At 28.1% G+C, this 102,061-nt stretch overlaps 4 protein-coding genes across 16 annotated transcripts; 2 read left to right on the top strand and 2 right to left on the bottom strand.

The window, feature by feature from the left end:
• Nucleotides 1-7,779: 7,779 nt before the first annotated feature.
• LOC111038590 lies at nucleotides 7,780-10,504 on the top strand. The gene is made up of 4 exons (XM_022321749.1): nucleotides 7,780-8,213; nucleotides 8,275-8,354; nucleotides 8,952-9,296; nucleotides 9,449-10,504. Exons 3-4 carry the CDS (start codon nucleotides 8,955-8,957, stop codon nucleotides 9,554-9,556), a joined length of 450 nt encoding a protein of 149 aa, XP_022177441.1. The 5' UTR covers nucleotides 7,780-8,213; nucleotides 8,275-8,354; nucleotides 8,952-8,954; the 3' UTR covers nucleotides 9,557-10,504.
• A 2,955-nt stretch (nucleotides 10,505-13,459) lies between these two features.
• Nucleotides 13,460-16,182, bottom strand: LOC111038589 (transmembrane protein 222). 2 transcript variants are annotated; one of them, XM_022321747.1, is made up of 4 exons: nucleotides 15,951-16,182; nucleotides 14,517-14,727; nucleotides 13,642-13,772; nucleotides 13,460-13,565 (listed from the first exon to the last, which is right to left on the bottom strand). In XM_022321747.1, exons 1-4 carry the CDS (start codon nucleotides 16,019-16,021, stop codon nucleotides 13,478-13,480), a joined length of 501 nt encoding a protein of 166 aa, XP_022177439.1. In that variant the 5' UTR covers nucleotides 16,022-16,182; the 3' UTR covers nucleotides 13,460-13,477. The 2 variants fall into 2 exon arrangements, with proteins under 2 accessions (XP_022177439.1, XP_022177440.1); XM_022321748.1 differs by lacking the exon at nucleotides 15,951-16,182 and adding an exon at nucleotides 14,948-15,063.
• A 14,836-nt stretch (nucleotides 16,183-31,018) lies between these two features.
• LOC111038564 (histone deacetylase 4) lies at nucleotides 31,019-82,740 on the top strand. 11 transcript variants are annotated; one of them, XM_022321700.1, is made up of 26 exons: nucleotides 31,020-31,429; nucleotides 31,507-31,661; nucleotides 39,849-39,981; nucleotides 64,579-64,644; nucleotides 68,528-68,655; nucleotides 69,305-69,412; nucleotides 69,744-69,899; nucleotides 71,533-71,609; nucleotides 72,154-72,287; nucleotides 73,484-73,597; nucleotides 73,694-73,806; nucleotides 73,874-74,005; nucleotides 79,422-79,545; nucleotides 79,663-79,946; nucleotides 80,016-80,111; nucleotides 80,180-80,300; nucleotides 80,368-80,542; nucleotides 80,607-80,836; nucleotides 80,905-81,087; nucleotides 81,165-81,328; nucleotides 81,397-81,516; nucleotides 81,581-81,703; nucleotides 81,765-81,905; nucleotides 81,982-82,152; nucleotides 82,231-82,361; nucleotides 82,499-82,740. In XM_022321700.1, the coding sequence occupies exons 3-26, from the start codon at nucleotides 39,942-39,944 to the stop codon at nucleotides 82,551-82,553; spliced, it is 3,186 nt and encodes a 1,061-aa protein (XP_022177392.1). In that variant the 5' UTR covers nucleotides 31,020-31,429; nucleotides 31,507-31,661; nucleotides 39,849-39,941; the 3' UTR covers nucleotides 82,554-82,740. The 11 variants fall into 11 exon arrangements, with proteins under 11 accessions (XP_022177398.1, XP_022177392.1, XP_022177394.1 ...); XM_022321702.1 differs by lacking the exon at nucleotides 31,507-31,661 and having other exon boundaries at nucleotides 73,697-73,806; XM_022321703.1 differs by lacking the exon at nucleotides 31,507-31,661 and having other exon boundaries at nucleotides 80,610-80,836.
• Nucleotides 82,741-88,205: 5,465 nt separating this feature from the next.
• Nucleotides 88,206-93,232, bottom strand: LOC111038604 (skin secretory protein xP2-like). 2 transcript variants are annotated; one of them, XM_022321769.1, is made up of 3 exons: nucleotides 92,648-93,232; nucleotides 91,695-92,578; nucleotides 88,206-89,076 (listed from the first exon to the last, which is right to left on the bottom strand). In XM_022321769.1, exons 2-3 carry the CDS (start codon nucleotides 92,450-92,452, stop codon nucleotides 88,788-88,790), a joined length of 1,047 nt encoding a protein of 348 aa, XP_022177461.1. In that variant the 5' UTR covers nucleotides 92,453-92,578; nucleotides 92,648-93,232; the 3' UTR covers nucleotides 88,206-88,787. The 2 variants fall into 2 exon arrangements, with proteins under 2 accessions (XP_022177461.1, XP_022177462.1); XM_022321770.1 differs by having other exon boundaries at nucleotides 91,695-92,540.
• Nucleotides 93,233-102,061: the final 8,829 nt, after the last annotated feature.

The raw sequence follows: 102,061 nt of genomic DNA, 5'->3' as shown, positions 1-102,061 counted from the left end.
CCCTGGTGAAAAAACTAATAATATAGTTTATAAAGAAATATTGGTTAATCGGTAGTTATGTAGTATTTTTCCAAAATAATAAAAATTACTTTTCAAAAAACGTAGTTTTTTTTAAGTTTAGTATCCTAACCTTATGTCTTATCGATAATTATGTATTTAAGAAGGTAAATGGTAATACATGGCTTTATTTCATTTATCACGAATTTGTTTCCGGGCAACGCCGGGTAATTGATCTACCTATATACACTTACAATAAGTTGGTTATTTTTTTCTACACTACAAATTACCAAGAATTAATTTATATGGCAAAACAACGTTTGCCGGGTCAGCTAGTAAATGTATAACTTCATACCAGTTTCCACTGTTAGTTAACTTGAGATATATTTTTAGGTGATATAAACTTAAAAAAGTTAGTTTTGGTGTCTCAGTTGATACTGGAATAGTAATTAGTACCTCTTTATATTTGGATAAAATATGGCCAGTTGATGTGGAGATGATTGAATCCAGACGAGAGTGGTTGTCAAATCCATCCAGGCGTCAATGGAGAGTACTAGTTCATGTAGTTCGTACACAGAATGAAACAACTGTGATTCCAACAATGCCCCACACAATTCTAACCATGGAGTAAAGTCAGCTGTTTGAGAGTCCATGATTTTGTGCCGATGAGATTACATTTATCTCTGGTACTAGAATCGCAGCGTACATTTCAGCCGCATGACGGTCTTCTGAGACGTATTTAGCTTCTCTGTCGGTGATAAGTCGGAAGGAATCTTAAAATGTGGCAATCATTGAATTTCACTTTGGTATTGCTGCCATTGTACTCACGGGAGCGGGGTCGCCCTATCCAATGCCCGATGAATGCACAACTGAGTTTGGAATCATTCGCTTGGGCTTTGGTTTTTGAGCATTAAGCACTTTCACACTGTATGGGCTTAATAACATAGTGGGCAGCTAATGATTGGGCTCGGCATACATTTTACGGCTACCATGAGAACATTGGATGCCGCTGTTAGATGAGTACCTTTTGACTATAATTGTGGTTTAGATTGAATTTTAATGAGTCAGCTATACTTGGAATGACTGTAGACTGTAGAGTAGTATCCCGCTTGAACTTCAGCTGCTTGCCTGTGACTTATTAGAAATTCGACGAATTATTCTGCGGTTGGTGGCTGTCTCCGAAGATCAATTCCCAACGAACACGAAGATTATAGTCAAGATTTTGCTCAAATATATGAACCAAAACTGGGTTCGACGGACAAGTTGTGAGGTTTAGATCGTCCCAACGCTGAGATATGTCCAAAAATCGAAATGACCTGTTATTTTATCGAAAAGACATCGGTAGATAGAACGGTATGTTGTGTGAAAAAAGCTTGGATATAAATTGTTGCTTCTAACTCATGAATACAAAGGTCCAAAAAGCAACACAACTTTTCTCAAATCTCAACTTACAAGCTGATCTTCTGCTTCAACTTTCTTCACCTCAAGATTCTTAAAACATCAAAGATATTATACCATACTATATTAATAACATACTCCCTAATTTCCAGAGACATTTTTCCGTCATTCCAATAAATTCTAAAGCCAGATAAAAATAAGTTTTTCCTTGATAATCTTCGCTCTACCTCAATACTGCATGTAAATTACTTAAGAAACTAATTTATCAACCACTAAATATGGTTTTCAGAAAAATTAAATCACCTCGCTACTATAAATAACGGTTTAAAACGTAGTAACAGAAGCATCAATAACACCAATTAAACATAAAAAATATGAAATTCAAACTGCTCTACATTACAAACAAAAAATATAAATGATCAGTTTTGATATTGCCAAGGCAAGAGACACATTTTGAAGGCCCAAATATATTCATAAGCTCAACACAATATTAATCGAAGGAAACATGTTTGAGTTCATAAACAACTTCCAATGCAACAGTACCTTTCAAGCCAAAACCGCCAACATTTGATCAGATTGATTTACACAGAAGAATGGCATACCTGAAGACTCCACTATCATCTCAGTATTACAATTTCTAATTACCATCACTGATATCTCTGAAGAAGTGGTAATCTTAAGGGTAATCTTAACTTCCCTTTGTTATATGCAGACGATCTCCCGATCTTCTGAAGTAGCTCCAACAGCAACACCATACAACAACTTCTGCAAGACTCAACTAACTAACTTATATCCTGGTCCAAAATATTCAAGTCAAATAAAACATATCATATATTTATCAACCAAAAAAAGAAAAAGGAAAACATATCAGTAAACACGGGCAACCCCACATTAAGAACAAAAATCAAGTTAAAATATTATAAGTAATTTTTGACTCCAATTCAACAAAGTCCCCTTAACTTCTATTTTACATTCAATAAATTAAAAAGTCTTGCTATTTTATTCTGTGTTCAAATTAAGAATATACCTAGGCTGCCGGCTATTTTGAATAAACCTTTGCAAACGAAACAAACTGTAGCTAGCCATTTCTTAATTCTTAGCGACTCTCTTTCAAGCCTCACTAGCCTCTCCAGAACCAATACACACCAATTGACGTAGCTAGTAAAATACAAAACGCATATATTATAGCCCCCCCCCCCCTCGCTGGTAAACAAACATCAGACCATTGTAATATAGAAGGCAACGAACATGCTGAAAAGAACTCCAAACTAGCTCATTTGCATGGGAATATGTGGACAAATATAACGATGTGAGACAGTGCAGAAATAGGCAGAAGATAACGATAAATCTTTAGTCGCCTATCCAAAGGTTACACTCCTTGTATATACTAAATGTTAGTCATTGTTAGTCAAATGTATGTCATTGGTTATAGTGCTAGGTGGAGGAGAGGAAACAACCCACATATTCTATTCTTGAGCAATAATTTAAAACAACAAGCCGTCGTAAACGTTAACAAACCCATCCATCACTTAAAGCACAGTCCACACCGTGTGAAATTCTAGCTAGGATTGGACCCCTGGGAGTTTCTTTTAAGAGAAGATTAAACTTCAAAAAAGGTAAATTTGACTGATTCCTAAAGGGAACTAGACTCTGAATTAAAATCAATACCTGTAATCTGACACGGCAGCCATTACGAAGACAGGCACTGCAGCGACCGGTCAACGATTTTACCAACTACCACCACAGGTTACGACAAAGCAATACTGTCGATTTATCCGCCCCGCTGCAAAGGCACAAAGTTTGTACGAAAAGTCAAATCAAGCTGGACAAGTAATGGCCGCAGGCGATCGCTTCGCTCTCTTGCGTGTACCGTCGTACTAACACCATCGACCACTGTCGTCGTATTTCAGGGCACAATCCCATCCAACAGTAGAACATTATTAATAACGTTCAAACTATCGTCGACCATTCATTCGCCAAGCGATAATTTGTTTTGATCTTACTTAAACTCAATAAATAAAACGATTTTTTACATTTCCCAAAAAAACGTTTGAGCGTGTTCGTCGGTGCACCTTCTACCACATTTTCATACTCCACACCACGACCGGCTTAGTGCCCCAACCAGCACCACCGTAGCAGTGTCAAGTATATGCTCTTTATTGAAATATCTAAAAAACGTTTCGAGAAAACATATCACTAGTGGTTGCAAAGTAAATTAATAAACTACATTTCAGGCGTACCCCTGAAGAAATCAGAAGATTTCGAAACGTACACAGAACCTCTCAATGGAAGTCCTTTCTGTACAGAAACTTCTGAAAACGGTGAATGACTCCAAGACAAAGCGGAAATACTGGCAATCGCTTCTAAACGAAATGGACATGAATTATAACACCAAAAAAGTAGTGAGGCCTCATTAAGACAAATTGGCTCACCAGCTACTCCTTAATGGTAAGTCTAAACAAGTGAATGAAAAAGGGAAAAGTAGAAATTGAATAAGAATAAACAAAACTATGGGTTACGTCCATCAACGCTAACATAACGTAACCACTTGGAAGAAGATCCAACAATCAAAATCCTCAAGAACAGGGTAGTTACAGGCGAGGACGACATCTTGATTGAATAGGTAAAAAAATTTCGGACAGGGTACCAGGAATGAGTTCTTTGACTTCTTTAACGAAATAGTGAACATTTACTAGATACTTAAAATATGGAAAAAACCAAATATTATTGCACCTCTAAAACTCTAAATCTCTATCACGCCATTCATTGATTTTTCTTGCTGACGTAGCTGTTGTATTTGCAAAGATCTTCGTCTTAATTGGAGGGCGATACCTCTAGACGTTTTGAGATCCGTAGAAACACAGTGGGCCAGTGAAACGTCCGATAACGTACTAAAAATATCATCTACTTTCTACAATCTCAATAACATTGGATTTAGGTGAATCGGCAGAAGTTGAAAAATTCTGTGGATTACGAAATATCTGAAGATTCTGGAGTTTCTGTAAATTCTGGAATTTCTGAAGATTCTGAATTTTGTTCATTTCTCAGAGTTTGTGCTCTAGTTGGGACTCTGATTCTACCCAATGCTTTGTATTGTCACGTCCTGGCTTACATTGAATATTATAATGGTATTCCTCTAGTTTAAGCCTCCGTTATACTCGATGATCTGTAACAATGAAGAATTCTTAACCCAGTAAATAGGGTCGAGATTGTTTAACTCCCCAGACGATAACACACAATTCTTTAACTGTTGTGCTATAATTTTGTTCAGCTTGATTTAATGTTCGTAAAGCATAGACAATTGGAGGATCTTTTCCAATTGTACCTTGTGATAACAGTATAACACACATGATATTGCATAATTGCTAGAATCACATGTAAGATTGAAGTGAAGGTCCTTTTTTGAATTATGAAGTGAGTGGTAGTGATCTTTCCATAATGAGGTATGAATGATTTTCTAACTATTTCTTTTTCTCTAGCCGCTTGAATGACGTTGAATAAAGAATCTGGGTTTCAAACTTTAATGTAATTTCTTAGGTCTTAAGAGACCTAAACCTTAATCCTAAACCTTTGACGAATACTTGTAGAGTTTATCTTTATATTGACATCTCAAATGCTTATGCTACCTCAACCGAGCATCCTAGAATCTCCTGTTTGATAATGATATTCTAAAGAGCTTCTGCTTCCTTTGAGTAAGTTAAAATGTTCATTTCCCAATTTTTATTGCATACAAGGACTGGTATAAGTGATGGGTTGCTCTTTATGGTTCTAAATTCGATTTAAGAAGATCTCTTAGTTCTTCCCAAGTCTCAAAAGTCTGATATCTGACCATTTGTTGAGCTTTACTGCTTAATCGAGTTTGAATCAATTGTACTAACAATGGAATAGCTAGTATTTGCCGTGCTAGACACAGGAAAATCACAATTCTCTGGAATTCTTCTCTCTACTTATCTCTCTTAACGACAACTATTCTTTTCAGCCTTAATATTCTGATTCGAGGTTCTACGCCTCAAAACAGCTGGCGTGGGTACCAATAATTAATATTAGGTTTTATTTTTTTTTTTTTTATGTCTTCTATGAGAATACCGGCGATTACAGTAATGTACATGTTATACGCGTATTATACGCGTTATCTGTGTATTAATGTACATAACGATATTACGTACCGTTTGTTTACATCGGTGACGGTGTCGATTTCACGGCCATGACCCAGTTGATTCGCGGCGGTGAGTACACCACGACCATGGAGGTGATTTCACGGTCACGACTTAGTTTCTTCTCGGCGGAATTAATGGTCAATTAGTCACTGTGGGGTGCTCAAATCGTAGTTCCGCTCGTTTGCACTACTGGAGAAGGTTACCTCCACACGCAACCAGTTGTTTTAACCCATGGTGGCCGTTTATCGTCTATTTTGACGGTGATTCAGGCGGTGACTGTACAATAACGCATATTGTACTAGCGGGCGAGTACAGATTATTGCTTTGAAACGCTGACATTATCCTTTCTCACGCTATGCCTAGTAGTGTTCGAACACGTACGCGTTTTCGCGCCACGGTACAGCGGTATACTTCCTCCCGGAGGCGCAATGGGCGCAGGCTGTTCGAGAGGTGGCGTAACCCTCTCCACTGCGGTCCAGCGCTGGGTGGTCTCGGAAAGTACCCGCTGTAGGCCGTTCCGGCGGCTCCAAGCTTTTGGTTTTTGTCTGTTCCTGGAGGCCGAGTTTAACGCAACGTCGTGACCGCTTATCGCCGCCGTTTGCTGAGTGCCAACAAAACCACATGAACGATCGATTATTTGAAGTAATGAAGTATTATTCTGTTGAGTTGTCAGTTTGCGTACCAGTGCCATCGTTCTGCACAATACTTAGTGTTTCGAGAAATGCTAGATTTCTTAAATGATAAATCTGTCACCGTTCCCAGTTTGGTCATGAGGTTGGAAACAGTTCAAGGTCGTATTTTTGTGCATTTGTTTCTGATTAGTTGTAAGATTATGAAATTTAAATATTTATCACAAATATATTTTACATTTTTGTCTTAAATTCATAAATTAGAGTATACCCTATCGTTTTTCCTTACAAAAACAACATTTTTTTTTTACTTTGGTATCGAGGACGTTAGGAGGAACTGCTATTGGCATTGCTACACCAACTGTACGTACTTAACTTTAACCAGTGGGAACAATGTTTTATCTTTTTAAAAATTTAGGTAATTCACATTTGCTTTTTCTTTTGATTAGAAAAAAATCTATTTTCGTGAGGTTATTTTTATTATTAATCGAGAAATTATATTTATATTCATCTAATAAATGTTTAAGAATATGTGTTAGTCGTTATATTAATTAATTTTGACCAATCCTAAAAAATGCAATTTTTCTGGGTTATTAGCTTTACGATTACCATGACTAGAATATTTTTTCAAAACCTACAACACATCATAGGCACTTTAAAAAAATATAATTATTTATACTTTATAAGACAAGCATCTAATATAATATTAAACGACACAAATTAATATAATATAAACTTCATGTGTAGAAAGTAAATAGATACATGGTAATGGTATACATCTTCCATTTTTTTTGTTTTGATCACCTAATATTACTATTTATAACATGTATACACGGGTGTGTTAAAGAGTTAGCAGTTAGCACAGTGGTTTTCAAGCTGGGTGCCTCGGTACACTGGTGTGCCGCACTGCCGCGAGTATCCACTAAGTGTGCCACGGTTTTTCCATAAATTACCGATTGCATTGAATTAGTAATCTAAAAAAAAGGTCAATGCGCTGTGAAAATATTTTGTAGTGTACGGTGTGCCATGTATAATACAAGTTTGAAAACCTGCACTGAGTTAGCATATTACGTACCTATACTAAAAACTACAGTACCATATGACTTGAACTTTACGTGTATCTTTGATAAAGTATAAAAAAAAGTGGTACTCAAAATAATAGATGTATTATATAAAAAATGTTAAAAAATAACCAGACTGATTTCTACAAATAATTCCTTTATTGTTTAAAATTATTAAACCATAAATGTAAAGTTTAGTAAACAAAAATTGTATTAAAAAAATGTATGAAAGACAAAATACAATCATGGTTATTTATTGCCACAATAATAAATATTGATAAGAAAAATAAAAGTGCATTTCAAATATCTTAAACAAGAATTCAAATTTTGGTGGGATTTCGTCATGCATTTGACTTACACAATACGACGGATAATAACTTCACATTATATCACTAACTCGGCTATCTTTTTTTTATCATAAATAAATATATAAATAAATATAAATAAATATATAAATGATAATTTGTTATCTATCTATGTTATATATTATCAGGGGTTAAGTGTGATAATATCCTTCATTCGTGTGATTATTATTCATAGATAATAAAGATATGGATAGGACATATTGGTCTTATCAGCGGTCTTCGAGGGGAACAATTGAGGCCAAATAAAGTATACCTATATTGAGTATCGACTATCAATATAAAGGAGCCTCAATTGCCTTCCCCTCCGGGAACGCGGCCTCAAATGTATTTAACATAGGCGTGGCCTATCCATATCTTTATTATCTATGTTATTATTATTGTTATTCGAAGTTTGTAGTTAGTACTGTTTGTGGGGCGTACAGCTTGGGCACCAGCCACCAACTATAAGCACAGATTACTGATCAATAGAACACTGTATACAGCTGCTGGTGTGTATACACTATACGGTACATTGAATTAGTGTATAGACAAGTATACACAACGAGTGCCTTCATTAATACTCGTACGCGTTATACTACGCTTGTGGTTTGTGTGGATACATTTTAGGTGAGTAAAATATAATACTAACATTCGATGTATTTTATTTAATCAATGTTTCATACTATAGTGAACAGAGTTCAACATTTTTCTGAATACCTTCATCATCAACACAACAATATATTGAAGTACACCGCTACACCTTTAGAAGTAAGTTGAACATCAAAATCAATTTATAAGCCTATTAAAATAATGGTTGTCTGTGAGATATTTACTATGGATAGTTTGTTGATGTCACATGTACAACATAATTGATTGTATCAACTATTGTTGAAGCAAGTGCCTAAATTACCAACACTTTTTGTGTATGTACAATGTAAATACTACCTAGATGTTGCTTCATTTACCAAACTTGTGTATTTTTTCGATGTATTAAGCAATACATATTATGTTTGAAAATTGATTTTAAGAGTTAAAATTATATCAATAACTAGACATCGTCGTCACATTACAAGTTATGATAAATCACTTTTTGTATTTCACGTGTTATCTTAGATTCTGTACTATTTAAATTGCATTAATGTATTAAAATGTAACAACATTTACAATTCATGTAGGTAGCCTTTTTAAATATTTAAATGGTTGATATAATTAGGTAGTTATGATAATTGATATCAACAATAAATTAAATTATTATTGAATGTTGATAGTAGTACACTACTTAGATCTTATTAGTGATTAAAAAGAATCAAACATGTGATGGGTATTTTTCATATTAAATGTATACTACCATTTTATAATTTTCAGACCATGGCATCCTGGTTATTTGGAGTTTCTAAACAATCGGCTGATCAGATAGTTGATACAAAAGACACACCACCTGTTCCAACTGCGGCTAATCCAGAACCTGCGAATACCTTACCTACAATGCCTCAGTTACTATATGATTTACAGCCAACAAAACCAAGTATTCCAGATTTAAAACCTACCAGTATGCTGGACAGTATACCATTTGTTTTATCAAGCCAAATTATCGCGACTACTAAAAACTATAGTTATAATTTAGATAATACAAAAAAACAATTATTATCCATAAAAAAATTGCTTGAGTCAGATGCGTACAATTATGATTTTTCCAATGATAAAAGACTGGTGAGCGATACATCAATGTATTCTACTTAAAATACCACTGTATATAATAAGCAATACAAATGAATATACTACTTAAGCTATTTATGTCTAATAGTATTTCATTGTACAATAATTGATAGTAATCATTAATCAGAACTAAAATTGTTTTGTAGCATTCCAAAATGGCGAGCAATGAACATAAAAACGATAATAATACTGTATTGTTGAATAGTAGTGATAATCGTTGGTTTCATTGCATTTGTTTTAACATTTTTCACTAGACATGACCAACATTTGATTGTTATATCATCGGCTTAGAATAAAAATTCACTCAAATATATTAATTAAATATTTAATATTAGAAAATAATAATAAAAGTAAAAACTTCCCACCGATTTAATCATTGGTATATTTTACCTCAGGAGTCGCCAACCAGTCGATCTTATTATAAATTAATTATTCTAATATAGTAATATCTGTATATGATCACCTGCGTAATCTTAACACACCTTTATGCTTTATATTATACAAAGTAAGGTATTTTATTAGCGAAGAAAAACTTACAATTTTCCATTGGAGAAATAATGAAAGAACAATATTATTATGCTGCATGTAATGATATAATTGGTCACCAGATGCTTTAAAAATGTAATGTGACTACTTTTTAAAGGTTGGCGGCCCCTGTTTTACATTTAATATTTAATTGGATAGTCTATATAATGGATATAATGTATTATTCTATATAAATAATGATTAATGAGTAAGGCTCGGAAGTTGATGCATTTTACGTATTTCTTTGGAACTTTTTAGATCATGCTTTAACTTGCTAAAAATGTGTTTTGATACCTTGTAAAACTGAAAAACTAATATTTTGCATTTTTGTCTTTTTTTTTACTTTTTAAATAATTTTTAATCATTTACCACTAGTTAGTCGAAAGAAAAAATAACGAGTTTATTAAAAACCCAATATTAAATTAAATCTCATTCCTTATCAAATAATATTTAAGAACTAACCTTTAATAATAAACCCAATAGCTTTGCTTATCTTATCATTTCCCATTTACAGATCCCAGCCTTTGAAATTCCTAAATTAGTATCCGATTTTATATCTTTGATTATAGTTATTGTTGCCATCTTTTTATAAGTAATGAATATACATTTTAATATTTTGTTTATTTTTAAATTTTTTTTCAAAATGTCAACTAGTTCTCTTTGCGTGCCCATTTTGAGGTCATTTTTAATGGTTTTACGGTCATCAACTTCCGAGCCCTAAATTAATGAGTTTAAAAATATTATAGTCACATTAATAACCATTTCTTTATTTTTATATTAATGTTTTGTACATATTCTTTAGGTTGATTATATTAAAACTCACTAATTATAGTTTTCGAAATAACAAAATTAATTATGTTCAGTACATCTCTATCTTAAATAAAATAATTGTAATATTATATTATATCAATATGTATTTTTTAGAAAAAAATATTTGTTAATTTAAACGAACATTGTACAATAAATATTCACACTTTAGTATTTATTTTTATTAACATTTCATACTTAGGCAAAGTCGGTAACTCTTGTTAAAACAAAAAAAAATAGTTTTTAATTAAATAAATTACTATCAAAATAATTTGTTTTTTTTTTAACATTCTCTCTATAATTTTTTTTCTTATTCAAGTTATATAATGACACTAGTAAGTAGGTATTTATGACTTATGACTTATGAGTAAACAGGATCTATAAATTTTGGACTTTTAAATTTTAGGAATTTGAAGTATATAAAAACATTCATATTAGTATGGAATAAACCCAAATCAAACTTTAAAAAAATGATATTTATTAGTTTATATTTATTGTTGTCATTTCTCTACAGTTCACAAGAATAATTTGATATAGTTATTAAAATAGTCTATTAAGGATTGGATGAGTCCCATTTATAGCTTTTCTTGTATTAATACTTAATTATTGTAATTTGTAGTTTTAGTAGTTATCAAATAATCCATAATTAATTTTTAGCTTATTACATTTATCTTTTTATATGAATATATTTGTGTACCTTTGTGATTATTATATTATCAAAAGCTGAATGTCGGTTATACATTAAACCTAAAATAAATAGTAATAAAAAATAATTGTATTGCATTTGCCGTTTAACTATGAATTAATATCAAACTATTAGGAGGCATTTAGTGTGAATGAAATATTAATCATAATAAAAATTGCAATAGCAATTTGAAATTGAATCATACTGCCAAAATTTGGTTAGTTTGGAAAACTTTTGTGATTTGATCATTTTAAGACTACAGCGTACAGTTGGTAACAGTTGTTTCTGAATGTATGATGGCAACGTACAATTATTTCTAAACAATCAATCAGGTAGGTCCGACAGTGTACAGCAGTCAGTAGCATATAAGCAAACTGTTGTGCTCTTAAACCAAATAGAACAAAGATGCGTCATGGCTACCAGGGGCTTCGATGAGTTGTCAAAGAGAGCCACGTTCTATAATTGAAAACCAATAAGAAAAACTTTTATTATTATCATTGAGGCACACCGGTTGGGAAACATTGAATTGTCTACCATAATCATTTGCTAAATATAGCTTTAATTTTTTTTATACATGTAATATGGTAAATAAATTATAAAATATAAATTACATTCATATAAACATTGATTTTTTTGTCATTTATAATTTGGGAGCTTTCAATATTTTGTGAAGACTCAAATGAGTCGTGGGATGAAAAAGTTTGAATACCTCTGGAATAGGGTATAGGCAATCTCTGTATAATGTATTGAAATCATAATAATATTTCCACTGTGCAACAATTCAACTATAGTGCTAATCACAGCTCACCAAAAAGAGAATTTAAATAAGCCTAACCACAGCCACTTGTTTGACGGTTTGGGAATCGAAAAACCAAATATATTTGTTATGTGGGCCAAGCCTATACGACAATACTATAACTTTGATACTAAGACCGACCACCAAATTCTGACTTCACCACCGTTTGTGTTATGCTAAGCTACATATTATGTGAAAACAAAAAAAAATGGTGGCTGGTAAAGTAGAAACGTTCCAATGTTATAGTAGAATACTAAAATTTAAGCTTACAATTTTTAACAAAAATAAATTGGAAATAAACACATTGTGGATAATGTATAAAAAATGTATTTCAATATAATGTTGCACATTCAATTGGTAGTAATTATCAATTGTTCTGTTATAAATATTTGTATTTTTTTTTTATAAATAGTTGCTATTTACATAACTAAGTGTACATTTAGTCAAAAGTTCAATTTATAATCAATAACCTAGTAAACTAAACCCAAAGCCTTTGGATATATTTGTATAAACACATTACTGGGTAGAAAAATGGTGATTGTAAGTAGTTACTTTTTAATATATTGGCTCAGTGTGGCCTGGCCATGGCCCAACCATTTTTTTAGGATCTCATAAATTTTTTATTTGCTTGGCGTCTTCCTGATCTATATTGGAAAAAGGAACCCTGAAAAGTATTTATAGAAATGATAATTAAACTGTATGCAATTTGCAGGCACAATTTTTCTGTATAAGGCCCAAGGCTGTTTTGAGAATACTTGGGGCCTTTATATTTTAATATTGGACCCCTTAAAACAACTGATTCGTGGGCTTTTGGTGTGCAAGGCTCATACTGTATTGACTTAAGTGTGTAACACATTTACATGCATTAATTTCAATATAATTAAAAACTTGTAGCACTAATATACAAAATAAATTTATGAAAAAATAAGACACAAGGTACATTTGATTTGACAGATAAATAATTTTAACAATAACAATAAGAAATATATATACATATTATATATAATATATATAAAGAGATGATGTCATTGATCTAATAGGTTATGTTACAATTTCGGAAAAAACACATAAAATAGCTTGTTAAAAGAAAACAGTGATTATATAAATATTAAATACAGAAAAATAGATTACACATTTTATCAATTGATTATATAAAATAATGATGAATTCTTAAAATAATTGTTTTTGTATTTAAAAAAGTAGAAAATATATTTAAAGGTATTATTTTGTTACATGTTGTATAAAATATAAAATATACATTGAAAAATGTAATAACATTAATTACGAGATCTTTTTAATACAATTTCATAATTTAATGACCTCTTTTAAAAATGTATAAAGTTACCTCGCAGAGTTACTTTATTAAAAATATTTTCCATATGAATAAAGTCCAAAACATACAAACACAAAAATGATAAATGGGCCCCATGTTTTAAGCCATGCACTGCAACTAGAATTATAAATTACTTAAATTATTATCTTTCTTATAAATAGTATATATAAATAATTAATTGTAATGATTTTACCTCACATATTTTCCAAAAATGAAAGTGTATAAAGCTAATTTAACCATATTCCAATTTTTGCTTTTACTGTAATTCATTAATGATAATGCCATGCCAACATGGGAATGGCAGTTATCACATAGAAGGTTGTGCTAAAATAAACAATCATTGTTAATTTGAACTTTCAATTTATAAATAATAAAACATAGTAAACATTTAAAATATCAATATTTTTGTAGAGAGTGCAGATTTGTATATATTTTATTCCGGTTGGTTGTATCATAACATGCAAAGTGAGCATAGAATTTGTACAACAATTTGAACTACCAATGAAACTGTTTAGGTACATATATTACATATTTAGATATTTACCCATTTGATTTTAAGAGCATTCAAAATCATAATTATTTCATATTTTTCAATGTTTTTTTTAAATATTTCTGAAATAATTTTAGTAATTTTATTAATCTCACATTTTTATTATTTTTGATTAGAATCAAAATAAATTGATAGGTATACTTATACCTGACCTATGTAAATTCCTTTTAGAATACATTTTTAATATTAATTGATTCCTATTTTTTTTTCTATATAGATTAAAACTACATATAAACCACAGATATTTAAAAGAAAAGTATTTTTGGTAGCAATAATTTTGAATTAAATATTCAGGAAATAGATGTTTTTTTTTACTAATTTTTTCACACATATTTAAAAAAATGTAGAACATGTATGTATGTATATTTATAACTTTTAGCACATATTTGGTTCATTTTTATTGCAAACAAATACTTTGATCTAATCATGTGCCAAGCACCAATTTATTTTAACAAAATATACTATGAATAAAAAAATAACTTAACATTAAAGCTATATCAACATATTATTAATATTACCATTCTATTGAAATATTCAATTGATGCTTCATTAACAGCTTTATCCCATGCTTTAGAACCACCAATTATAGTTCTGATATCCAACTGCCAGTACTTAGTGGGATATCCAAAGGCCATATCATCTTCAGCAACATAAAATGATCCAGAAAAATCTCGTATTACCCCAGTGGATGTAGTGATTCCCATATGACCAATCAATGGAAATAACCAACTACAAATTGTACAAATAACATTCCTATTAAAAATTGTTGCAGCATCAACAAGTAATAGGTTTTATTAATCAATCTACTAAAATTTTTAACAGTGATTGTGTAAGCAAACTATACAAAATCCACCTAAACAATTATTCTAACATTTTCTCTTTCATTAATAAAAATGTTTTATAGTCAATTAAATTTAATTATAAAATATAAAACATCGTTTTTTTCTACTTTTTAGGTATTTTGTGTTGATATTTTCAGTTTGTATTGGGAAATTCTTGTTTTATAATTTAATTAACTTAGGTACTTAAAAAAATATATTCTTGTTCTGCACACTTGACCACATCATAACTCGTAATCATTATCATAATAGTGGCATATTTATGATTGTCAGCATGACGTAGTCATGGAAAGAAGATGTTCTCTGCATCATGGTTGTCAGTTATAATATGTTAAAAAACTATTTAATAATTAACAATATAGGTTATAGTATTTAAAATAGTAATATGACCTCATAAGTTGTACAGTTGTTATCGTATTAAAGAGCACCTAAAATTTAATACACAAGATGTATACTTTTGTAAAAATGAATAGTAAATCTTTTATTTGAATGTATTCAAATATTGTACATGATGAATAGGGTTCGGATTTGAGGGCAAATACCATTTTTTTTTTTTTTATGACAATAGAAAAATAATTTTTAAATTAAAATGTGTTTCATTTAATTTCTAAGATAATGAACAAACATTTTCTTTCAACAGACTTTTTCACCTATAAATGTTTTATTTTGCTTTTTTATCTTTTTTAATTTATACATGTTTGATTATCAATAGTTAGTATCGATAGTTTTCTATACATATCAATGGAACAAATCGACAAGAAAGTTGACAAAAAGACAACAAATTTATCGATGTTATATTTAAAAGTAGTTTTAATGTGATTGATTATTGGTGATATTGATTAAGTATTTGTGACAGCAAGTTAATTTATCATTTCAAAAACTACCCATACTTTACCTATCTATAGATTATTTTTTTTTCAACAGAAGCTAGTTAAATCAACTGAAATTTTTTAATGCTATTTTTGGCCTTTTTTTTATTTTCAACGATTTTTATAAATTATATTTCCTTCAAATCTGTACCCTAATAATGTAGAATCATTAAAATAAATATGCAGTATTGATCTATCCCCTATGGCATTCAAGTTAAAATCATCAGTTCAAAAGAAACCTTACCTTATAAATGGTATAGGAGTCCAAACCACACTGTACGGATAACGACGGGTATAATGTTCATCAACATCCATTTTTAACTACTTCAAATTACACTCTAATTTAGTATAAATCGAATCGAATTCATCAAAACATCCCGAGTTTCCTGACAAAAAGCAACAAGAACAACAAACTGAACAATCGTTATCTCTTATCACATTAATTTATTTGCTTATCAATTATCATTTTTCTTAATTTATTCCAGAAATCGCATGCAACGAAAATCTCTGATGTATTCAAACATTTCAAATGAATCATGCGTATAAATATACGGGCCGATTTCACCAACACAGTTAATCACGGTTAACACTTAATCGGTTGATAACAGATATTTAACCGGCCAAATTCGGCCGATTAACTCCGCGGTTAACTTTAATCGTGATTAACTGTGTTGGTGAAATCGGCCCTAAGTTACTCTATGAGATAAACACAATAACAAATCATTTTTTTTTCATAAGAAATTTACAATCTATTCTTACAAGGAATATTAAGCAAATGTGATGAAGGGTATTTACATTTGAATTATTGAATTTTTGAAGGAAGAAGCCGCCCATTAATGACACTACCTATTTTGAGTTTTTATTTTATTTTTTATTTTTTCCTCTAACTCACTAAGCTGAGCTATTTAAGTTTCAGTTAAAAAGTCACGACACCATCTTCGTTTAAGCCGCCGCGGGGGATTCCCTGAAATGGATAAGGTAGATAATTGTTTTATAAGATGATTAGAATGGAGAGGTAATTTCGTGTGAAATCTTTTACAGAAACATTTTGCTTCATTAAGTACTGTTGCTATTTATAAGTCATTATGGAGAGTAAGATTGGAAACAAAAGGAGCATTTGTTATTTTTCTTAAGGAAATTTTTTGGAAAGTTTGAATTTTTTGTATATTTGATTTTTTTGCACTACCCCAGAGCTGGAGATACCTACGGGAGGTCCAGATGGGTTTTAGAGGGATTTTGTATTTTATCAATTTAATCAATAACAAATCACAGATTAATTTATATCACTGGGAACCACAGACTTCCATACTATAGAAATTTGTGCTGTGAATAAAATAGCGAAACCAATAGGTACCACTGGGCACAGATGATATTAGTTAGTTATATTTAGAAGGTACCTGGCAACCTACGTCTTATATAGTTATATTATGATCTGAGACAATATTATGTTGGGCGGCGCGCTGATGTATGCCATCGGGAATACATTTAGAAATTGCCGCTCTAGTTAGGTATTAGGTACACAAAATGACTTGCAATTCTAATTTATTTCTGGCTGGAATAGCTTCTCATCATAGTATACTAGTAAGTATAAGTAGTATCATATTTTTGGAAAAATCGATTTTATTTTTTTGAATTACCTACTTCAAAAACTAATTTCACCAAATATTTATATTAGCATTTTACATTCCTAAATGATAACATTTTCGAAATATTTTGACTATTTTTGAGGTGTTTACTGATATTTTCAACGATCATTGTTTTTAGTTTTTTTTATCTAAATTTTAATAAAATTGAATTTGTTGGGTCAAAAAGCTTGAAAATTAATACAAAGCTTCTCTCACATTGTTTGAAAATCAGTTCAAAAATATTAAAAATACATATACATAGATTGTCCAGAACTGCTTAGTGTTATCCTTTTTTTGTGCCTCAACGACAGTCGACATACTAGGAATACATATACTTTTCTCAATCTCTTGCGTAGAACAAACTATATAATAAATGCACCTTTAAATAGATCCTAATGATACTCGCTAATGATACCCAAATAGATTTTTTTATAATTTTCACTAATTGAGTCTTTTTGTTTTTATATTATTAATGGATATTATCAGTAGTCACATTTATGTTTCTAATATACTCAAATTATTATATTATTATTTTTCTACTGTTTTCTTTATGATTTTTACTGTTACTCATTATAATTTATAATATTTAATATCAGCTATTATTATACACATATTTAAAAAAATGTATTTGGCTTTAAGCCTGTTTGAAATAGGTAATAATAAATACATAAATAGGCAAGCTTTTTTTATAAGCCTTTGAAGTTAATATTTTGTAGTTAAAAACGTATTAAACCTTCACTTTGTCAATTTGTCTAGCTAAGGATTGAAAATTTAGATTCCACATAGTAGATCATAATGTATCCAAAAAATCTAAAAAATATATTTATTACTTCTTTTTTACAATACAATTTACAATCTGTTACTAGGTAATTAGAACAATAAGTAACAAATATGGATGCTTTTATGGCTTAAAAGAGACTGAATTGTTTTCAGAAATGTTACCGGATAAATATGTTATTTTAATACATTTTACAACTGACAAAATATTTATACTTCTATAAACAGAATAATATTAGTATAAGTATAGTGCATAATTGACATAAGTCATAGGTACCAATGCAGGAGTGTCGCTCAGCTATTTATTTTACACTAGTCTACACTTTACAATCTACTAGTAGTTATAGTACCACTAGTACCTTTAGTCAAACGACACCTAAGAGTCTTTACTCTATGAATGGCCATTCAACTAAACTTTAAATACCCACTAATAAGTAAGGCGGATTTTAATCCGAATTGCATTATTTCTATGAAAGTCCACGCCAGTGCACTTTCAAGTGCAAAATCAGTTTCATACCTACATCAGTGAACTATACTTTTATTGGTCGTTTTTCGAGCATTTTGCTATAATTTTAATAGTTGTTTATATAGGTAATATATACTTTATTTAAATATATTATATTTAAACATTGTATTGGTTGTGTGGATTAAAGTTAATTGGTAATTCAAAACATTTTGTCACAACTATTTGGTAATGATCCAGTAGATGGCACTGCTGTTATCGAATTAATTTAAATCTAAATAATAATACCGGCTAGGCGAATGAAAGTCTCTACACGAGAAATGTCAGGTAAACAAAATACATATATAAGTTTCAGCAAGGTAAAAAAGATATATACCAACGTATGTTAGTTCCTACACAAACACAATGTAAACATAAGATGTGTAAGTTCCTAGTTCCTACATACGTCATACAGTGTTCGCAGTGCCGTATTTCCCAGTAAACACTATAAGCTAGTGCTTAGGGCGGAAAATAATTTTTAATATTACATTTTTACTACTGGAACTAGAACTAAAATAAAATGAAACTAATTATAAAATGTTTTTAGGCCAACGGGATTGTGGTAATATTTATATTTTATGTTTTCCATGCAATTTCATAATCGTAGAGTTGTATGTTTTTATTGTTCATCATCAAAATTTTAAGTAAAAAATTAAAAAAAACTATAATTGTATGCTTTAATAACATTTTTTAGACTAGAAAAATATTTATATTAAAAGGCGGCAAATTATTTAGTGCTTAAAGCTGCACAATGGTTAAATCCGGCACTGAGTGTTCGAATTGGGAATTATTAAGTAGAAGAGCTCAATAATAGTTTTAAAACTGCGCTCCGAGTGCAAAGTTATTTAACACAGACCCGTGAGAGGCTATTTCCCCAAGCAGTTGAAAAATATTAAAAATTCATAGGAACGAATATTTTGATGTATGTTTAACTATTTAAAGCCATATACAATTTTCGATTTTTATTAGTTTCTTTTAAAATTAATGTCAATATAAAAAATTTTGCTCGTTCAAAAAACTTGATAATGTAATACAAGGTTCTTCGTAAGTTGTTGTTAGTGGAGATAAAAAAAAAAAAAAAAAAATTGAGTGTAAATCCCCAAAATTTTTTTTATGAGAGTCAGAATTTTGAAAAATACGTAAAAAAACACGAACATTTTTGCAAATTATTTTGAGTTAGAAATTCGTAAAAATTATTCTTTTTAAATCCAAAATTTTAAAGAAGAATATAAGATTCCTTCGTAACTTTGTCTACGCTATAAAAAAAAGTAATAAAGGTGCACCGTCTCTCTGTATCCCTCCAGTTCTTAGTCACCACTTTTAAAACATTGGATATTCACTACATTTCTCGTAGAGAGATTTTCTTATTTTGCTGTAATTCAAAAACAAATAACCATAGATACATGCATTTTCCATCATATAATGTTTATTTTATCATTTTCTATACTTGAAAACATTTTCAAATGATTTTGTCTAGTTTTGAACCGTTTATGTACATTTTTAATTTTTTTTTTTTTCTATAAATTTCAATAAAATATTATTCGTTGGTTTAAAAAGCTTTAACATATAATTATAGTTCTTACAATAACAGTTGAAAAATATTAAAAATATATAGGCACTATTTATTTTTTATAAGTCTTTAAATTTCAAAATTCGACAAAATTCTTAAATTATTTAGTTGTTAAAAATGTTTAAAACGTTCAACTTTCATTCCTAAGGATTAAAAATTTAAATAAAGAAAGTTCCATTCTATAACCAAAATATCTAAAAAAAATACATGAACACTGTTTTTTTGTTCAGTTATTTTAAGTTAAAATTACACATTAAATAACCGAGGAAAAAAAGTTTAGTTATATGAAATAGTTTATACATTGTTGCAATTTAAAAATATTAATCATGGGTACTTCAAACTTTTAGGGTATATTATTATATACAGTTATGATAATATGCAAATAATATGAATTCAGTCTACTGGCTACAGAAGTAGGTAATAACAACAATACATAATATAAAATGTTCTAGGCTGATAAACCATCCCCACTCAGAATCGTTTTTCATATACTATGCTATTCTATCATTGAATTTAAATTTAAAATCATCCATTACTAGTTACTACAGTGACCCACTTATAACCTACTGTAAAACAAACCGTCACCCACTTACCCGCTTTTTAATCACCTTATTACCTAGTAATTACAAAATATGTGTTTTTAAGTTTATGTATTTTTCAGTTGAATAATAGTAGTGGGAAAAGTGTACAAGTAAGAAAGGTGATAAGATATACATTTTAAATTATGGCCCAAAATTACATTGTGATGAGAATGAAGCATATACTGTGCTAACCACTTAAATACTTAATAGAGAATTTAAGTAAATTTATTTATTTTGAAAATGTTATGTGTGGAATATTATGGTTATTGGGTATAATAACATTTGGTGAAAATTTAAACTGATTGAAGTATATTACACCGTTATTCATGGTTAAGTACACCAGTTTTAATCAAGTTCAAATTTAAAAGTTCGTATAATTTGTATGTTTAATATTTAAGGCTTGAAAATGTAAAAAAATAGATTTCTTATAACAACGTATTTACACAGGAAAAAAGTTTAGCATAACTGATGTGTGTCCCCTGTGGCCCTGTCAACCGTATGGATAATGGACGATATTGAGCGTCGTCTTCACAATTGTGTCTATATACTTAGTGTCACTACTCAGTAGTGTGTAGCCGCGTGGGTTGCAACTTACTGGTAATATTAATTGTCTTCTGAAGTTATTTGCTCGTTTATTCTGAAATGTAAAATAAATCTTAGGTACTTCCACTTGGTATCCACCCAAACGTGAACAATATAAAATAAAATTGATACAGTGTTTTATTTTGTGAATATGTGTCGGTACTACATATTGTCGCAAAAAAATAGGAAGGAATCTAAACGATCCAGCCACGCAGGGGTGACTTCGCTACCCATAGCCATCTAATTGCACCACTAGGGCTATTTATACACCTCTACAAACTGTACGTCGGTATCGACTTATAAGTTAACGATAATATGTATGGTATAATATTATGTAATAGGCCACTATTATATAACATATTTGATGTTTTTGGAAAAAATGAGTTCAACAAACCGTATTACTAATTGTAAATAATGTAAGATGATATATCTTGTATTCTTATATAATAAATAAAATATGCTTAGATATATAGATACACAAGTGCTCGAAATAGACAGGATTACAGGGCTCAATGATACCGGCCATCATGATATTAGCTTTTGAGTCTATTCCGGTTGATTACAACTTACAATGAGAATTTAAGAGTTCCGGATCACAGTTTCCAACGGTATCACAATTAAGGGGATTAAAATTATCAATTTCCTTTTCAAAAATCATATAATAGAAGTCCAATAGGATTAACCTATAGTCTATACCATCACGCGTGTCGTTGCCGACTGTCGTTCTTTGCTTCGTCTTATTATAATAACTAATAACGTTATGATTTAAAATTGTACCTACGCTCTGAGGCGTTATTTAAGTTGTTTCACAGTATACTTGAGCATATCTAAAATTGATCAATACTGCATTTTAGCTTGACTATAATTTTTTGGCGCTGAGCAAAAATACATATTTTTTAAAATTTATTTTCTTAATAGTATCAGAAACTATAGTCATGTGATATTATTATTAATGCATTATTGAAATGAAATATAAAAATGTTTGATTTATTTTTTATTAAATATTTTATGTGTGACTAAAAATTTCAAGATTTGTTTGATACAGGGTGATTAACCAAGCATGATGCTCACCCCCATTTTTTTTTTCTAATGTTTGGGATTTTTAAATATACTATAGACCATATTTCCATATTTTTAAATTCTTGAATTTTTTGTACTACTTAAGGAGTGTCCCGCGGTGATACAAACTTGTGTTTTTTTAAATGATAACCCAACTCTTGTACTGTAAATTAACTAGTGGATAATTTTTTTGAAAATTTTAATGTACCAAAATTCAAATGAGTAGTTTCTCGGCTATTTAAATGTTTGTATTAAGGATAATAGTCCTTAATACTGGTTTTACATAAATATAAAATAGACGTAAAATTGGATCTCGTATTTATTATAATTGGTATATTTAAAAATTAAAAAATCAGATTTTGAATAATTGCATCATTGAAGAAAAAAGGGGGTGAGCATACTTGGTGAATAACTCTGTATACAATATTTTTAGGTACAATAGTGTCTATAGATATTTTTTTTAACATTTATTAGAATATTTACACTCTGTGAACATGATTACAATAAGCATAATATATGAGCGTAAAGATATATAATTGGCAATGCATCTTGGGAGTAGCTACACAGCAGTAACAATCGACGAGATAATTTGTTAGGTTATTTTACATATACGTAATACTAATACAAAAGTTTATTTTATTTTTTTCATTTAAATATTATTTAAGTTTCCAGTTTATCTCATTAAGTCGAGAAACCAGCATCTTTTAAGTCTTCTTAGTAGATTACCATTAATGTTTGCTGGGTTAAATACAATAATTAGTAGATGCGGATGGATCGTAATGCGAGAACGGAAACGCTTGTAAGTGGATGTGGCCACGTCGGCGACAGTCAGTATAGTCCAATATCAGAGCGAAATAGTGGTTCGAAAAATAAAAGGGCGAGTTAGTTATTACCATTACGCATACGAAGTGATATGAATTGAAACGTTTGCATTTTGTTAATGTTTAAATTTTTGCAGCTCCCCATACTTGAATACCATAGGTCCGAATGGGTTTCAGAAGAGGTTTGTAAAGCGGAAATGTATTATTTAGGTTTAGTTTAGAATGTTTACCTAGCAGTGGGTACAGTCGTACAGACATTTTCGTCTACAGTTTGGTGAGAAAAGTTTTTGCTTTATATGCTAGGCCCAAATTAAGCGTTTGTCAAGTATTAAGCCTAAATGTATGACATTAGTAAAATAGTAACTATAACCGGTGATATAATTTTATTTGTCAGGGAAACCGAAAGGACTACGCCTTGTCTGAGGGTAAAAGTTATAAGTGAAGACTTTTCGTTGTTTATTTTTATTTTCCATTGAAGTTATAAAAGTTATAATAAAATACCTAATTTAAAATTAAAATTCTAACTTTCGATTTATTTGTATTTTATCCGTTAAACAATCTTGTTATAGGTATTTCAAATATTTCAATATATTTGTGTAATAGTGATTAGTGTTTATTATGAAGTAATAAATCTTATAATCTTAGCTAACAGACTGGAGTCGGGTTTTTATGTATATTTCTATAAAATATACTATAATGTATACTCTGTCTCAAAAGTGAATAAAAACTATAAAAATAATGCTCAATTGTGATTACTCTAAATTCTAATGCTCTCTTTTGAGACAGAGTACAGTACGTAATACCTATAGTATGAAATTAATATTTATAGTTAAATAAGTACTTACATATTGAATATGCTTGTCAGTTAAAAAAAAAAAGTCTTGAGGATACGGCACTTAAAATCTCCCCTCCTCCCGTAATTACACCTCTGCAGGTGTACAATAACTATTATTTGTTATTTTTGTACAATAACAATCATACACAAATAATAGATGCTAATACCGAATAAATTATGTTGCTTATTGCTATAGTTACTTCAAAATTATTAGTCTGTCCATTCGAATAATAATAAATTAGTTTATTGTAATTATTATGGATTTTTTTTCGAACTATGTGCTCCGTGACAGTTATTTTTCCATTACCTACGTAATTATCGAGTTCGTGTTAAGGATTATTACAATAGTTTTAAACAGCAATATAGCCAATATAGGTTGTGTTTATAATATAATAGGTACATATTTTTCTTTTTATCATTAAACCATACAATACAAATAACCTATTCATAATAATATCTACCACCTTAAAGCAAGCTTGTGTTGGTGGTAGAAAGTTAAAATTATTACACATTTTAATTTTTTTTTATTTTAAAATAATAAAATTGCAAACATCTACATTTAATCAGAATTTAAAATTACATCATACATAATAATACGCTATTATTATTTACACATAAATAAACAAACAAACTAGTCTGATGAAGTAAATAACCAACTAACAATATTTTTATTTAAATTAGAATTTTTAAAATCCCTGATGTCCATATAGAATAAATTTTTTTCATAGTTGCTAGCATCAAATTTAAAAAAAACGTGGGTCTAAGATACCAAGTGAATTTTTGATCAAACAATTTTTTAATGTATTTTGATTTTGCTATGAAAGAATGTTCTATAATTTCAATTTTATTATATATAAAAATATATTGTGTTTTTCACATCCACCCATAATTAATTTTATTTTGAGAAACTCATTTTATTTATATTCTTTCTTCTATAAAAGGTATTATGATTAAACCGACTTCAGGCAATAGGCATGTTAAAATATAAAAAAATAGACTACCGTCGCTCAATTATAAAAAATACTCCGCGCTGAGTGAATAAAATATATTTTATATTATATACTATTATATAACATTATTGTGCACGATATCCTGTAGAGTTATCGATTCGTACGTCCGGATTCGTCGCCGGACGTTCCCGGCTACGGCATAGCATAATCGTCTTCAGGCGCGCGCAACAACACAACTTACTCGGCGATCGATACGAGACGGTATCGACGCGCACAAGTCGTACACGAGTACATGACACGTGTCGTGCGATTGCCACAAGTGACCGGCTCCGAAACCACCTCCACCACTACCACTACTGCCCACTCGTCAACAACCACCACCACCACCACAACAACAGCTGACGCCCGGCGGCGGCGTCCGCACGCCGTCGGGCGAGCGCGTTCCGAGAAATTATTGTCATGTGCGCCAGCCGCCAGCGGCGGCGGCTTGAACACGCGCGCGCGGACAGACACCACGCGCGCCGTGCACACGCACGCGGACCAGCCCGCACGCACCGCCGCCGAGTGCACGCGTACGCACATGCGCCCGCCACTGCGTCGCAGCAATATACGGTCACAGAAAAGAATAACCTACGCGTATGTTTAGTAACCATTGATTATAAAATAATCAGTATGAGTAATATTATACAACACGACTTTGAATAATCGTTCGCCGGCACGGCCGTGTTGTCGTTGTTGTTGTGAAATAAAACTTCCGATAGATGGCGATAAGAAATTAGAACATTATAATTTATGGTATAAATTCCTATTTTATTCCGGCCGTCGACGACTCGGTCGGGTGCGGTGTGGTGAAAACAGGTTTTTACCCGTCACTTGACAGCCGAGTTCCGACTGCCGGAACGGTGTCACCGATCGCCGATCGTAAACATTCAAAATGAAAACAATGATAATAATATTAAGAACAGAATATTAATTGTTCTGTTTTTACTTTTTTCCTTTGCTGTGAGTCTGTGTTGCTCTGAGTCGATGTCAGATCTTGTATTCTATACCTATTATGTTCCTATTATGTTATTTATATAGATTTGAAAAAATATTGTAAAATATAAGTATAAACTATAGTCTATAACTGTATAGTGTATAAAGTAGTCCCAAACAAGCAATTTGTATTATTTTTTAAAAATGTATTCGAATACGGATGAAATTTGAATTGTTGTAGCAAAAAACCATTCGTGTAAATATTTTAAATCGTCCCGAACGTGTTATATATATTATTAAAGTTCATAATAGGCACCCACTTATAAAGTAAAGTATTTCAATACAATACAGAATAAATGTAGTGCGCATCTACAAAAATATTCCATTTTATAAATTAGGAAGAACTTAAATTAGATGAAAAATACATAATGAATTTAAAATTATTTGTCATAACTTTTTATTTTCAAAAACTCCTAAACTTCTTACATTTTTTTAAATTTTTTTTTTTTGCTGTTTGTTTATTTAGTACTTCAGTAGTTATAATATTTAGCAGCAGTTTGAAAATTATTTTCCCTACCCTCGAATTCTTCCAATTCAAAAGCTTTGAACATATTATTATTTTCATTGATTTTCTTTTCAACTTTTCAATTATATTTTATCGCACTGCTGAAAACACGGCCAGAGAACAATGTATATAGCGTTCAGAATCAATGGTACTATTATATTATGTTAGTATTATACTAGTATGGTACTATTTCAATTGGCAGTACCGCTCCACATTTTTATTATTAAATTATTGTATGATATTATTATAATTTAATTTATAACAACACAACTCGACGTACTCCATTGAATATTCAATATACTCGCCACAAGCGGCACGCGCACGTCCAGTAGGAGACGGGAGTGGGCCTACGTACGGATATCAGTCACGGACACTCATGGCGTGAGTTGTCGGAAAACTGTTAGGTAAGCCGTTGCCTTACTGCAGGACGCGAATGCCTTTAGTGCTTACTACAGTCTACAGAAATTGACTGGCTAGTGGCTACACGCGTCGTCGTGTGTCGTACGCATTGCTATTGAACATAATTTAATTAATCTACATAATATATAGATGGTCGTACTTTTACATCCCGTACGCAATCAAAAACGATAATAATAAATAATTAAAAATGTACATAATATTATTAATATCGGTACTTTCGTATCGATATTATTCATAAATTACCAAATGGAACACATTTACAAATTAAAAAATTCATTCATTTATTCTACTCGCCCATCGGTCGTCGAGTGTCATCACTAAGTTTTTTTAACCGACTCACAGTGGTAAAAAAATTTTTTTTTTTGTATTAAAAATTTTTTTTTTTTGTCAATAGATTATCTTTACAATACTCTGAGGCGAAATATAGCATTTCAAATGATTTCATAAATATACACTAGATTTATAGAGCTGTTTGTTTAAAATATATACAGTATTTGATTGACAAACTTACATACATTTTTAAATTATTTAATTTTCTCACTTAAAACGATTACATTTTAATTTTAGTCATACAGTTATTCAAAATGTATCATGAAAATTTTTCTTTTTAAATTATAATTAGTTAATTTTTTTTAGTATTTGCTATATTGTTAAAATATTTCACGTAACAATGTTTTTTTAACTTTTGAAGAATGACACAACTATTCGTAGCTTTGCTAATTATTCGATAGGTACATCTTATAAAGGAAATTGATGACTATTTAAAGTATAAACATTTTTTGCATTCAGTATCAAGTATCAACGGTTATTTACAAAAATGGGTTTCTTTAAATAAATATAAAGTACTAACTACGTTTTTAATGTTTTTATATCATTAACCATTTTTGTAAACTATACAGTTGAAACTAAATGTAAAAAATTAACAAATTTTTAAATAGCTATCAATTTCCTTTATAAGATATAAATACATATCAAACTAAGAAAAAAAAAACAGAACATTCAAGTATCATTCTTCAAAAGTTCAAAAATCATTATTACACATATTATTTTATAGCAAATACTAAAAAAAGTAAATTATAATAAAAAAATAATGTATCATGATTACATTTAGGACATATAAAACTGTGTGAATAAAAATATAATGTATCATGATTACATTTAGGACAATATAAACTGTATGAATAAAAAAAAAATGTATTGCTTTAAATGAGAAAATTAAATAAGATAAAAATGTATGAAAATTTGTAAATATCAATCAATCATTGTATATATTTTATACAAACAGCTCTATAAATCGAGTATACATCAATTAATTCATTTACAATTCTATATTTAGCCACAACATATTGTAAGGATAAATTATTGACAAAAAAACTCAGTTTTTGAATTTTTCAAAATAGTATTTTTGGAATGTTGGTTACAACTTAAAATTGTTTTACATACCGCTGTGGCCAATAAGCATGCTTGCACGATGGTTATGTCGAGGATTCGTCATTACTTGTTATGATGTAAAAATAATTAATATTATAAATCTGAAAGCATAAATTAATTAATATATAATATAATACGTAAATATAATAATTTATAATATTATGGTTTATGACTATTTTATTATGCATGTTTGAAAGCCCGCGTGTGTGCATAGACATAACAGATAAGAATACAGGAGTCTATGGTGTGTAGTGTTCGTCATTGAATATTGATATTTAACATGAACTATTTGTAGTAGGTTTTACTCATGATAGAAATAACTTCTATCATGATTTGACATTCTTTGTTTGATATAATATAATAATATTTACTTATGGATGTATATTCTATACCGAATAGTTTGTGTGGTACGAATCGCTTTTTACCTGCCGATAAGTGATTAAAATAAAATATAATATATTATATTAAATAAATAATAAAACATTGCAAACACGTCGTTTGTCCTCTCCTTTTCCCCCTCCCAACCGGAACCAGCGTCACCAGACCATCGTAATTCCATGCGCCGCGTAAAAAGTTTCTGGCAACTGGTTATGTGTAGTCGCGCCTCGCGGCACAGTGTATCGATAAAAAAAAAACTGTAATTCGTATTATACGAACGCACTATGCCACTACGCACAAACAGTTACTCACACGCGCATTATTGTGTAATGTAAAATATAGTCATATAGAGTAAACATTTAGTGCACGAATTGAATAACTTGTGTATAATAATATTAATTAGGTATTTACTATTGTCATATTTTGTTCAATGATTTGAGACTAGGCTCAATTGACCCTTATTTGTCTAGTTTGGCGATATCGTATTTTTTATCGAGAACATGAGCTATAAATCTCTACACAGGGAAGTACACTCACCACAATAAATTAATAAGTCATAACTCAATAGTAGAATTGCGTAGTTCATTAATTTTTTTTATAATTTCTTAACAGCCTAAAAAAATAAAATCGGGCAATGGGAAAGTAGACGACCGATCTGATGAGCAAGATGGAACAGATGGGTGAAGTGTACCTAGTCAGGCCATTGTAATAAATATGTTGAATTTTAATTTGAAGATAAATGATTGAATTCAAAAAACGATTCTAGCATTGGAAATTGTCCGTCAGTCTAAATTAGTAAATATATTTTATTATTTTTAATTCAGTAGGTTGAGTTATTCCTTCTTGATAGTACCTACTAATTTATCCATGACTCATGAGTGAAGAAAAAAAATATTCTCTTTTATACTATAAAAGGTTGTTGTTTATTAAAACTCAAAACAAATTTTTTTGTGTTATTTGCATTTAATCATTTAACTTAAGTTAAATTTATTTTCAGCATAATTATCCTGTTCAGTTTCATACTAAATTCTCTTCTTTAAAAAATTCTGGTGATTTATTAGCTTCAATGTTTGAGGATAGTAATTTTTGAAGTCGAAAAATACAATTTATATTTGACTTGAAACAAATCAATGAACCAAATTAAAAAAAAAATATTATATTTCATGTTATATTACATTTAAGCTGGAATACTGAGTTGAGTATTTTTAGTAGTTTAAGTTGTGAAAATATAAGTTTTTCAAATAGGCCCACATAATATGTTTTTAATCACTTAACTTTTATGAAGATAAGTAATCGTTCAATTAAATGGTAAGCAATTTTTTAGTGACTTTTAAAAAATGGTTTGTCAAAGACCGAAATTAACAAAAAAAAGGTTAAATTAAATATTTTGTTTTTTATATCTATATAATATATTGAATAACAATTTAATGTCATTAAAAAGCCACTAGGATATGCATTATTTTTTATTTTTGTTTGTTTGTGATGTCCCTAAGTGGCTTAGTGAACTGAATAATTAACCGTCTTTACTCGATAGGCTCAAATAACATACTATGGTCACTTTTTAATCAATCAGGAACTGAGTTTACATGTTCATTGTACTCATACCAGAATCGGTAGAATCAAACTCTTCACTCAAAATTATTATTTATTAATTCAAACAATAATTTTGTTTGCATACTCAGGTTCAACTACTTGGATCCTAAAATTCAAATACTTGTTCAAATTAAATAAACTTATAAACTACACTAAATAAAAATTATTTTAAGACTATTTAAATACTGATTGATCATTTTTTTTTTCAGGACTGAAAAACAGAATATTTAAAAAAGAAAAAACTGTGATTATAAGCTTAAAAAATACAAAACCAGTTACAATTCAATATCTACAACTAAATTATAATATAACAAGTAATGTTGAATACAAAAACAATTGTTATGGAATATTTTTAAAGTATTTTCAACAGAAATTATAAGAATACATTTGATTAACTCATTCAATACAAAATAACGTTCGTGGAAAATACCGAACACCATCATAATATCATATTGTTATCATGCCGTATTGATGATAAGATAATAACCTAAACATTCACCTCCACGGAAATGGTGGCCTGCTATCTAGTGTCTTATAATAATAATGGCACTATCACAGAAATATATTTGATAATAATGTGTGATATCGATGATTTATTTGTTGTGATGGTGGGGAGGAATTATCAATAACAATTTACTATATCCAGGCGTCCGTCCAACGAATCACGATTCACGATGTTCATTACATTTTATTCAAGACAATAGTGTCGTATTCATGATGTTGTAAATAAAATGATACAATTTCCGATTTTTTTCGTAAAATAAGTTCAGAGTTCCCATTTTTCCCTTTCATGAATATTCAATTATTGTTTACCTAAAAATTTCCCTAAGCGGAGGGAATTTCCCTGCCACATAACAACACTGGCTTGACTCCGGCGGACTCCGTTCGTCGTGCGTTCCAAATCGGCGGAAAATATTATAATATTATTATGTTGTCGCGTAGATGATAACATGGACGGCACAGGGACAATGGTATCCTCGTCGGTATTGCTGATAAGTGCGCGCGCGTGAACTTTGCCGTGTGGACGAGGACGGCGACAGTCAACAGCACCACCAGCAGGTAATATGAGTTATATAAGTTTTGTTGTTATTGTTGTAAGGCACCTTACCTATATTGCAATATATTGTGTTTATTAGTCTACAACGTACGTTCCGTTTGCGTGTGGACATTATAATATTTTATACACGCGCGCGCGTGTGTGAGTGTGTGTGCGACGATTTTCGCTAGTGTCTTCGACAAGTTCACTTTTATACTTAATTGTGCATAATTCAGGTGTGTGTGAGTATTTAAGGTACGTATGTGTTAGGATCAGTTTATTATGTAGTTGGTACCTTGAACTTGTCTTTATTATTTACAATTTTTACTCTCACAACAATACTGACTTGAATGACTAGATGTCAAAGTTTCCTATTTTGAGCACTAGGGTAGCAATGATGTGCTTCATATTATAATAATTTTGACCATTTGATATTCTGATGGTTGGTCTCTGTTCACTAATTACTTTTTACAGAGGAATAATTTTTTAATTTATATAGTAAGAATATTGCATACATGGGTGAATCCTTCTGCGTCCTATGACCGTGTATTGTAACTGCCTTAGCAATTATATTTTTCTATACTCATCAATTATAACAAAACAATTATTATCAAATAACTTGAATTTGCAGTATGATGGTCATATTTTTTTGTTTTTTATAAAACCATAGTGATGACTATTCCTCGTCATTGATGGTAATTTTTGCCTGCCAATATTATTAGATACCTAAATTATTTGCGAAATGACAGTCGAGGGAGTATCGGATTGCTGATTGATGGTTTTTTATTAAAATGTATTATACTCGGTATTATATTTAAAAGAAATAATTGGTTTTTCAATTATAACTTTTAAGTAATGAATTGTGTTTTTTTTATATAAAATTCTTGAAAATCTTTGTTTTAATTTAAATTTAAATCAAATTTTTATATCTCTTTTAACTTGAAAGAAAACTAGGTTTAGGTAGGATAGGTACAGTTAAAAATAATTGTCTAAATAGTATTAAAACTAACTTGATTTAATTATTGTTCAAGTCATTTTTTTGACCTTTTTTAATTAATGACATTAGGTTAGTTTGTGTAGTATGGGTGTTATGACAATATGTTAATCATAGTGCTTTGCAAATAGAAATTTATACATATTTTTGAAAAATCTACCAACCTGATATGTATTTTATTCTTCTATTGTCTATTATAGTTTATTAGAAATATTTTATTGCAAATCTTATAGACTAGTGATCAGAGAATATTGGAATGAGGCTTCTTTTATAATATTCAAATAACTTTTATTGTATTAATTCAGTTATTAACATTTTATTTTTTATTTTTTTTGAGTTAGGTAGTCTTATTAACATTATTATTATCACTATAAAATAAATATTATTATTAATCTTGTGTATAAGACTGCAATCTGTATTCTAAGTGTATTGTAACTGTATTGTATATTTCCTAAATAGTTTTATTGGTTCAACATTCACTTTCAAAATAACATGGATAAATGTTTGTTTTATGAATATTTGCTATGTTTATTATATTAATTACCAATGTAAATTTACAATGCTTTCTTTTTTTGGTTCTTAATTGGCTCGGCACTCTTGTTTGTTATCACTCCGCTTCTCTGTTTCTGACCGATCAGAAAACTTTGTTAATCTTAATGTAAAAATGTATTTAAGGCCACGATTTATAATACCAAATTGTTGGAAAGCCTACTACAATTTATATCAAGCTAGATTCTATCACATTACGGTTAACAATACTCATAATTTTGTTAATCCAAACACAGGAGCACCCAGTCAAAACATCGAAAGGTTGTGGGGTCTGCTAAAAATGAGTAAAAAGTGCCTTGGGATCAATAGAAATTTTCTGGATTTGTGTTTGGCAGAATTCCTATGGAAACCCCAACTTAATGAACAAGATGCATTAGAAACTATTTTAAAATATTTCTGAGTTCTAGCCTCCATTATAAATAGTTATAGATGTTTATTATTTTTTTATTTATTTACAATATAATTATACATTTATTATTTTTTATTTACTAAAATTATCTATCTGCTCTATTATTAATATTATATATTAATATTCTTGAAACTTATTATTTAGCTATGCCGGGCTAGTGGTGTGGCATTAATGGACAATTACTCTATTTTGTCAGTTTCAACCTTCCCTTGATTATGCCTAACTATATAACTCTAAAAAAAATCTATACTATAATAAAATAGTTTTTTGATTAAATCAGTCACTATATTATTATCCTTAAATTGTTAAATATGACATTATATAACTATAATTGTAAATACCTTAGGTGCATTTTTAAATAAGTGTTAAAAATTAAAAAATTAAATAAAGCACACAAAAAATCAATTAAATTAAGGGTGAATTCAGTGAAACTGGTGAAATTATTTGAAGAAGATTCTTTATTGTATTTAATTTATATGTTAAAATGTTTCGTTGTTAAACAAATTAATGTTAAGCATATGAAATAGCAGTTGTAACTAAATCTTTTTTTTTATGTTAGAAAACTGGGAGGACGACATTCCATTTTCTCTCCTTAAACTACAACTGAAAAAAGTTGTTTAAAATACCAAAAATATCATGCATTCTATCTGTATTTGAATTGTTTTATTTTATTATAAATACAAAAATTATTAAATCACATTAAAATGCCTTACAAATTATTCTAATTGTAATTTAAATAAAATGTTTGCTTATACCAATATACATAATAGCAACATATTTATGTAACTAAGTCCAAATCAGTGTTTATAATTATTAAGAGAGGTATTATTATTGTATTACAATTTATACATTTAACAATTACTTGCTTGGATAATATACAAATTGTATTCCTATTTTAGTTGCTGTGCTGCAATGACACAAATTCAGATTTAAAGGATCTCACTTCCTTCTCCTAAAATATAATATAAAATCATTTTTTTCTTATTGTATCTAATAGTTATTATGATAAACCCCCTAATTTTTTGGAATTTTGAATATTTATTTTTTCATATTTTATCTATTTTATTATCTAATCACACAACTAAATTTTTTTGTTAGAATATATTTTATAAATTAAATGTATAGTTTTGTAAAGTTAAATTTGGAATAAAAAATACGTATATATTATGTTTGCAACATTTAATTTTTGAAAAGTCAAGAAAAAAAATTATGTTTTCAATTACAAATGTTTGCAGTTTTATATATTTTATATATTATACTCGGTCATTCAAACGTTATGTTTAAAAACCAGTGAGATGTATAGTTAAATGTATAGTTTAGTAAAGTTAAATTTGGAATAAAAAATACGTATATATTATGTTTGCAACATTTAATTTTTGAAAAGTCAAGAAAAAAAATTATGTTTTCAATTACAAATGTTTGCAGTTTTATATATTTTATATATTATACTCGGTCATTCAAATGTTATGTTTAAAAACCAGTGAGAATCGTAATAAAATCTTGTATTTCACAGTGTTTTAAGAATTAAAATTTAGATGTCCTAATAATAAATTATCTGTATCAGAGGAGCCTATAATTTTGTATAACTTGAAATAATTAATCCTTTAATAATGGAGAAATTAAACATTCATGTTACAATAACTATTCTTAATATGATTAATGTCATTTTCAATCAAATTTATTATTCTTTGATATTATATGTATGAAAAATATATATTTTTCAGTTGTTGGATTCAAAAATAGAAATAGGAAATAATAAAAAAATAATTCTTTTCTTTTGTGCATAATAATTTATTTATAATCTTTACTGAAAAATAAGTAAATATAATCTTAACACTAAAGTTGACATGAAAGGCATGAGTTCTTTCACCCAGTTAGGCCACTTGAACAAGAGTTATTGTTTTATTAAGTTGTGATAACATGGGTTTTTTTATTTGTTAATAGCTGGATAAGTCTTGGTCATGTTCAATCTAGGTGCCGTTTTAGATTTTGGTGTTTTTTACTAACTTGTAGGTAATATAAAGTAGAGAAACAAAATGCATAGCCTGTACAACTAAGTTAGTAAGTCATACATCTAAATCATTATAGGTATTCAACTTTTACTGTTTCAAATTTAGTACATAAATAAATATTTAATTGGCACGTTTGGTATATTTTTCATTTAGTTTTGGTTGAAGGATAAAATCTGCTCAGAAGCCATACGCATGTTATCTTTCTTTTTAGAACTCGGTTTGAGAACTGTGTTCAAGTTACTGCACTTGTCTTGTACACTTGTGTAATTTTAGTGTTGTTATGTTATATAACCCTCATGCACACATGTTCACTTGTAACATTTGAGTATGAGTTTTACAACTTTATGGTATTATTTACCTTAAATTAAGCATTTTATATGTATATTACTGTAAAATATGTCTACCGGTTAAATACTTTAAAACTTGTAAAACTAAAATTTGGTTATATGTATTACTAGTATAATATTTAATAACTTTTAGTTATTCAGATGCTATATTTTTTTTTATAAATGTTTGTTTTTATATCATATAGGTACAATATTGTATTTTATATACATGATTATGACAGAACTAATGACAATTAGTTTAAATTATTACTTATTTCATGAGTGGAAATTATCTTTGTTCACTGCCCCAAATCCCCCAAATTATAGGTAGCAAAACAGTTAAAACTTAAGATTTTTTTGCTTAATTAATGTCACATTTATTCCTTTTCCTAAATATCATTTTATAACTTATAACTTTAATTTATATAGTATAGTATAATTATTATCCATGCCGCATATTTTTTATTAACAAAAAGTGTACTCACATACAAATTGTTCAATAGTATGATTAACCCTTCCCCTCATCAATAAAAAAAATATAAAACTAATAAAAAATAATTTTTAGTAATTAATTATTGAAAATCTTTGCTTTCAATACTGGCAGGGCATAAAACTGTCTGCAGAAGCATTACTCTTAGACGTTTGTATATTGAATAATGAATGAACGACAAATTTAGTTTCATAGATAGCTAATAATCACAGTTAGGTTTTATCTACAAGTTACAACCTTGGTAAATGTTGATAAAGTATTAATTATCTGTTTAGTTATCATCAGGACTGTGGATTTTATACACTAAGAAATAATGAAATATGCATATGATTGTACATTTAAAAATTGAAAAATATCCTCTACAAAATAAAATTTCTTAAATAAATTATGTTTCATAATTGTATTTTATTTAAAATGGCAATCAAATTTTTATCTTACTTATTTTAAGTTCAGAATAAAATTCATAGATATGCATAATCATTAAGAGGACGCCACACCCATTCTTGTGCTGTCTCTGTCTTATAAACGTTCAACATGGGAAATTTCAGCAGAACTATTGTGGTATTTGTTTTTACCTATTAACAAACTTATAGACAAGAACACTATCTATGTTAGTACTTTTTTTAGCAATTTTTAAATTTTTAAATGAGTTAACTCATAACTTATAATTATGTAAAATATTGCAGTTTATAAATGTTCATACTAGTTTAAAAATTGAATGTAAAAACCTATGTATAAACATAAGAGTAGATAACGTGTTTACCTTTAAGAGGACGCCTCACCCACATGCGTTGTTTATGTTTTTCAAATGCATAACCTAGCAAATTGTACGTTCTGAATAATAAAATATTTAAATCTGTTATAATTTCGTTATTTTTAATATAAGAGTGAATTGACTTAGTACCAAATTTATAAGTAAGAACATTATTTAGTGAATATCTCATGCTTTTTTTTATATTTTCACTTTAAAGCGAGTTATGAGTGTTTTAAAATTGTAAATTGTTTGTACATTTAAAAATACTCATATTCGCTTTAAAATTAAAATATCTAAAGAAAACTTATCCGATTCACTAGATAATATTCTAACTTCTAAATTTGAAAATAGGTTAATTTGCTCCAATATTAATCATAACTGAGGAAAAAGGATGATTCAGAAGGTACCTACAATTTGCCATGATGTTCTGCGTTTACAACATATGTGGGTATAGTATTTTCTGAAGAGGATGCTACCCTCATGTTTGTTGTCTCCGTCTTACCAACTTACGACATAACAAATGTTCGTTCTCTAGTTTGAAAAGTGTGCCGTTAGTTTTGATATTAGAGTGAATTTAAGCATCATCCAAACTTTTAGGTAAGAACATTATCTATGCTTAAGCGTCGGTGGATTTTCGATGTTTTCATTTTCAAGCAAGATATGAGTATGTGAAATAACACTAATAAAAAATGCTCATATCTCGCTTAAAAATAAAAATATACAAAAACTGCCGACGTTTAAGCATATAGATAATGTTTTTACTTAAAACTTTGATAATAGGTAAATTCACTCTAATATCAAAACTAACTGCACACAATTGAAACTAGTGAACGAAAATGTTCTATGTGGTACGTATGTAAGACGGAGAAAACAAATACAGGGGTAGCGTCCTCTTAAGTTTAATGTTAGGTCAATTCACTCTTATATTATAAGCTAAGAATCCAAAATTGGTTTTGCAGAACGCAAAGTTGCTATTTTGTACGTTTGTTAAGACAGAGACCACATCCTGGTGTGAGTGCGCGACGCATTGCCATAATATAAAGATATGGACTGAACGTAGAGAGAGAAATTTGTGGACAACATTGTTAGAAAAAGATAGCATCCAACTTTTGTCCTATCATATTCACAGGTATTGGAATATTGTTATATTAATAAACCTATTATGTGACGTCCATCTAATAAATGAACAGCCCCGATTATCCCGTTATTAAGCATCGGCTTCTCAGTGTGCAAGCTTTACTTTTGTCCTGACAGTTGAAACAACAACCGTAATATATTAAAGTACTAATACCAAGTTAAGTGATTATAACTTATAACATTTCATACATTTAATGTTTGGAGGGAGTTATGAACTTATAAATTATAAATGAAAAATTGTGCTTGCAGTAGAAAAATACAACAATTTTATGCACTTATTGACAAATGACAATATGTTATTAAAATAATTATTGTACTAAATTGCTAAATTACAGTGAAATAACTACTATCTACAAAGTAAATTTAACATTAATATTTTTGTTGAAAAATATTTTGCTACCTCAGACTTATCACATTAGCCTGTGTGCCCTGTACTGCAGGATTATAAGGTTAATAAATTCTATCGTTGGTCATGTTAGTCATTATTTCATAGGTTTTACTATGATGTGTATTATCAACAGTAAAAACTAAAAAAAAAATCAAGGAAAAACGGGATTTTTTTATGCGAAATCGCTTTTTGACAAAATCATTTTGATCTTTGGTGAAACTTCAAAACAAATTACCGTGGATTCATGAAATGTTCAATGAATTTAATATTCGCTTTTTCTACACACTATAAAATAAAATATTTTGACTCATATTGAGCTATTTATAAGGCATAAGAAATTTCGATTTATATAAATTTATTTCTAAACAAAAAAAATGTAATACAAGACCCCTCATAAGTTAATAAATTTAATTAAAAGTAGAAATATAGTTGAATCCATAATAATTTTTTATGAGCGTCCGAAGTTTCAAATTTAAAAATATTCGTATAAATCACGAACATTTACAAATGATAGTGCGTTAGAAATTCACAAATAATTTTCTTTTTATTTCTAAGATTTGAAAATTGAATATAAAATCCTCACCTTCATCAAAAAAAAAAATGTGTACCAGAAAGCCAAATTAAATTTTTATGAGCATTTGAAGAACAAATGTTTGCAGCACTGGATATTCACTCGATTTCTCATGGAGTGATTTCCTTATTTTGTTGTAATTCGAAAACAAAAATAACCGTATTTATTTATAATATATAACCTAAACGTTTTCTTTTCATATCTTTAAAACTGAAAAATGTGTTTTTAGTTTTGTCTGAAATGATTTTTGGCTGATAAATTATTTAACCATTGTTTTCGAATTTAAAATATCTTATATATAATATCACAATATATTATGATATATTTATTTATATTACCTATAAGCTCACGTGAGCAGTAGGCGTGAGAGGTAGTTTATTTAGTTATATATATAGGCATAGTTGTATGTTAATTTCTTCGTAATTTTGTTTACTTCAATATTGTTTTAGTAAAATAATTTCATCATTAATTTATTGTAAATGATTTTATGAATATTATTAAAGTAGAACGCAATATCATTATCAGAATAATTATTTTTAATTTAGAGGACGCCACATATCGATTTGTTATCTGCGTCTATCATACTCGCCATATACTAATTTATATTTCGTTTGTCTTATTATCTAAAATACAGATAGAAAATATTATCTTTGTAGAAGCGTTAAAATTTTTTTTTATATCATAATTCTAAAGAGATAAATATGAATTTTATAAAATCAAAATAGTCACAATATGTATAAAATAAAATGATATTAAGGTGTATATAATGTTTTGTCCCATAAATTGTAATAATCATTATTTTGTTCTTTCAGGAACATGGGTCGCCCAATACAAATTCATTGACAAGAAATCACAGATGTAACGCTCATTGTATGAAGGCTATAGCCAATTCTTTTTGTTGAAATATGTCTGCTGATCATTCCGAACCAAACAGTAAGATTACAGGTTAGTGATGCTTATAAATTATAATTTAAATAAAGTTTTAGTCTTAAGTTTTAGTATTTTATGTTAAATGGTACAAAAATAATAGGACTTCTATTAGTTCATACTCGTCGTGTCTTTGTTTTTACAACCTAACCATCCGAATTAAAATACTGTATCATTATTTATTTTTTACTTATATGAGTACAAACGAAAACTATTAATATGTAGGTTCGTCAAGCTTCGAATAAACGATGACATCACTATTCACTGGACTATTTGTGGTTGGATATAATGCTAGCTAATATTATTAATACTATATTACATTAATAATTTTTAAACGTAAATAAATATACGTCTATTCTGAGTATTGTCTTGTCTGACATTTTAATAATTAACAAATGCAAATGTACAACACTGGGTTAAACTAAGGATGCAGTATTGGATTTTAAAAGACATTATTTATAATAATCCTGTTACTTCAATAGTTTAGAAGCAAACTTTAATAAAATAAATTTGGACACATTTCATATCTAACTATTCGGTCTATCCGGACTGTGGTCTGCGAGCCGTTGTTTTTTGGTCATTTTATTATATATAAAGTAATCGATTGTACAATAGTATTTGTACCTACATAATACTATAATAGTATATTAGTATACACATGGACTAAAACAGAGGTATTCAATTTTTTTTCATCACACGGCTCCTTTAAGTCTCCACAAAATGTTGGTGGCTCCCAAATTATAAATGACAAAAAAATCAATGTTTATACGAATGTAATTTGTATTTTATAATTTATTTTTATTATTTATTTACCATATTACATATATATAAAAAATTAAAGCTATATTTAGCGAATGATTGTTGTAGACAACTCAACGTTTCCCAACCGGTGTGCCTCAATGATAATAATTAATAGTAACATTTATATAATAACATTTTTCGTAAATATATATATTGGTTTTCAATATTATACTACGCGGTTCCCTTCGACAATTCCCGCGACGCCCCTGTGAGCCGCGACGCACAGTTTGAATACCTCTGGACTATAACATAAGTTTACTGCTAAATGGTGATATATTGATATATTTTGGTAATGTGTCAATTACCTGTTTGTAAAATATATGGACTTAAAAGGTATACAAATTAATAATGCTAACAAACTTTATCGTAGATTTTCAAAATGAGGCAATAATAAATTAAGAATATATCATCTATTCTCGTACATTATAATTATTAAAATAGTATATTGTTAGGCTACCGTGTAATTGAACCATATTAACTTAAAAATTATACATTTTCTTATTAATGATATAATTTTATATTCTAAATTTCAAATCATTCCGTATACAACTAGTGTATTATATTTTTTTATGAAAAATTAAAAATATTTTATTTTTACAGTATAATGATATTTTAATTTTCAAGTATTGTTACTGTAAAGCGTTTAGCGATGAATAAACAAAATAATAACTAGGTAATTAACAAATTTATATGATAACAAATAATGTTATGTTATAAGTAGGATTTAGATAAGAAGTGAAATAAAACATTAAATCAATATTGACAATTCGTATATAATAATTGACTGTTAGTGAAAAACGTGGTTACCATTAAAAGTATCAATTATCTTAGTTTAGGGGGCTAGAATGTACTCTTAGATTACCTTTTTTTTTTTTGGAATAGTAATAATATCAATAGTGTATGTTTTGAAATATTAAATTTGTAAGTATTATTAAGAAATTATTTTTATACATGGTTAGTTTAATTTAAAACTATATCTTAAATTACTTAATCTTACTAATGAATGAACACAAATGTATACTTATGTTAGATGTGTAAATACTTGACAATTCATTTAAAATTATAATAATAGTAATAAAGTATCCATTAGCTATTCAATTATTATCAACACGGTGTATATAATGTTGGCGATCTTTAAATAAAGCAAAGTGTTGACCCCAAAATTTACTATAATAAATTTATCGCGTTCTCGTCCACCAGATTCTATTTCTGTGTTGCGTGCCATGCGGTATGCCTTCTCCCGGACATCGTAGCCACCATGAGTTTTAAAAACCCAACGTCACTTAGTCGTTTTTTTTTTTTATAATTAATCAGTTTGCAGTATGGTTAATGATAATATTAAGTTATATTTGTAAATTAGTATTTAAGTGTTTAAAATCCAACTGTGCTAAAATAATATGAATACATTGGATTACGTCTAAACTTCGGAGTACTTCTTCTCTTACGAGGTAAACCAATAAATTAACAAAAGTTTAAAGAAAGATATTTTTAAAATTATGTTTCTATAATTATTTTAAAAACAATGCGTTTTGTTTTTATATTGATACAAAAATAAATACATTTATATTTTTTAATACAAAATATATTGAATTATGAATTCTGATTAATTGTTTTTTAAACCATCAATAATAATAAAATCTATATTAGGCGGGAAAACTTTGGTGGAAGTTAAACAAATACCATTGTTGAATATTTTAAAACAAAGTGGCACTGTGCACAGAGTCAGGAAAAATTTTGAATAAAACGTATTCGAAAATATCATTTGTTCGCGAACGCACACGACTTACCTCGCTTGAACTTTTTTTTAAAAAGGTTACCCGAATTGCATCCTGATTTATAAAAATATCATTCCTTTGAACTTCCACTTATTTTAGGTAGTGACCCTCTCGTACTGGAATCATCTACGATAGTTAAAATTATTTGATTTCCAGTTCAATATATTTTTTTTTAAATTACACTCAATTATGCGTGCATACAGTAAATATAGATAGGGTTAGTTAAATTAGGCTAGTTTGTCAAACCTTACATTATAGGAAATATTAATAAATTCAATAAACTGAGTACCTAATAATTCAATGTCAATTAAAGTTAATAAATAATTATAAATATATTAGTAAATAAACTGTATAAAAAATGACAGAAAAAAAATTATAATTTAGATAAAATATCCAAAGTTTTACCGTTAATAATTTAAGTTTGTAACTAATTATTAATATTTTATTAAATATAGGTACTAACTTAGAAGTAATAATTCATAATACTAAAAAATAATCAATTATCAATAAATAAAACAATTTAGCTAAAGTATTTAAATATTTTGTTGTAGGTACTGTCAACTATTTAAATAAGTGACCTATGTTGATTAAGTATCTTAATGTTTCCGAGATTTAAATTTATTTGACTATACTTTAAAATATTGAAATTTTGGTGTGGTAAATGAAACTGGCTGTTGAACTGGAGATATTGAATTTAATCAATAGTTAGCTAATCTTTAGCTGATAAGTGATCGACAAGATAATTGCATTCCACATATTTATCTGTCTGGGAAATACTGTTGCCTTAAAAATAATATTTTGGAACATTACGGAAATCCATAAAATGATTGGTAGTATACCCACAAGTTTCGATATATCAATTAATAATCAAGGGAGATATCGAGTTGACCGTTAACGTATACTCGAATTTCCTACGAATATATTCGACCAGGTAGTTTCGAGTGAGTAAAAGTTACTTACCTCTACTAGGGAGGCAATTCGAGAGTCACCACGATCGTTCTAGTGTAGCCCGGTTTAAGACATAGTACTTATTAGAACAATAAATTATGGTTATTTATATTTTTTGCCCAAATTCCATATAATATGTCCATTTTGGACTTTCTTATCAAGAAGTTTTATTTAAATCATATATTTCTATAGAGAGAGATTATTAAATAACGGTAAAATCAATAACCTTTTTAGCTTTACTAAAAATAAATAAATGTAATAGGTATGTACTACATATATTACAGTTCATCTAGGTAATTTAATTTAAAAGTTATGTTTACAAATTAATATTATTCATATAATTAAAATACATTCATAAGGGGGACGAGGTGACCGAGTGGTCTGACTCTTCCGCTGCGACGCAGCCGGTCGCGGTTCGATCCTCGGCCACCGGGCGGCATTTTTCTCCGGACAATTCGCGGTGACCGGAGAGCAAGTGCTGCCATCCCCCACCCCCGGGGCATGGCAGAAACCTACGGGTGCCCCATTCGAAATTCTGCCAAAAACAAACACACACGTGTTCCCCCTACCGTTCCAAAAACCTACAAACCATCAATACAAAAAAACCTACAGTACCTACTAATAGCTAATGGCCTCAGTTGCCGGGCTCAGGATCAATTAAAAAAAAAAAAAAAAAAAACATTCTGAAACTAACAATAAGATAAATATTACACATTTTTTAAAGTATCAATTTTTCTAATTTTAGATTCTGTGGGTAGTGATTTTTTTATTCATGTCTGCCATCACCTTTAGGGACAATTAAAATGTTTTAATTTTTCTTAAACAGTATCTATTCTAGTAGGAAAGTGAATACTGTGGGTACTGTGGGTATCGAACAATTCCAAATAGATTTCAAAGAAGTCAGGAAAAACAAACATCAAATTAATGGAAAACTGAGATTTTTCCGCTTAACTTAGTATTTTTATGTACCTAACTCTAAAATAAAATGACTCTAAATACATGAAATAAATGAAAATATGAAAAAATAATTTCGCCCGGTTCATAATCTTGAAAATATAATATACATCGTTCTTCGTACAATGTCGTTAGTGGAAATGTAAAAATTAAGTTGAGCGTAAACCCCACGATAATTTTTTTTATAAGCAACCGAGTTCAAATGTCGACAAAATCACGAAAATTGACAAATTATTTCGAGTTCGAAATTCATAAAAAATGTTCTATGTTTATCCAAGTTTTGAAATTTTTATACAAGATTCCCCTCAAGTTTTCCCACATTTAGGGTTAGTTTTAGATTTAGTTCTGCATGTTTTAAATTCGGATGAGTCCGTTTTTTTTCTTTAAAGATTTTCATACTTTGGTTGTCTTTCATAATTTTTATAAGACAAAATGTACCTAATTATTATAATATTAATTTAATTTCCTGTGTTCGGGTATAACATACATATTATTACTTAAATTATTTTTCACTCTGTAATTTATTATTGGTTTTAAAATCGTACTAAACAACATATATATTTGTAGAGATGGATAACCCACTTGTCAGAAGATAGGAATCATAGGTTTGGAAAACTGTTTAATTTTAAAAGGGAATTCTAAAATTACGTATATAGCTTAAAATTAATTGCTGATTGCTTGTTTGAAATAATGAATATTTGGAAGACGATTTTTTTTAATATAAAATAAAAGTTTTTAATATTTTTCCTTAAGTTCAATTTTAAATACAGTGTTATAATTTCTTCCTTATCGGAAATTTGAATACTTAATTTAAATATGATAATCAACTGATAAGTTACCTAAGTACCCAACAGTAATCTAAGCGTCTAACATAATAATTAAAAGTAACCAATAAAATGTACGATTTAATTCATTTTTATTGTATTTGTGTACGTATATTGTATAACATGAGCTAAGCATCACAATAGCCAATGATTTAGTGTTGTTTATATGCCAGGACTTCCCGTTTTATAATTTTTTCAGCATATTTTAAATTCTGAGTGGAGTAAGGAAGTCATTAATACTATTAAAATAGTTTTGAATACGTTTATTTATCATTACTTAAAATTAATAATCATAATTAGCGCAATAATCTAATTTATGGTTAGGTTGACGATAGCGTACAATGATATTTTGTAATTAAAGTTGTCTGTTTATCGGGAATTTCGTGTACTTACTGGTTAATTATCTCATTATTTGATTTTCGGGAAGTTCGAGAATCTAAATCCTAATTATTATACTTACTACCCAAATTTCATAGATTGAAAAATATTTATTTTTTATTTAATTTAATTTTTTTTTGCATAACATCAATAATGTATACGGCTATTCAATTAAATTCAAATTAATAAATAAAGGTAAAGTAGCGTTTATTAATACAAATTTAATACAAATTTGGAAGTTATTCCATAAAACATGCTAGGCTACTTATGTAAATTACTCTAGTGGAAATGATTCATGTGTTGATATATTCGATGGTCTTATGTCACTCAATAAATTTGAAAAAATAAATATTCACAATTGATAGGTCCGCGGTGCAATAACAGGATAACTCCACTTTTTGTCATTTTTCTCAAGACATATTTACTTTTGAATAAACATACCAATTTTAATTAGTTTCAAGTATTTAATTCGAAGTCGATTACCATACGATTTCAGATTGAAGTGTTTTATTAATATTCTCAATCTCAAAATATAAAAATTGAAATTTATGGTCAACAAGTAAACAATTGGATACCTACCTGAAATAAATTATTATTTAATTGCTATACTATGTGCTTTGAGGAATTCGCATTTATAAGTATATGCAATTTTATAAGAAAAAAAGTCTTGATAATATTTTATCAATTATATTTATCGTTTTGACTATGGTTTTTAAAGTCTACAATAAATTTGACGTAGAAAAAAATATTATTAATATTGTACTGATAATGTTTGAATAATAAAAATTTTATATGGGAATTCATATATGATATTGTGTAGTAAAATGTAAACTTTTAAACTATTTTTAGGCTAAGATAATTTAATATAATATTACAAGCTCAGGGATGAATTGTTTGATAATATCTGAAACTTGATTTTGAAATTAGAATTATTAACTTATGAGTAGGTATATGATGATAGATCGAAAATGACATGTCTGAGGATCAAAGTTTGTACGATATTTTTTATAAAATTTAAATTTATAATAACAATTTTTGAATATAAATAATAAGTATATAATATAATATGTATGTACGAATAAATCAATGTCCTTAATAAGTTTAATTTGACAATAATTTGACATTGAGATATAATGCATTCCAAGAACATTTTAAATTCCGAAATAATCATAATAAATTGGTCCAGTGCTATATATTTCATATGCATTTAATTATCTCTATTATGTAATAATATTATTATTATTCAACATGTTAGAATGTATTTATTTTACATAATATAACTAGGATATTTCAAATATTTTTACATTGAATTATAAATAAATATATTTTCATATGGTTTATTACTTCTCTGAAAGTAGTAATTATCAATCGAATAATTTTATTTATTGCCACACTTATCTTTTATTTAATTATTTGAATAGACTAATCGTAAATTAATTATTTACATAACGCATTGAAGTTTTCGCTCAAGTTTTGGAAAATATTTCATATTACTTTTTTGAATTTATTTAGAAATAATCCTTTAAATTTTACACCGCAGAATAATGTTTTAGTTTTGTATAATAATGTAACTCAACTCATTGAAAAAAATTTTCATCTCTTGACCATAATATAGCACATTTATAAATATTAAATATGTTTTCCTTCACTCGGTTTATTTTTTTTGTCTCCCGTTCGGAATTGGTGTAAAAAAAGTACGATTCTTTTTATAAATGAATAATTTTTACAGCGAGAAGAAGACAAGGGATTGTGTTCGCGAGTTGGGAAGTGAGTGAGAGAGAAAGACGAAGGATTATTATCAGAGAGACACTTAGTTATAAATAGGTGCGTTTATATTTGGCTTGATGCAGCTTTCTTTGTCAGACAAGCCACGTGACCTTGTGCTGGTCCGCTATTTATAATTGTGAACATTGGGCTGCCGCCCGATGATTGGCCCCACGCCACTGCCAGAAAATCATAACCCTAGGGTATTTGTTAGTGTTATTATTATTGTTATTATTATTATCATTATGGAAAAATATGGTACACATATTCGTTTTTTCACCTGAATAGATGATTTAAAATATTTTCCAATAAAAATAACAATGCTTTTAAATATTAACTGTTCGAAGTTGGTTAATATTCTATAGGCAAAATAAAGTCATGTCTCATATTATGAATTTTAAATACACCGTCAATTCCACAAACCTATAAAAAAGTATTATCATACCATATTTGCTAAAAAAATTATTAATACGTTCTCGAAAACTGATTGCTAAAAAATGACGTTTTCGGTAAATTTTTTGGTTGTTTTTAAAATTTGTTGGGTTTTTTTTACCAGAATCCATCTTTTCAAGTTGATGATTGAACCTAACCTAAAAAATACAATAAATACATTAATCTAAAATCATTTGTTAAATACATTTTATTTTTTATTGAATATATATTGTTAGTGTTGTTTTAAAAAATTATGGTTTTATACTATACCCAATCACAGTATTACCTCAAATTTGGAAAACATCATTGGCTTAAGTGATTTTTTGTTAAATTATAGTATTACACTATCTTAAATTTAAATACTCGTAAAATTGATCATTGAGTATAGTAATATAATAAAATATTTTGTGTATTTATAATTATAAACATTAAAAACATTTTTTGAGTTAATTCATAATAAATACGTTTAGTACTTATTCATAGCATTATTATTAGAAACCCGTAAATATCAACTAGAAGACTACGTTTTTGTCTGCCAATAATATTTAATTTTTACTTTATGATGTTCTATCGATAGTTTGTCACTATATCCAATTAGATAATAACATGGCGTACATTATTATATATCATTCTACACTGTATTGGTTTCATCATTAAGCCCCAATTATATCAGAATGTTTATGATATTTGATATTTCCTAATCCTATTTTATTGTTTACTCAGTATAGCTCCTCCGTGGTTCTCCGTATATACCATGAAACAATTAAAAATTATATTTTTGTAAAAATAGTTTTCTAGTATCCTTAATAATAATTTTAAAAGTGAATAAATATTAATTATCCATTGTGCCCCTCTTTTCGTCAATGCGTTTAAACGATTATAACCTAAAAATAAATAATAAATAAACTTTCTGGGATAATCATTAGTGCCCTAATTAATTATGTTTAAAAATGATCTCGTATACTTAGTGGTTTATACTGTATAAATTATACAAGTATAATCCTGTATTTTAGAATCACCTTCTTACCATTTACGTATTAGATAATTATTAATATATTAATTCAGTTTGTTGCTTTTTACACATTTACAAGTTTTATTGTAATTTTCTACCCACAATCTGAAACAGATCTTTATTGGAATAAATGTTCTACCAAAACGTTCGTACTCTGCAGTGTATAATAATGTGTATTAACTATATAACTGTAATATTATTATACATAATGATTTTTAAAATGTTCTTTTATTACTTTTTCGGATGAAACATATATTTTAATTTCATACTACAAAGTATAATATTTTCCTGAGCATTTTGATGTATATAAATCGGAATTTTAACGAAAGTTAGAAATAAGAAAGGTAATAAAATAGTAATATGTTAGGTATATAATATGTATTTGTACAATTAATTCATTTTTAATTGTATATTTTTAAATATCAATGTTATACATTTTAATAGCTAATAAGCCTAATTTATTACAATATGAGGTACTATTTAGACATATTATCTATTAACTTGCAGTACTTTGCTAATTAATATAATATCATAATATATTGGCTTATTAGACAAGAATAGTATAAATTGTTTGTTAATTTATATATTAGGTAATTTATTATAAATGTTATAAAAACACATAATAAAGTTTCTAAAAAATAAAAAATTACGCTTCTAGTATCTTTGCAAATAAATACTCTACTAATAATACTACTCGTTATACTATAGTTGCTTTTTTTATTATTTTAGTTTCATTTTGTTAAATCATATTCCCTTTATCAATTATTTTTCTAGGGGTGATAACGCTCTTAAATTTGTTTATAAATTAACTTAAAAGAGAGTATGTAGTAGCAATTTAATTAATCATAACAATTAGAAACATATTATCCTCAATTGTAGCATTTTTATGTTATTGTATTTGATATTTTCGATGTTTGAAATGAGATACCTTTTTGAATCATTGATTTTATATTATTTACTATTCCTATGGATATATTATAATATTATAAAGATTAGGTATCTCCTGTAGTCATGGAGTTTGAAATGTAATTATAAATATACTTGTAAATAGTTACCGTGCGGCCGTGTATTTTCAGATAATATTATTTACATTATAATATAAAAGAATAGAATAACCCTAACAGCCGGGTATACTTTGTAAAATGTTTTTGTCCGTGTTATGCCTTTAACTACTGGCAATATTTTTTTTTATTGTTTGTTACTATGCTTATAGGATATTGTGTTCCTATTTATTATTTAGGGTATTTAAATTTATGAATCTTACACAATTGTTGTAAGTGTATAATATGTAATCATTGTAATCTGGTTAAAAAATAATTTAGTTGTTTATTTTAAAACGTTTTATATTATGTCATAATAAACAGTAATATAATATATATTTATATATTATATACTTTACAGATTACTGAATTAGTGTCATTCTTTCATTGTTAAAATTAATTTAAAATAAAAATGTTTTTAACAACTTCTGGGATATAGCCCGTTTTTATCTTCCTCCCACGATTCGTTTTTATTTTTAATAAAAGTGCTTGTTTTTGGAGTATCACAAATAAAATGTGATTTTAATTTTTTCTCATTTCATCGTTTGAACAGAAATTTTGAACAAAATGATTGAAAATAACTGTTGTGAGTTCTGGATTGCAAAGACGTGATAAATTATGTTGCTTGGCCGTCTTTTATATCCGGATAAAAAATAATAATTATGATAATATAGTTATAGTGTGAATATTGATTTCAATACTGAATAAGTAATACATTTTAAGTATTTATAAATATGCTACATAATTCTAATATCTATGCATATAATATTGAATTCGTGAGGTGGACATTCGAACTTAATTACTTCCTTTATTCATGTAAAATAAATATGTATGCTGTATTATAATATTTATAATATATTTTATTTTTAATATAAAATACGGATTTTCAAAACTTATGAAATAAAGTTGAAATATTGTAGATACATTTTATTATTATAATTGATAATATTTTAAAACATTAAACTTTATTTTCATGTATTTATAAAGATCTTATCGTACCTATATTATATTTGTTATTTGTATTATGTATATTGTACAGGCCCAACAATATGTATGGAAACATACCGATACGATGATATTTATACCTAAAGAGAATTATAATCATTTTTTATAGACAACAGTTTATAAAATATGAAAATTCATTTTATTTTAATTATTTGCGGACAACGACCAATTACAAATGGTGCAATATTATACATATTACATATTTTATAAACAAAACGCAAGCGTTTCTATAATAATATAAATATATACAGCAATACAAATAATAAGATAAATAGGTGTCCAATTTGTCCATATTTGCCTGCCTCATACGACATACACAAGTAGGTTGTCTCATTGCTTAGATAATCCGTAGAGCACGAGGGTATGAAGAAAGAAGCAATGTTTCGGGTAGTACGAGTGGGAACTCTAAAATTTAATGCTTAGGAAAGGAAAGATGTAGAATCAGTTTACCGCCGGGATCTGAGGAGATTATTTAGGAAAAACATATCATGAGTAAGTCGGCGATCAGCTAAATACTAAATAATGTAATCTGGAAATTAGTAAGTAATAATAAACAGTTTTAAATAATATATTTATGATGAATGATTTTTCATTGATTATAATATTGTTTAACATATTAATATGTTTAAACTTCCCTTACGTAATTTACGGCATAATCAGTAAAATTGTTTTTTTTACTCTCCAGTAACCATTTTTTAAATTAAGCATTCTAATTTAACAAATCCAAAAACATATCAATATCAATAGCTTAAAATATATTTTTAGATTCTTTGTTTTCATATTAAATATAACTTCCAGAAATGAAATGCTGTTAAAATCTATTTTAATATGTACCTATTTATAGCAATTATGTCTTATGTATTATTTAATTATCCTGTCATATAATAAATGAATGTAAAAATTTGACAAAACTATTAATATTAACCGTAATATACCTACTGAATAATGTAATAATGCTGTGTTGGTATTAAAAATGTAATAATAATAAATTATTAGATTTTGAGCAAAGCGGGGATTATAATACCAATATTATTGGTTTAATATTTTTTTTATTTATCTTAATTAACATGGGCAACAATAGCCATTAGTTCCAATTTTTTTTTAATTAAGTAATATGCCTAATATAGTTTGGTCTAAGAATTTTAAAATTTATATTTGCTGTGTTGATGCTCGTGTTTGGTTAGAATCTTGAGTGTTGGAGATGTTGAGGCTGCCTGAGTTCGTCTACGTATGGAGGCATTCAGTGCTTATGTGGTTGACTGAGATTTCGGTTCCGCAAGTATTGTACTCCATTTCTCTTTCCTTGCCTCGAGGAACTTGTATTTTTTCTTATAGAAGAAGAAAATCGTTTAAATGTATCAAGTCTTATTTATGGATCGGATATTTTCTCATTATAGTAGATACTTTATAGAAGTCATTTCCAAGGTCCGGTCAAAATATTTTTTTGGAAATGTAATGATTTTAGTTGCTTTTGAATATATTATCTCAATTTATAAACCACTATTCTACGTCAAGGTGGGCTAAGCAAAACAAATTCCAGTTCTCTGTTTCCTTTTCCGGCTTAAAATAAAAACAAATTAACACATATTATTTACCAGGCCTGAATTAATACGTTAGTGGTTGTAGGCTACAGATTACAGAACTGTGATATTGACCTCTGATTTAGGGGCACCATCCAGAATACTATTTTTTGGGCTACATCAAGTTTTTTATTGGGTGCAGCCGGAGTTGAATACCTGGTTTTTAGAATAAAAAAACCTAATTGTATGTTTGGTTTTTATATTGTTCAATACAATTTTAAAATTCCACTTCCTACCTTTGAAGACTCAGGATGTCAAGGCCAACCAAGTTTTATTCGAATTCAAACCGTGTTATTTGGTTACTTTAATATTTATCTATTATCTATGTTTTTTTCATATCTGACAATAAATTAGTTCGTGAACTTTTTCAGTAAACCGGGCACCGTTTTTTTTCCATTGTTACTTCTTTTTTAAACAATATTACTTAAAATTTTGTACTTTATGTATGACATGTAGTCGCTTCTTACGCATATTTACGGTTCCGAGTTTAAGATTTTAGTAGGTTAGATTGTATACGTTCGTGCCTAAAATCGTGTAGTAGTTGATACTTATTACTGTCATTAAATTGAAATTTTTTACATCAGTTGGACCTTGGACCGCAGTACGGCAGGACATACAATTTTAAATTCATTATGTACGTATTTAAAATAAAATTAACAATCCCGTCTAATATTATTCAATTGTTATTGTTTTACTTTTTGCTTGCATATTTTTTCCAATAAGTTAAAAACATTATTTTATTATTTATTTTATTTTAAGAATGATGGCTTTTTGTTTATTAGTTTAAAAATATAAAAAGTTTGTAGTATAAACTTAGAAACATAAAATAAATATTTAAAAAAATAAAGGTCACCAAATTGTTCACACTGTAGGATCAAGACCGTAGGTCTCATAATCGAGGCCTGTAGGCTGTGTTCATCATACAATAATCGGTAATTTGTAAATGATTAAATATTTTATTTATATATATTTTTTTTTTCTGGGCGAACAGTGGATGGTGGAGAGTAACTGCTTCAGAATTTAATCTCCCATTATATTTTGGTGTTTATTATAAATAAAGAAATTACATTAGTTTTTATTAATTTTGTTATTCATCAAATATTTTAAGTAACTTGTTCTATAAGCCTTTAGTAATAAATACATTAATTTAAAAAGAAGTTATAAATCTATTTTTTTAATAGTTTATTCATCAACGGAGAAAATAATTAGTTTCAGTTAGGTAAATTTGGCGCCATCACAGAAAGTTTGTAATTCATTTTAAAAATAAGAGTTATCTTCACCATCACTAGCCAAATGCCCATAATTAATTATTTAATATTTCCATACTCGTTAGTATTTATGATTTAAATTTAGATATTCAATATTTATTACTTTGAATATAAAGAGATAATTTCTTAATTTTAATTACTTTAAGTTATTATGTTTAACATTTAACGAATTACATTTTTTATTTTTATTTTAATAATACATTACCAATAGTCGATTTATTCATATTTGTCAAACTTATACTGTCCAGAAACATACATTTAAATGTTAAATATTCCATCTTAATTTGTAATTACATAATTAGTGTATAAATAATTTGACAATCAGGATAACAAAGTTATCCAAAAGTTTAGTTAATATCATAATTTAATAAAATAAAATGGACGACAAATTCGTTAGGATTATGATTTTTTTTCGAAATTATAACTGAGTACTGGAAATTGATGTTTTCTAAGATATTTTGTAGTTGCTAATGTTGAGTTTAAGTGAACAATGTTATTTTAGCTATTCTCAATTAACTAAATATAAATCTGCCGCTGTCAAATATATTCTATTTTCGTATTAATTGTTTGCAGTAACAATATTAGGACATAAATAGGTAATGTGCAATAATTAAGTTTACAAAGGTTATCTTAATTTAGCATTAAAGGCCACGTGCGAGATTCAGTGGCGATATATATGTCTGGGCAAATAACGTAAACAATGAATGCTAATTTAGTTGACGCATACAACTACGTTTGTACTTCTTAGAATTCCGCGTGAAACCATTCAAGATATCAATAGTGTATTATACAATTGTTTTAAATACATCGGAACCCGACAACCCCCATACCAAAATATTTAAAATAATAATTTATTATGTAATATATCCATAGACTGAAATAATTGTTACATAAAGTTGGCTCAGCCATTGTTTTACCTCGTGCTGTGAATTTTTAATAGATATATTCATTATTCATATTTTTAGTCTGTTTTGTTATGCGTGTATGTTTTATTTTGTCTGTGGAGGTGTAGATACTTGTTTTATTAATTTATTTCAATCTTAAAATAAGCAATGTCACAAAAATAAATAACGCATTATATATATAATGTCGCCTTAAGTGATTCAATGTCATATTTGAAGAAAGTTGAACTTCTGTTTATGGATTTAATACATTACTCTCAGTTATATTAAACTATTTTGAATCGAGTACAAATAATAGATACAAATAATAAGTAATTAATATTTAAGTAGTTTGTTTTTTAGCTCTATTTTACAGTAATAATACACAGGAATATATAATTAATTTAATTATTTGTATAATAGTTAGCTTTCAATAACCATGTATTCTAAATTATTTTATATTTACTTAAATACGATGTATATTCATGACAATGTTAATTTGAATTATTGGAAACTGTTTTCTATATTACGTTTTCGGGTAACATATATGTGACTTGGATGAACTCTATATTATCAAATAATAAGTAATACGTTATTCATTATATAATGATAGAGACAATAATTATATCCCGAATTATGTTAAAATATGTTTATGCCTATCAGAAGAATAATAATATTAACTGACCATTTTTTGTTAATTAACTGGTAAATTCGTTAAGCTGTTAGAGAAATATATCATTATCAAATTACAAAAAAAAAATCAATTTACTTTGTTAAGTAAAAAAATAATTATTTTGTTTTTTTATTTTGTTAAAATATTTCATAAATAAATTATAATAAATTACTTTATTTAAAAAGTTATACCTATAAGTCTTAAGCTGTAATAAAACTAAATCATAATTAATGAAAACTACAAATTACTTTTTTTTCTTATCTTTTAATTTTTATTTAATATTACGAAGCAGAACTTCTGGGAATTTTAATATTATTTAAAAATTAAATTTTGTGCTAGTAGTTAATTAGTTATAACTTATAAGAAATTAAAGTTTATATAATTGAGGCTAAGTTTGGCACAGGGATACCCGGCAATATGTTGGACATCTATTCCTCTTATCATTAGGTATTACAAATGAATTACTATTTCAAGATTCAATTTTTAACCATAAAAATTCTCTGAAATATAATCAGTTTCGGAGTATAAAATCAATTGTCAACGCTATTTAAAAAAAAAAGTAAAATTGTATTATTTTTCACTATTGTAATGACTTTAAATATTGTAATAATTAATTTTTTTAAATAATTTTGAAATAAGCGTTTACTGTTGAGAGAATCACCCTGTATATATATATAAAAAATAGTATAATGTGCGTCACAGTAAAGTATTTACGTTGTAATTCAGATATTTATAATTCTATCACTTAACTATTTTAAGTGAGAATTGGAAGCTTTAAAAATAAAAATATACTAGTGAATGTATACAAATAAAATAATGCATAATAATATTAATAATGTAATTTTTGTAATTGATTTCTCAATATTTGTAATTTATTCTACCAGTTTTCTATGGTTATTATTTATTTAAACTTTTGATACATTAAATTCAGTAATTCGTGAACCACTGTAATTTTAACTATAATAATAAAGCTTTCAATAGGTGGTTATAATAGGCTATAATAATAAAGTGTTCAATTTATACAATGTATGCCATTTATACAATTTTTTTTAATATTTTGCTTAATTTAAAGTTTCAACTACACAATACTTTTGTAATGGAAATAAGGTTAATTTTCTAAACTTTATCTCTTAGCGGATATGAAATATAGAAGTGTCGTAATGGACATGAGTAAATATTATATTTTCATGAGTAGGTGTTACATTTTTATGAACACGAGATAATTTCTATCTTTTTGAGATAATTCAAAACTTCCCGAATCATTGACCATTTGCTTCATCAGGATAGTGTCTCAGACACATCATCTCCGTCGCCATTAAATTCGTTTGTCGCTGCTAATTTACGCAATAAACACTATAGTATCTCTTAACTGACTATAATTCGAATATTTCATATAGTATGTGTATTTTTTTTGTTAACGGTGTATAGTGTATCATTTAGTCTTCATGTAAATCAATATCATCTATGAACCATTCCCAAGGCAACCGCTATTGGTGATATCGTTAAAATATAATAATATCTATTTATCTTCTAAAACGTTAATATATTTAATTATTCAACAGTCTAGTATTCGGATAGTTTGAGATACTTAGCCAAATGATTTTGTTTAGGTTTTGAGTTTGCTTTCAAAATTAATTCAGCTTTTCCACTACATACATATACACTATACAGCTATATAAATATTAAAATTAAGTAACTAAAAGATTGACAGCTAGGTTTTGCATTATTTATATTTCTCGATATTTAACTACATTTAAAAATACAGTTGTTTATTGCAATATTAAAAAATAATCTTAAATAATAATAATTAGTTACTTATAAACATTTTAATTTAACCTTTTCTAAACGAAAGTGACTTTTCAAATGATAATTTTAAATTGGTTGTTTTTATTTTGTATCATTAAGATTATTTTTTTCTAAGACCTTCTATCAATGTGTTATAATTATGTATTCATCTAAATGTATGTGTTTATAGTCTTATGTAATTTTGCAAAGACTTTTCCATAAACATCATACAAATATACGATAATTCCTATTACCTTATATCATATTAAATCTAAATGTACAATTATTTGTTTAAACACTTTAAATTCTCTTAGTGAGGGATACAAAATTTACATCCATAATGAGTTTTTGTATTTTGAAATGTTTTATTTTAATTATTACAAGACATAAGTATTATTTTCGATAATTAGCCGTGGTTAAGAATTATCATAATTCGTTACCCCGTTTAAAAAAACTGTAAGAATATTACAACAACGTTGTTGTGATTGGTTATGATTTTGTCGTAATTGTTTGAAAGGGACACATTTTATTGTCTGAACCTTCATTTTGGCACTTCACTAGGGAATCTCATCATCGTCATTAGTGGATGCAAAATATGTTTAGTTTAATTTCGTTTTTATTCTTTTGCAGACCCAATAACAGAAGAAAAAATTGTTGAATTATTTGTGTGATCTTCGTTTAAGAGCACTCGCAGCTAGACCTTGCGAGACACACACATATGATATTGTTTCTAAATCTAAAGATTTATCTTTGTTAAGCACCCTTAATGTCTGTGATATGTATTTGTTTTTTCCAAACTACATAGCGAATTCAATAATAATTATATTGAAATAACTTAAAGGCGTATGGTCGTATGGAAATTCTAGAAGTGCGGCAATGAGAAAAAGTCGAATATTAATACAATTCAAACCTTTCAAAACATTGCCCTCGGAAAATTAACAATTATCCCGCTCTATATTATGCATGACATACAGATTTAATAATAAAAATAATAATCGACAAAGCTGAATGTTTTATTAACAATTTCCCAACAATCTTTACAGCCAGTACTGAAGTACTCATACAAATCCTCTAATTCGAAATCTGGCCTCTGTAATACCTCCACGGTACCTGGTCATCCCCCCAAGACGCTTGAAGCACATGTGATCTTCTATACAATCATTACAAAATTAAATTATAATAAATTTAAATGGCTCCTTTCAACAAAAAAGTTTATTCGTATTTTGTACTATTAACCTATACTAGTGTTATATCAATTTATATATATTGTATATTAAAAGTAAATTTAAAGAAAAAAAACTTATTAAGAAAAAAACATAAAGTTAATATTGAACTAATGCAAACTATTAAATTTCATTACGTTTCTGGCTGATAGTTAAATGAATATTTATTTTAAATGTTTCGAGAAAATCGGTTTAAAATTCAACTCGCCTTATTAATAATGAACTATTTTCTTCTAATATCAGTCCCCGAATATTAAATTATATTTATTTCAAACATAAAAAATATTAATATAATAAATTAATACTCACAGTTTCTTATGAAGTATGAACTTTAATCTTCCCTACTAATAAATGCTTGATTTAAATGTAGATAACAGAAAAAGTTAAAAATAATAATAAAAATTCTTCTTTGTGTTTTGTATTTTAAATATCAAAACATTTAGTATAAATAAAATAAATGAAGGTAGGTATATTATAATGAATTGTTATCAATGATAACCTTTGTAGTTTGTAAAGACAAAATTGAATTTAGTTGATATATGCTACAGTATGCTTGTGGATATTATGTACATTAAATGTACAAATGTAACAAATTTTGTTTGTATTTTAGTTGTTTACATATGATTTTATTTATTTTTGTATGGGTAAATTATAGACTGTATGAGTATACATAATTCATTTTATTTTATATTATAATAAAATGATGTACCTAATAATACATAATACATAATACCTTATGTACTTTTTTCTGATAAACATTTAATCTATCGGAACAAAATAATTGATACAGGAATTTAAAAAAATGAAATCAATTACATAATATCACTGCACTTTAAAACAATTGTTAAATCAACACACTTCTAAAAACATTCAATTGATTTTTTGAACTTCACTAATTTCCATTTTATCAATAGGTACGCATATCAATTGTTATTTCAATATTAATCCAATAATATACCTTCTAGATAATATGACGTTTCATCAGACCCTATAAATTATTTGTGTTTGTTAAATATAATTTTTGCTTTAATTACTTTAATTGACAATATGTTTTATGGTTGATGTAGATATAATTAAATTGTTTATCATTTAGTTTGAACTAAAATGTATTTACAGATTTATAGAAAGTTACCATTTTTTTACATAAATAAGAATAAAATATATACAAAACTAGAAGTTTATCTACTATAGATACTATTATAAGTAGTATCTTATTTTCAAGACTTATAATAACTATAAAAAAAACTGTGTTTATAATATTTTTTAGATTTTTTGGTTAAATCATAGACTACTTACGTGGACCTTGTTTTAAATTTTCAATCCTTAATTATAAAAATTGTACATTTGATAAATGATATAAAATTAGAACTTTAAATGTATTTTTAATATTATTAAACAGATATTGTAACAACATGTAAGGAGCTTTGGCATTATATTTTCAAGCTTTGTGACCCAACGAATACAACTTGATTGACATTTATAGAAAAAAATTGAAAATGTCCGTAAACCGCTTAAAATGAGTCATCATAGTTTGAATCAGAAAAGCAAAAATGATAAAATGAACATATTAGATTGCCTAACTGATAATATACTGCTCGCATTATCACAATGTAGTCTCCTATGTAGATATGGCATTTTTAACGGGCAACGAAGTGCACGGGATCAGCTAGTAATCTATACTCTTAAGATCAAAATTTTTTTTTTTTAATTTCTTTATATATTTAATAAAGATTCAATAACATATACAGTATACTCTTTTATTTATTACACGATAATAATCGTTTTCAAATGTAATATGATAAATGATAGCGAATCTATAAATTGGCACAATGACCTAGCGATAAATGTTTGTTTATACTTCATTGCTACGTGTTCAAAATTATAATCTAAATTCATTGATTTTACACTGGCTATAGTTTTTTATGGATCTTTTTTTACTTTTTATGAAATATTTCATATTTATAAGAATTGTCATGATGAAATTACATTGTCGATATCAAATTATTTAAATAATTTTCTTAGATAATACTTAAATTAAATTAAAATCATTTTTAAGTGTTGTAGGAGAATTTTGACATAAAAACGTGTATTTGTCGGTATCTTTTAAGCTTATAAAACTATAGTTCATATATGATATATTCATATAATTATAATTTTAAATAGTTGTTAAAAGAAACAATAAATAATACAAGTCACGGTTTCGGCAGAAATATGAAATAAAAAATTATATTTTTATAAATAATGAAACAAATATTGTAGTGATCTCTCTTGAAAAGAAAATGTATTAAAAGTCTGAATCAGAAGTATACGTTATTATGGTAGTAGGTAATTCGTATTTGTTAAATATACCTACCTAAATTATCTAATTTGTTTGATTCTACAAGACTACAAAACAAGATCATTATTCTCGTAGAGTATAATTTAATTGACAGAATTACATTGTCACTGGGTTTCTTAAGTAAGAGTCGTAAGTAGTAGTATGTGGATTCCATACAAATATACAATAGAACTGTATTCGAGAATTGGTAGAATTAACACCTAAAAAAGTGCTTTGGTAAATTTTTTTAAGTTTTTAATCAGAAGCTGTCCTCATTACAAAACCAATTACTTTAAAACCTTGGCAACAAATCATTTCAATATGAGGCCATGGATCAAGTGAACCATTAAATTTAAAACCTAGATGGGTGAAACAATCAACACTCGAAAATATTGTATGTACCTGTATGATAAGTGTTTAATATGGGAGATCGGAGATCTACTATCGGTCATGAGTCATGACTCATGACATATGACATTTATCTAGACTTAGGATCATTCCTAAAACTTGAAATCATAAAATAAATAGTTTCATATCGTCTGCAAAACATTGTAATTTGCAGTTATTTAGTATTAATTTTACACAATGAATTACATTTACTTAACTTAGCATTATTGTTTAACATATTAGTCGTTATTATAAATGTGGAGATACAACAAATATTTTGCTAATAAATTAATAACTATATTATACTAATAAAATAATTTTGTACATTTAGATCGACTTTGTTCTGAATTAAAAATAAGTATAGTTCAAATTTGATTCAACGTTGTTTTAAATAAAACATTTTATTTTGCATATTTTTGTTGTTAGTGCATATTAATCCATCAGCTTTTTTTTTAAACCATTTTTATTGAATATTTGTAGGAAGGGGTAGAATTATTGGGAATGATGAATTTGGCAAATTTATTTCAAGAAATAGTAATTTCTCACAATTTTACTGTGAGTTATTTTACTCGTAGTGTTTATTATTTACATTTTGCACTACTTTTTGACCCATCAGGTTGCCATGGTGGGCATGCCTCCCGCCCCCTAGACATTTTGGTCTCATATTATTCATGGTTGATAGCTTACGAGTATACTTGCGGAGTCACGCAAGTAACCTCCACGTTAGGCACTGTCTGGTAAACGTCTTTAATTCAATGAAAAAAGGAAGTTATTAAATTATAAACTATAATGATTTCACTTTATGGGCCTGGGTGGGTAAATAGTAAAAAGTAGAATTTTTCAACTGAAAATATTGTCTAACCTTAAACGTATACTAGGTACACACTACTTTTCTACATCCCAATATTAAGGTCCTGACGTAAAACTCACGTATGAACGTGTTTTTAGTTACTATTGTATTTTATACCAGACTAAAACTGAAGTTTTAGATTTTCTTACTAAAAATTAATATAATATAAATAAAAATAATTAAATTAAAGATTGTCGATGAACCTAAAATTGAATTCTATGTTTTAGAGGTCATTGTCTATTTTATAAATATAAACAAACAAAACGCAATTGATATCTTTGATTACTTTTACATTGTTCATATTGTTCAATTAACACCAAATACTTATCTTTTTAAATAAAAAGATAAATGGTTTTGTCTTATGCTATTTAAATAAACCGATTTATAAATGTTTACCCACAAATAAACTTTAATAAATAATAATGATTCTCATAGAATTGTGTTTTATACTCGTATTGTAACTACTAGATGTTGTCTGTGATAAAGATTAGTTTTTTTTTATAAATATTTTTGTAAAAAAAATGTTACGCCATATTTCTACTAATTGTAATTTAGAAATATAACATGTAACCAATGTGTGAGAACTGAGCTACTTATAGGGGTTTAAAAAAATAAGATATTAATCCCTATAAATCTCAAGGAATTTATTGGTACAACATTTTATTGAAAACGGTCCAGTAGTTTTTGAGTCTATTAACTTCGGCTAAACCAACGTGAGTCAAAAATACAGTAACCAAAAATCACAATTACAAGTTAACATTTTTATATCAGATTATATACATTATTCGGTTCAACCTTTTGTATAGAAAATATTACTAATTTCTACTATTACTATTATAATCTGTATAAGTTGTAACCACTGGCAGTCATTTATAATTGAATAATAATTTATGAGAAAATCCCTGGACGTAATTGTTTCTCACATATTCAAAATATTTTGACTCTTAATGATTTAATTTTTTACATCAGAATTTTTCTGATAGAATAGTGTATGTATTTGGTACTTTTAAGAAGTTTAAATTGAAAATTCTCAATAGTATTACAAAGCGTTGGAATAAACAAAAAAAGGTAATTTTTAAAAAGATCAATTTTATTTTTTTTGTGTAACGCAAATATTAATAATAAAAGACATTGTAATTTACACGAAATATTTATATTAGAATTTTTTATGTATGGTAACATTTCCGAAATATTTTTACTGTCTTTTAGCTGTTTGTAGTCAAGAGAAATTTTTCAAATTTCATAAATTATTTTTTGGTTAGAAATTTAATAAAGGTTTTTCTTTCTTTACTGACATAAGACATTCTTACTGAATTTTTCTCACAAATTGTTTTAACTTTAACAAAAAAAAAAGTTTTCCCGAAACTTACTTTTATAGCTATAAGATATTTTTGATTTTTATTAATTTTTTTTTAAAATTATTAAATCTGATCATATTATTCTTCTAGAATGGAATGACTAATAAAGTACAACTGACAAATTCATCGTTATTAACCAATCAATTTGGATTTTTATTGTATTAATCAATATTATACCACTAGGTGTCTTGAAGGACTCGACTAATTTTTCACAAAAATAATAATGACCTAATTTTTTTTATCTACTGGCCCAATTTTCAAGCTGCCCACCAAAATATTCTCGGTAGCTTGCCGGTTAAATTGAATTAATTCGGACCTGATAAGTAATGAGTGATAACTTATACAAATTGCAAAATGCAGCCTGTTTAATATTTTCAAGAGAATTTATAATTAAATAGCGATTGCCGGTCTTATATTTCTCCTTTTTAATTCAGACCTTTAATTTTATGTACAGTTGAAATAAATTATATTGAGAATATCATAATAGATAATGAAGCCCCGTGTTCTTCACAAGCTACAAGTGAAGTTTGACGTTCAACCATTCTCCTTTATGGCCATTAAACGATTGCTGGTATAATAGTATATTGCAGGCTAAGTATTCGTCTGGTTATCCGGCAAGCTGTTCAGACGGTTTATAAATTATTTTTCCTCGTTTACAACCTTGTTATTATTACTATTATTATTTGTTACTAATGAAGAAACGCTGCTTGACAATATATATTATTTTCGATCCAATGGGTGTTTTCGTAGGTATTTATAACATAAACTGATAACTGTATTTTATAATATATATTCAATATTAGTACACATTTCTCGTCACAATATTTATCGCATTACGTACCCGGTACACCCTTAATAGTATCTTTTATCTTTTTTTCCATACTTGTAAGTTTACATTATAGGAACAGTAGTCACTGGTCGCAGGTTAATATTTAATACTACTATTATTACTTATTAGTTATTACTCAGTGCATTTCGGTTTTCTACTAAGTGTTATATTTTATCCTATGATATCGGTGTGTATGTGTATTCATTATTATTAGTATACAATTTGTAAAACTGTTATGCTTTAACTATTTTGATTGGATCGAATAAAATGAAACAAAATTGGGTCGAATTTATCTTTTAAAAAAAACTAAATAATTGATGATAGGTAGTTAAAAGAATCGTATTATTTAGCTAAGAAAAACTCCATTTCTGCTTTTAGTTATTTTACTTATTTTTTATATTTATAACGTTAGGTACCGTGCACGAAGTACATAACCCTTTATAATATTCAAATATTACATAGATTATTCCAAAAATTAAAACACCAGTAACGTTACCTATAATTTGTATTTTTATTATTTTTTCTTTTCAGACAACATCAAGTCAATTCGTAGTATAGAAATCAGTTCTGCGTTCACGCAACTATCGCAAAAAACAGGTTTGTTCTAAAAATCGTTTATAATAATAATTATCACGGATCAAAATTCGCGGACCGCACTCGTTGGAATCCCCCCTCTCACACCAGTACGCACGTCCGACCAAATAACCCAACAACAAAGCGGCGCGGCCCCCGCCGGCACAATATATTATATTTTAGTGTATTATGCATATCTATATAGGTATTATTATTATTATATATTATGTGTACTGGTGTACCACTTTTTCTCGGTTTTAGTTTTTTTTTTTATAAACATTTCGTTATGATAGGGGGCCGCCACCGCCGCACCGCGCCGGCGTGTGGACCGAGTGGTAGGTGCAGCGACGACACTACTACGCCAGTGAGCAATCGCGCCGTGGTTAGAACGACACGTGCAGACCTCAGTATTTCACCTATAGCTATTGTGTGTGCTTCTATCTCAGGCGCGGCGTGTATCGAAATAATGTGACGGCGGTGACGATATTTTCTCAGGGGAAATAAAAAATCGCGGTTTTTATATTTTATTGTTTTGTGATCGCCGTGGGATCTTCTTCACGGCTACTACAACATAATAATATCACATCGTATTACTCACATCTGCTGCAGACATAAGGTTGGTTATCGATTTGGGGCCAGGAGCTCCTTTCGTATAAAACGTATTTAAGTATATTATTATTTTAATATGATGTAACTTGTAGGTTTATTATAATAATATATAATGCGATATGTAGAAATATTCATATGTGTTCAATTATGATAATTGGTAAGGAACTGTTTTCCCCTATTAACATTTCGATGCTATTAAAGGGGTCATAAGTTAACATTTAATATATACGTTGTGTATCGTTTTTGTATAGCGTTACCTTTGGATAGACGTACGTTTTTAAACTATACAAATAACATATGTGTATGTTTTGTGATGATTATAAAACATTTTACATAGTCTTTGTTTTACCACATACTAATAAAATCGGTGAACGATTACATTTTATTATACAAACCATCCAAATATTTGATTACAAAATTTGGGCATGATTTTGTAGAAAAACAATTTAGGATTTTATGCGTTATGTTAATTTCTTGCATACATCATTCGAAAATATTGTGTCTACAAAATGTGATGTGTAGCGTTTTACATTCGTTTATTTTTTAAGTACCTAAGGATTAAAGGATTAATTATGACTGTTCAACAAGGATGTGCTTATACAATTATATTAACTATTTACAAAAATCTAAAACCCGAAATTACAAATTATCTATGAACATCATATTATAATTCTTTTACTCTCGGATAAAATATTTTAAACAGTCTTGAGACTTGCTATTGAAGATGCGCAGTGAATAGTATTCGGTTTTTTAAAATAATTTCTTATCTTGTGGCCCGTGAAAAGTTTGATAGTATAAACTATAATATTTAATTTAATTTCCTTAAAATATATGTTAGGAATTATAGTGTTGTATACATAATATAGCAGAGGTCAGAAGACTATGATTATTTTTTATAACTTTGTAAAACATTTATATTATTAAAAATATTTGTGTTGTTTGATAATTATTATATATGTGGTTAAGATTCATTCATTATTATTTATTATTATAGATTGTTGCTTCTTATTCTTATAATCCTATATAATAATAAATATTAAACTGAGTGTATATAAGTGTATAATCAGTTATCGCTGTTATCTTTCTAGTTTTCTAATATTTTATCAACTATTCATGAGGAAATGTTAGTATTGTATTAATTTATTTAATACAACGTGTTAAAATTTCAAAAAAATACTACAGTAAAACGTTTAACTATTATTTGAACAAAATATAATTCAATATTATTTAATGAATGCAGTTAATATAATAATAACGTTAATTAGGTATATTTATTTTCACAGTATTATTATGTATTTGATTAACCCCAAAGAAGAGTGGTTTTATTGAACAATAATTATTTTAATATGCATACCAGATTTTTTTCCGTTTTGACTGTAAATTAAATGAAATTTATGCGCATCATATTATGTAGCTCCTTATTGTGTCTCGCTGTATTTTTCTCTGTGAGTATAGAGAATACATTTTTTAATTTGAAATTTCTGAACCATTTATTTCTATCCAGTTATCATTTTCAGTAAAAATTGAAATTAAAACAATTTAAAAAATGCTATTTGGAGATTTCAAACATATATATATATATATAACATACCGTGCAATTCATAATATATTTTTTTGCAATTCAGGAAAATTTATCTTTTTTTAGGTATTATAGGTTTATCACTATTTATTTCAGTGTTAAAGTATATTTTTGAATGAATGTGTTTAGGTTTTGTGTCATAGATTCTGCATCTAATTAAACTTATTCAAGAAATTTAAAATCTGTCTAATAAAAAAAATTTTTTGTAAATTAATAATTCGTTTCATTGAAAAAAACACTAATAAATTAAAAATTTAAAGAAGTTACCAGATAAATTTATTCATTGCTGAATGAAAAACTTGTGAGGAAATTTATAATTAATTGCTTGGCCTTTTTACTAGAAAACAAAAATTTGATCATACTTAATTCGAATAAAACTTAAAGAACTTCGAAAATTCAAATATCACAAAAAGGCTCAAAATATTTTGAAATATTATGTCTAGTAAATGCTAGTTAAATTCAAATATTTGGTGGAAAATTGCAACAAGTAAAAAATCCCGTTTTCCTATGTATGTATTATTTTTGATTTTCCTAATTATTTTGAAAAGTACTGGGAATTGTTTTACTTTCAACCCCACGAATTACCAACTAGATTAGATTTTCTACTAGAAACAACTCTTTTATTATATTAATAGTATATATAAATTTAAGTGTATATATATATATATATAGTGATTCTTTTATCATGAACCACTCATTATTTTAAAAAGTATGTATGTGTTTGAAAATATGCTGTTTACATGGTTACAAGTTAAGTTGTTATAAAACAACCTTTTTTAAATTCTAACTAAGTATTCAAAGTTTAGATAACCGAAGTGGCCGTGGTTATTCCGCAAAATGTTGATCTATCCTATTCCCTTCACCTAAAATTGATTTTTTTGTATCAAAATACGCAGAAAAATATCCCGGTTTCGAAGATTAAATTGAACCGCATGTTCTCATTCAAAAAAGTAAACACTGAAAATTTGAGGACAAAAATAATTTTTTAAAACTTATACTTTATGAAACAATGAGCGGATTATGATAAAAGAAGCACCTGGTATAATACATAATTATGAAACCGATGCGTAGATCGAAGCGCAGTGCTCTGAATCTAAAATTACTGTACATTTCCATTGTTAATAATAAGTTTATTTATTTTGAACGATAATGCATTTTGTTATTTCTGTCAACAACAATTTATTGGCATTACTCAATATTGTGTCCATCAGGCATCAGGGTTTCTGCAGGTGCTAGTGTTAAATCAATTCGACACTTCGACTTTCCTCTTTCACAACAGTGCCTAATTTATTAGTGACTACTAATTAGGGTGGAACAAAATTCCTGTTGTGACTTCTGTAATATTATTATGTAAGATATTAAATCCATAGTTAGGCATAAAAACTTAATATTTAATGATGATCGATAAAATAAGATTATATCACCAAATATATGACCTAATGCAAATAATATCAATTATCACCCAATCGGCATCGAAAAACTCTTTCCAGTAACGCCCACCTGATCAAAACTAACTACTAGTTATGACCTGCAACGAATAAATAGCATATAGGTATTTATATAATCGGTGGTAGGTACTGAAAAGTCGTGAAAAGATGAACATTAAAAAGTGCCTAAAATCTATTACAGCAGGTTAGGTTAATAACTATACGATAGAGCACTGACTGTAATGTATGTGACATTTTTTTGATAGTTGTACTTTTGATTTATTATGTTTAGAAATGACTCGTGAATCAATAGTAAGCAGTTACAATTCTGAAGACGCATTAGGGGACAAACCATTGGAATTAGTTCGACCTACTAATCATGTCCATGAACACAACACAATACATCATCAAATATTGGAGGTACAATTTAATTTTTTAGATCATTTAAGTCTTAAATACCTTATAAATTACCTTTATATTTAATTAGTATTATATTGGTTATACAACAACAAAACGATGAACTAAGTTTTCAATATAGCTAAAATAATTATTTATAGAAAAAAAAAACAGCTTTATGAGATAAATTTAATATATATATAAATATATTCAATTTAATAATACATATTTTATGGCAATGTTCACACAGTTGAAAAAATAAAAATTTATTTGACACTTATATGAAAATATAATTAAGGTCGACATTACATAAGTATGTTTTATTTAAATTTTACAAATTCTAAATATTAAAAATACTGTTTATATACCTACTTTACATTTCATTATAAGTTATAAAAGCACTTACTTAAAAAATGTAGTATATTTCTGTAAGCAATTTCAATGTGTCCAATAGGCAATTTAAAAATAACTGAAAGCATTCAAGTAAGGTTTCGTCAATCTTTTTTTTGTATCTATTCATTATTGTACCCATAAATTAACTTATTATTTTTCCGTTCTTATTACTGTAATTTAAGTGAAATGTAATCAAAAGCCTTGCGTATTGTTTATTTTTCTACTTAGTTTGAAAATAATTATTCAGATAAATTCAAATATGTGTAATTTATAATTTTAGTTAAAAAAGCAGCAACAACTTCAACAACAATATTTATTGGAACAATTCCAAGCTCAACAACAACAGTTAGCTGAGCAACATGAACAACAACTCCGCCAACATCTTAAAGTAAATTATGATTATATAAAAAAATAATTTTAGAGTTGACTATTATATAAAAAAAATTGTTAAGGTAAATTTCCTATTTCAGAAGAATATTTTCCAAACAATATATATTAATATTGTATTATATGCCTGCATGTATATTATAACATAGGTACAAATAAAAGTTTCTCAACCGACTTAATAACCTGATGAATAAAACATTTGAACTATCATCACGGTTATTCACTATTGTTATACATTTTATGAGCATAATATCTATATTAAGTTACGAATGTATACATATAGTTTGTAACGTGTTCTTGTTGGGCGAGGATTCTCCATAAATAATGTATAGACATGTGTTATGCAGGATTTATGGGAAAAAAAACGGGAACTTGAAGAAAAAGAACAGCGTGAAAAAAAGGAAGAAGAAAAATTGGAAACTATAAAAAAAAAAGAAAAACATGAACAAAGTGCCATTGCGTCATCCGAAGTTAAACAAATTTTACAGGTAATATAAACAAAGAAATTATGTAGATTAAATTAATGATCGATGTATAGATATGTGCTTATCAGTTTCTATATATACCAAAATCACATTTATGCATTGAAACATTTAAATGAATAATTATTTTAAAATCTTAACTACACGTATTTTAATGGTATTCTTGTTATACTAATATAATACTATCTCAGATAATTTTTGTTAATTTTTTATAAATTTGTGTATGCATTTAAGATTTTTTAAAGTTTTTAGCTAGATTTTTATGTATTATTGAATTTAGTCATGAAGAATTAATCAGAACTATTAGATTAACTATTTATGTCAGTATTTTTTTAGTTCTGTTAAATCTTTAAACCACATTTTATGTCTTTGATATCTTTTCCTGAATTACAAAAACATAATCAAAGCACACTTAATTTAAATTTAAAAAAAAATCAACTTCTAAGTATGGTTCACAACTGATAAAAGTAGATTTATAACCTAAACAAGTGATTAAGTTGGAGATTTTAGTGTGATAGCTCTGATGAATATTATTATATTTGAAACATAATACTTTTAAGAGTTCGCCGTTTGGTTTACCCAAATACGTATGTTAACATTTTTTTATAACGCGTATACTTGTCGTTTTTTCTAAGATTCTCTGGAAAATTTCTGTGAACATTTAAAAAAAAATAACCACTACTTAGCATCGTCTGTATTATTCAAAATGTACATAGGATTTGCTTGACATTTTAAAACTATTATAATTATTATATACTGCTCAGAAAAACCTCAGCTAGTTTAACTGACTGTAGACATATTTTGCTTGGAACAAAAGTTGATTTAAAAATGGTATATAGTTAAGCTTTATAAATATACCTTCAACGTCGTATAATATTTACTTTATATGCTTTTATTTTAGCGATAGCAAACTTAACAAAATATTTTACACATTATTTATTGCTTATGATCTTATATTTTAAATTATTTCTTACAGTATATTTTTAGAATACAAATTTTTAATAAATAATATATAATCATATAATAATTTAAAATCGAGTACGGCTTTACTTAACAGTTATGTATTGGGTAAAAGTGGGTATAAATGTAATTCCATTATTATACAAATCATTGTGATGGATATCGCATTATTCAAAATTTAACTGAGAATGTGTATAAATTTAAAAAATAGCTGTTGAATTATATTTTATCATATAATGTATGTGTCAACGGTATTCTCGTATGTACAAATATTAGTTATTACTTTTTATTTATTGTATTTAAAAATATATGATCACTATTTAGACGCCCCGAGAAACATATCAAACGCCGACATATTTGTTCATTAGGAGTTAGGGATACCCATAATACTAATACCTACTAGATAACATACATATACTAATACAGACATACAGTAATACCCTCCATCCGCTCGATAATTTAATAGTGACAACTGCTAAATGTAAACAGACATTGGTATCCAAAGGCCTTGTAGATATATTTAATAAAATTGAATATGAACGACCGTGTTACGATTTTCCCATTCGCTCATTCAATATGTTTCACTTTCTACAGTAAAACGAATATATTTTTAAAACATACATATAATTACAATTTATACTTATTTATACTTATTTAGTACATCCTTAACATTGTTTAGGGGTTTCTGCTGAGTAAAAAACATCGAGAAGCAGCATCAAGCAGCTCTATACAATCCCAACAATCATACCATAGTTGGTTAGTACTTTAAGAGGACGCCACACCCGCGTGGGTTATCTCCAAACGTTGACTATGGCAAATTGTACGCACACGTACATTTAACTCTGTAGTTTGTAAAATTAGAGTAAATTAATCTGTTATACAATTTAAAGATAAGAATATTATCTACATTGCATCAGATATTTCTATCTAGAGGTTTTTATTGATATTTTTATTAAGAAGCAATAGTTATGACTTTATGAGTTAATGGCCATTTTTAAACTGTACATTTTTTGTACATTTTAAAATAATCATAACTTACTTAAAAATAATAATATCAACACAGTCCTCCAAGACGCCTTAAATAGTAATCTTACCTTTAAATTTTATCGAGGGTGGATTCACTTCAGTTTTAAAAATAATATAATAAAATGGATTATTGACGTACAATTTTCTGTGTTGTACGTTTGTGAGACGGACACAGAACAAACGATTGTGGCGTCCTCTTAATTTTAAATTGTTTTAAATATACCTTTATAATATATGATATAGGTATTTAAAATGTTGATATTATTTTATATAGGGGTATCTTACAATCTCAGCAGTCAGAACCAAACGTAATGCCTAGTAGTTTAAGTCCATCATCTAGTGGATCAAATATTACACCGTATAGATTTGTTGGACGGTACGAAGACGATTTTCCTCTTAGAAAAACAGGTATTTATTTTTAATCTAAACAATTTAGCTTTTGTAACATCCTTCATTGTTTTAATAATTTCTATAGATGTAACGCGCTAAATACATAGAAATACCTCTGTTACATTTGTTTACTATTATATTAGTCTAACATGTTTATAATAATGTAGAATCACATAACAAAACAAAAATAACACTTAAAATGTACATACCTATTAATTAAAATGTAATTTTAACCCAAAATTTTGGATAGTATTCTAATTTATTTATATTGAAAAATTTCGGACTGCTAGATTGCTCGATTGATTATTCGTTTTATAATGGATACTAAAATTACGATTATTTAACTATATTTGCAATCCATATTCATTGGTCATCAATTACATTTTCTATGCTTCGAATATGTACTTATTATAGGTACTAATCAAACAAAGTTGTGAACAAGTTACTGATAAAAATAATCAAATGTAACTGTGGATCGCAGTGTAATTAAATGTGTTTGACATTTAACTTTCCGGCTATTTGAGTTTAGTTTTAAAATGTTTAAACACCCGCTTTTTAAGGGATTTAATAGATACAAATAATTTTAATGAAAAATTGAGATAAATACAATTTGATATCATGTATATTTAATTATTAAGTCAAAATAACTTACAAATGGCCCCATATTTTGGTACGTGGATAATTACAAGATTATACAGAAAAATAGTTTTGTGAGAGAAAAAACCACCTAAATTCACACATTCATAGTTCAGAAACTAAATATATGCACCATCCGACAATATTTCCTGTATCGTACTATTGCAGCATTTTTATTTTGTTGGTATACCAAAAATTATTATTTTTATTCATTATAAGTTATTACCAAAAAAAGAAAATGTTTGTATGATAAATTAAACCTCTACGACAAAGTTTTCTGTATCGTCAACTGTGTGGTTCTTTTTCTCAAGAAACGGTTTTTACAAACAATTTATGGAAGTGTGGTGTCATCTAAAAAGTTTTTAAAATGCAGCGAGTTGTTTTTTAACCATCCGAATAATTTGTAATTTTAACCTAATGATGACAACCTAAATAGGTAATAAAAAACTTGTTATGCCTTTAAATTACTATAGTTTTTAACATAACGTTTGTTTTCTTTTCATCCACTGACCACTTTCCTAACTTAAGTGTGTTTTTTTTTTGTTCCTTGTGTGTGTTGAAAATGTTATTGCATGCAGCGTCCGAACCGAATTTGCTCAAAATCAGATTGAAACAGCGCATGTTCGACAGACGTAACAATCCAATCGCACGGCCCAAAGAAAGATTCGGCAACAGAGTGTCTAAGCTCGCAAGTACCGTACCATTTTACCAATAAAATACTTTTCCCTTTCAATACTAACCTCTTATCATTCCATTGCAAATTTCACATGTCTGCTTTTATTTTTCAGTAGAGACGTCGCCTTCGGGCAGCACCCCCGGTTCTGGACCTAATTCTCCTCCTATACTCATATCAAATTGTCGAAACTCACCTTCAACTGGAGCCACAACTCCAATTAAAGAAGTAAAATACAAATTTCCTATTAGAATCCGTTTTATTAAAATTTCACGTATTTATTTTATTTTTTAAGGAAGGAGAAATTTCATTTGGCCATATGTCTAACAATAAATCAGACCAAAGCAGTAGTGTTGCCGATATATCTGCATTATATACAAGTCCTTCAATGCCTAATATATCACTAGGTAGACCACCATCAAATTCGGTAATTAATATTCTTATTATGAATAAATATAACCTAACCATCATTATCGAGTTGGCTCACGCCTGAAAAATAAAAATAAACTAGTTAGGTGTGAGTCTTAAAAAACCTTAATTGTTTAATAAATTAGTATTAAGTTTATAACTTCTTACGTTACATATTACATATTTTTATGCTATATATTATATTTAAATACACTAAACCTGCTATTACTAGCAATTAGAAAAAAATCCCTTTTAGTGTACCTTGAATACATTTATTATTATTATTATTTTTTAGTTAATTATAGTTTAAACTGCTCTTAAATTAATTATTTATGTAGGTTAGGTTAGTTAAGTCTGTTATCTAATACAACGATTTTGTCCAAAACATAATTACGTGAAGGAAGTAATAATGTATTAATGTAACAATCGATTATTTCTTAATATGCTTCTCCGTCTTATTAACGCATAACATACAAAAATATTTTACATTCAGCAGTTTCCATTTTGTATTATTAGCTTAAATATTTGATTGAATTCACATGTTATCAAACTTAATTGATAGATCGTCGTCAATATTTGATTTTTAATCAGTTTTCATTGAATAGGAAAAATGTTAAAACTTAAAAATTCGTATTATTTGTACATTATGGATATTTTAAAAACCAACGAAAGAAAAAGAGAACACAGATAATGTTAGGTTAAGTTTAATAGTCTGTGAATTCAATCTAATATACCACAAAAAAGCAGCGGAACGCAAACTTGCCATGTTATTCATTTGTAAAACAGAGACGTCATAAGCCAGTGAGATATCCTCTTAAAACATATACATATGTATATAATATGTAATATGTAATTTAATATCAATAATATTATACTATATGTATAGTTTCCAATTATAGATTATAGATATTCTAAAATATATTAATTTAATAACAATCTGCAGCGGATACTGGGAAATTAATTAATCAACTATTCAATAACTATAGAACTATTATATAGTAGTAAGTCTAGAAAAACTCATAAATAAATTGGTACCTAACCTTTTATTTAAAAATAATCATATCACCAACCATTGTTTTGTCAACTTTAGGGTTTGTTTTAGCTAAATTGTTCTCTAAGAATTCTTTAATTTTGATCGGGAATTCATTTTTTTATTTAAATGAATTTCCATATCCAAATTGTCTCTAAAAAATATCTATATATTGTTTTATTGGCACTAAGCAATAGATGTTTTTCGTACAAATGTGATAATATCGATTGAATACTATGTCTTAATATCATTATTAAGTAAGCAAGGGCATCAGTTACCGGTTATATTGACAATTGTAACAAATAATATAAATAATATAAACTACTATAGTTTACTAATTATAAAAATGACTGTTTCATTATCATATCTTTACGATAAATTATTTAAATATATAAAAAAAATACGGACTTAATTTTTAGGCTTATGTAAAATATCGAACTATCTTCAAAAAAATAAATGCAACTTAAGTATTGGTATTCTCCGTGAGTTGCCTTGGTTAGGTTTATACGGTTTCTAAACATTTACAGTTTCGAATATATATAAGTATAACATATATTCTTGTATAAAATCTTATTTTATTTGACATGTTTAGGCATAATTATTTAAACTATTTTATAACCAAACCTAAAAAAACTTGTTTTACGTTGCATCAAACTTGTTTTTTAATACCTTGTTTCAGGTAATTTTGATGACTATTATTACTATAAATTTACTTTTTTAACGTTTGGAAGTCATAAGTATTTTTTTTTAATGTTTTTATTGATTAAGCTTTCTCCCTAATTCTATATTTTAGTTGATTCTTTGTCCATTAAAAAATAACATAATTCTAGAAAAACATTTTGTATTTTCTATTCGGTCGGTACATTAAATGTATACAGTATGATTTATTTAACTTGATTAACGTCATTAAAATATAAAAATTGTCAATAACAATTGTTTTTTATTTTTTTATCATCGTCATTTTGGTTTCATATTCTTAATAAGATTATTTTTCGGAGTATTCAATGTATAATAATCGAATAATCGAACGGAAATTAGTTGTAACTTATAAGTACAAAGTACCAATTTAAAGTTTTAACTAGCTAACAATATGTTCGTGTACGAGATAACATTTCCAAATCTATAATATTTAATAATAGTGTTGGTACTAGGTAGTTTTTCGTCTGTTAATTAATTGTCTGGTCTAGACTTTGTTATTTTTTAAAATATATGTGTCATGTGTACGCATATAGTCTTAGAAGGTTTTAAAGCTATTTACATATTTTTAATTATAAATATCATTGTTTTCTTTTTTTAAATTCAATTATGTTTTGTATGTGTTATTATGACTGTATCCTATGATTAACTAATAATATGTTACACTTAATATTTTATGATTATTAAAACGTCATAATTTATAAAATATATCTTCTAATCGTTACTCGCTATCTCCGCTCTTCCAAGTATTAAACAGTTAAGATGTCAGCGTGGTGTACTATTTGTTTTCTCTCTGACCCATGTGCAAAATTGAACATTTGTGTTAAGCAGACTTAATATTGTGTTCTTAGACTGTTTGATGTACTAGCAAACTAAGTTCGGAACAGAATGTGTGTTTGTTGTTGACTACTATACGATATTTCAACTTGTCTGTTATAGAATCAGCATTTTATTATTGTATTACATACTCATTATGTACTTAGTGTGTTCTGTTTTACTCGCTTCCAAAATCCTCTTAAGTAAAAATTACATATCATAAAATTGTTCAGAAACATTTAAATTTTATTTTGAATAGTCTGTATATTGAATCATAAGAATTCTATCATTAAAATTATTTCATATGTATTAACAGAATTATAACTAGAATTCGAAATAAAACCGTTCGTGTAAATGTACCTAATAAAAAAAATATTTATCATTAGAATAGGTCATCATTTTTAAGTTTTTGACGCTCGAACTCGATATCTCGTAATTAACTAGCAATAAATTAAACAATATCTAAGTTTACTATAATAAAAACACAGAAATGCACGGCCATAGGTCATTTTTAGAGATAACATTTTTATTTTCATATACTAATGTAGTAATGTATATTTAATGTAATCCATTTATGTGTCTACACACGTAATTCGATGTGTTGTACCTAACTCTTTTGAAAACATTTATAAACTATTTAAAGTTATTGAAAAAAAACATACATTTTTAGTTATATTTCCGAAGCAGAATTATGAAGAACAATGTAAATTGATGTAAAAAAACAGATTACGAATGAGTAGTTTAGTTACAAGTATTTAACGTTTACTATACTATTATACTAACAAGTTCGAAATTGATTTTTATGTATCGAAATACTAAAAAAATATTCTGCATCTTGGTATGAAATAAAAAGTGTATTTTGCCAATTAAAAAAATATAACACTTAAAAATTAGAACAGTTAAAAGTTTCGAAAGTATAATTTTCCAAAAGTAAAACTTCTCAAAATATTTAGTGTTCATTCAAATAAACCACCTGAAATATTCATGAAACTTAACATGATTGGTAAATGTCCATTTGATAAAAAATGTAATGTTTATAAGGTTTTACAACATTGAATGACGAGGATGTTTCTTAAACCTCGATAACATCCTATGTGTTTACGTCAAAAATATAGCTGTGTGAGTGAAAAATATTTTTATGTAGGCTTTTATATGAAACGCTTATCAAAGTGTTCAATTCCTGGAACACAAAATATGACAGCATAATTATTATACATACATAATCCATATTGCATACATAGCATAAAAAACATCTGGTGGTGCCACCCCACAAATTACAATAAATTGTATAAATACACATAGATAAACTTACTCAATTGAGATATACTCTTGCTCAATTGGGTCTTTTGATAGATAATCATTTTTAAAATTTAATTTTAAGAATATTCTGTACCTAACTCTATTAACACTAAATCAATTATTATATATCAACCCTAGTATAAAATTTTCATTCAAAATTCCACGCTACACATCTCTGCAAAGATGCTGATATTGAAAATATAGTTATGAAATGCTTTAAAAGAATAGTCATATTTAAAATGTATAATGGTCTTAGATTAAGTTTTGTTAATGGAAATTGTATGTATAGTATGTTGATTTTAGTCAAATAAAGCATATTTATTTTTCTTTCCTGCTATATGTGAATCGTGTGATAAACAAATACAATACACTGATTATTATACTGTCTACTTTTTAATAAACATTTGTTTTCCCGATTTTATGTTTCAATCTTACACTTAATTACATCAAGTTTATTCGGTGTCTTTCAAAATTAACGGATTGGGTAAGTACATTGGTGTTACGTGAAATATGTTTTACTTAAACACAACACCGATTTAAACAATTGTTAAAAGATTGAACTAAAACAATTATCTAACTGACTTATTGTAAATTATTTATATGTTTAATATCACTTACCACCAAAAAAACTATTTCTAAGTTTAAAATAATTATTTATTTTACATTTTCTATTACATTTTTATTTTATTGATAGTTTTTAATTCCTAAAACTAATAAAACATAAATAGATTCAATTTGTTTACCAAACCATTCTAGGTTTCTTGTTTTATTATGCCATGTGATTTTTATTTATTTAATTTGTTTGCTTATGAGCATTTTTTTGAGTTCTGAAGAGCTTTTCATTAGATTGAAAAAGCTTATCTGTTGATTAAAATTGTATGTTAACAATATTCATCGTTGGTGAAAATTAAAAAACTTCTAAAGAGGTGTAACGTTTTTGATTTCCTAATAGTTTTAGTCGTTTTGGAAGATATTTTAGGTTAATATTTAAAACAAAAATGTTTATGGTGATATTATAAATTTAACCATGGTTTTGAACAAGAATTACAATTTTGTTTTTAAATTGCTCATATTGTATTTTAATTATGTCTGTTGTCTATATATATAATATTGTATACTATCATGGAGAAATTATATATTATATGTTAAGTGTGTTGGACTACACCAGAACAAAGACAGTGAAACAGTATATCTTGTAAATTACTTTAATTTTAAAGCACCTAATATATAATACATGGACTTAAGTTGACATTTGAAATATTTCTTAATATTTGTAAGGTAAAGATAACATTATTTTTTTGATCTTACAATACGTTCTGAAGAGATTAGGTTGGTCAGTCAAACCTCTCTTATTGATTACACTGAATATTAAAAATTATAGGCCTCTATTGAAAATAATTGTTCGAACCGTACTAAGTATAAAACTAATTTTGGAATAAGCTTTTCATTATAAAAAAAAAATTCTGATTTCTGAAAATTATTTTATTTTGTTTTCAACCAGTAGTACCAGCAGTTACATATATAGTTCTGTATAAAATTGTATTACAAATATAAATGTTTCCAATTTTTAAGTACTGTATTTGATATATTTTAGGACGGATCAAAATTATCATCTGTTTCGGAAGCTGAAGTCCGTGCTGCGTTTACTGCAAGATTAGGTGCACCACTTACAGGTCAAATGTTGTCAAGTACATTGCCATATTATCCTACGCTTCCAAGTAATTATTAATTTATCATAAATAAATAATATTTTAGAATTTCAAAATAAAATACATTCATCTAAGAATCTAAAAATATATTGTAGTGCATATTTAAAATTCATATTGATTATATAGTACTGGATACATCTCAAAGTTTTATTCAAAAACAAATGAGAAGTCTCGAGTCAAGACAAACTACTACTATTCCATCGTTTCATCCTGCACCTATTACTGACACTCAAGTAGCACATGCTAGGTTAAATAAAGCTGGACACAGACCACTGGGTCGTACACAGTCAGCACCGCTACCTCTTGGACATCCAATGTTGAACAGCACTGTGCCAGTTCAACAACTGAGTGTTCATTATGAAGATTATGAATTACCACTTCAACAACTTAACACACACTATTTGAAACAAGTACATTTTTTTGAATTTTGACAAAAATATTTTTATTTTTTTTTTAATTAATATTTTTAAAAAATTTAGCAAATTCGTCATACCGTTTTGACTCGAGCTGGAAGTCGGGCTCATTTGGCTAATAACAGTAGTTTAATAAATGAAGACCAAGAAGATAATGCAAAAGTATGCAAACATAATATGTTATGTTTAAAGTAAAAACTGTATATTAATGTATATATTTATAAATTTAGGTGATTGATTTGACTGGTGGTCCAAGAACATCCACAGATAATGGCTTGAAAAATAAGAGTCAATCATTTTTACAACAACAACGTGACTTAATGATGCGACAAACATCTCAATCCAATGACAGTGTGTTAATTCATATATGATAATATAAACATGTTTTTTTGACTAAACATTTTGTTTTAATTAACAGTTTCACTTTTAGCGAATCGGAATACGCATGTTACTCTTCCTTTAGTTAGAACATATTCCAGTCCTTTAGATGCTGCTGTAAGTACAGGAGGCATCAACTCTGACACATCTACATCATCTTTATCACCATACCTATCATCTACTAGCCTTAATTCTTCTGGCACTAAACTATCAGCGTAAGTGTCTTCGAACCAATACATTTTAATTGCTGTGTTAAATATTAATTTTTATTTATTTCAGAAGTCCACACCGGCCTAATACTGGTCTAGCATTTGACAGTTTGATGTTGAAACATGCTTGCAAATGTGGCAACAATGCTATACATCCAGAACATAGTGGACGACTTCAAAGTGTTTGGGCCCGATTGATTGAAACAGGATTAGCTAGACGATGTGATAAGTTGAGACCACGCAAAGCTACAATCGAAGAATTACAGACATGCCATACTGAACCACACACTCTTTTATTTGGTTGGTTTTATAAAAACTATTTTATTTAACTAGTTTTATTTTTGTAAATTTTTTAATTATTTAATCAGGTACAAACCTTGCAAGTCGTCAAAAAATGGATAGTTCTAAATTAGCAGAATTGCCAGTGAAAGCGTTGGTACGATTGCCTTGCGGTGGATTAGGTGTTGATTCTGACACTACATGGAATGAATTGCACACAGCTCCAGCTGCTCGTATGGCGGTTGGTTGTGTTATTGATTTGGCTTTTAAAGGTAGTATAAATTTTTTATAAGAAAACATAATTTTTTGTTTATTATAATGAAAATCAAACTTAAAATTTTGTAAATAGCTGCACTGGGTGATATAAAAAATGGTTTTGCTATTGTCCGTCCCCCCGGCCATCATGCTGAAGCTAATCAAGCTATGGGATTTTGTTTTTTTAATTCAATTGCTGTTGCTTGTCGTCTGTTACAACAAAGGCAAGCCGTACGACGTATACTTATTGTTGATTGGGTACGTTCAATGTATATTTTTTTTGAACAAGCATATTTTATAATCTTTTTTGTACAATATTTTTATAGGATGTTCACCATGGTAACGGTACACAACAAATTTTCTATGACGATAGAAGTGTTCTATATTTATCTATTCATCGACATGATGAAGGTAACTTTTTTCCGGGAACTGGTGCACCAGGTGAAGTAAGTATCTTAAACATTTTTTATAAATTGCAAACTAACATTTTACTGTTTGTATACAATTTAGTGTGGAGCAGGCAGTGGTCTAGGATACAATGTGAATATAGCATGGAGTGGTGGTCTACAACCTCCACTTGGTGATGCGGAGTATTTAGCAGCTTTTCGAACAGTTGTTATGCCTATTGCACGGGTAAGGAATAAAGCCTTGATCTTCAGATATAATCATTTAAATCATTAATTTTATATTTCAGGATTATGCTCCAGAAATCATCTTGGTATCTGCGGGTTTTGATGCAGCTTCAGGTCATCCAGCTCCACTGGGTGGATATAATGTAACCCCTGCTTGTTTTGCTTACATGACACAACAGTTGATGCAAATTGCTGATGGAAAGGTATTTTTTAGTTTATTTTTTTGTTCCTTAAAATTAATTAGTCAATATTTTTATTTCTAAATAACATTTTGTGTAGGTAATTTTATCATTAGAAGGAGGATATGATCTAACAGCCATTTGTGACAGTGCAGAAGAATGTGTTCGTGCACTGCTTGAAGATGAAGTGACACCAATCGTACAGTCTGAGCTTCATCGGACTCCTTGTCAAAACGCCATAAAAACATTACAAAAAACCATCACAATTCAGGTAATTAAAAGAAATCAAATTAAAATATCAGTGTCAAGTATTGTATTGATATAATAATACAACATTTTTATTTGACAGTTGCCCCACTGGCCTGTGTTAAAAAAACTAGCACACACAGTATCCTGCAGTGCCGTGGAAGCTACTCTTTGTGAAGAAAATGAAACAGTTAGTGCCATGGCTTCGCTATCAATGACCAGGCACAGAATACAGTAAGTTTTTTAATTTAATTAATCTAAGGAGGAATTATTACGTTTGTCCAAAGACTTGAGATGGTCTGGTACTAAGATGATCATTAAAAAATTTGAAAACAATCAATAAATGCATCTTGTAAATAAACTTGTTTTAGAAGTTCAGAACCTAGTGAAGAACCGATGGAAGAAGACTGTGAGGATGATAAATAGATATTCGTGTAATCTATTTTGAGCTAATTATTTACATTTTGTATAGTTACAATATTGTTTCATTGCGAACTGTCACATTGTATGTATAACCTAACCTGTCCACAACTAATAAAAAAAGTCCTTATGCTGTGACTTATAAAAGTTGTATCGTGTGTATTGAATTAAAAACATAAGTATACGAGTTTAATTACTATTTAGATCCTTAAATAATTGTTTGGTTATCTAATGATCAATTTGTTTTAATATTTTCATTATCCCTTCCCCATATGTATATTTATAATATATTTATTTATTTAAATAAAACATTCCAAATAATAATTCTTAACACATAAAATTATTCCAAAAATTATGTTACCTGCGTCATAACGTGAAGTAAAATATTGTTTAAAATATATATATTTTTAATTTGTTATTGTTTTAAATATCTATAATAATCTTATTTGAACACATATTGATATAAATATATATATATATTAAGTGTTGTGATAACTGATAATTGTTAATTTTTTTTGGCCAGATTTCAATTCTGGACAAATTTCAATATACTTTATGTTTTGCCCTTTCTTTTTATGTAAATACCAAATATTAATGAATATTGTGTTGGAGTTAAATGTTTACTAGTCGTTTATAATATATATTCATATAATTATAATTATTATGGTTTATCAATTTATCATCATTATCATAATTATAATTACTATTATTATTTTATTTTTATTTCTTTTGTTATAATTATTTAGTCTATTTTATAAAAAAAAATTTGCTCGAGATGTTTCAACTTTTAAATTTCAAATTATTGTTGATGTTACAGAATATTTATAGGAATTAATGTGTTAGTATTTGTCGCATATATATATAATTTTTCTGTAAACGCCATTTTTATGGCTTGTTGAAAATAGTATTATGATAGTTTGAGAATCCTGTTCAAACATTTGATGTGTAATTCATATAGATGTGAAAATATATTATTATGAGGATAAAAGTTAAAATTGATGTGATAATATTTTGTTATTATTATTTTAAACTTAGTCTAGATTAAATATACTTAAATGGGCAACATATTATATAAGATTACTTTCTGTTCCTTGTATTGTTTATTATTTTAATACTGGATATCAATGTTAGAGTAGAGTTGGTGTCTTCTAAAGTTAAAAAAAAAATTGTTTGATTTTTATTCATACAATAATTGTATAGCCTTCAATGTGTAATGCTAGTGTTGCCAATTTAGGTTTAATTAATCCATAATATACATTGTTACTTTAGAGCAAGTGCAAGATGAAAATTAATTTTAAAATCACAAAAATATTAATTTAATTTTTAATTTTTTACATAATGATAAAAAGTATATTATGTCAATTAATAAATGCTTTATTTTATTAATACTAAATATTGGTGTATATTTTAAGAATAATATTCTCATTTAGCAGATCACCTTGCATTTTCTACAATTGTGTGTAGTGGTTATGAATTTGTTTTATTATGTGTACAGTGCTTATCTTTATTGTTAACTTTTGTTGTATTTTCTTTTGTTACTGTTAAAAAAGATGGTTTTGGATTATGTTAAATTCATATTTGTCCAAGTGAAGTAAATGTTTTTTTTTTTTATGTAATAATTATCTTGACTATGTATGTTTTTCATTTGATTATTCATCGTGAAATGGATTATATAGCTATTTAGTTCAAATTTAATTTGTATTAAATTTTAATTTAAATCCTAAGCTATTAATCATGTATTATTTACATGTTTTTCCTCTGTATTCAGTGAGAGTGTGTTACAATACATGAAACATCTTTACAAATCAAGTATGAAATCTGAACTTTCTATGGGTAGATTAATCTTTTAATATTTTTTTTTTTGAGTATAAAAAAAATGTGGCTACATATTGAACTGATCCTGTGTGTTATTAGAGTACAGCAACACATCCTGACCAACATGTGACTGAAGTGCATCAACTATCAATACAATTGTTAAAACCTCAGCTATGACAAATAAGGTGATGAAAACCCTAGAACGTGACAGCAGCATAAAAAATATGTTTCAGGAAAATGGTATCGCTATCACTCCGCAAGTTGTGATGCAAACTTAAATAATTCACTTTGGTTTGGCGGGCTTATAAAATTGTTATTGTTTTAATATCGTTGCGAAAATGTTCTAAACTTTTTTACGTCACATTCCTTTTAGATTTCGAAACTTTCTGACAACGCAAAGCAAACAATAGTCGAGTGACATTCAAAGTACACCTAATTAAAATTATATGGATAGGTTTATTATTTTAATTGATGTCCTCATATCTCTACAGTCTCGTACACATAATTTTTTTGTGTTCATTATCTCGTTTCAAAGCTGTAATGCCGTGTTGTCCGTAAATAAATACGAATCGGGCTTAATTATTATTCAAAAAACCCGTATTAACTGTACAGTTTACGTATTTCCCGGATGGAATTTGAAAGTTAACGGGACCGCCAATATACGAAACCGGTATAGTGTTCGGCTCGCGTGTTCCCCGGCTCGATGAAGATAAACGCTTAAAAGTGTACAACCTTGACCTATACGACCGGTGACAACTATTACATAATATTTAGGAATCCGATCACATTAAAATATCTAACGAATAACGTGTTAGGTTTATCTGTAATTCGGTCACCCACAACGACCGCTTGCCTGCATAATCTGATGATCATAATCGTGGGCTGGCTAAGAGACTACCTAACCTTACTGCCAGGCAGCGGTAAACTTCAAAATCATCGCTATTACTACTCACAGATAAGTATACCTACAGACTAGTGTTGGATAGTACCTAACTCAACGAAATTTCAAAAATAACGTATTACTGCTGTAGTGCAGCATATCGACGGAGTTACTTTATTTGTATTTTGTAAAGGTGTGTAAGGTATGCCCATCATAGGCGTCTCAAGTGCCCTAGGAATTCTAAAGTATTATGCATTTAGAGGGCATCATAAAAACGATGATAACAATTTGATTTTTTATTTTATATGTTAAAAAACTTTTATACTGTAATATCGAAGGATTGAATATAAATACGTGAGAGCATCCAATTGCCGCCGGACGAAAACCGATCGCCGCCCGGTACCTTACTTATTCCGAATAGAGTATATAGTAAGTACTATGACTACCATAGACTTTATTTTATGACCAGAGCTGTGAATTTAATGCACTAAAAGTATTACATATGCAAGCATTAATGCACTACACATTTTTCCTGACTACATGTAGACATTAGTTAATTATTTTATGAATAAAATTATAAAATCTTGAACGTTAAGTAGTCAAAACCTGCAAGCTACCTCATGAGCAATTTCAATTTGTTATCTTGCTTAAAAATTAAAATATGTTGTAGAAAACCCTAAACGCAGTAAATGTTATTACCTTTAAATTTAATAACAGGTTAATTCACTTTATAAATTAAGCTAACAACACAAAATTGATTCTGCTGAAGTCAACATATTACATTTTGTTGGACGGAGACAACACAGATATGAATATTATCATCTCAGGAGATTACAGCATCAACATCTTTTTTCTTGTGATTTGAAATTACCTAGTGTTTGAATAAGATTGTAATTTTTGATGGAAATGTATATAAGTACTTATATTTATGGTCTTGTCATCCCAAAAGTTACTAGCTCTCGATATTTAGGCTTAATTCTGGATCAACGTCTAACCTGGGCAGACCACATTAAAAGCAAACGAGTTCTCTTAAACGCTAGACGTAAATCCCTCTCCTACTTAATCGGCAAACACTCAAAACTCAACAAAAAAACTTAACTACTTTTATATAAAACTCTATTGATGCCTATTTGGACATATGGCATCCAGTTATGGGGAGCTGCCAAAAAATCCAATATAAACAAAATTCAAACCTTTCAGTCCATAACTCTTCGCATAATTACAAATGCTCCATTTTATGTTTCAAACCACACTCTACATACCGACCTAAGAGTTAACACAGTAGATGAAACTGCAAAGCTACTATATAAACAATTTCGTTTACGACTAACCAACCACCCTAATCCCTTAATATCAGCACTAAAGTCTGACACCATTCCTGGCAATCCTGGTAGATTAAAGAGAAGATGGTGTCGTGATCTAAACCAAAATTAATTAATAACTATAAATTAAACTAACTTCTGTTATAAAGTGTTGCTATTGGGTGGCTTCTTTTTTCAAGCGTCGCATGTCAAATAAATGCATATCCGCACCGCATACATGCTTATTGTAAATTTAAATTACAGATTGTATGTTTTTAAAATAAAGGTTAAAAAAAAAAAAAAGTAGTTATATTTATTTCAATCCCTATTTAAATTCAGAAAAAGTGCATTCAGCACTAAGAGTCTATAATTTAGTATTTACATTTTACAATACATATAACACCGCGGCCAACAATAAATAATACCAGTTACTTTCAAAAAAATACAGCTCTCAAGTTGGAGCAGTTAGCCACAGTCTACGCACATCAAAGTTAGATTATATACCCAGCAAGTAATAAGATATTTGTTCTCAATAATCAATGATAGATATAATAACACGCACATTAGCATCCTACACCATCCTAACAATGATATAGATTCATTGGAATTTTTTTTGTATCATTATTTGAAGAAGGTTCACAATCAAGTTGGGTACAGTTTTTAATTTAATAGCTACTGGCCTAGGACAAAAGGGGTGTATGTAAGTGACAAAAAAATCTGTTAGGTGCACACACCGCACTATCAACTACAAATTGTCTATTGTATTTGATGGGAGACATGTAAGAGAATTATTTGTTAGACACTGCGATGTGGTAGCAAATCCATTCTAAATTAAAAGGTAAAAGCACACTTTTTAAGCTTAATTGTAAAAAAATTAAATAATTTCACTTGTACCTTGTGTTTAAGGCACCTCATATAAGTATTTAAATAATTTACAGCTGTAGATAAATAAAAATACATATTTCAAAACACAGCGACCTTAAGAGGATACCATACATACATGTGTTGTCTCCGTCTTACAAACGTGCAATATAAAACTGTTTGATAGGGATAGAACCATGAAGGCTGTAGTCCAAGCTAAGCAACCCATTTCTCATGATATTAAGAGAACATTTATTGTACATCATTATTATTTTTTCGATATCGCAAATACAGGAAAAGTTTTTACTGTATAAAAATTCATTATTTCAAATTTGAATTACTTTTTTTGTATTTGTGATATTGAAAAAATAAAAACGATGTTACACAGTTAATGGTTTCCTCTTTATAATGTGAAAATTTGGTTGCTTTGCTTGGACTAAGCTTGAGTGGTTCCATCCTGCACAAATAGTTTTTGGTTTGTTGTATGTTTGTAAGACGGAGACAACACATGAGAGTGTGGCGTCTCCCTATTGACAATTTTCATATTCATTATACGTATATACGTAGCTTGTTTATGAGATTATGATCTATCCGAGATAATTAACACTCAAATGAAACAAAAATTTTGATATCCAGCTGTGGAATTTTGTTTTAAATTATACTAAATAAACAACACAACATATACAACATAAATCATAGGATGGGGAGTTATTAATTAAAATACAATCCATATACACAAAAATATTGTATTAAAAAACATTTAACTATGACAAAATAAAAATGTCTATAATTAAATAGATTATTAATAAATATGTATCGAAAATAAAACATTAATCTTTTTATTGTTTTTTTTTATGTAAATCAATAAGGCCTAAAAAATTTTGTGTGATTAAAATGACTTTTATATACAATAAAACCTGTGAATAAAAATAGAATGTCCAAATTAAAAATTTAAGATCGAAGTGTCTGTTATAGACAGGCACATTGGAATGAGACAGTTTTGCAATACATAGTAGTATTTTTTTACTACAAATAACTCAACAGTAAAGTACATATTTATAATATAGAATTGATTGTCAATTTTAATAAGATTCACACAAAATAATTAACTGTCTTATGAAACTAAAAATTTTGAACAAAAAATAAACTACATAACAGTTAAATATAAATTGTAGAATGAGGAATTCTTAAAAATGAAATACACCCGAATACAAATAATGTATACATAATAAAAAAATTATGAAAAACTAAAAATATGTATATAAATAAAAATGTTTTGTTTTTCTCCCTTAGTTTTAAATGCTAATTAATATATTTTGTACTAACCAGGAAGTTTTGTTTGATTAAATTTAGGAAGATTTATGTATGCATAGGAATAAGAAATTATTGTCTTTGATTATTAGGACAATATCTGAGTCGAGCTTCAAAAAACTGAATTGCTAACTGAGGACATCTTTTGTAAATCACAGGTGCTTCAAGCAGATCTGCAATTTCTGCATTTTTCCATGCAATTAAAAACATCAGTTGTCCATTTACTTCGGTTGCTCCAACAATACGATCTGGTTCAAGTCCACGATCAAAACCAACTTTAGACTGGTCTTTATCATCATAAAAATATGTATCGTTGCCCAAATCAATTGTTTCATGTTTAATTTCATGCTTGACTTCAACTCTGTAAAAATAATTTTTTTAATTATTACCTAGTCTACAATAATATTAATCAATTTCAGTATGTAAATCTTAGTTACTAGTTAGAATTTATGTGATTCATTTTTGATATTCTATATGTTTTTACCTACTATACCACGCCCATACACATACTAAATAGAAAGCAAAAACAAAACAAAACAAAACCTCAACTTTTACATAACAGACTGTACAAGGTGTAACAGATAGACCTGACCAAAAAAAAAAAAAAAAAATGATGCTACCTTAACATAGAACAAATTATTTGACATTATATGAGCAGTAAATAATTTAAGGAATATACTTATGTCAGCAAATTTCCTAAAATTATATTTCGAAAAAAGTTATTACGTTCCAAATGAATTTAATCAAAAAAATATTGATACTTAAAAAATTCTAAAAATAAACTACTCGACTTAGATAAATATTTTTACCATCTAAATTGTTCTTATAAACAGATTCACAAATTGGCTATTTAGAACTTATCCAAAAAAAAATTTAGTTAATTTTAAACTTTTTATATTCAGTATGAAAAATAAAAATAATTGTTTTTATATTATACATGTAGCGCAAGTGGATATAAATTATAAATGAAAAAAAAAATTCAAAATATCGATTATAACAAAAGTTATTGCATTAGTCAGTTCTTTCATTTGCACCCTGTATAAATTGTTTTGACAGTATAAGGACCCAGCTGATGAGTATTGTTTTTATGCACTAGGCCTTATGCCTAAAAAGTAAATTTGAGAAAAAAAAAGCCATGACCTAGGGCACTGGGTCCCAAACAATATTTAACTATTTATAATATTAATTTTATATAAATACAGATAAAATTTTAAGATATACCATTGTTAATATTGTATAATAATGATTTCCGATCAACAAAAAATTTTGTTTATATAATATGTTACTTATTGAAACATTATAAAATATACCTAGTTAATGCAGATAGAACTAATCTTGTAAAAATAATTGTTTGTATCTTTGTAATTTATTTTTCTCCTAAGATATATATATATGTACATGATTGGTAAATCTGTCTGCATAAACTAGGTATATTTTACAATGTTTAAATAGGTAGCATATTATAATTATTAAAATCAATCCAACCTTAAGGCTCCTTTAAGATAAATTACCTTTAACCTTTAAGATATTTTGAAGTTCCAGAAAGCAATCTCGTTCTATTACGATTTTTCATGTCTTATTGAGTACTATCAATTACTTGTCAAAAAATGAGCAAATAAGACATATGATATTAAATTCTAATACAGATCTCACCTTTCTTATTCGACCACTTACAATGGCATTCACTGTTTGCTTTTGTTGTTATTTAATACTTTTGTTTTTATTTCTTTGTTTATTTATATCTTTTATTCTTTTATAATTCAAATGTATAATATACCTGTTGGCTGTTATTTATAATCCATAATTGTAGCTCTACAAAAGGGGTCAGCAACAATAGTTTAAAGTTTTGTTATAAGTAATAATAAAATAAGTTATTTCCAAATGGTTTGGTACCTAGTTCTTTATTTATTTTGTAGAAGCTAGAAATATTTAATTTTATAAATAATCTACAATTATCAAGTTAATGGTAAATAACATATAAAAATTGTATTTGCAAATTAAAATTACATATCAATTAATAAAAATGAATGCTATAAGATTAAGATTTAACTGACTTTCTATAGCTATATACACATAATTTCTGTGCAATTTTTAGATTCCCTTTTTAGATACCTATAATCATGGGTGCCCTTTGGGAGGGAGCAGGACAGGGAACTTGCCACCCCCCCTGAAAAAATATAATATGAATTTGTAGCTCAATAAATATTACCACAATATTACCTTATTACCAAAATTTTTTATTTTGACCCTCCCTAAAATGTTACCTATGGGCGCCCATGCCTATAATACCTATATAAAAGAAAATATTAAGTTTGTAACACACAATACTTCAGACTATTATTATCACAAATCATATAGTGAAACAAAATATTTAAAAATGAAAATATTTGATAAATTCCTTTGGACGCCATTATAATTGAAAATGCATAAATTAGATACATCATTAAAAAATAAAAATGTGGTGAATTTTATAGTTGCCATAATGATGCAGTGCACTAGTACCATTTGGGAAAAGAAAAATTAAGTCTACTAAGGGCCAATGTCCAGTAAAGGTAACACACTTAACCGGCGGAATTCTGTTATCAACCGACATTGTAAGAACGGCCCTAAATATAAGTAATAAAACCTAAAAAATGATAGACAATATTATTATTGTACAGTTAGGTCAATCAATACTCAATTTATATAAAATTATAAGCTAACGTTACGAAGTCAACAACTACGGTAATTCTATAATAATATACTTGTATGGCCATTATCACAGCTAATTCCAAATATCGGGGAATCACTATCGATAGTAACTAAATAGCAGTATACTTTACTAACATACATCGATGTATCTTGAGCACACGTGTGTTTACCTACTACCAACATATTATATTAAACAATAACGATAATAAACACGAACAAACTACGCGCCAAAAATGATTACTTATTATTATTATTATTATTATTATATTTAATTAAACACTATCGTACCCGTCAGCGTTTTCAATATCGTTGGTCTTAGAACATTCCGGCTCGACATTTGGCACCAATGGGACGGTTTGGTTCAAAGGCAATGGTGATAGGCAGGCTGCGAGGGCAATGTCGTCCATCGGCGTAGGTGCGGGGCCGGCGTCTTCATTTGGCGGAGATGCGGGACTGTCATCTTCCATCGGCGTAGGTGCGGGGCCGGCGTCTTCCTTTGGCGGAGACGCGGGACTGTCATCTTCCATCGGCGTAGGTGCGGGGCCGGCGTCTTCCTTTGGCGGAGGTGCGGGGCCGGCGTCTTCCTTGGGTGGAAATGCGGGGCTGGCGTCTTCTTTTGGCAGAAGTGCGGGGCCGGCGTCTTCCTTTGGTGGAGATGCGGGGCCGGCGTCTTCCTTGGGTGGAAATGCGGGGCTGGCGTCTCCCTTTGACTGTGATGCAGAGCTGGCGTCTTCCTTTGGCGGTGATGCAGGGCTGGCATCTTCCTTGGGCGGAGATGCGGGACCATTGTCAAAGTTTGTCACCGGTGCGTCGATGTTTGGAGGCGGTGCGAAACTAGCGGCGTCATCATCCTTCGGCAACAATATGACATCCGACATTTCAGTTTCGTAATTCACCGGCGGTACGGGGCAGGCTGCGGCTTCGGCGTTGTCCTTGGGCGGCTGTACCGGGCATGCAGCGGCTGCGGCGTCGTTCTTTGACGGCTGTACGGCAGAGCAGTCGTCCGGACGGTCCACCGGGATGGCGATTTTCTGATCATCCGACATGGTGGCGTGTTCGCAGACGGTCTTTGTAAGTGATGCGGTGCGCGTGTTTCCCGCGTTTTTTTCAAGAGAGAAGTGGACGGCGGCGATGCTGTTTAAAACAAGACAGTCGTCAGAATGAGCACTGAGCTGTTAACAATAATTATGTATATTATAAATTGTAATATTAAATGTAAACGTAGTAATCGTTAACCGTACCGTTCGGCGTTCGACAACGTAGTAGCACTAGTGCGGAACCGGACGATGCGAACGAGAGATGGTTGAACAATGATCGACGAGTGCCTGCAGTGCCCTGCACGAGAAATAAAAATGCCTGGCGAAGACCGCAGGTAGTGACGACTAGAATATTGTAGTGCGGCTCGCCTACCGCTAGGGACACGTGAGTCGGCGACGAGGAGCGGAAACGAGAGTGCAATAAAGATGCAGAAAAACAGCGTTGGCTGGCTTAAAGGACGACGCAGTGCGTGCGCACTGCGCAGGCCGACGTTGCGAACGATATCTGGTCAACAATGATCGTCGAGTGCCTGCGCGTGAAATAAATGCCTGCCGGAATCGCAGGTAGTGGCGACCATAATATTGCAGTGCAGCTCGCCGACCGCCAGAAACACGCGAGTCGGTGACGAGGAGCGGGAACGAGAGAACAATAAAGATAAGGAAAAACGGCACTGCCCGGGTTTATGAACATACATCGCCTAATACATATATATATATCACTATAGATTTAATTCGGGAACGAACCACGGGAATCTCCAATTTTTTTTTTTTTTGATAATCCGTGCGTGTACGCCGTACAACTCGTCGGTCGCCACTCGCACCTTATCTGACGGGACTACGATGTCTCGCCGCCGAAGGAATCACGTGGTGGGGGGTTAGCGAAATCGGTTTACCACATAGCAGCCTTATACAGCCGTTTTTGGTCGACGAAAATACGAAATGGTGCACTGTTGCCGTCATCGACGCGCCTGTTGTTTGTTTGCCGTTTTCATTGTGTATTTGTGTCGACGGGCGGTGATAAACGTATAGAATTGTCTGTAGCCTGTTGCCTATTCCGAATATCAAACGAATAAAAATGAAATCTCCGTTTTGTAATCGTTATTTTGCAAGGCCCTGCGGGGTGAAGAGGGGGTCTCTTTATACTACGTAGTTATTATTTTCGTATTTATAATTGCACATACACATGATATCTCTCGCAATTGAGCCTCTACAATCATACTCCTAAAAATGGTACTCGGGAAAAAGCCTCGACTGTAGGAAAATAAAGACTCGGAAAAAATTACTTTTAATTGGTTTATTCTTAATTTAGTTTTTTTATGACGTATTATATGAGATGTAATTTTTTTCTTCATAATTAATTAATAAAATACCCAAATATAGTAATTACTAATTAGTAATTAGTATAGTAAATTGTGTACCAACTTTTCTCGAATATTCTACGGTTTATGAACATTAACCTTATTTAGTAGGTATATTCGTTTATTGATCGTGTCGCCTACATATAAAATCAGTAGGTATAAATAGTATAATATATTATATAAATATTCACCACCTATATTTATCGTATATAATTAGTATATATTCAAATACTTCCTACTTATATCTTTCGAATAAAACAAACAGTATAGATACATTTGTACTTACCAAGCTTATTTTATTTCTATACAAATGACGTATTATCATAATTTATAAATACTTATTAAATGCTCTTACCAATTTCATATTAACGTTCATTAGTCATATTAAAGGGCACGTTTTAATGAAGGGGACGGGTGGACAATTTCCTGGGGCGGAAAATATATCTTAGATAAAATAAACAAAAAAATTTTTTTTTTCTTTATAAAGAGGAAGATTTCACAAAAATGATTAAACATTCAATTATTTTTTTTTCAATTTATATATGTAAACAAGTTTTCTACCTATATTTCATAATTTTAAATAAAGAAAAACAAACATTATCAACTAAATAGGTAAGTACCTAATATTAAATATTAATGGGTATATTTTTACTAGTATAACTAAGGTTTAAGACGTAGTATAACTGCATGGCCTTTATTTGCAAATCGGGATTGTCGATTATGGGAATTATCAAAATAAAACTATTTTTACCAATAGTCGATGACGACTGTTCGGGTTTCTAAGAAATATGTAAAATGTTTAAATGTAGATAATAATAATTATGTGTTGTCGCTGTTACCTATTTTATCGTCACTGTATGAAGCGTAATCGTTTTTATTTTTGTGTACGTATATGTTTCCGAGTTTCCGTATATATTTGATATTTTGATTGTAATTTTTTATGATTTTAGTTTATTATAAATTATAATATCGATATACCTAACTGTATATGATTCAGAAGTTGTTGTAATTGCATAGTGTAGTACTGTACTTATCTACACCTACTAAAATACATTAGTGTCATTTCATATCATAATAATATGTACTTAATAACTTGATGAACACAATAAGTCAGTTACTTTTATACTTATTCTACTATTCTGTACCTACATAATTTAAATCTCCATAAGTACCAATAATAGAAACAAGAGTTTATTGTTTTTTGAAGTGTTACCTATATAAAATAAAATATTATAGTATTTATAATAAAATTAAAACTTACAACTTCATAATTGATATTCTAAGGATGTGCCAGTTAAGGTAGACCCACTACAATTACATAGTTTAGGTACTCTTTAGTTACATTGTAAATCTGCTTACGATTATTGGAGATATTTATATATTTGCCATGAATTGATGCAGTATTTTAGCCATTGTTGCAAGTAGGCAAATAATAATTAATAAGTAAAACTAGGTAAGTATAATTGAGTCATAACAATTTTTTTAGTTGAAATTATACTTTAATGGCGCTAAAAAGAGTCAAAGCTAGTGGTGCCTGTAATCGTAAAAAAGTAAAAAAAAAGAAGGAAAACCTTAATGAACTTGAAAACAGTATGAAAACATATTTAAGGTCAACTATATCTAAAGTAAGATTAGGCATACTTGCAATATTATATATTGAATCAGACTTAGCAAAACAAATTATATATGAAGATATAATAGATAATTTTGCTGATATTCTATCAAGAAAAAAATTGTAAAATAAAAAATAAATATTATATTACATGTTATTATTGTAGATCATATTCATATATCATTCATTATTAATTATTATATGAATTCTAGACTAGTAGATTCTAAGTAGATGGTACCTAAATTATAAATTAGTTACTTTTGTTTTTTTTATTTTTTTGTGTGGTATATAGTGTAGTATACTATAATAAACAATTAGACATAAAATATTGGTTTGAACAGACGTGATTTTAGTTAAAGTTAAATTTTCCACACACACACACAGATACGTTTTGTAGTAATAATTTATTAATTTAGTATAGATAACATCTAGGCTTAGGAAGTTAATGATAATATGTTAATAACTTTTATAATTCAAAAAATAAATTACTCAAATATTTAAATTTAAATTATAAAAAAAACTACTATACATATTTCTACATTCCACTTATAAATTGTAAGTGGTGAATGTTATACATAGGTATAAGGTATATAAGATTCGTATTTTACAACTAGGTTATTCGAAAATCTATTATATTTTAATAACAGCATAAACTGTATGAACTATGAATAAAACTATGAACTATGTATTATTAATGTATATTGATTTGAAAATTCCAAGGAATTTTTAAAGACAAACGAATCTTGCAAACTTTCCCACCAATAATGAAGAAGAATATTATAAATTAGCCACATTTATTCCATTATTAGATGAATATTTTTAAAGCCAAAAAATTCAGTGTGAAATTTACCATACCCATTTAAGAAACCTGAAAATCCCGAGTGCAATTGACTATAAATAGGTGCCTTAACTATCACTTCAATACTGTCTGAGAGATTCTATCCCGCGTAAAACAGTTTTTCCTATGTTGTACATTTTCTATTTTTTTCTTACTATTTAGAAAGAAAAACAATCCGTGTCTGCTATAGATATTGGACGTAACATTGCATTACATAATGTAGATATTAAGATCTACAGATTACAAAATAGTTAATAATTTGAGAATCGTGCTTAGTATAAAAAGAAAAGGGCGCCTTAAAATGAACACATAGGCAATACTGCATGCGGAAATTAGGCGGGAGAAACAGGAGGCAACACGATTCACGAAAAAATTTCTTAAGAAAGCATAGAAAATTTGTAGTTAAATAATGAAGTTTGAAAATAAAATCATCTAATCAGAAATTGCATGCTGTATTTTTCAAATCATTTCGAACAATAACTACAGTTTTAAAACCAATTTAACAAGAAATTGTTGTAGTGTATTTTCAAAATAATATTCCCCGCGGCCCACGATATTTTATGTGACAGTTATTATAGATATTACATTCTTTATTAATGGTGCCGTGAGGCAGTAAAATCCACCCCAAAAAACTAGTTGAAATATATATAAAATACATTGAATCATTGAAAAATCAAAGGAATTTTTACATACTGATTGTAATTTGTTTGGAACTTAAAAATTAATGAACAAAATTAAATCCGAAAATTAAATTTTCAAATTTAAATTCTGGACTGTATATTTACTATAATTTAATTTGTGTAGAAAACAAAACGTATTAGTTTTAGTTTAATGAACATGAACGTAAGAACGAAAAAAAGTAATAACACCGAACTTATATTTACCGGAATTAAATGACTTTGACTGTTAAATGGCCGGAAAGCAAAATTCTTGATTGCCAATGAAGACCAACCGGAATTATGACATCACGGACTATAACATTACAGTATTATTAAATGGAAACATATGCATTGAAACTTATATTTGTGGAGTATAAAATGCATTTAAAACGAAATACCAGACCTTAAAATCAGCGGAATTAAAAAATATTGACTATAAATTGTCTGGATTTAAAACATTAGGTAACATTACATTATTATTTATTATTAACAAAATGTATAGTACCTAGAATAAAAATTATTATTTTGAATTTAAAATGATACAAAAAATATTTACATACGTACTTTTTAAATAATGATTGTATACATACAGTATTTTACTAATTGAAAATTGCACATTAAACTTTAGGTTTAATTCCTATCATTAGATATTGAAATTGAAAACTGTACGATAAAACAACTATAATTAAAGGGACAAAAAGGGAAATTTTTATTTAAAATGGTTGATGATGGTAAATTATTTAGATGGTCTATCGTCTATGTCCAAATTATATATCATTACAATAAGATAATATTCCTGACAAAAAAAGAAGAATATCGGTACATCACAACAAAATTTGAGTGTTTAAATAGCGGTGCTCTATAATGGAATAATGGAATTAAATTGCTCTACATCACCTTATTATACTCGAAGTGTTATAATATCCACTAGTCACACATGTTCCATAGATCATTGTGATTAAATTACTATGAGATTTACACTTATCGCGAGGTCAACGGTGTACCTACATAATATAGAACACGGTACCAGGCACGTTTTGATTATATACACATATTATTATAATATTTGGGATTGTGTTTCTAGAATATTATGTTGATAATCGTGTAAGTACCCATAAACTATACGAATAATCGTATGACACAAGATGTACCTTCTTATTATAGTTTATAATGTTTATATTGGATTTATCATTTTTGAGAATGAAGTATAATTACCTAAGTAGTATTTTGGTAGATCATTTATGTATAAATAACGATGTAAAAATCGAATTATTCATTTTACCAAACTTCAACTCATTTAAAATATATTATAATTTTATACCTGTAAACTCGTTGCTATAATAGTAGGTATCTACTTTAAATTATTTGTTAAACATTGTATTTCTTTGTTTTTTGTTCTTTTTTTTCCACGAACGATTATTATCTTAATATGTATTTGATACAAAATATTTGAATACTTTTACTCAAATACTTTACAAGACTGCCTACCGCGGCTATCATACAAGTGTTTGAATAGTTTCATAGTTTAAAAGACTGCATAGTTTATAATTAACACAAATGTTCTGAAAATGTCGTTGAGTAGATATATATAGATGAAATATTAAGTATTATACGAAAAATAATGTTACTCTTCGTTTAAATACTTATTCAATTTGTCCAAATTTGAACCTAAAATGTCTATAAATGTATATGTATATAATTATATTTTAATTTCTTTAAGTTCACAAATCACAGACCTAACTATGTTATCTTTGGTACCTTGGTGGCTTGGCCTTTTAATATGTAATTAACTTACCTATATAGCGAAAATAACTCATATACATAATATATTCGCCACTGCTCATCATTATATAAAATATTATTTATAATAAATAGATAATAATTAATAAGTGTGAATTTGGGGGAGCTTTGACGATACAAAAATTGATTCCCCCGTATGATACAGCACTAATAAACGTTAAAAATTAGGTATTATAATTCATAAAATGTCATTATTATCTACAGGTTACTATAATTTTACTTTATTCGGAAAAAAGCCCCAATATCAAAATATGGTAAAAAAAGCCCCGTTCCAACAAAATACAAAACACTTTTACTATAGTGCATATTTTATCATTTTTAATTTTTAAACAATATTTTATCATTATTTATCTATACTTTTTTGATATAGGGATCTATAACCATATAAATAATATATATATTTCTATCTCTAACAATGTTACACACTTTTACATTATTAAAACACAAATTGATTTTAAAACATATACATGTGGATACTTATTCAATTTAAAATGTAATAGGTGAGAAGACAGAATATGGTCAAGAAAGATTTTTACTTAATGATAAAGGCCCAAATACCTGCAGTGAAAGGATTATTATGTTTGCAACCAATATAGAATTGTTCTTATTACCTGAGTCGGTAAATTGGTTTAGCGATGGAAACTTTGATCTTGCTCTTGAATTTTTTAAACAATTATATGTGATACGTGTACAAAAAAATCAGTATTGGTTACAGCTGTTTATTGTACTCTTGAGTTCAAAACTCAAGTTACATACGAGGAAATGTTTAATATTGTAATAAATGAATGTAAAACCCGTGATTTGTATCCAGCTCCAAGCTATTGACACTTGGATTTTGAATGAGTTGTAATAAATGCTGCTAATAATATTTTAGGAAACCACATGAGAATAAACGGGTGTTTTTATCATTTATGGCAGTCGACTTATAGAAAAATATAAATACTTGGTTTGGAAACCGTTTACAAAAAATATACCTTAGAAAGTATTGTGGTATGATCGATAGCTTATAGCTTTTCTGCCTCTGGATTAAGGTCTGGAATCTGGATGGAATGATATATGCTTGAAAGAAAATATACCACCTCATGCAAAAGACATTTTGTTTTATTTTGATTTTGATTTGTAAATGGTACATATAGGCGAGTAGGCACTGCTTCGTTTTTAAGTTTGCTTAAAATACTTCTCATATTTCCACCGTCTAGGTAATGTAAATGAATTGACATTAAAAGGTGGACATCGCACCAACAATACCACAGAGGGTCGGAATAACCATTTAGTCATAAGTATCCTACAATTTGGAATTTGATTAAAAATATGAAAATGGAAGTTGTCACAGACCAATCAAAATTGGCGTTAAGTAATGTAAGATATTATGAAAGTACAAAACTTGGTGCAAAACAACTATCAGAAAACCGCTTAAAAAATGTGTGTAAGTATACAAATTAAAAATAATGATATAAGTTTTATAGATTTTCTAATGGCAGTTAACCACAACATTGGAAAACAATGCTACCAAATCATTTTTAAAATTTTTTAACTTTAAATATTTTTTAAAATTATACTATACAAACGATAAACTAAAATTATTTTAAATATTTTTCTTTTAAACATTTTTTTAATTATGTACAAATGACAAAAGGCAATTATTGCAGATTGCAACTATACTTGTATATTTTATAATAAGATTACCTAATACATGTTAAGGAATGTTATTGAACTATTTATTATATGTATTTTGATTTATGGTTAATGTTTATGATTTTTAACTGTGATATAATTAGTTATTGTCGAATGTAATATAATAGATATCATTTTTTTTTTAATAACTCTCTTTATGTAACTATCTTTTAATCATATAAATGTATTACCTAGAAAATAAATTAGATGCATAACAATAAAATACAATAATTTAATAATTAATAAAAAACAATTGTTAACATTAATTGATTAGTGTTGGCGTATTAGCTTATTAAATATTATTATGACATAAAACTATAAAAGTTTTTACAAATTATTAAACTAGTATTTAATAATGCTATATTTATGGTTATGGATTTGTTAAAGAAGTGTTACACGGATAAATATAATGATTATATATAATCATACGAATCAAAATAAAAAAGAATAATGTACGACTACATACGTAGTTGGTACAATGGTATGGGACATTTTTTCCAAGATTCAATTTTACAGAAGTTTTAGTATGTATGTATAGCCTGTATGAGCTCTTGAACTATTATTTAATTAGATATAAATGAATAATTTTAAAGTTATTAAAAATTTAACACAAACCATACAACGTTTACATCAAATAACTTTTATCACCCGCTATAACCAGTTCAAGGAAAATTTTATATTTATAAATACACAACACATTAATGAGAAAAATTCATCGAATTCGGTGGTTTTACTTGGACTCTACTTTCAATAATTATTATGATTTGGGTTTTGTAGTCGTACGATGGCACGTGTCAATGTCAAAGAAATTCCAATTGTGTGTGCATCTGCGATCTGATTTCTCTACGTTTTCCGTCTATGATATATGATTATTATGTTATGGAAATCTGTAGGCAATAAATTAATTTTATATGATGGATCCCCTTCTATAGTAGGTGACTTCTTATTCATGTTATTCATGTATTCTATTTCTCTTCGAATATACTTATTATGCTAAGCTATATAGGTATTAGGTTGAATATATCTTATAAAATTAAAAATATGATAGTTCCTGATAGTTCCTGATAGTTAAACCTCGAGAATCAAAGACTAACGTTTAGACCTGCGTGGTTTTAAAATGAAATCACTTAAGCCGAGTTCACACTGGTCGTATAGTGTCATGTATTGTACAATACTTTTTTCTGATCGGTTCACCGATATGTGAATGTGAATGTGGCTGTAAAAATATATCAAATTATACCAACACAATACCCACGAATACCGTAAAGTTGGGTACATTCAACTGAAGCGGACGCCACATACGCATGACGTGCTATCGCCATCTTACAAACGCGTAACATAGCAAATTAACGTCAGCAGATCACGTTTAATTCCGTTACCTTAAAAATTAGAGTGAATCGACCTATTGTGAAACATAATGGTAAGTACATTATCTGTGTTCCTATGATGGTTTTTTTGCACGATTATTCGATTTTTAATCTACACTATAATATATAAGCATAACTTGTTAAGAAATTGAACTATCTTAAAAAACCAAAATAAGAACATAGATAATTCTTTTTCCATCAAGTTTCATAATATTCACTCTAATGTTTAAACTAACGAAATTAAACGTGATCTGCTGAGATAAATTTGCTATGTTAAGCTTTTGTAAGACGGAGACAAAACATGCTGGTG

This window comes from Myzus persicae, unplaced genomic scaffold, assembly GCF_001856785.1.
Source record: "Myzus persicae strain clone G006 unplaced genomic scaffold, MPER_G0061.0, whole genome shotgun sequence".
In the NCBI taxonomy this organism is placed as follows: Eukaryota; Metazoa; Arthropoda; class Insecta; order Hemiptera; family Aphididae; genus Myzus; species Myzus persicae.
Note: the sequence above shows the minus strand (reverse complement) of the source record. Positions and strands in the feature narration are given on the sequence as shown.

What these genes read in the sequence shown, in the direction of transcription:
- LOC111038604 (XM_022321769.1), bottom strand. Translation starts at nt 92,452, where the DNA reads ATGTCGGATGATCAGAAAATCGCCATCCCGGTGGACCGTCCGGACGAC. An exon ending in GATATTGAAAACGCTGACGG is followed by an intron (nt 89,077 to 91,694) that starts GTACGATAGTGT and finishes TTATTTTTACAG; the next exon opens with AGTTGAAGTCAAGCATGAAA.
- LOC111038590 (XM_022321749.1), top strand. Translation starts at nt 8,955, where the DNA reads ATGGCATCCTGGTTATTTGGAGTTTCTAAACAATCGGCTGATCAGATA. An exon ending in TTTCCAATGATAAAAGACTG is followed by an intron (nt 9,297 to 9,448) that starts GTGAGCGATACA and finishes ATTGTTTTGTAG; the next exon opens with CATTCCAAAATGGCGAGCAA.
- LOC111038589 (XM_022321747.1), bottom strand. Translation starts at nt 16,021, where the DNA reads ATGGATGTTGATGAACATTATACCCGTCGTTATCCGTACAGTGTGGTT. An exon ending in ACTCCTATACCATTTATAAG is followed by an intron (nt 14,728 to 15,950) that starts GTAAGGTTTCTT and finishes TACAATTTGTAG; the next exon opens with TTGGTTATTTCCATTGATTG. An exon ending in TTGAATATTTCAATAGAATG is followed by an intron (nt 13,773 to 14,516) that starts GTAATATTAATA and finishes TGTTTATTTTAG; the next exon opens with CACAACCTTCTATGTGATAA.
- LOC111038564 (XM_022321699.1), top strand. Translation starts at nt 39,942, where the DNA reads ATGTCTGCTGATCATTCCGAACCAAACAGTAAGATTACAG. An exon ending in AACTCCGCCAACATCTTAAA is followed by an intron (nt 69,413 to 69,743) that starts GTAAATTATGAT and finishes AATAATGTATAG; the next exon opens with ACATGTGTTATGCAGGATTT. An exon ending in TTGTTATGCCTATTGCACGG is followed by an intron (nt 81,704 to 81,764) that starts GTAAGGAATAAA and finishes TTTATATTTCAG; the next exon opens with GATTATGCTCCAGAAATCAT.